The sequence below is a fragment of the Salvia splendens genome, chromosome 14 (assembly GCF_004379255.2).
Source record: "Salvia splendens isolate huo1 chromosome 14, SspV2, whole genome shotgun sequence".
NCBI lineage: Eukaryota > Viridiplantae > Streptophyta > Magnoliopsida > Lamiales > Lamiaceae > Salvia > Salvia splendens.
Genome location: NC_056045.1, coordinates 22277944 through 22417008, shown reverse-complemented (window position 1 = coordinate 22417008; position 139065 = coordinate 22277944). Strand labels below are relative to the sequence as shown.

Sequence of the window (139065 nt, the reverse complement as noted above, 5' to 3'; positions counted from 1 at the left end):
AAAAGGTAAATTACCATCTGTATCATTTATATTAAATCAAAACTCATTTCTGAGTATATGCACATTATAAAGTAATTTTATCCTAATCATTTTCACCAAACTCAAATTTGTACTATGTTTGAATATATGTCTCACGAAATCTTTGCAGTACAATGCATACCCATATTTAGTGTTGTTAAATAGAAAAATTAATGTTGGGCCTTCTTCTGCATATAGATAACATTTTTTTATACCAAGCAGAAAGTAGAATCAACCCATACGGATCAAAATCTTGTAAGAAGCGGCAGGCCCACGACATGTCAAATTTAAGATGAAGATAAAGATGAAAGAATAAGTATCGAGTGTCCGCGACAAGTGTAGTTTGCTTCGCCACGTTCGGACTACAAGTCGGTGTAGGGGATATATATAAAATATGCCGCTATCAAGCAAGCCCATGCACTAACCGGATTCAAATATGGCCGACATGAAAGGGAGCGGTGTTGTGTGCGATGAGAGCTGTGGTTGCCCGTCGCCGTGCCCCGGTGGGACGGCTTGTAGCTGCACAGGAGGAGCAGAGGGCTCCACCGTGGACCACAAGAAGTGCTCGTGTGGGGAGCACTGTGGCTGCAACCCCTGCACCTGCACCAAAACCACAGGCACCGGAACTGGCAAGGCCCACTGCAAGTGCGGCACCGGCTGCACCTGCCCTACATGCGCAGCCTGATCACTCTACCTAGCCTTCTTATGTACTACTACTATCTGAATAAGCATATGATGTATCAATCCTTTTCTTGTGATTTCTTGTTTCCTTTATCTCTCTGCTCAGCTACCAACCCACAAAAAGATTTAATGCTTCACTAACCAATTAAGGCACAAACATAAATACAGAAATGAATGGATTAAAAGGCAAACATATCCATAACTAATAGTAACACAAATGAAGGGTAACAAGATCATATATGGACTGCTTGTGCTTGGCTAAATCAAGGTGCAGTTTTATCTCTGCAGAAGTGCTTCGCGTGCCATATTGTCCCGGTGAATCGAGTAGAGTGCTATCAACTATGCATTCATAGTGTCCGAGTAGTACAAACAAAGTATTACCGAAGCTGTGTCTGCCTCCACGAAAATGGAACTCGTGAGGTATTCGAACTCACGAGAGTAAATGGCAGGGAGCCTTAGTGGTGTCGTTCATTACCATTTTAGTTACCTCTTTCAGTGAGATTTCTGCCTCCCAATATTTTCCCAGTACGTCCTCAAAACCACGCCTTAATCTTTGAGCCTGCGAGCCATTGCCCAAAGAAAGTTAAACATGTTACCACAGTAGAGAATATGCAAGATAATCATAATGCAATGGAAATGTACAAGTACAGGAACAGTTCTATGTGTTTGTCTCAGTACATAATAGTGATGCAAAACAATCAGCAGTTGTAACATCTTGGCAATAAGGTTATAAGAAGTGATATCTTTCAGCCACAAACAGATCAAGTTAAACAAATGGAAAACAAAGATCAACTAAATGATTGCAATTCATTTTAAAAGCATCACCTTGCTCCTTGAACAAGAAAAAAAGCATCAGTGATTAAGAAGGGAATATATAACTCGTCTCTGTTGAGCAATAAAATGAGGGGGTGGATTGGGTGAATTTTCCATGCGAACACAGCTATGCACATATTTGGGGATGCAATTCTAAATTAGGGTTTCTTTAATTAAAGGAGTGAACTACACTAAATGACCCTAACTTTTGCACTTGTTACACCAGTGACCCATAACAAAAAAATTGCACCAGAGAGGCCTAACGTTAAATATAATCACGAATGAAGTTTTTTTTGGACCAAAACACCCTCAGGCCCTAAAAGGGCATTTTTCTCACTCCATTATATTGTGATTTCTACCACATTTCTGTCAGCAACTTCTTATGTAATTTTCTAATAAGTTTTTGTACTTCATACGTAATTAAAATTTTATCATTATTTACACTTTCTAATTTTTTTATAATATACATATTTGTCATTATCTGCATTAATTAATATGAACATAATAAAATAAGACCATTTCTTCCTTATAAAACTCATTTTCTTGTATTTTTCCGTGTTTTTATTTCCCGTAATTTATTTTATTTACATTAATTTATGGATTAATTTTATTTATTATAAAAATATCCTAATTTTGCAGTATTAATTTATAAATTTACCTAGTCTTATTTCAAATACTACTATTAATAAAAATCTTGAAGGATTAAATAGCTAATATCACATGCTTAAATTTTTTTTAAAATATTACTCACGTTTCAATTTTATCATGAATGGCAAGAAACTATGCAAATTTATATCTAAAGATTGAATGTTCATATGATGTTAAACATTTCAATTTGAGCTAAATTAAAATTACATCAATAAAATATTAATCATAAAAATCCTCTTAAAATTAGGCTTAGAGTAATAAATTAGTTCGATAATATATAATGAAATAATATTTTAAATATCAATGTTTTCAATAAAATAATTATTGTATCATTTAATTAAATGTGAAACATTTTTTATTCTATGTATTATTGTTTCGGATTTTATTGCATAAATAACTTCACTTTTCCATATTTTTGTTTCTCAATGAATTTCCTACATGATATAATTAGAGGGACATAAGATTTTTTTTGTACAAATATTGACAAAACTTTAATCACGTATGAAGTACTAGAACTTATTAGGAAATCACTTAAGAAGCTGCTGACAGAAATGTGACAGAATTCATATGTCAACAAATTTAGGGATTGCCAAAAATGCCCTTCAAGCTATTTGGGCATTTTCGTCCGAAAAGTGGTTAAAAAAACTTCATTCGTGATTATATTTAACGTTAGGCCCCTCTTGTGCTATTTTTTTATTAGGGGTCACTGGTGTAACAAGTGCAAAAAATTAGAGTAATTTGGTTCAGTTGACTCTTATTAAAATTGCAATCCAAATTACCTAGACTCCATTATCAATGACTATTTTAGGCAAACATATTTCATAAAGTTGAATGAAAATATGCCAATTGTCAGGGGGGGTATTATTTACCCAGCCACAGTAAATAATGTGCAACTATCGTTCGTGTTACTAAACAAGTAGTAATTCACTTGCTAGAGAATCCTTCCGAATTCTCTTTTTCTTAGAGCTCTGTTACGGGGAGTACAATAAGAAAGACAACTCCTCAATATTTATAAAAATATAAAATATCATATGAAAACAAAAACACATTAAAAAAGTTTAGAAACGGTTGATTAGTCCCTCCAAGAAGTGAAAAAGTTTTTTTTGTCATAATTGAGGAAGTGAATGGTTTTAAAGGAGAGAAAGTGAAAAGGTTTTTGGAAAACAATTTATAATGAAAGTTTCATTGATCGACTCAGTACATGCGAGGTGATCAGGTGGATGCTCAAAATGGAGAGTTCACGATGTCGAATTTGATAGATTGTGAGGTAAGTGGATTGGTTGTTTGAGGGCATCGTTTGTGGATAATGTGGTAAACTGTAAGGTTTATGTTGGGGAGGAAGTGACAGGTTCGTTTTTTATCAAGGGAGCGGAAGGGTGTGTGTTCATGCTGGCCTCACATCAGATTATGATATAACGCTTCTATCTTCTGGTGAGGAGCAGACCTATAATTGATGACAACAATGGCGTTTGGTTTGTGCATGTGTTTGCTTCCAGAAACCCTTCCAGGTTTGTTGTAAGAGTTGAATTTCAAAATTACAATTTATTACTATTACTATTACTATTACTATTACTAGACGTACACTTTGAAGTAAACATCTTTCTCTATGCATGAGTTCTACACTTTTAAAGAATATGTTTTTACTAAAGTAGTTCAACATCTCATGTACCAACATGATCTGTTTTACTGTTTAGAAGTCGAAAGCTTGAAGTGGAAGATTTTTTCGTCTGCTACTTTTCCGATGCAGGCCAAGGTGATTAAGGAAATGTTTGTGCTCCGATTTTTGTATTTTATTAACAGTCACGTGTGTTTCTATTTATAGGACGACATTTGATGTATCCACCAAAGGTCGAGTTACAGAGGAATAGAGGAGTATCTGGCATAGGCAAATTGGTTTAGAGGACCGGAAATTGGGCAAAGGTTGATGATTTTCGATGATGAGGGCATTGTGAACATTTCCCAAATGCTGAAAATGTCGATCCACTACATAAATTTTGAGGAAAAAAAGTAGTAGTATTATTTATTTATCTCGATTTCGCTTTCTTTTGGTGGATACACGTTTTTGGTAGATAGTTTTATCTCAAATTTATGAGATTATTTATCTGTGTTCTTCGTTATGTTATAATTAATATATCTTCAGAGTAAAATATGTAAGTATGTTATTAATATATCTTCGATGTAGTACACCCTCAGTTTTATAATAGTGGGGTCATTTTTCTATTTTGTGACGTTCCATCATAGTATAGTCATTTTCCTATTTAGCAAAAAGTTATATTTTTTCCCATCTTACTTTATTTTCTCTACTTTCTCTTTTTCCTACTTTATTAAAGTACTTCCTCCGTCCCCTAATAATTGTCCATTTTGAATTCGGCACGGATTTTAAAAAATTTAAAGAAAAGAGAGTTGGAAATTTTAGTATATAAAATGGGAGTTTTGGGGGTATTTATGGAATCTTAGTTGAAAAAATATATATAATTAAAGATAAAATGTAAAATGTGTGATTAAAGAGCCTCTAAAGATATGATTATATGTTAGAACATATGATTAGTAGAGCTCTAATAACTAATAATGTATTTCTTTAATAAATAGAAGACAATGACCATTGAAATAAAATTTAATTCAATAAAACCTAACAATATGGGTAGTGGTTTAACTTCTACACAAATTTGGTTCAGATTAAAAAAATCTTCCATTGAGAACGGTTAAAATTTTTTATGCCATTTATTACTACTTCAATTTATAATAAATTATAATTGGGATCACTAAGAGTCAATACAGAAGAATGTAAAAGGGATTACCGTATTAGAATGGCAAAGGCTACTAAATTTTCTATAAATACCAATTCTGTTAATTAAAATTGTCACAGACTCATGACCGTGGTGGAAAAAAAAATGCCTAGCTTTGCATTTCATTTTTTTAGCCTTCGTATATGTTTTCCATTCCTTCTATTACATTCATGCACATGTGAAATACAATTATTTGATTAGATAGAATACAAGTATAGCTTCAACAAAACACTACTTCGGCTATAATAAATAATACCATTGGATGAATAGATGCTTGGATGAATGCAAGCAAGATTTTTTTTTGTTTACCGTTCACATAGCCCTATTGTAAAATACTTTCTTGATATGAGCATATAAACAGATTTACAGCCAAGATTCAGGTAAAAAAACCTCTACTATCAGTAAGGATTATCAAGTAGGCCGACCCAGTGTAAGATATTGAATACAGATCTAAAACTCACAAAATAGAATAAGTGATCAACAAAGTAAATTTGAACTGGGACGGAGGGAGAATTTTATTGATATTTGGCTCATTTGTTGGTCATGATAAGTATATTTTAAAGTTAAGGGTTTAGGATTTAGGTTTCAAGGTTTGAGTTTTTAGTATATAGGGTCACTATATTGCAATGAAATGAAGCTCGACTAGGAGGTGTCTCACCAGTGCAATCTTAAATTATAGCTTTTGATAAACAATATCTTTAATCTCATTAGGAGAAGTGGTAATTATACATTCTTTAGGGTTTTTTTTGTTTTGTGTGATGTAAATTTGCTTTATTTTTTAGTCTCACGGTCAGAGTCATTTTTCCATTTTACAAAAATAATGTACAGTATATAATAAAACGTGAGTGGAATAAGTTAGTGGAATGTGAGAGCTACTTACCATTTAGGATAAGTCATGACTTAATTTTAGACTAAAAAAAGATGTATAGTTGGAATGTCAATTTTAATACTCCTTAAAGCATGCTTGGTTTGAAATACTCTCTCCGTCCGCAAATAGGAGACCTATTTTTTCCATTTTAGTTCGTCCGCGAATAGGAGTCTCTGTTCACTTTTACTATAAATGGTAATAGGGTCTCACTTTCCACTAACTCATTTCACTCACATTTCATTTAAAACTAATAGGAGTATATAGGATTGGGACCCCTATTCTACAATTTTTTTTCAATCACTTTTCTTAACATTTCTTAAAACTCGTGCCACCAAGAAATGAGACTCATAGTGGCGAACGAAGGGAGTATTATATAGTGCCAAGATAATGTATGTTTACTATGATACCCTTCTAATACTTCTCCCAATCATTTGGTCTAATATTTTATGTTACTGTATGAATTCCATTGTCAAATAATGATCAAGGACATTATTATTTTTATGCTTCAATATTAAATTATCAAAAACATCAAATACAAATTTCTATGATTATATCATACAAAATTTCTTCCCATTAATTTATTGCATTCCCAAATTATATAAAAGTCCTAGTAGTAATTTTTAATCAACTCTTCATCGTTGTACATCAATACTTCACATGCCAGTCAACTAAAACTCTAATTTCGACAAAACAGCTACCCAAATCATCACATATAAAAATTTAGAATTTAGAAATCCTTGATGAAATCGTTAATCACATAATTTGAAATTACCTCTGCACGATTTTGATTACCTTTTTACTCCCTCTTTCTTCCTAAATCTGATCGTCTTTTTCCTCTCTCATTTCTCAAACTCAGTCAATCTAGTAAAATGGAGGATATCAGTAATAATTTTTTGAATTGGTAAATGGTAGATATGGAAAGTTAAGTAATTGTACATGCCAATTAATTTTGTCATATGGTAGACCCAGATGACTTATCTTGTGACTATTCATCGTGGACACAATCTAATATTGAGTCAGAGATATAATATGACCAACTAAACATGAGCTTAATCTAATCTTGAGATTTAGTATAAGCAACCGAACAAGGGCTAAAGGGATATAATCCACGGTGTTGACATTTGTATTACTTTGCATTAACTATGGTATATAAACGTTTTATGAGGGCTCTATGTCAGTAAAGTCAAGAATATATTAAACCAATTATAGAAAGTGCATCGAAAGTTAAGAGAAAAACTGAATATTTGAATAATATATTAAACCAATTATAGAAAGTGCATCGAAAGTTAAAGAGAAAAACTGAATATTTGAATAATATATTAAACCAATTATAGAAAGAGCATCGAAAGTTAAGAGAATAACTGAATATTTGAATAATGCAACTCTCTGTATTGAAGTAACTAAGAATTTTCAATATCTTCTTTACCCTAAACAAATAAAACTTGCCCACTGTTCAATTGTTATACATTATCGATCAACCCCAAAATTTAAATGTCATGCACTCATACTTTATAAAATTGTACAATGCGCGAAAATAGCTAGATCAGTAACTTTAATTACTAGTACTAAATCCGTATCCATTACTATTTAAATTTGAAGTCTATATTATTTATTCTCTGCTATCCAGTTGATGCACACTATTTTCCTCCCTTGGGTCCGAGGAGCTCGCAAACGTAGGGATTATCCCAAATTAGGGAGGATATTTCGGAGGAACACACTCCGAAGGCGGTGGAGAACGGAGAGGACGATGGTCGTCATCCATACACACAAGCGGAGACGATGGGTCTGTTCGACGCTTGGATCAGTACGTCGAACGATCCCATCCTCGGGAATCAATAAAGCCGCAAGGTTTTTTGAGATAAGGTCACCGTCGTATACAACGCAAATAAGCCAGGGGCCTTCTGCCGCAACCTGAATATGCTTCGCGCTCATTTTGAGCAAGCCGACAGAGATGTCAAAAGATTTTGTGGGATCTACAATAGGGAAGCGGAGCAATGCCAAAGCGGAGCCAGTGGAGCCGACATTCTGATAGCGGCTTTGCGAGTCTTTAAATCCGACACCGGCAAAGATTTCAAATTTCCCGATGTTTGGGAGACGGTCAAACATCTTGATAGGTGGGCTGGCCGTATCGATTCCTCCACGGGCTCGAGCTCGAAACGCATGAAGCATACGGCTAGTGGCCAATACGCGTCTTGTGTGGGCGGGGAAGGCAACGCCTCACAAGAGGTTGAGTTCCCGACATCCGATGCAGGGGGCTCCTCCGATACACGACATCGACCGCAAGGGAACAAGGCGGCGAAGGCGGCTAGAGGGAGGGGGGAGGGGCCGAGGCGAATCAAGCCAGGCAGGCTCCCAAGGGCCGTCATCCTCCCTGATGTCCATGTACTTCACCGCCACGATGGCTGACACTTCCCGCATGACGCCTCCCTAATATCAAACTCATCTTGCCGGCATTGAGTATATGGAAAATCAACTTGGTATTCCGCCTCCACCTAGCTTGAGGGCACCGCCACCGCCTTCGGGGGATGATTTGCCGGCGGAGTAGTTTTTATAATTTAAGGGTGCAATTTTTAATTTCTAGTATTTTAAATTATGTATTTTTTATATTTTTAGATTTTAATTATGTGTTTTTTTTTTATTTTCTTAGGATTTTAATTATGCTTTTTTATTTTTTATTTTTTTAGGATTTTAAATTGTAATTTTCTTTTATTTAATGAAGTGTGTTTTTATTAGTTGAATTTGTTAGCAATAAAAAAAATGAAATTGAATGAATAGTTAAGGGATGAGATGGTTAAGAGATGGATGGATGTAGGTGTTGTCTCTTAATTAAGAGATGAGGTAAAAAGTGTAGTGGGGTCATGAATAGTGAAGGGGTGAAACGGTTAAGAGACGGTATTGAGACACGAATGTGGATGGCCTAAAACTAGGGATGTCAATTTAGCCCGCAACCCGTGGGCTGGCCCGAATAGCCCGCCAAATTTATAGGGTTAGGGTTGAAAATTTCTAGCCCGATAAAATTACACCCCGATTAGCCCGCACCCGATTAACCCGCAACCTGTTAGGGCCAGACCCGAAAACCCGATGGGCTGACCCGGAAACCCGATAAAATTTATATTGTTCTATTTGTTTTACTCTAATTCGACACTTCATTGATTATTTTATAATATAGATTACTGAAAAAATAACTTTCCATTTTATATATTAAATATATAAATTATATATTAAGTTTTTATTAATATAATAATAGATAAATGAATTAGAAACTTCAAATTCACTAAAAATATATTTAAATTTCTAAACATGCTTTAAAATTTCTTGTTTATGTTTTATTTTGCATAAATCTCAAATATTAGTATTTGATCATGTTTATGTTTGAGTTTAAGCATATATCTCAAATTTATAATAATTAAATATTTTACATTTTATAAATATAACTAATTTTCACCATTATTTATTGGATTGATCGCATGTTAATTTTATCGATAGCAACCCGATTAACCCGATGGGCTAGCCCGAAACCCGAGCTTTTAGGGTTAGGGTTGAACTTTTATAACCCGGAAAAATAACAGTCCGATTAGCCCGCAACCCGAATAGGGTTGGCCCGAAACACGGTGGGCTGGCCCGATTGACATCCCTACCTAAAACTAATACATTCTAATTATAAAATTGTCACTCTAACTAATTCATAATTAAATAATTAATGATTCAGGGTTGATGGAATGCTGTAGTAACAGCTAAATTTTACTTTGAACTAGTAATCCGATCCTATTGTATCACTCTATAGCATCATTTTGTTGCCATCGCATGTCAAAAATGAACTACTGGTACAATTTTCGTCTGTGAAAATTCACGCAAATGAATTTATTTTACATGAATTGACTACAAGTCTATAATAAGAATGTCCATAGCTCTATCAATAGATTCTTTTTATTTTTTCTCCATTAATTAGTTTCAATAGCTCATAAACATAATATTGCACAATGAAATAATGGAAGATCCAATTATATTCTTGTCTAACTTAGAAGCTATATTACTCTATGACATTAATGCCAATTATAGACGAAAGGACTTATAAGCCATATTTTAAACCTTCTAACTTTTAAATGGAGATATTTTGTGATGATCAAACCTTGATGTCTATAGTCCAATATATTAATATATATGGTATGATGGTGAATGTCAACTGTCGCCTACCTCAAAGGGTGGTTGGGAAATGGGAATGTATATAATTACTAATTATATATAGATGGAATTAATTTGTTTAGTCATACATCTCGAAAAACAATTGTTTTAGTCAAAGTTATGGAGTTTAAAATACTAAAAAATGCTGATGGAAAATAATATTAATGTAGCGTAGCTAACCATTCCAAGGGGCAAGGCACGCAGACTTGAAATCTGAAGTATGTTAATTTGACATTTTCGTCACAATCCTCTTATTATATGACCAATTCATAACCACTTGAATATTTCCAATAAATTTCATCTTTTTTTACATTTATTCCGTGATTGTGCAGCACACGTCCGTACACAAAACTATTTATGTGTTACAATTATTATAAATTTTTAATCTCAACATGCATAATGCATTACAGATTTACATATCAAATCACACATCATGTCTTTTTTGTGGCAGTTTCGTCCTCATGTATTAGAAGCACTCTCTAATGCATTAGAATGAACTGCACATTCATCTTAATTAAATTTCAATTATTATTAATTTGTAATTCTAATTCATAATTGTTTTTTTTGTGGAAATTTTGTCCTCGTTTGGATTTAGAAGCACTCTCGAATAGTGCGACTGCCCATTGCACATTCATCTTAATTAAATTTAAATTACTACTCCTATTATTTAGTAATTCTAATTCATAATTAACAATGAATTATTATTAGTAATTGCGATCCGCCGGCCAACCACGCCAGACGCCAGTGAAAGTATGTATGATTGAATGATTAGATTTGCTTTATATTACTAGATTCTTGTACATTAGTTTTTTTGTGTGGAAGAGAAAGTATATGTAATGTGACTGAATGATTTGGATTTTGAAACTTAAGTTTATCTAACAATGAAAGTGCGTTTGGTTGACTTTGAAACACGCTAAAAATTCGTGGTCGACAGAAAAAAAAAAATGTTTACTAATAATGTGCTTAGTGATAATTGGTGACCGTAGACCACCTAATATTAATACCAGCTTATTCATTTTCTATGTATATCAATATTATGATCTATCTTCTCATAAGATGTGCATTATTTTTTTTCATTCTAAATATTATAGCTCTGTCTCATTTTAATACTCTCTTATTTATTATCTGTATTAAGAATGGTCCACTTTCTCAAAAGGTCTGCATTAAATTTTTTATTTTCTTAATATAAATTTCAACAGTTAATGTTGTTTGAATCCGACAACTAGGAAGGATCACCTATGCCTAATCAGGATTACGGGTGCAATGATAAAAATTGTTTGATTTTACTATTCAAAACACATTTCTTGGGAAAAGAGTAATGAACTCGTAACTTCCATACATGTAGAGTCATTGACGAAATCAGGATTTTTACGATGAGCCCGAAATCCGACATATTTTTTTGATGTCACACTGCTAAAAGCAACTGCAATATGAACTTGTAGCATGCTGCATGAGATATAGATGGATAATAAAAGATAAAGAATTAAAAGATGAGCGATAGAAACTAGAAATACATATTATGATTGTCATTAGAAGAAACACCAATGTTGAAAGAACCCATAGTGTTTGAAAAACCGCAATGACATCATAACTACAATTAATAACACTCGACCTGACCTTGTCAACTACGAGTATAATTAAATGAATCAAATAAAGTTTTAAAACTTTGCTAGCACACATAGAAATTGCTAGCCATAAAAGAAACTGATTAATCTAATATTAATTCATGAAATTGTTAGCACACATAGAAATTGCACTTAGTTCTTCAAACTCCTCAAACGTGTAAATGTGTATTAAGTAGATTTAATTTAATTATTAGACAACTTTCCCCTCTTCTTGGCCAAATGACATGAAATAGTAGAATACAGAGGACTGGGGTACGTCAATTTTATTTATACTTCAGCCGTCTCATTTAAATTTAAAGTTAATCATTTTTATTTTTAGAATATTCTATTTAATGTGGCATATTTCCTAATATAAAATGTTATATCTATACTTTATTCTCACCACACTCAACTTAAAAAATAATATTATACTAGTACTAAATTGCATGCCAAAAATGAAATGTTGCACTTTATACATGCGACAGAGGAAGTATATGAGATGTAATCAGTTGCTAACTTTTTTAAGTTGCTAACTCTGCTAACTCATCAACTCGGTGTATTAAAAATGTCAACACGATGACATTAATATATCAACACATAATTTTGTTGTCATTTCAATATTATGTGTTGACATTTTTAGTACACTACGTTGATGAGTTAACAATTTAAAAAGATTAGCAATATAACCAACCCCGGAAGTATGTTTTATTATTATTGGGATTTAAATTTGTAAATTTCGACTGCCAAATCACTCACTTCATTGTTATTTGTTCTAATATAATATAAACACATGTATTATTTGGAAAATGTGAATCATACATTGTTAATGAGCTGAGTGATAAGCCTAGTGTCAACTCTTGGATAATGGATAGTGATGTAACAACGTGAATTGTCAGATTATCAAGCAAAGTCAATGAAACACATACAACTTTTTCCTCCACTCGCCATGGATCGCATTACCCAACAAAATCTCCGTGCACCACGCAAAGTGAAACCGCAAAACAATGGAGAAAAACATGGCAAATATAATTTGTAATGGGAATTGGGAACCTCTCCTAATTCTTGAGCTTTAGGGAATTTGGCGTCTCACAGTTATAATGTCGACTGAACTCACATTCACAACAAAAATGCTAGTACTAACATTTAACTCTAAATAACTAAAATTTTATTTCTTAAATACAAGTTTCCACTTGAGCGGGGGAACTCACAAGATCAAAATATGAGTGCGTCAAAATATTATACTCTCATATTACTCGCACTTTTCATTTTAGGTTTTTAAGTTGAGATTAATTTTTATTGTAGTTAAATTATTATTTTAAGTGTAATGAGAAATAACTTAATAATAGGATACTTAATTAACTCTAACATATTAATTAAATACCCTAATTCTTATTTAAAATATAAAAAGTATAAGTAGTTTGAGATGAGTAATTTTCAAGTAAAAAAGTGAACCTAAAATGTCCCTAGAAATTGGACCATCAACTAATATATAACTGCTGTTTAAAAGTAAAAATTTGTTTTGGTAAGGCTGAATCTTGTGGAAAGAGTTTGAAAGTGTATATAGTACTAATATTTTGTCAATGGTATAGTTTGGGCTTTGAATATGAAAGACACACACATCTTAAGTTTTGAGTTTACAAGTGAGAGTGATTCAAAACTGCGTTGGCAGTGACATTCATGGAACTAACATCTAAACTTAACTCCGTTGATGGTTGAAAAATAGGGCAATTGACTTTTGACCTGACCTTACTTATATTTCCACATTTCTTTTAAATATATATTTATATATATACAATACACCTACGACTCCGTCCATTGTCGATAGCCAACAAGAAACTCGACCAAATTAAGGCAATACCATCATCAACAAGCCATGCCAAGGGCCTAATCCATTCCTTAAGAAGACGCGTGGTAATTGGATTAATTTGATCAAACACCAACAAATTCTGCATTTTCATCAACGCCAGATATGGGAATCTGCTGGAGTTCCAAAACCGTTGATCAAAGCCCCCAAACCACCGGCCAACTTAGTTCAGGTATGTACGAGTTTTCCTATGATCCGTTTGCCCAACTTTGGTGAAGAGCTAATTAATGATGTTGTGGTGCAGTGACGATATCGCAGGGGACGACGATGTCGTCTAGCGGCAGCAGCGGGTTCTGGGCGGCGGGCGGAAGCCCGAGCCCGAGACCGGGAGTGCAGATGCTGCCGCACCCCTCTTTGAGGATCTTCACGTTCGCGGAGCTTCGCGCGGCTACTAGAAACTTCCGAAACGATACGGTCGTGGGAGAGGGTGGATTCGGGAAAGTATACAAAGGCTGGCTGGACTCCAAAAGCGGATCAACGGTCGTTGCTGTTAAGAAGTTGAATTCTGAAAGCCTCCAGGGGTTTCAAGAGTGGCAGGTTTTTCTTCGTCTAGCTCGCTTCTTTGTTTCCAAATTTGATATTATTAGGATTAAATTTGAGATTCCATATGCAGTCGGAGGTGAATTTTTTGGGGAAACTCTCTCATTGTAATTTGGTTAAGCTGTTGGGCTATTGCTGGGATGATACAGAACTTCTGCTTGTCTATGAATTCATGCAGAAAGGCAGCCTAGAAAACCATCTTTTCGGAAGTAAGGGATTCGTTTTCAATATTCGTTAACTCTGTTTAATTGCTGTAAATTTGTAGTTTGAACTAATTGGAAATTGGTGATAATTTAGGGGGTGCTGCTGTTCAGCCACTGCCGTGGGATACGAGGCTCAAGATATTGATCGGTGCAGCTCGTGGCCTTGCCTTCCTTCATGCTTCTGATAGAAAAGTCATCTACAGAGACTTCAAGGCCTCCAACATTTTACTCGACTCGGTATTAATCTCTCTCACCTCACATGCATACCTATCACTATGAGACTGTGTTTTGATATTGTTGTCATTGATCAGTCGTACCACGCCAAGTTATCTGATTTCGGGCTGGCGAAATTGGGTCCGACAGCGAGCAAGTCCCATGTGTCCACACAGGTTATGGGGACATATGGCTATGCTGCCCCGGAGTATGTTGCCACAGGTAGATGATCGTGAACCAGATCTTTGCATATGTAGAAAAACCATCATTTCTCATCACATTCTTGTATGTATATGTGCAGGGCACTTGTATGTGAAGAGTGACGTCTATGGATTTGGTGTGGTCTTGGTAGAAATGCTAACCGGGCTGCGTGCTCTCGACACAAATCGCCCAGAAAAACAGCATAATCTGGTTGATTGGATAAAGCCGAGTTTGCAAGACAGAAGGAAGTTGAAGGGTGTGATGGATTCACATTTGGAAGGGAGATATCCTTCAAGATCAGCATTGCAAATAGCCCACCTTGCTCTCAATTGTATTGAGAGTGATCCCAAAAACAGACCCTCCATGCAGGAAATTGTTGAAACGCTTGAAGAAATTGAAACTGCTAAAGAGAGGCCTAGGCAGCCTAGAGTGCATTCTAGTTACCTGGCTTCTGATAGACGCATGCCCCAGCAGTATCGTTCCCATAATCACCCAAGGCAGGAGGTGAATCGAGCCTATCCACTCCCACCACGCGCCTAATTACTCTGCGTAGTGAGAGTGCTCTTCGTTTGTGCTCTTTTATTTTCTTCTTCTTTTAGCTTGCAAAGGGAATGGTGTAAAACTTAGGAGAGAGAATGCCTTATTTGTCGGACATGTATCGTGATTAGTTTACAGACAAAGGAACGCTTCATTTTTTTGAATCACAGAGGAAGAGTAGCAGTCATTGTTGTATGTTGATTCACTGATTAGCAGATCCAGTTATGTAGAACAAGATGTTAGTCTATTTATCTCCATGGCTTTGACCTACCTTTAGCATAGAATTATATACCAAAAGCCATTGAAATTTGTAAAAGAAACATAAAATCAAGTAGAAACTTGGAAGTAAACATTTATTTTTGGCTTGTCTATAGCATTCTGCACATATTGTTACACAAGTTGGTGTTTCAAAACAAACAAACAAACATATGGTTTCCATAAAAAACATCAAACAACCTTGATGCATGGCAAAAGCCACTCTAGTATGGCCCATCACTACCGAATGAACTTCCAAGATTGGGATGACAGGTCCGAATTACAGACAGCTTAATAGTTGGGCTCTTTGAAGATCTGTGTATATCCCTACATTCTTCAAGATCATCATCACAAGTAAGAAGCACCCACTCAGCATCATCATCAAGATATTTCAAGTTAACACCGGCCACATTCTCTATGCTGAAGCGTGCCAAGACCTCTTCTCGTAGATGCTTAAAGTCCCAGTGTGGTTGCAGGCTGAGCCGGATCTTTTCTTCCCCAAAAGAAACTCTTACTCTAAAAGCAGCCTCATCATTTTCCCGGCTGCTATGCACTGGCACAGCTGAAGCTCCATTAACAACAGGGTCTTCACATAGAAGCTTGTGGCTGTATGATTTGATCATAAGCTTAGTTTTCTCTTGGCCTTTCCCATGCAATTCCGCATCACTCCTTGCTTTCTTCAACACCCCTCCATTCTGTTCCATGGATAAAGCATCTACAGGCATAAATCCATTGACGTGGAAAGATGATTGCTTCGAACCTGTAGAACAACAGTAACTAGAACTGGAGGTTTGACTGCCAGAGGAGGAAGAAGTGGTAGCAGCAGTTAACAGGTTCCCTTCAGCTGGATTCTTCTCCTGCTGGAAATCACCACTCGTCTTTATAGTCGACAAGTGATTACTAGTTCCTGCTACATTTGGCGACACAAGGTGTGGGAAATTGCTGTAGAAGGAACTGAGTTGAATGGGACCCTCACCATCCTGGACTGAATCGATCACGAGTTGAAGCTTCCTCAACGAGTGGCCAACTTTCTTGATCTTTCGTGAAGGCCATCGTGTGATCCCATGATATCTGCATATTCTTTTCAAGGTAGTGGGGCATACTGAAATAGGAAAAGCAGTCAAATTGACAACTAGCAAGCAATAGGACACGATAAACTAGACGATACATATATCACTAAATACTGCAGGGTTGACACATCAACTAGCTCTAATCATGGGTAAAGAAAAGCAGTTATACCTCCAATGCTTTTAGCTGCTTCTTTTAAGCTCCCAGCAAAATGTTGCCTAATAACTTCCAAGCTAATAATCTTGTCACTCCGTTTCTGTTTCCTTATGCTTGCTTTAGCACCATAAGAATTATTCCCTAAAGTGAAGGACTCAACACTCGTTCTTGGTCCAGAATCCTGCTGAAATTGGCTCTGTTCTAAACTTGCTGGAAGATGATGCAAGTCAAAGCCGGAGTTAGCCTTAAACTTACCGTCTCGTTTATCATTAAAAGAAATAGAACCTCCTTCATGTGAGGAATTCTTGGAAGGAGAAAGTAACTTGTGTTGTTGCTTCTCTTCATCTTGTTTACCAGCTGAGGTGCTGCCTGAAGTTTCGTGAATCAACTCTTCATCTGTGATCACTCTCATACTCCGGCACATTTCTTGTATAACAGAGGAGGAGTGCAGCATAAGCATTTGATCTCGAGCACTTTTGCAATCCAGTGGCAGGAAGAACTCCAACACAAAATCCCTGGTCTCGTTGCATATACTTCGCAGGCGTACAGCTGCACAAGCACACAAATCAAACACCCTTGCATGATGCGCAAGAGGATATTCCGTTTTGCTAAAAGCTGTTATGTCCTCAGCAAAACATGACTGATTGGTGAGGAATGCTTTCCCAGCAACACCTTGACCTTTCAGCAAGTGGTGATGTGAACATGCCTCATGAAAGCGATTAACTCGTGCATCAGCAACGTAGCAGGCTGAGTCAATGGTTGAGACACAGTGCACATAGTTCTCATCAGAATGGCGGCAACCACCTCTGCGCTGGTGAAGACATGACGCCCACACCTGTGCCAAAGGCATTTTGTATGCATTGCACGCGAATTTCATGGCATTTCTGATCTCTGCCAGAGTGGCCTGGTAGGAGTCGTCGTGCTCCTGTTAAACAACATGTATCAAGTATTACTCTCAAGTTCAGAAGACTTTGAGGTATTAATATGTAAAGGATAAGAGCTTGTTACCACAATATTATAAGGACTCAAAATGTTGGAGCTCTTCAAATCAACAGCCTGCACTAGAAAACAATTGGAAAGAGAGGGATTTTACTGAAACCACACTATCATCACAATATATTTCATGAGTAACTTTCTTCTAATCAGAAAATAATATTCACACACGCTACAAATCATTAAAGGAACGCGGTAAAGCAGATCATATCTATTGGTTCCATCTTTATGATTGTGAAGCTACAAAATTTTCCACCACCAATGCATCAAAGTAGATAGGAAAACATGAAATAGAAGAGGTGCATATCAGAAGCAGAAACGCGTCAATAACAAATACAGTAACAGCATACATAAGAATGGCAGGTTCAGTGAGAAAGATCATAAAATAAAAGCTCATGCATTGGATTCCAACTCTCTCATTCACAGAAAAGCAATAAAAAACACGAGAAGAGCCAAACAAGACCTCCAAAGCTTTGCAGACGTTTTGTAGCTCAGGATGAAAATCGAGTTTCTGATGAGTAGTGACAATCTCAAGCACCCCCAAGCAAATACCACTGCCATGCTCCAACACGGGGAGTGCAAGCGATCCTCCAACATTGCATTCCTGTGCGTGAGTGACGCGTGGATACTCCTCTCTTCTGAAGAAGCGTACATCCGGAGTCCACTCAGGCAACCTGTGCAAGAACACGCGGCCAAGCAGGCCAACAAACTCTGTGCAGCTCTCATCCGCCACAAACTGATAAGTCAGGGAAGCATCCCTGTAGCTTGCAAGATTCTTGCAACTCGGGTTGAGTGAAAACGGCTGGTTGCTAGCTGTGAGCACTTGCTTCCCTTGCTTCTTCACAGGAATCCAGATCTGAACAAGGACATCCTTGTCGCGTATCGACTCTTTAAGGAAGTTGATGGCCTGCACCAACCTCGTCTTTACAGACTGATCATGTCTCGGTCCCACCCATAACCGCGCAGTCACTTGGGATTCTTCGTCTACGAATGTTGCAGCTTGCTTTCCATGGCTGTGTGAAGAGGATTCATCCATTTTCGGGTAGGTAACAGCTCTGTGACTAAAGAAGATTGATTTTGCAGTTGCTTTTGAGAAATATTGTTGTTGGTGATGATTGAAATCTGTGGATGCATCAGTGGCCTCTAACCAGAATCCATCGGACAAGAGTTCATGTATGAGATCAAAATCTATGGCGCTGTCAGAAATATTAGGTGACAGGGCACCATCTCCCATGATTGATATTAGTAATACTCATTCATCTATCTATATATTCAAGAAAAAAGTGATACTAGTAAAAGAATTTAGGATCCGAAACACAGAAGCAGCCTGAATATGAAAAACAAGAAGATTCGCTTCCATGGAGGATTGTTTTCCTTGATATCCCAAAAACCGATCACTCTTGCGCCAAGCATCATCAATGACAATTTATTCCCAACTGCAATTACAAATTCATGTTAGATGTTGATCGGTTTAAACCAGAAGCATCTAAAAAGATATGCATAGGGAGTGAGACGGTTGTTGAGAAGAAAGAGAGCAAAGAAAATGAGTGTGTATAATGTTAGCACCTGTCATAATTCAAACGAGTCCATCCACAACAAAAAGCTGAGAAACACGACCATTAATTCTGTGTCTGTGAAAGGAAGGAAGGAAGGAGAAAAGGAAAAGGGCACAGTTTGGTGAGACGTAGTGAAAGGGTGGAAAGGAGAGGAGGAGGAGCTAATGATGGCACACAAAAGTGAGCTGAAATGAAACGAAACGAAGGAATAAAATGGCGAACGTGGAATCTCTTTTTATTCAGAACAGACGCAATGCGTTAGCCCTGGGGGCCCCACCAACACTAGTTCTCTTAATCATAATCATAATAATCATATATGCTTAGCAACTGCTAAACGGTGATCTCCACTCCAGGTGTGTGTTGTATATACGAAAAGATTCTTTAATGTGACGTCAGGAAGAAAGTGGACTTATCAAATTCGATCGGCAAGTCTTGATAGGTGAGGTGGTGTCAGGTGTGGACCAGCCAATAAATTTAATACAGTACTTAATAATTGATGACGCTTACGCAATCGCCTCCTTGCATAAACGGCGGAGGTGCGCGCGGAAACTGGATTATTCCTATTGTTAATCGTCTTCTTCGGCTCCGGGAGGGTGTATATACCTAATTAACCCACCTTCTTTAATTATACTTACATTCTCTTCCCTATATAATTATAATCAATTCACAATTTGGCTCCATCAAACGCCCCACCCTTTCTCAATTTTATGTGAATTACTACTACTCAAATCTAGAAGTTTAATTAGCTTTAGAAACTAGAGTGCTTTCTTTACTCACGATCATGACGTCAACCACTCAATTAAGGAATCTTGGTTTAAAAGGTCAGATTGGAATAGTAGATACATGTAGTCCCATAAATTAAAATAAATGTATAGTAATTAATGTAGGCATCAAAATGACTCTCAAACGCGTGGAAGGCCAAAGCAGACGCCCCCTCTCAATTCTCATCCCCATTTACTCACTTAGCCGCGTCTCACACCCTATGTATTATTACTACTATAAAGTAATTAATTAATATCATTTCATATTTATATGGTATTTCTTTTGACCTCACTAATTCTTATACTACTCTAGCTGCACTCTATTCTAAGACTTGTAACTCATACTATATTTTCTTAATTAATGTTGATTTAGTCGTTAATTAGTTTGTCACGTCCAGCTCCACTCCACGTATAGACACACACCACCATCGATTTTAATATGGGAATTATGTGTAATCTTAATCTTCCACTTTATTTAATCTTCCGAGTTACGCACTATGCAATGTTGGTGGAAATTAAGAAAAAAGCAGCTCCGGTTTAATTTGTTGCTTACGAGGAAACACTAATTTCCTACGCGACAATTTTTTATTTAGATGCACTGTGAAATATAATTTGATTAAGGAAGCCCATTGGTCCACGCTGCCTCCTCATAAAATCACATTCAAAAAACCTCCAAACTTTCATATAATCATACGTCAGTTTTAACTACTGTTCCGTCGTCCCACGTTACTTGAGTCATTTTTTTAACTTATTTTAAAAAATGGTAATAAATAATTAAAGTGAAAAAAGAGTAAAGTAAAATAAAAAAATAATATTAAATTTGCAAAAAAAACAACTCAAGTAACTTGGAACAGAGTAAGTATTAATTAAATTACATTGAAATAAGTCTACGCATAATCTTGCACCGTATCTATATGGCCATATACACTCACTCCCTACACCGTATTAAAGTTTCATTTTACACCAAAAGGTAAATGTTCGTCGCTTATATATACTAGAATACTAGTACTATATAATACTACAAATTACACACTCGCACACGCATAATCTTCAAGACTAATTAGCATAATCTTCAAGACTAATTATTTAAATAGTTCCAACTAGTTTAGAAAGGAACCCCACCACTCTGTTAATTAGGACAAGATGAAGGACGTGTAAAGATGCAAGTAAATGAATCCCTTAAAATATGCATTTTATTAGCATTAAAAAAAGGAATATAAAGAATTATCCATGCTGTTTTGAAATGAGGTGTATGGTATTGTATTGTATTACTGAGGTTAGTTACTAACCTACAATTATGCATAATTTGTGAAGTAACCGCGTGAATATCGGAAAAAAATAAAACGGATAAAAATTCCTTTTATAGGTTTCTCTTTCATGACAATATATGAGTGTTAAATTAAACTTACAAGCCTTATTTAAATAGCTTTATATAAGATGGTTAGGAGCACATAAGTTTTTGAAAACTATAAGTTCCTGAACAACTTATAAGATAAAAAAAAATAAGAAGTCATAAACACCATCTTTTTTTAAAATGTAAATAATTGATTTATCAAACTAATCTTATTACTTACCACTGTTATTTCTAATTATTTCCTTCTCAGGTTTCAATAGTAATCCTTCTATCCGTGAATATGAGTCCCGTTTTTTCATTTTAGTCCGTCCGCGAATAGGAGTTTCGGTTCACTTTTACCATAAATGATATAGGTTCTCATATTCCATCCAATAACTTATTTCATTCACATTTCATTTAAAACTAATATATACAAGTGAGATTCCTATTTCACTAATTTTTTTTCCACCCACTTTTCTTAACACTTCTTAAAACTTGTGCCGCCAATAAATGAGACTCCTAATAACGGACTAAGGGAGTATCACTTTATCTCTAACTTATTCTCTTAAAATTATGTCATAAAAGATGGCCTAATAAGTTATGGTATATTCCGATAATATGTATTCCTATAACAACATGAAACAATATTTCAGTAAAACGGTATTTCGTTATACCATAAAAGTACGATATACTTGTTAGATTTCAGTACGATATACCAAAAATTGATAAGGTATTGATATTGAAAATTGTTCATACCGAAATTTGTAGTAATAAAAAAATTTAATAAGATAAAGATAGTATTTATTTAAAACGACATTTTTGGTAAGGTATATAGTATGATGGCTTCAGTACGGTATTTGTACCAATCCACCCATACTTCTCCCAAACTTTATAAATACCTCAAAATTACCATCGTATTCAAAGTGTGGCGATACACACAATTCACCCTTCTTGCAAAAACGGTGACCGCGAGTAGCAGGGGCGTAGCTAGGATTTCACTTGAAGGTCAAAAATATGTATGTAGGGGAATTTTATATACTACTCCAGAGGGGACATTTAGTGTATTTAAAATATAATTGGAAATTTGTGTATACATATACCATGATGAAAAGGGGATGAGGGGGACATTTTGTAGTATACCCACTGACTGTGGTCATGGACGAGTTTAAGGGTATCAAGGAAGGCCTTGAAAACGTGACAGGACTATAATGTTACAAAATCTATGTCAAAGACTTGTCTGCGAAGAACAAGACTTAACTACAAAAGCATATTCTATCTCTCGCGTCTCTCGGAAAAACAAGAAAATTTGTAGCACTTAATTTTTAAATTTTAATAATATTTTATTATTCACATGTCAATTAATTAGGATACATAAATGTACACAATTATAAAATAAGAAATAATTTTAAAAATAAAAAATGAGATATATCAATAGTGCAAGTGGCAAGATAGGATGAAAGAAATAGTGAAATATTGGTATTGGGTGTTAAGTGATGAGGGCAAAGGACGATTGGAAGAACTGGATACTGTAGACTATAGTGATAGAGTAATGGATTCTCTTAAGCTGAAACACTTTCGTGCCACTCACCACATTTTGTGCATGGTTAGTGAAATTTGTAAATCGACGCTCTTTCAAAAAAATCGACAAATAAGCTAATAGCACATAAACAAATCCAAGTAAAGTATAGAGGAAAGATTAATATGTTTGTCTCTTTCTTTGGCTCGAATCATTCATTGCATCTTTAAGTTGTTGACACATGTTATGAGATGTCTAATTAAGATAAGCTTAGTCATTCACGCAATCTTAGTCATAATTAAATTTCATGCGATCATGAACGATGTGATATCATAGTTGTGCTCACACTGTAGAATAATAGTAATTGAAACACTAACACCAAATTGTATGGAGGCAGACGAAAATTAATGTGTAATGCATTATAAAATGAAAGAAAAATTGTTAACTTATCAAATTTTAAAGATCAAATGGGGGCGTACCTTTTAGCGAGGATTATGAGAAATAAATCACTCCCTCCGTCCACGAATAAACTCTCATTATTTTTCATCGTTCATTAATAAATTTCCTATTTGATACTACTTTTTAAAATGAACCTCACATTTCATTAACTTTATCTCACTCACAGTTTAAAGATCAAATGGGGGTGTACCTTTATAAAAGTAGGACTCACTTTCCACTAATATTTTCAACTCACTATTTACTACATTTTTTAAAACTCGTGCACGGTCAAATGTGCTCTTGTATTTGTGGACAGAGGGAGTAGTACATTTGAGAAATTGAATAAAAAAGGAATGTACGTTTGGAAGTTTGGGAAGGCTAAACTAGCAATGATCAAGGAGAGAGTGCATCCATGAATGTATTTAGAGTAGCATGGGGTGCATGAAATCACATAATGAATATATTAGATGGAAGGATAATTATATAAATGTGATCAAATGAATTGTTATAATATTTACAATTTATAAGATCCGAGGTGATATGTGATTACCAAGATTTGGCAAGTAAATCTTGTAGCTTAATTTACTTTAGCTCTACCAAAAGCATTAAATGGGTATAATACAAATTTGGCCAAAACTTCGTCTGTAATCAGCTAATTAATTGATTATAATCAATCTGCAAAAGTTCTTCGAAGAAACCAAATTTTGAATTTAGACTTGACAGTTATTGATCTATGTGCAAAATCTTGCAGTCATGTGTTTCGGAGAATTAGTAAAGTTTGTGTTGCTTGATCATATTATCTCAAATTAGCAGGGAATACCTATTATTGATTTCGAACTACAGATTAACTAATAATGAGTAGCTAACTTACTTAAGATATTTCTCATAATAAAAGAAATTAAAGAGCAATGGAATTTAAGAAATTCAACAGCAAAAAATACCCCATTCATCACCTATATTAATTTGATCCAAGAGAAATGATTAGACAGTAATTAAGAAGTTGATAAATCTGTATATATCGACATGAAGCTATACACATATCCATTCCAATTGAACACCCTAATTTGGGGATTCAAAAAACCTAAAAAAGCGGTTTCATATTTGCTACACACAACACAACATATATCCTAATACAACACCATATTAGCAGCAATTCAAAACCCTAACCTCAAATCCAGAGCGAGGCCGGCGGGAGGATAGGGCAACGACGAAGCGTCCGCGTCGTCGTCATCCTGGATCGCCGGCGCCAAATTGAGATTAAAATCACGAAGCATAGACGACGGCTCCTCCGCCTTGTCCCAGTGGCACCTCATGTGCCCGCCCAGCGCTTGACCGCTCGAGAAAACCCTAAAACAGACGCCGCATTTGTGGCCGCTGCTGCCCGAATTATCCCTGAGCATCATCACCATCATCTCGCCGGAGCAGCAGCCCTCCTCCTCCCCTTCATTCTTGGTAATTGCATAGCAGCCCTTGACATTCTTGTGGCTTGCCCTGTGGCCCCCGAGCGCCTGGTGGGACCCGAAGACCTTCTTGCAACTGGAGCACTCGAACCGCCCGCAGTTGGACGTTTCCGGCGCCGGGGGGCCGTTGGCGAGCATGAGGAGGCAAGCGGCGACCTCGTAGTCGTCGTCGGTGAGGGCGGGGCGGCGGAGGGTGGGCGGGGGGATGATGCCGCGCCACTGGCGCTCGGGGTGGCAGCGCATGTGGCCGAAGAGGGCCTTGTCGGACCAGAACTGGCGGCCGCATTCGGTGCACGGGGGGGTGATTTTGGGGGCGGACGGGTCGGGTTTGGGCTTGGGGAGCGGGTCGCCGAGGCGGAGGAACTTGGTGCGCTTCTTTCTGGGGTTTTTGGGGGCGGCGCGGCGGCTGGACTCGGGGGGGAGGGAGGAGAGCGACAGAGGGGGGAAATCGGAGAAGAGGTAGTTATCGATGTTGGTGTTGTCCATTGTGGAATCGAAAAAAGTGTAAGAAAATGGGAGTGTGGGATTATGTAATGCCGGCGGTTATTTTTGTTCTCCACTTCTCACATTCAGATTAAGAGAGAGAGATCGCGCACTATGTAAGTGGTTATGTTTCAGTTAATAAGCTCTATCCCTTTCCACAATTCCCCCCTCTTCTCTACCACAATTCAAATTTCTTCTTCTTTTTTTGGGTTTGACCGTTTGAGTTTCAGCGTTGGATTTAATTAAATGAGAATAGCACATGCTGAAATTGATCAAACAGAATCATTAACTGTTGATCCTCCCTACTTCTATTCGTGTAATCTTTCTTTTTTTATGAACATTGATGATTGATCATTAAATAGAAGAGGCAATCATAACAACCACGGATTTAAATCGGATTTTGTTTATACAACTGTTGTCCTATCGGAAATGTGAACTCGTGGAATTTAGAGCATTCACAATAGGGCGCCCTATAGTCCGCCTTATAGGGGACCCTATGCTCCGCCACATCATTATATCCTCCTACCCCTCATTTGCAGTTGGACGCCCTAAAATCCGCCCTATAATTTTAACTACTATTTTATTAATTAATTTTTTATGTTTTCAAATATGTCATGCAAAATTATAAAAAAAGGACCACGGTGAAAGGCAAATCATACATTACTAATTAAAAAAAGCTACAAAAGTTAGAAATAAAAAACAAGTTCACTATAGATAATAGGAAAAGAATACTCTACCATTCCCAGCTTGCGGGGCAGATCATTGATCATCCACTTGAGGTATTCGACTTTGTCCTTGTCCTCGCATTGCATGAGGGCGTGGTGCGTTTCCAACAACGTCCTCCGGTTGGCGGCCGCCACCAACTCCGCGTAGGCATGTCCCGCAGCCGAAGTCGGGGTCAGGGTCGCGATCGGGGTCGGGGCCGGGATCGGTGCCTGTGAGGATGTCGCCTTCGCCTTGCCCTTGTTCTTGGCAGCCTTGCTGCCAATGGGACGCCGCGAGGACATTGGTGTGCCGGAACTCTCATCCTCGTACATCGGCTGGTTGAGGTCCATCGGAGGTGCGCCGCTGTCGCTGCTCGTATAATCACCGGCGGCGGTGTTCTTCGCCGCAACCGATAGGGGCAGAATCCCTCCTTGGAACTTCTGCTTGTCCTTCAAGAGGAGCCAGAAGTTGTAATGCTTGAAATCGCCGTACAATGAAATGTACGACGCAACCGCTTTATCGCGGACATCCGTCAGACTCTCACTGCTGCCCTTCTCCCTCAAGCACTTCTCGTACTCCGACGAGAACAAATTGACCTGCTTCTTCACCTGATTCCAATGCTTGCGGAGCTGCTCCCTATGGCGCTTCTAGGCTGCCAGCGGCTTGGCCTCGTTGTAGCGATCAGCGATGTGCTTCTAGTACGCGATTTGCTTTTGGTTGTTGGCAAACATCGGGTCCTCTGAAATATCAATCCAACACCTCGTCAAGACGATGGTTTCATCCAGGTTGTAGTTCGTCCTCCCTGGGGCGAACTCTTCATTCTTCTCTGGAAGCGGCAACTTCTGGGCCCTTTGCCTGTTCCTCTTCTTCTTGGCGCGGCGGGGTGTGGCGGGGGCGCGGGTGGGAGACGGCTCCATGTCTGACAGCCCATACGAATCCGTGCTGAGATCGGGATCGTACTGGGTGTTGGAGTCGAAGGACCAGTATTCATCAGGGTCTGTACCCGGCCATCGTGTACCACCACCGAATATCGGACTATTCGGACTTGGGTAATCACCGGGATTCATTGTGGTGTATGGAAGAGTGAGATAGAGAATAGAGAATGAGATAGAGAATAAGAGTGAACGGAAGAGTGAAAGGAAGTATAAAATGGTGTGTATATATATATTTTGAAGAATTAAAAAAAAAAACACGTTGCATCGTCCGCGTCGCCCGCAGTGGGGCGGACGATGCGTGGTCAAAGGCTCATCGTCCGCGGACGATGGATGTGCCATCGTCCGCATGGCTACAGTGTCCGCCCCACTGTGGATGCTCTTATATTCTTGAGAAAAAAAAAAGAACTGTAATTAACAATTAAATGACACCAATTTGACGTCGCAAAAAAAAAACCCCCACCAATTTTACAGCAATGAGAAGAGACTGGAATTCATATAACCCGTTTACAATTACAAATTGTTGTCGAAATGATATACAAGTCTTGTCGGGCAAAAATTACAATGAAAATAAACAAAGGAAAATTACACAGAAAAACTGAAACAATTACACGGGAAAATATCTGTGGAAAGCGGTAAGCCGAGTCGAGGAGTCCTCTTTCCGCAAAACGAGATACGCCCCGGTAGTGCTCTCGGTTTGGCGTGTCGTCCCCAAAGATAAAACGGCTTCGTCTCTGAAGTAGCAGCACAGCTAGCAACAGAGCTCCGGCGAACGGGAGTAAGGCGGGGGCAGAGCTTCGACGGGAAGATATGCAGAGAGGGAGAGAGCGTGTATGCAGGAATGCTTGTGTATTCTATGTCTAAAATGCAATGGATGCATGCCTATTTATAGGCCAAGTCCACCTCCAAGGCACAAGGCACAAGGCACCAGGTACCCAGCACTCGGTGCACAGGGCACGGGCCACGGTGCGTGGTGCGCGGCTCGCGGCTCGCGGGCGGGCGGCGGCGGCGCGCGTGTGTGTACGTGTGTGGGCTCTGTCACCCGTCTTATTCCACGATAATTATTACACATAATAATTCATCTGATTAAATACTTCATCAAAGAAGTCTATCATCCCCGATGTGGGATAATTAACACTTAGTTAATTAATCCCTTAGTCTTTTCACATAGCTCATTTCTAGCTTTATTGTGACCAACTTTAATATATTATTTCTCACTCACTGGGAATCGAATTTGAGAAAATGAATATACTACGGTCATCTACTCGGAACGTAGATCGACGTTATTGCATTTAATTTTACAAAATTAAATGTCTTGTAATATTTATTATTAGTCAAAAATTATTTGACCAAGCACGATTCCAACAATCCCCCGCATTAGTGGAAATTGTCAAATGCATATGTATGCAGACACAAGCTCAACCCTCAAGAGGTATGTAAGCATAAGGATAGGTAGTTTTTTGCTTTGAACCATCCATAGTCAACACCATCGGATACACAGACGGACTAGTAGCGCGATGCTTTGAACTATTCATCCACGGCGTGCACCGAGACAATGATGTTAACACTTAAACACATCAACCTCATCCGTTCTCACGTTTTGTGTCCATTTCAGGCCTTGGACACCACTTTGGATTCATAAGTGTATAGTTTGAAGCAGCCCCACTTCACACTTACATAGGTGATTCCTCGTTAAGTATCTTGCCATACTTAGTCTCCTTGAGAACTTCATCTCAACGAGATCCTTTAGGAATCATTAAAAGTCGTAGACTTAACCTCACCACTAGGCAAGTTTTTCAAACACTCTATTGCTCTCTAGGGAATAGATATAGATGAGTGTTTCACACGAACTCTCATAGCTTAGTTTTCCCATTGAACCAAGTTCTTGGGATCTCCAGTCATCATGGTTGGGTTACCACTATGATAATTCTTTAGTTTGTGGATTTCAAACTCATTCCCTCTAGCAATTTATTCATTTGATCATGATTTAACCCTTTGGTTAACGGATCCGCTAGATTATCTAATGACTTCACGTAGTCAATTGTAATCACCCCTGTTGTGATCAAATGTCTCACGGTATTGTGTCGTCGACGAATGTATCGAGACTTACCATTGTACAAGCCACTGTTTGCCCTCCCAATAGCGGCTTGGCTATCACAGTGAATTAACACTGGAGGCACGAACTTTGACCAACATGAAATATCTTCAAGGAAGTTTTTAAGCCATTCGGTTTCTTCCGCGGCTTTATCTAAAGCTATGAATTCAGATTCCATGGTGGATCGGGCTATACATGTCTGTTTCGTGGATTTCCACGAGACAGCACCACCCCCAATAGTAAAGACATATCCACTTGTTGAAAGTGAGTCTTTGTTATCGGATATCCAATTTGCATCGCAGTACCCTTCAAGTACCGGGGGGTATCTCAAAAAGTGTAGCCCATGATTTTGAGTATACTTGAGATATCTCAAAACTCTTACAAGAGCTTCCCATTGCTCTTTGCTTGGATTGTTCGTATAACGGCTCAATTTGTTCACGGCGCAAGCAATATCAGGTCGAGTGCAATTAGTAAGATACATAATGCATCCAATGACCCGTGCATAATCTTCTTGTGCAACGGGCTCACCCATGTTCTTGCTCAAGTGAACATTGAGCTATATAGGCGTCTTAGCCGGGATGCCATCATAGACATTGAATCTCTTTAATACTTTCTCAACATAATGAGATTGTATTAAGGTGATTCCTTTGGATGTTCTTAGAATTTTCATTCCAAGAATTACATCGGCTAGACCCATATCCTTCATGTCGAAGTTTTTCTTCAACATGGCTTTCCTGTCGTTAATCACTTGGGTGTTACTACCCATGATTAACATATTATCAACGTAGAGACACGCTATAACGTATCCATTATCAGTGTTCTTAATGTAGACACATTTGTCACATTCGTTGATTTTAAATCCATTTGATAACATAACGTTATCAAATTTCAAGTGTCACTGCAATGGCGCTTGTTTCAATCCATAGAGGGATTTAACCAGCTTGCACACATTTTTCTCTCATCCAGGTACGACAAAACCTTCAGGTTGTTCCATATAGATTTCATCTTCAAGGTCACCATTTAGAAACGCAGTCTTAACATCCATTTGATGAATCTCAAGATTGTGCACAACAGCAATCGCGAGAAGCACTCGAATTGATGTAATCCTCGTTACAAGTGAGTATGTATCGAAAAAATCGTACCATTCCTTTTGTGTAAAGCCTTTGACTACCAGTCGAGCTTTATACTTGTCCACTATTCCATCGGCCTTAAACTTCTTTTAAGGACCCATTTGCATCCTAAATGTTTAGCACCTTCAGGTAGATCAACCAACACCCACGTGTGGTTTAGCAAAATTGACTCAATTTCGCTTTGAACAGCTTCTTTCCAATGCAACCCGTCTGGGCCAGCAAAGGCTACTTTTATCGATGTTGGTTCTTCATCCAACAAGAATGCAATGTAGTCAGGACCAAATGTTTTTGGTGTTCTGACCCTGCTACCACGTCTTGGTACCGCATCGTTTGGATCAGGCCTTGTTTGCTTGCGCGATTTTGGCTCTTCTTCCGCTGATTTAGAACTAGTGGCTTCATCCTCAATTCTCGTCTCAGAATTGGGTACAATATTTTCCTTTTCTTTGCGAGGAAATATTTTTTCAAGAAATACAACATTTCTTGACTCGATTGTTGTTCCCACGGTCACAGTCGGTATTTCAGACTTGTGGACGACAAATCGATATGCACTACTATTAAGTGCATACCCAATAAAGATGCAGTCAACCGTTTTAGGACCGATTGTAACTTCTTTGGGCGGAGGAACCATCACCTTAGCCAAACACCCCCACACTTTGAGGTATTTGTAGGATGGCTTACTTCCCTTCCACAACTCATAAGGAGTAACGTCCTTACCTTTGAGTGGGATTTTGTTTAGGATGTAGTTGGCTGTCAAAACAGCTTCCCCCCACATGTTCTGGGGCATCCCCAAACTGATCAGTAACGCATTTATCATCTCTTTGAGAGTTCGATTCTTGCGTTCTGCAACACCATTAGATTGTGGTGAATATGGTGCAGCCGTTTGGTGAATTATACCACTTGCGTTACATAATTCCTCAAACGGGGCTACGTATTCACCTCCTCTATCACTTCAAATCATTTTGATTTTACATCCAAGTTGATTCTCGACTTCGTTCTTATAATTTTTGAACGCTTCTATTGCTTCATCTTTACTTCTTAAAAGATAGACATAACAATATCTTGTGCAATCATCTATGAATGTGATAAAGTATTTTTTTACCACCTCTGGTTTGCACCAATTTTAAGTCACATACGTCCGTGTAAATTAATTCAAGGGGTTTCGTGTTCCGTTCAACCGAATGAAACGGTAACTTAGTCATTTTTGCCTCAAGACAAGTTTCACATTTGTTTTGAGTTTCTACTCATTTGCCTTTAGTAAATCTAAACTTACTAAGCTTTTAATGGCATTTTGATTTACATGTCCCAATCTATTGTGCCACAAGTTAGAACACTCAGCCAAGTAAGAAGAAGTAGATGCATTCTTATTATTAGCCAACGGCTTAGGGACATGGCGTACAACTACACTAAGCTTGAAAAGTCCGTCGGTTACAAAGCCTTTTCCGAGTGACTTCCCAAACTTGTACAAAGAAAACCTATCAGATTCAAATACAAGTTTAAACCCCTTATTCACTAGTATTGATCCTGACACTAGGTTCTTCCGGATGTCCGGGATGTGCAGCACATCCTTCAAAGTGATGGTGACGCCGGACGTCATCATGAGAATCACGTCTCCAATGCCGAGGACTTGAGATGAGGCTTGATTCCCCATATTGATCTTCCTCCCTTCAACAGCGGTGTAGGAGGCAAACTTGCTCTTATCGGCACAAACGTGGGCAGTAGCTCCAGTGTCGATATACCAGCCACCTTTGTTATCAACAAGGTTGACTTCTTCCGTGACCACAGCAACAAGGTCACTTTCATCCCAGTCCTTGAATTCTTTTTCAACAACGTGGGCAGCCGGCTTCTTCTTCGGCTTGCGGCAGTCCTTGGAAAAATGGCCAGGTTTGCCACAGTTGTAGCAGTTGCCTTCAACCTTCCTCGCAGGCTGCTTCTTCTTGCCCTTGTCCTTTGCAATTGGACGGGAGCGTTTGTTGGAGGGACCGCCCCGCTCCAACAGATTGGCCTTTGCAACAGGTGGGCCATGGCCCTTAGCCAAACCATCGCGTTTGCGCACGTCTGACTCGATGCGCAACTTCACGATCAAGTCTTCAAGATTCATCTCCTTTCGCTTGTGCTTAAGGTAGCTCTTGAAGTCCTTCCAGCCGGGTGGAAGTTTTTCAATGACCGTGCCCACCGTGAAAGCTTCAGGCAGGGCCATTCCCTCGGCGGCGAGGTCGTGGATGATGAGTTGGAACTCTTGCACTTGGTCCATGATTGGTCGGGAGTCGACCATTTTGTAGTCCAAGTACTTAGCTATTACAAATTTCTTAGTACCCGCATCATCACTACGGAACTTCTTATCTAGCATTTCGCACACTTGTTTTGATGTGGGAATAGTACAATACACGTTATAGAGACTATCATCTAAAGCACTTAAAATAAAGTTTTTACAAAGATAGTCTCCTTTGCGCCAAGCGTCATACTCGACGTACATCTCGACACGTGCCTCATCCTCGCTTGGCGGGGTTGGCTCGTTCTCCTTGAGGAAGTTAACGACGCACAACGTTGTTAGGTAGAACAACATTTTCTGTTGCCATCTCTTGAAGTCCGTTCCAGTGAACTTCGACGGCTTCTCAGCGCGTGGCATCATCCTTGGTGCCATTGGTGCCGAGCTTGTCCCATGGAATGGACCAAATCCGTTGCCCCCGTAGGAGCTAACAATTGGTTGGGGCACAGTACCCCCCACAGTTGCGTGGAGCATGGAGGCCCCCGCATTTGTGCCGACCCCGAAGGATCCAGCTCCCGTGCCGACCCCGATGGATCCAGCACCCGTGCCGACCCCAATGGATCCAGCACACGTGCCGACCCGAAGGGTCCAACACCCGTGCCGACCCCGAAGGGTCCAACACCCGTGCTGCCCCCGAAGGAGCTAGCACCCGTGCCGACCCCGAAGGGTCCAGCACCCGTGCTGTGCCCGAAGGCCCCGACACTTGACCCCATGAAGGATCCAATGGAACCACTGAAAGTGGAACCGACTTACCCACTCGAGGTGAATCCAGAAACCGTCCCAAAAGGGTTGTCAAACACCCAAGGGGCTGTTGATGAAGAGGTTGAGAAGCCAGGAGTCAGAATCATTGTTATGTCCGACGACGTGTTGACGGGAGCGACGGGGGACACGGTGGATGGAACGGTGGCAGCGGCGGTAGACGGGTCAGTCGACATCTCCAAGCAAAGGTGTTGATTTCAGTTTAGTTGGTGTGTGTAAAGTCCTTTAGTGGCAATAATATCTCGTCTTGCGATTGTTGTCGAAATGAGATACAAGTCTTGTCGGGCGAAAATTACAATGAAAATAAACAAAGGAAAATTACACGGAAAAACTGAAACAATTACACGGGAAAATATCTGTGGAAAGCGGTAAGCTAAGTCGAGGAGTCATCTTTCCGCAAGACGAGATACGCTCCGGTAGTGTTCTCAGTTTGGCGTGTCGTCCCTAAAGATAAAACGGCTTCGTCTCTGAAGTAGCAGCACCGCTAGGAACAGAGCTCCGGCGAACGGGAGTAAGGCGGGGGCAGAGCTTCGACGGGAAGATATGCAGAGAGGGAGAGAGCGTGTATGCAGGAATGCTTGTGTATTCTATGTCTAGAATGCAATGGATGCATGCTTATTTATAGGTCAAGTCCACCTGCAGGGCATTGATGGAGTCAACAACCATTATGTGTGCCATGATGGTTTGACCGTAACCGCCGGGGGTTATTGACTGGTGCACTAGCCAGTGGGAGCTGAAGAGACACGACGGGATAGACCATGGACCGTCGGGGTCCATCGGGGACCTTTTGTCTCTCGTCATGGGTCGGGGTCCAGCGGGACCATGACGTGGACCAGACCCGTCGGGGATAGCGTGGAGTTTGGGGTGGTCTAAAAATAACAAGCAGGGCTCGAACCACGCTCAACGACCAACTCCAAAGAACAGCCCAAAGACCACCCAAAGACCAAGATCCAAGATCCAAGATCCAAGGCACCAGGCACCCGGTGCACGGGTCACGGTGCGCGGCTCGCGGCTCGCGAGAGGGCGGCGGCGGCGCGCGCGTGTGCGCGCGTGTGGGCTCTGTCACCCGTCTTATTCCACGATAATTATTACACATAATAATTCATCTTATTAAATACTTCATCAAAGAAGTCTATCATCCCCGATGTGGGATAATTAACACCTAGTTAATTAATCCCTGAGTCTTTTCACATAGCTCATTTCTAGTTTTATTGTGACCAACTTTAATATATTATTTCTCACTCACCGGGAATCGGATTTGAGAAAATGAATATACTACGGCCATCTACTCGGAACGTAGATCGACGTTATTGCATTTAATTTCACAAAATTAAATGTCTTGTAATATTTATTATTAGTCAAAAATCATTTGACCAAGCACGATTTCTACACAAATGTTAATAGAAAATCTAGTTAATAGAGGAGCAACTACAAAGAAGCCCTCGTTAATTTAGTTGCTTCAAGTTCTTAATTATGGAGTTGCTTTATTTTTGTGAACAAAATTTTCGTCAACAATTAAATGTAAGTACTACTATTAGAAAAAACTACTACTCCTTTTTCCCCGCCAATAAGAAAATTAAGACTGGAATCAATCTACGTCTCTTAACATTACAAGAGAATCTTGCAAATATAATGATCATCAACTACAAAGGTCAAAGAAGCTCATTAAAAAAAATCCAGAAATGTGTTTAGGTATTATATACAGTTGAAGAACTTTTTTACATGAAAAATTAGATTTGGTGTATGATTGGAGGTGGTTTTAATTCTAGTCGTGTAGCTTTGGCTAATAGCCTAATATTCCTCCTATTTGGTTGTCTATGCATCTATACAGATTTGGGGAGTTTTGTTTAACAACTTTGTTTACGTTTTGTATAGTAAAGTGGCTTAAAAGAGATTAAAAATTATCAAATACAGAATTTAGAGTCAAAATTGCAAGAGTTGCAAAGTAAGCAGTACATTGAGTTCGCACAGAACAAATCAGGGACGGACCTAGGCGTGGGCCAAGCCGCCGCTCTAGCAGGGGCTTGGCCGGTGCCGGTTCCAGTACTCACACCATAGTTGTCTGTGTCTGCGCCGTAAACATTATTTTACTGAAAGAAGAAAGGATGAAGGGGAAGGAGAAAGGGAGAAGGAGATGAGAGAGAAGAGGGAAAGAATTAGAAAGTAATTATAACAATTAATTTACTGGCTGTGTGGGGTCCTCTGTGGATTTACGTTTTACAATGTTTATTTAAGACATTATTGGAGTCCTACTACTATAATTTCTACTGTAGTTTGTTTCGAGAGATTTGGAACAGTGGATATAATCAAATAATTTGCATTTTTTTTATTTTTGGAATGATACTTCTATATGCTAATTTCCTTGCATTTATAGTATAATACTGTATTGAGTTAATTTATATGTAACAAATTATTTTACATATCTCCAAAATATCACAATTAATGTGTACCTATGTTAATGTATAAAATGTTAGTCAAAATCTTGTTAATTTATTTGAAAATAGAGTATAAAATTATGAATTTGTATTTTTTGTATTTCAAATTCAATATGTAATTGTTTTTCATCATTTTATAAATTTTTAAAATAAATAAAGGATGTAAGAATAGTACTCCCTCCGTCCCACAAAAGGAGGTATGAATAGTACTCTTTCTGTCCGATAAAATAATACTCTCTCCGTTTCATAAAAATATGGACAATGGATATGGCACGAGAATTAAGACAAAATTGGTAAAGTAAAAGAGAGAGAAGAATGGTATGTTAAATTAAGAGAGAGGGGGAGAATGATATAAATTAAGAGAGGAGAATTAAAGTAGTGTTACTGGATAGTGAGACCTATATTATTAAATTGATATAACTTTCCAAAAATGGAATGGACATATTTTTGTGGGACGAACGAAAATGGAAAGTACACATATTTTATAAGACGGATGGAGTGTGTAATTGTATTTGGACATCCTAAAATAGCAAACTGAGACCATTTTTCGTGTGCGAATAAAGTATTATTGTCACGACCGCCCTTACTAAGGATAGTGAAGACGGGGAAAACGTGACGAGGGGAGGGACTAAGGAGCGGGGAAGAAAAGGGGGACGCAATGAAAGACAACAATAAAGGACGAGATTGAATATGAAAACCCAATTAACTTCAAAAAGAAATATTTTGCTCTATCGAATAGTTAAACAACGGATTTCATAACGTAGTGTGGGGAAAAATGAAAGACTTTATCAAGAACTATTCGAAACAAGGCAGCGGAAAACAAGTATCAAAGGAGAGTCATAGGACGATGCTCATGTATGAAGACACGACGCATCCGGGAATTCCTAAAGCTCACTCAACATCCATCACAACATCCCGCTCAACCTGCACATAGGGAAAACATATGCAGGGTTGAATACTTATTGTACTCAATGGGCTCATGCCGAAAACATTTTATAATAGTTATGTCATCCATACCAGTGATCTCGAGTTTTATATGTAGTTAAGAAATATCACGAGAACACAAAATATTTCAAAGTTTGGCCAGACAAAACAATCTCCCCACTTTCTCATCAATCAATCAATCAATCATTCACATTCTCTTACCATAGTGCGACGAAAGTGTGGCTACACTATTCGCCAACGAGACCGACCGACTTACAAGGACGGCTCCCGATCCCACCTGTGTACACAGCCTGATAGGGTTTGCGGCCCTACTCAGACCCGAATTTGTTTATCATAGCCCTATAGCCTAATGGAGCGAACTTACAAACTAGGCATCAAGCACAATCTCAACATAGCTCTATAGCCTAACGGAGCAAGCTCAAACGAACTAGGCATCAAGCACAATCTCAACATAGCCCTATAGCCTAACGGAGCAAGCTCAAACGAACTAGGCATCAGACAGCAATCTCAACATCAAAACAATCATGGCATGACATAACACTTTAAACCACCCTTATAGCTCCACAATCATATTTCGAAATATAAAAGAATTTTAGTAAAAGAAAGCCCACCTCGATTGCTTACAAACACGGTTCACAACTTTATTGAAATCCATTCTCTTCGTACCCACGTACGCACAACAACCCTTATCAACATCATAACCACATAATACAACACAATCAGCCTTCCATCAATACAATTTATCATGCATGTCCTATCGTTACTTTCATCGTTTTCTTAAATTACACATCCCAAACGTTCACCAACATAAGGAAACACCCCATAGTATACCTCAACGTAACACGTAACCACGCCATAAGATACGTTCCTTAATCACACATGTATCATTTATTCACTTAAAACTTGACAACAAGCATTATTTTAACATGACAGAAATCTGGCAGAACTGCGCGGTCGTTTTGTAAAAATCATTAAAAATACATCCGACCTCCGTTGGGGCTGAAATTTTACCACAATACAGTAGACACATCAAAGATTATCCAATTAAAATTTCACATCAAAATCACATCTTTAGGTCGGTCAAATCAAAATACAAAACTCACTGGACGAGAATACAATTTCTGACAGAACTGCGCAGTTAACTTTAAAAATTTATTAAAAATTCATCTTTCGTCAAGAGGGGCTGAAAATTCCAAATAATATGGCTAGAAATATATGCATGATCCCACTTAATTTAATTCACACATTGAAAGCTTAATCACATTAACTCACATAACCCACAACAACTAATTTTACATAATTAACTCAAACACATAGAGACTCAATTTCCACAAAAGAAATTCTTATTCAACATCCACATTAATTAAAAAAATAAGCCATTAAAAAAGTCACAATTTTCCGGGGTGCTACAGTTATTTTTTATTATAATTTTAGCACCGGCTTTTTCAAAGTTCTAGTTCCGTTCCTGAAACAAATCCAGTAGTCTAACGTAATATTTATGGGAGAACAAAAAATTTTGAGCGATCGATTAGATTGGTTTAACCCAACCCAACCCAACCCAACCCAGCAGTCCTTTTACGTGGTTTATATTGTCTGTCAACTTGCGTTCTAGTTTAGATATTAATTTTATGAAATTAATTCATGTATTTTCAGAAACCATCATATAATATTATTAATTTAACTTTGCATTCAACATGACATTGACCAAACATGGTGAAAGAGACCAAAATTTAATGAAGAAAAAATAAAATTGAGCATTGTGGACTGACCATTTATATAGTCCGAAACCCAAGTTGTTGAACTAACAAAAACTATGAAGTTTAAATTTTTTACAAAAGTTTTTTCCAAGTTGAGTACCAGGTTATCTGTGATCTCGTTACTCTACTTGAGAAAGAGTGTTGAAAAATAAGAAAATAAATCAAAATGTGTGTGTTGGCCTAATGATAATATGTTAATGCTAGATGCTAAAGATATCGGGTTCGAGTCCACCGTGACAATACCTTTAAATTCATATTCATTTATCAATAAAAAAAGGCAAAACATAACTAGGGTTCTTGAAACAAAAAATTACTATAAAGGATCCAATAAAACAAAATATATTGGTACAAATAAAATTAAAATTATAGACAAATCATCAAATGAAATAAAATACTATATCAGTACAAGAAACTCCAAATGGATTTTGCCATCAAAACACCACTACGAATAGGGATGTCAATCGGGCCAATCCGTTCGGGTTCGGGCCAACCCGTTCGGGTTGTCGAGCCATTCGGGTACGGGCTATTCGGGTTATAAAAGTTCGACCCTAACCCTAACCCTAACCCTAACCCTTCGGGTTTCGGGCTAACCCACCGGGTTATTCGGGCCAATGCGTATTTTTAATTCTTTTAATATTTTCAAAAATAATACGTGTTTTAAATTTTCTTTAATTATATACATATTTTTAATTAATCATTCAACAATGAAATACATATTTTTAATTTTCTTTAATATATTTAAAAAAGATTAAGTTATTTAAATTTAAATAACTTATTCATTACATAATTATTTACAGAATATCTATCAATAGTATGTTTATGTTTATGTATTTAAAACATAAATCAACACTTTGTTTCAAAATTCAAACATAAATCAATTCGTAGAAAATTAAATAAAATTTTCATAACGTGAGAGGTGCATCGTAGATGTAACAAAAATATTTTGAATTGTTAAAGAGTAAATTATCAAGATGCTAGCTAATTGGAGTAACTCTAAGTTTTCTTGAATTATGATTGGTCAAATTTAATTTATTCCAGCTGTAAATAAGTCAAATAATAATTTATCTTTGTTTTAAGAATCATCAAAGTACGCATAATTCAATGACGAAGCGGCGTCAAACACTTTGCACTATTATATTGGAAATATACTAAAAGAAAGCTTTTATATACGAGTATTTATGAATCCATGAACCAAATGGTGATTTTTTTCCTGATCTTATATAGTCGGTTGGCGTATTTGCATTTTGCATGATTTTAGAGGGTTGTCTTGGATGATTTTGATTATATTTCTATATTTTGGTATGTTTATATGTTTGTTGAGAAATGATAGAAAATTGATTAGAAAATGTACACAAAATATGTGGATGTGCAGCAGCCTTGTTTGAGTCAATGTTTCTCTCGATTTTAAAGTCTGATAAACCTATAATACATATCATTCTCTTCGTCTTCGAAAGAGCTTCGCGTGGATATATTGCACGCCTCAATCGGAGCTTTGTAGAGAAAGTTATGACCGTTACAAAAACTGCTCGCTGTGCAGAAGCCTTCAACCCGACGGGCCGACCCGTAACCCGAACGGGTCAGCCCGCCTAACCGACAACCCGAACGGGTTAGCCCGAATGGCCCGATTTTAAATTCGGGCTGCGAAATTACAACCCTAACCCTGTATTTTTATCGGGTTATTCGGGCCGGCCCGCGGGTTCAGGTTACATTGACATCCCTAACTACGATGAAGGAATAAACAATTAACTATAATAAATGAATTAATCAACAATCTATCTTTCCAATATTTAGAAGTTCTAAATATAAATGTATTAAGCAATATAGACACTTATTCAAAGAGTTCAATGTTATCTTTCTCTTCAATGTCTTCGATGAATGTTTTGACACATTGATCTATACCTATTAAACTACCTTTATACTATTCTCCCATTTTCGTACTTATTTTGAAAAAAAAAAGATGATACAGTTAAAGTGAAGATAAAATTAAACATGTGTGAAAATGAAATATCTTGCTTAGGCTGGGATGGAGGAAATTGTACTCAATATGGTTTACACTTGATTGAACTAAATAGGTATCTTTGTATTATTGGAATTTGGAAGAATAACTCAATACACTTGCACCATAACTAAAACTTTTTGGTTGAAGTAAATAGATATCTTTGTATTATTGGAATTTGGAAGAATAACTCTTGGTAGATGATGAAGGGGCACTATGAGCTGACAAAGTTTTGGCTGACCTATTTTTATATGCCCAAACGGCAACCATATTGAACATTGTCTGTGGAAGTCACTGAATAATGTCGGCTCTCATCGTATGGAAAATTAAATACCCACCCTAAACTTCATTCTTAATTCTTTGGTATAGTAATAATTATATTTGAGAAAAAAATTATTTTGTATTATTTCTACTGTGGAGGGTTGTTTTAGTTTGTCGGTGAGGATCACCTACCACAAATCCTACGACGTTTTCTACTCCACCCCACACAAACATAATATATGATGGTGGGGTCCATTACTTGATGTTTGTAAGTGTGCAGTAGGAGATGTTTGTGAGTGTGGAGTAAGACCATCCACAACGCTGTTCCTATACCGTTCCTAAACCGTTCCTTAAACTACTATTTGTGGGCCCCACTGTACTTTTTTACTCCATTCCTTAACTAAGGAACGGAACCTGCAACCATCCGTTCTTTAACCGTTCCTTAAATTACTATTCATTCAATTTCATTTTTTTTATTTCCAACTCAATTCAATTAAAACAAACACACTTTAATAAAAAACAAACACACTTTATTAAAAAAAACACAACATTAGGCCATCCACAACGCTGTTCCCCCACCGTTCCTAAACCGTTCCTTAAACTACTATTTGCGGCCCCACTGTACTTTTTTACTCCATTCCTTAACTAAGGAACGAAATCTGCAACCCTCCGTTTCTTATCCGTTCCTTAACCGTTCCTTAAATTACTATTCATTCAATTTCATTTTTTATTTTTATTTCCAACCCAATTCAATTAAAACAAAGACACTTCATTAAAATTAAAATAACATTACAACTTAAAATTCAAAAAATAGAAAAAGACATAATTAAAATCCTAAAAAAATATAAAAAATGACATAATTTAAAATACAATTTTATAGAGACAACCAAGAATAAGTTTGTCCCACATCGAAAGTGGAACATAAAACATTCAAGGATATCTCTATAAAATAGAGACAACCAAGAATGAGTTTGTCCCACATCGAAAGTGGAACATAAAACATTCAAGGATGTCTCTATAAAATAGAGACAACCAAGAATAAGTTTGTAAAAATTGTTTTTAAATATAAAAAACAATTTTTATAAAAAAAATATTTTTTAAAAAATTCATTTTAAAAAAAAATGAATTTATTGCGTCAGCGTGACGACGCCCACTCGTTGGCCGGCGAGTGGGCGTCACGCACGACGCAGGGCGAGCCACGTCGCCGAAGCGCGTGGCGACACAAGCCGGCCGCGTCTCGCGGCGACGGCACCCGCGACGGCATGGGCATGACACGGAGACGGAACGCACCTCCGCAACGCGTCGCGCGCCAGTTCCGTTCCGCCGGCACGAAACGCGGAACGCGGGCGGCCCGCGTTGCGGGTGCTCTTAAAACAAAGTATTGGCGATGTGGAGAAATAACGGTTTCCCCATGCGGAAACGGCGACGGAAGTACGTATCTCCCCAAATCGGGTTAGCGCAGAAGTAGTCGCGTACTAACCTTGCGGCGGTTTCCTCCCGGTTACGATGGATGTACGTACGGGAGCGTCGTTGGGGCGGCGCGGCTTCTTCCGCCTCCCGTTGTCGATCTTCTTCAAGTCATTGTTCCAATATTTGACGCATTTGTTCAAAAGGATCCATTAGTTTGATTAAATTTGGGAGAAGAAAAACAGAGTTGATTTGAGATGAAAATTGGGGTGGAAATAGAGATGATTTGAGAGGAATAGATGTGTGTTTGTGAGTGAAATGAGTATGAAATAGGAGTATTTATAGAGTAAATAAATTTTAAAAAATAAATAAATAACGGCAAAAAAAAACGGTAACAATACCGTCGCAAATTTTTTTTTATTATTAAATTCGAATTTTTAAAAAAAAACGAATTATTTCGTCACCGTGACGACGCCCACTCGCGGGGCAGCGAGTGGGCGTCACGCGTCGAATGGGAGGCCGCCACGTCGCCTCGGCGCGTGGCGGAACATGTCGTGCCGCGTCTCGCGGGAACGGCACCCGGCACGGCACCGGCACGGAATGGCGACGACACAGGCGGCTGCAACGCGTGCCGCCGCGGTTCCGTTCCTCCGGAACGAAATAAGGCACCACAACGGCACGCGTTGCGGGTGCTCTAAGTGATCCTTACCGTTTGTCTGGTCCATCCGCGAATAGAAATCTCAATTTATAATACGTATCAAGTCCTATATTTCACTAACTTATTCCATTATACAATTGAGACTCACATACCACTAACTTTTCTTAAACCCATACCGAAAAGAAATATGACTCTTAATTCGCAGACGTACGAAGGACTAGAACTCTTTCCCTTTCCATCTAATAAAATATGATTCATTTTACCTTTTAAATTGTCTAATAAAAAAATCTAATATTTTTATTAATTTATCATACTAATAAAAATAATTTATTTTCAAAAATAAAAACACTATTAGAGAATTAGCAGTGGCTCGGAATTCCCGGGGAAATTCTCCGCGGAATTCCCAAAAACACCTCCTGCCACGTCATACGGACTTCCCACTACTGATAAGGTTCCTTGTGAGGGAATCCTTCCATGTGCCCAAGAAATACCCAAAGTAGTGTTTGATCTCACTTTTTAGTTAAGATAAACAAAGATAAGTTGAGCTAGCCACAAAAACTAGGCTCAAAATGGATTTTGATGGAGAGAAAAGAAGGTGAGAAGAAAGTGTAAAGAAGGAGGAATCCTCTTTGAGGACGTATGACCTCCCACAAGAAGATGTGGGCAACCCTAGGCTACTTTCACCCAAAGCAAATACTCCATTGGCTCCACATTCATGACTACACAACCATAAATGCATACCTATACTTGATTTAGCCAAATGAACATAAAACAAGCAACCTACAATGTAGGAATTTGGATAGAAATCTCACATGGGAGATGCTCTCAAAGGAGTCTTCATAATAACATTCATCAAAAGTCCCCCTCTAAAGTCTTACAAAAAGGATATTTATAGTTAGGGTTGGAAACCCAAGAAAAGGCTAAAAAAACAAAGAAAAACGGCTGTAAAAGGATAATCGCCCGGCCGGGCGTTTTGGGAAAGTGAAATCGCCCGGTCGGGCGAACTTTCTGGATTCGGCGCTGCTTCTTCAAACGCCCGGTCGGGCGAACTTTCTGGACTGTAGACGATGCTTAGCGCACAAACGCCCGGTCGGGCGTTTTGGAGGTGTGGATTCGCTCGACCGGGCATTCCATCTGCCTCCTCCATTCCCCTCCTAATGAAGTTTGAAACGCCTTCCCGAAGCTTTTGTCTCATTGATCTTGTGACGGGCCTTCTGGGCAGCTTAAGGGGAGTCGTGGTCGGGTCAGCCTGGGCCTTGGACTTCCCGTTTGTATCATCCTCTCCCTCTTGAGAAGGATTTGTCCTCAAATCTGGGTCGTCCCCGGGAAGATCAATGATGTAGGCATTGTCGTTCACACGCTCTAGGACCATAAATGGGCCATCCCCTCGCGGGGCAAGCTTGGATCTTGCTTTGTCGGGAAAACATATTTTCCGAAAGTGTACCCACACCCAATCTCCGGGGTTGAACAACATTTTCTTTCGCCCTTTGTTCACCCTTTGAGCTACTTGTTCCCCCATCTTGCGGATTCGTTCTTGCACTTGAGTGTGCACGTCTTGTACAAACTTGGCCTTCTCCATCCCACCTACATCAACCATATAAGACAAAGGCAAATCGGCCGTGGACAAGTCCAATGGGGTGAGTGGATTGAAACCATAGACAACCTCAAAAGGGGATTGTTGGGTGGTGGAATGTATGGTCCTATTATAAGCAAATTCGGCTATAGGCAAACATTCTTCCCAAGAAGTTTTATTTTCAAAAACCAAGGCACGGAGAAGAGTTCCCAATGAGCGGTTTACAACTTCCGTTTGACCATCCGTTTGGGGATGTGCGGTGGTAGAGAAAAGGAGTTTGGTGCCCATCCTACCCCAAAGTGTTTTAAAAAAGAAACTCAAAAATTTGACGTCTCTATCACTTACAATAGTTCTCGGGACCCCATGGATTCTTACAACCTCCTTGAAAAATAAACTAGCAACGAATTTGGCATCACTTGTCTTCCGACATGGAATGAAGTGAGCCATTTTGGAAAACCTATCCACCACCACAAAGATGCTATCATTTTTCCGATGAGACATTGGGAGACCTAGAACAAAGTCCATGGACAAGTCTACCCAAGGATGTGTAGGAGTAGGCAAAGGGGTGTAAAGACCATAATTGTTAGATTTAGACTTGGCTTGCCTACACTCTAAGCAACTACTACAAAACTTTTCAACATGCTTCTTCATGCAAGGCCAAAAGAAATGCTCACTTAGTATGTCAAAAGTTTTAAGCAACCCAAAATGACCCATTAGGCCCCCTAGGTGAGCCTCCTTAATCAACAAATTTCTCAAAGAGCATGAAGGTATGCACAACCTATTCTCTCTAAAAAGATAGCCATCCAACTTATAGTATTTATCAGAAGCACCTTTTTCACAAGCTCCGTAAATAGAAGAAAAGTCATGATCATGCTCATAAAGGTCTTTAATAAACTCAAATCCAACATAATTGGAGGCACACATAGTAAGCACACGCTTTCTCAAGCACACGGTATCACTCACAAGTAAAGTGCCATCATGCAAGGTCTCAAAAGGTTTCCTAGAAAGAGCATCGGCAACCACATTGTCCTTTCCCTTCTTGTACCTAATGACATAGGGAAAAGTCTCTAGGAAAACACTCCATTTAGCATGTCTTTTATCAAGTTTATGTTGCCCTCCTAAGAACTTAATAGACTCATGATCCGTGTGTATCACAAACTCCTTGTGCATCAAGTAGTGTTGCCAATTCTCAAGGCAACGGACTATAGCATACAACTCCTTGTCGTATGTGGGGTAGTTCAATTGGGCTTGATTTAGTTTTTCCGAGAAGTAAGCTATGGGCTTACCCTCTTGCATGAGAACTCCCCCGATCCCCACACCACTTGCATCACACTCAAGTTCAAAAGTTTTATCAAAATTAGGGAGTGTTAGTAAGGGAGCATGCGTGAGGTCATTTTTCAAAGTACTAAACGCTCTCTCTTGCTCCTCCCCCCACTTAAACTCAACATTTTTTTTGACAAGGTAGTTCAAGGGTGAAGCTTTTGTGGAAAAATCCCTAACAAACCTCCTATAGAAGCTAGCAAGGCCATGAAAAGACCTAACCTCACTCACATTCCTAGGTGTTGGCCATTCCCTAATGGCTTTCACCTTTTCCTCATCTACCCGCACTCCTTCCTTTCCCACAACAAAACCAAGAAACACAACTTCCTCAACACAAAAAGTGCATTTAGGCAACTTGGCATATAAAGCATGCATTCTCAACCCTTCAAGCACATTCCTAAGATGACTAGCACGTTCTTCAACACTACGACTATAAATCAAGATATCATCAAAATATACCACCACAAATTTCCCAATAAAAGGACGAAGCACATGATTCATCAAACGCATGAATGTAGAAGGGGCATTAGTTAAACCAAAAGGCATCACAAGCCATTCATATAGGCCAAATTTGGTTTTGAAAGCGGTTTTCCATTCATCTCCCTCTTTCATGCGAATTTGGTGATATCCACTAGCCAAATCAATTTTAGAGAAACATATAGAGCCACAAAGATCCTCTAACATGTCGTCTAACCTAGGTATATGGTGTCTATATTTGATGGTGATTTTGTTAATTGCCCTACAATCTACACACATCCTCCAACTTCCGTCCTTCTTAGGTACAAGAATGACGGGTACGGCACAAGGAGATAGAGATTCACGAATTAGACCTTTGGCAAGAAGTTCCTCGACTTGCCTTTGTAGCTCTTGTGTCTCCTTGGGGTTCGCCTTGTATGCGGCCCGGTTTGGGAGTGATGATCCCGGCAAAAAGTCAATTTGATGCTCGATCCCCCTCATGGGAGGGAGTTCACTCGGAAGTTCCTCCGGGAATACATCTTCAAATTCCTGCAACACACTTTGGACAATCAAAGGATACGGGTCAAGGTTAGTAGCTAAGCACAAATCCTTACGGACCATGAGGAGAACGGAGAGGTGATTGTTTAGTGCCCACCCAAGGTCGGTTTTACTAGCTATCAAACATTCCTTTCCTTCTCTTGTTTGTGGGTGCTCTCCTTTGGGCGCTTTTATTTTTCTCTCACCACCCCCACTCTCACTTGGCTTTTTTAGCTCACATTCTTCTACTAGCTTTTTTTCCCTATCTCTCTCTCTTTCCTTTTGTAGATGTTGGCTAGCCTCAAACACGACACTAGGTAGCAATGGCTTCAAACGAACCTTCAACCCGTTGAGCATGTAGAAATACTCATTCGTGAAGCCATTTTTGTAGGCCCTTCTATCAAACTCCCATGGTCTCCCTAGCAAAACATGACATGCCGTCATAGGAATGATATCACATAGGATTTCTTCCTCAACTTCCCCAATCGTCAATGGAACTTTGCATTGAGCCTTCACCTTCAACTCCCCGGAATCCCCTAACCATTGCAATTTGTAGGGGTTTGGGTGTTTAAGTACCTTCAATCCCAACTTGGCCACCAACCGGTCACACACCACATTTGTACAACTCCCCCCATCTATGATGACCAAGCACGTCTTGGACTTCACCTTACACTTCATATGAAAGATGTTGCACCTTTGCTCCTTATGCTCCTCAAGGTTAGGTTGTACATTGAGCATTCGGAGTACAACCATAGCCCTTAAGGGTGTATCTTCATCTTCGCCACTAGAAAAAGCTATGTCGGTGTCCGGGCTCACTTCTTTAGTGCCCACACCCTCCCCATCTTCTTCATCTTCCTCACTATACACGCTACCATCTTGCCCGATAACCATTACCCGTTGGTTTGGGCACTCATGTGCATAATGGCCATACCCCTTGCACTTGAAACATTGAACCTTCTTGTCTTCCATAGGGGCTATAGCTTTAATAGGTTCAGTACCCGGTAAAGCCTTAACGATCGATCTCCCTTGGGTATTTGGATTGGCCATGTTTTCCACCTTCTTGCCGGGAGCGCTCCACTTGCTAGTCCCCGTCCCTCCGGTTTGGCTAGACGCCCATTTAGCCCGGCTAGAAACCAACTCCTTACTTTGCCTCTCAAAAGTGTCGGCAAACCCAATCACCTCATCCAAGGAAATTCCCCTCAATGCCTCCACTTGCACCTTGTGCTTCAAGTTGATGTTAAGGCCATGGATAAATCGATCTTGAGTCGCCTCTTCTCGCTCCTCCACCCCTACCTTGCTCATCAATGATAGGAGTTCGTAGTAGTACTCCATTACGCTCTTCGTCCCTTGCTTCAAATCTTGAAACTCCCCTCGAAGTCGGAGGAAATAGGACTTTGGTACAAAGGTAGTCCTCATGAGCTCACACAACTCCGCCCACGAACCCACTTCTCCTCCCCTAACCATCCTTCTCCTCCTCATCGTATCATTCCACCATGTATCCGCATTGCCACGAAACTCGGCTATTGCCACCTTCACCTTATCACCTTCCGAAAAGTTATGGAGTGAGAAAATTTTGCTCATTTGTGACTCCCATTCCAAGTAGGCCTCGGGATCAAACTTGCCGTGGAACTCGGGAAATGTGTGCTTGATAGACTTGGTGGGATCATCATACCGCGGCTCCATCTCCTCCTCCTCATAGTTTCTATATCTTCTATGCCTACCATTCCACCCATGGTGCCCCATGTTTCCATTCCCTCTTCCGCCCATCATGTTCCCGAACCTACCATTCCTATTCCCATTCCGTCCTCCTCCTTGTCCCCCACGCCCCCCATGATCGTACCAACCATATGGCTCTTCCTCTCCATTACTCCCCTCGGAGGCATCATGATGTGTGTGATTGCTCCTAGGGGTATTTGACCTTGATAGTCGCAAGGCCTTCAAAGCGTTGAGCTCGTCGTGGAGAAAAGTTTGGTTTTCATGGATGGATGCTTGGTTCTCCTTGAGTTCCTTCAAATCCCCGAACATAGCATCTTGAGTGACATGCATTGTGGTTTGGCCTTCTTTTAGATCCCTCAAATCCGTCATAATTTTTTCCATCAAGTTTTTCAACTCATCCCCCGCCACACTAAGACTCGTGCTCGCACCCGGTTGCGGATCCCCCATCGTGGTGGATCTAGTACGAGGTGGCATTCACAATGGTACCTACAATAAGAAATAAAAATAAACTAGGATCTAGTCCTAAGGGTTAGTAAAATCCACACTCACACACACAAGAAGGGGAGATTTTAGTAAGAACTCACTTCCCAATTGGTAATCCCACCCCCAATTCACTCACCAATGTCACTCGGAAAAAGGCTTAGAATATAGTGAGGGCTAGGTTCACTCACTCTCAATATCCAACTTCCTAAATGCAAGTGCTAAGACAAATCATTCAAGGTATACACATAGGCAATATAACCAAGCAAGTAAATCCAATCAAGCATGTGAAAGTAAGGTTCAATGCCTAAGGAAGCTAGCAAACAAACTTAGTTGAGCTGAAAATCTATGTAATTCTTGGTTGATCTTTAGGAAATTTTTTTTATATGGCTACCCAACCCCAAAATTGATTAAACTTGGTAGATAACAAGATTAAAGGGTTTAGAAAGAGGAAAAAATATCCCCAATATAGCAGGTTTTCGAGGAGACCCTCGATTTTACGTTTTCCCCAAATCTGTCAAACTAGGGCACAAAATAGGGCAGCAACTTCACACATTAATTTGACCTATCAAATGATGGAATTTTTGGCTGAGATTTTTCAGGAAAATAGTTCATATATCAAGGTTCATGCACACAAAAAATCAGCTCAATCCTACAACAATTGACCAATAAACAAGCAAAGACTAAAACAAAAGAAATAAGGAAAAACAGGGAAAAAGAAATTTCATAGAGGTTTAAAATCAAACACTTGGTAGGCACCTAGGCTCTAGATATCAAATGATAAGGTTCCTTGTGAGGGAATCCTTCCATGTGCCCAAGAAATACCCAAAGTAGTGTTTGATCTCACTTTTTAGTTAAGATAAACAAAGATAAGTTGAGCTAGCCACAAAAACTAGGCTCAAAATGGATTTTGATGGAGAGAAAAGAAGGTGAGAAGAAAGTGTAAAGAAGGAGGAATCCTCTTTGAGGACGTATGACCTCCCACAAGAAGATGTGGGCAACCCTAGGCTACTTTCACCCAAAGCAAATACTCCATTGGCTCCACATTCATGACTACACAACCATAAATGCATACCTATACTTGATTTAGCCAAATGAACATAAAACAAGCAACCTACAATGTAGGAATTTGGATAGAAATCTCACATGGGAGATGCTCTCAAAGGAGTCTTCATAATAACATTCATCAAAAGTCCCCCTCTAAAGTCTTACAAAAAGGATATTTATAGTTAGGGTTGGAAACCCAAGAAAAGGCTAAAAAAACAAGGAAAAACGGCTGTAAAAGTTGAATCGCCCGGCCGGGCGTTTTGGGAAAGTGAAATCGCCCGGTCGGGCGAACTTTCTGGATTCGGCGCTGCTTCTTCAAACGCCCGGTCGGGCGTTCTGGGATGGTGAAATCGCCCGGTCGGGCGAACTTTCTGGACTGTAGACGATGCTTAGCGCACAAACGCCCGGTCGGGCGTTTTGGAGGTGTGGATTCGCCCGACCGGGCATTCCATCTGCCTCCTCCATTCCCCTCCTAATGAAGTTTGAAACGCCTTCCCGAAGCTTTTGTCTCATTGATCTTGTGACGGGCCTTCCGGGCAGCTTAAGGGGAGTCGTGGTCGGGTCAGCCCGGGCCATGGACTTCCCGTTTGTATCAACTACACTGCCACGTCATAAGGACTTCCCACTGCACAGTGGCGGACATCCCCATGGATTTCCCACAATTAAAAAAAATTAATGCAATAAACGGGAATTCCGCACGGACGTCCGTGGGAGTCAACGCAATGGCGGACGTCCGCATGCCCGTCGCGATGGAATTCCGCGTAACGCCGCGGAACTGCGGTGTCCTCGGCGGAATTCCGTATCCGTGCATACCATGCACAATGGCGGACGTCCGCCGCAGAATTTCGGCACGCCGATCAGAATTTCGTCGGGACGGACGCCATTGCTGATGCTCTTCTCTCAACTCGTATTCTTTAAATTTATCCATAAAAAGTAGTATAATAGAAATCCATCTAAATTGTGTAAACAAAAGAAATTTGTCATTAAATTAAATAAGTTAACTAGGGGCTACGAATTAAATTTAGTAAAATAAGAGCTAAAAAGGATACTTGCGTCTTGCCAGTATCTTTCCACGCGATTTCACCCTCTGATTTTTCTTTCTCCAGCCTGTTGAAGAGCCACCTTCAGCGTAGCAGCCTCGCCCCCAATTCCAACAGTCGCCCTAATACCCAGATTTAAATCTCTTCCCAAACTTGTTTCACTTTTTGATAGCAACATGTTGAGGCGAGCACTTCCAATTTTCAAAAAGCTCCTCTCCGGCGGCGGATCCACCACTACCACAACCCGATGCGTGACCTACATGCCCCGACCCGGAGACGGAACCCCGCGCCCCGTCACACTGATACCCGGGGACGGCGTTGGCCCACTTGTGACTGGCGCCGTCGAGCAGGTCATGGAGGCTATGCACGCGCCTGTCTACTTCGAGAAATACGATGTCCATGGCGATATGAAGACCGTGCCGCCGGAGCTGATTGAGTCGATTAAGAAGAATAAAGTCTGCCTCAAGGGCGGACTTATGACGCCGGTGGGTGGAGGCGTCAGCTCGCTGAACTTGCTGCTCAGGAAGGATCTCGATCTCTATGCTTCGCTGGTGCACTGCTTTAACCTCCAGGGGCTTCCCACTCGCCACCAGAACGTTGATATTGTCGTCATTCGGGAGAATACGGAGGGCGAGTACGCCGGCCTCGAGCACGAGGTTGTTCCTGGAGTCGTTGAAAGCTTGAAGGTGTTTTTTAGAATTTTTTGTTTTTCTTTGCTACTTGCTAATGCTCCTATTTAGTATTGCTGATTTTTTCTATGTTGGTTAATCAATTTGCTAATTTTAGTAAACAGAAGCTTTTTAAATCGTACTTGGTTGAAGACAGAGTCAAATGTTCTATTAGCTTTCACGATCATATGCCATTCGACAAGCTATAGATGAAAAAAATGCAATTTATTATCTGGATATAGAAATAGAAGTTTATACCCTAAACGATGGAATTTGGTCCTGAGTTATGCATTTGCTCACATAGTGCTTATTTTCTGGATATTGTATGCTTTTTAAATATGTATATTTAGTACTGAGTTCTACTGAGAGTTGATAATCTACATATGATTGCTGATTCCAATAATATCTATTTTATTCGTATCCTCTATCTTTTCATATCGTAAATTGTGCAGCATTTTGCTTCCTATTATATGACTTTGAATTATATTGTGTAGTCATTTTTTTGGTGCATTTGCAACTTTTATATGTTGTTTTAAAATCTTCATCTGACTGTGCATGGTAAAGCTGATTATCAGAAAAGATCTCACTCCGATTTATCCCAAATTACAGGTGATAACAAAGTTCTGCTCTGAACGAATTGCAAAATATGCTTTCGAGTATGCCTATCTCAACAACCGCAAGAAGGTGACTGCTGTGCATAAAGCAAATATCATGAAACTGGCAGATGGTTTATTTTTGGAATCCTGTCGTGAAATAGCTAGCAAGTACCCTAGTATCCAGTACAATGAGATGATTGTTGATAACTGCTCCATGCAACTCGTTTCCAAGCCAGAGCAGTTTGATGTTATGGTAAGGAGCTAAAGTTAAACGTTTTTCCTTATACTTGGACCATCTCACTTTACCGAGTCAGATGGTACTTGATCTTTATGTGAGTCACATAAATGGTGCCTTCATATTTTTCTGGTTTAAATTGAAAGCATGATGTTTTCATATCAACACTTACAAAGATGAGATGTCCTTTTTTCTTGCAAGATAAGGAAATACTTTCTGTTGGAGCATATAACTTGAACTTAAGATGCTTAGTTGCACATGAAGGTGTAGCTTACAAGAGCATTTTAATACACTATAGTGAAACTATACTAATAAAACTTGGCCATCCATAGTAATTTTGAAGTTTTTATCCTTAGTTCTTTTCTTATTATTTATTAGTCACCCAAACCTCTCTTGTAGAGAGCCATGCAGGAATGGTGTTTCTATTGTTATCTATAATCTGTGCTTTTGTTTACTGTTTCATTTAACTAAGTTGGAGGGAAGGTTTATTTAGGAGGAGGAATCTTTGAAATCAATCATATATTTCATAGTTTCTTTGTATAGAAAAAGATCTGGGTTCTGGGGTCTACGGTACCCTTCTAATGTATGCTTTACGATCAGCGTGATATATTTTCCTTTTTATTGTACTTTTTGTTTGCATAATCCTAACGGTCCTTCACTGAGTTCACTCTCATTTAAGTCTATTGGCTGCAGCTTGTTAATCTGATTTTCTTATTTGTAGGTGACTCCAAACCTCTATGGGAACCTGGTCTCCAATATAGCTGCTGGTATTGCTGGTGGAACTGGTGTCATGCCTGGAGGTAGGAATTTTATCCGTAAAATTATGAATTTCTGTTATTTTGTGCTTAAAATATGTATGCGAGACACGTTATAAGTAGGGAGGGTAGGGTGTTTACAGAACTAATATTTCTGATTTGACATGTTGATGGTGGTTGTCCGTGAGCACTGCATGTCTTATAGTTACCGTTAGTCATGCACACTGTATAAAATAGAACTAGTGTGGTATTTATTCCATATTACCTTTATAATACGTGCGTCTTTGATGCTTTTCAGGGAATGTTGGGGCTGATCATGCCATTTTTGAGCAAGGTGCTTCTGCGGGTAATGTAGGAAATGAGAAATTAGTAGAGCAAAAGAAGGCAAATCCAGTAGCATTGCTTCTTTCTTCAGCCATGATGCTAAGGCACTTGCAATTTCCTTCCTTTGCTGATCGACTAGAAATTGCAGTGAAGCGTGTCATATTAGAAGGTAGATACAGGACAAAGGATCTTGGTGGCACCAGCACTACCCAAGAAGTTGTGGATGCCGTCATTGCTAATCTCGAATGAATATCTCTTGGGAGTGCTGGACTATTTAGAGCTTGGCAGGAAGCCTTAAAGCCACTCTTCTTGTAATGATCATTTACATTTCATATGATTGATTTTTGTGACCCCCAATGAGTAAAATAATGATTGTGAGTCTTCTTGTGAAGGATGCCAATTTTGGCATAAAAGAAGCAAAGATATATATTGAAGATTTGTTTCTTCCTGTTGCTTCTTGCCCCAAATCTTTATGATGTTTCCAAATTGTGCAGTTTATGATTCTTACGTTTTGTGGGATTTGCAGAAAATGTTGGGTGCTGCTTAACTTTTTTAGCAGAAAAGTAACATATATATTTGCACAGTTATATCTTGTTCAGGGTTGAATTTCTGTTCAGTTTTGGACATAATCGGGAAACAAGCTTCTATGTTCATCGAGTCCCTCCAAAAACGGCTACCAATTCAAGTTAAATGTCTTCTATTGGTTCTTGTCATCAGTTTTCTGGCTCTCCAATTATTTTCTTTTATATTACACCTTTTTTTATACTCAAAGTTCACTTCTATTGAAGTTGTTGTGCCATTGCTTCTACTTTATTAGGGTTTTGTTAACATTGTTTACTATTTTGCTTATTATGGTTTTGGCACAACATTAACTGCTGCAAGCATAGTGAAATTTGCAGAATCTTCTTAGATGCATGGGGATATATATTAATATCAATATAATGGAATATCCAATAGGATATAATAAAATGGAAATTCTAAATATTGTATTATTTTCAAATTATGATCTGGACCGTTAAAAAATGTCAACAGATATTGTTGTTATTATTTTGTCATCTGTTGACATTTTCTAACGATCCAGATCATAATTTGGAATTTGTACATTATTTAGAGTTTGCATTTGATTACATGGGTATTTCGTTATATTGATATTAATATATATCCCCATGCATCTAAGATGATTCTGCAAATTTCACTATGCTTGCAGCAGTTAATATATCAAAATAAAATAAAAAATGTATATACTTCATTTTTTTTTGCTATTTGTAGTCTCGGTATATCACTTTAATCCGTCCGCCATTAGGAATCTCGGTTTATTTTTACAATGAATGGTAGGTAGACCCAACTTCCCATTAACTCATTTCAATCACATTCTATTATAAAACTAATACTTCCTCATCTCCTAAAAATAGAAAGTCTTTCCTTTTTGGTCCGTCCCCAAAAAATAGAAACATTCTATTTAAGGAAATTTCTCTCTCTAATGAGGTGGGACCCGCTTTCCACTCACACATTTTTCTTTCTATCTCTCACTTACTTTACCAATTTTGCATTAAAAATCGTGCAATATCAAAAGTTACTATTTTTAGGGGACGAATGAAGTATATAAAAATAGGTAACACATTGCACTTTTTTCACCTATTTTCCTTTTACATTTCTTAAAATTCGTACCGAACTCATATGAGACTCCTGATGACGAACTGTGGAGTATAAAATTATTACTAATAATTTTAAATGAAATATGAGTGGAATGAGTTAGACCATCTCCAACCATACACTAAAACTCATTTTTGGTGTAAACAATTTCTCTAATCATACACCAAATCCAAACCCATTTTTGGGTTTTTCAATGGAATAAAACCATATTAGGTGTTACTGCAAAATTTTTGTGAGACAAATACCCAACATTGGTGTAAATTTTAAATATGGTATAAATGATTGGAGTAAAACTATTTTTTTGTGTAACATATACTTAAAAATGGGTTTGAGTTTAGTGTAAATGGTTGGGGATGACCTTAGTAGAATAGAAGACCTATTATCATTTGTGTATGAACATTTGTTTTATTGCAGGGAATTTTTATCACGTTATCCCTATAGCTTAGCTCGGGGTTCATGTTTTGATCCAACCAACAATATGTATTAATATTTGACCTTTTCATTAAAATTAGTATATTGTCATAAATTTGCTTTTTTTTTTTGTTTTGCTCAAGCTTGACCTTCTTTCATTATCAATTAGTACTAAAAAATAAAGAATGTAATTTTCAATATTCAACTTTGCGACTTACTGCCCAACAGAAAGAGTAACTATAAAATACTAATAAGTTAGGACATAAAATGAGTATAAAATTTGCAATTTGGGAAAGTGTTAGAGCATAACCATTTTAAAAATAAGTTCATACTATATATGGTCATTGAAAAATAGAGAAGACAATGACATATAGGCTTATTGGCCTCCACGTCTTTCTCCATAGCAAAATAATTTACCACTCAATTTCTATACATCTACCTCTCTTTGCTTGTCTTAGACACTAATTACTTAATTAAACGGATTTGAAGCACATTAAACCGATGGTAAATAGAGAAAGTATAAACAATCCAAATTCCCGTTTACATTAATCATTATGGATTTGGAGGAGATTGAGCTCTGTAATTAAGGTTAAATTTGTTGCAGTTAGAATATTGACGCAACTTGAAGGGAAAAAATAGTCAGTGTCATTAACCGACGATGGCTACCTTGTGCAGTTGCTCTGTAGTTTTCTTACCAATTCTACAAATAAACATTGCGTCCGCTCACTTATTTTCTTTCTCCACAAAACATTGCTTCCCAGAATGATGAACAAGAAAAGGCACAGAAACAATTTGACCGGACTGCACATTTTCAATAATCTCATCATCCGCCGCCGCCGGCAGCGCAGCCTCCACAGCTTCCTCCCTCTGCTCTCCGCCGCCTGCGGCTGCTTGCTCCTTCTCTGCGCATCCCTCTCTTCCCTCCGCCTCCCCTTAAACACCTCAGTATGTAGATCGTATTCAGACATTCAATTTTCAGTTCAAAATTGTATTAATCCAAGGCATTTGTGAGTGAGTATCTGTTGGATTTTATGACCTCGTAGATAAACGGAAGAAGCTTAGACCATGAATTGCTCAGTTCAGTTGAATCAAATCTCTTTTATGGCTGCAGCAATGCCAGCAGTAGCTTTCAAAGTAGGTTTCTATTCTTTTTTTTGTTTCCAGTTGAAATGGAAGCTTAAATGAGGTGGTTAATGCAGAGAGCTTTGCATATTGCAGCTGCAGAAATGAAAACAGAACCCAATAGATACCTGCTCATCGAAACTAGTGGTGGCCTGAATCAACAAAGAACAGGAGTATACATATTTTCTTCTTCTTTATTTATTTTTGATTTAATTATGGCGCCAATATGCATTCGAATTTGAGACATTTGGCCGCCTATAGATAACAGATGCCGTAGTTGCTGCCTACATCTTGAACGCAACACTAGTCGTGCCTAAGCTCGATCGAGATTCCTTCTGGAAGGATTCCAGCAACTTCTCGGACATCTTCAACGTGGACTGGTTCGTGTCCTACCTCTCTAAAGACGTCAAGATCGTACAACAGATACCCGAAGAGGCAGGGAATGTCAGAGATGCTCGGGTTCCTAGGAAATGCGACGCAAGATGCTACCACAAGCGCATCTTGCCTCTGTTCAACAAAAAGCGCGTATGCCTTTTTCTATCCCCAGTTTCATTCTTCAAAATTAAAATCTGAAATGATTTTGTGTATTGGACTTGATTGGTGCAGGCTGTGAAGCTTACAAAGTTTGATTACAGGCTGTCAAATTGGCTCGATCAAGACTTACAGAAACTGAGGTGCAGGGTTAACTACCATGCTCTCAGGTTTGCTGATCCTATTCTTCAAATGGGAAGGAAATTAGTTGATAGAATGAGAATGAAAAGCAACCAATTTGTTGCATTGCATTTGAGGTATATATATATATATATGTTCAAACTTTTATCTACATTTTCTCTCTTTTTCTTTGTTTGGTTTGAAATATTTGTCTGAAAACTGCAGATACGAACCGGATATGTTGGCATTCTCTGGTTGCTACTACGGTGGTGGAGAGAAAGAAATGCAAGAGCTAGGCGCGCTGCGAAAAAGGTGGAAAACCTTACATGTGAGTCGCGGTTTCTAGGCAGTCTTGATTTGGAGAAGCTAAGGAAAGATATCTAAGCACATTGGCATGTTTTTTTGCAGACAAAGGATCCGGAAAGAGAGAGAAGGCAAGGAAAATGCCTACTAACTCCTGAGGAAATCGGGCTGATGCTGAGGGCGTTGGGTTTTGCAGAAGATGTCCACTTATACGTAGCTTCAGGTGAAATATACGGTGGGGAAGAAACACTAGCGCCGTTGAAAGCTCTGTTCCCAAATTTCCACACCAAAGAGAGCATCAGCAGCAAGGAAGAATTAGCCCAATTCTACTCTTACTCCTCTCGCTTGGCTGCATTGGATTTCTTTGTCTGTGATGAGAGTGATGTTTTTGTTGCCAATAACAATGGAAACATGGCAAAGATCCTTGCTGGAAGAAGGTAGTGTATGTGTGTGTGTGTGTGTAAGAATTTTAAGCTTCTTTAACTGTTGTAGTTTACAGCCTTTGTGTTGATAATGAGCAGGAGATATTTTGGTCACAAACCAACAATCCGTCCCAACGCGAAAAGGCTACACGAATTGTTCCTTAATCGGGATAAGATGGGATGGGGGGAGTTCTCATCGCGTGTTTTGGACGTCCAAGTTGGTTTCATGGGAGAGCCTAGTGAGGCTGAAGTGGGGCGGGGCTCGTTCCACGAGAACCCTTACTCATGCATATGCAGAAGCTCTGAAGTGGAAGGAAGAGGAGGGTTGTTTGTAGGTGAAGTGAGTGATGAAGCATTCTCAGAAGATGATCAAGATTTGGCATTAACAGAATATGCTGATGATGGTAATGCCCAAACTAACTTCTAAAAAAGCTATTGGACTCATGGAAGAAAGTACGCTTCAATAATAAGTGTCCAATCTTCTTGCCTTGTGTAAATAATTGTTGATTCTTCATGTTCCTTTTTTTTTATTTAGGGGGTAGGGTTCAGTGTATATGAGCAATCCATGTGACATATTCATTTCCCCCCAACCTATATGCATATCTACGACGTATTTGCTTAAATATTACTCCCTCTCCCCCACTTTAGGAGTCCCATTTAAATTTGAGATAGATTTCAAAAAATGTAAAAGAAAAATTTGTGAAAAATGATTGTGGAATGTGAGTCCTACTTTTATAATAGCATATTAGTGTTGTAATAAAATATGAAAAAAAAAGTTAGTGGAATGTAAGATTTATTACCTTTTATCGAATATCACAATCGAAACTCCTAAAATGGAATATTAAAAAATTGTAAACCGGGACTGCTAAAATGAGACGAAGGAAGTAGTTTAAAACTAATCATCTGGTTATAATAAGCACATTTTTGTTTAGCACGTACAATATCCACCACGTATTTGCTTAAATATTTGAAGTCTATATTGTATTTATCCTTATTTCGGGTTACGAGCTAGCATTTTTTTGTGAATACAAATTTATTTAAGTTACTCCTTCCGTCCCATTTTCATAGTCTCGATTTATCATTTTTGGGTATCCCAAATTTTCTGTTGGATTATTCAATAAATGATACTCTCTCCGTCCTCAAACAAGATGCACTTTGGGGACATCACCAGTTTTAATGTAAAATGGATAAAGTAAGAGAGATGTAGAAAGAAAAAATAATTAAAGTATTGTTAATGGAGAATGAGTCTCACCTCATTAGAGAGAAAAGACTTTTCAAAATTAAAAAATGCATATGCTTGTGGGACGGACTAAAAAGGAAAGAATGCATATTCTTGTGGGACGGATGGAGTAATAGGCATCATATTCCACTAACTTTTTTCCACTCATATTTTATTATAAAATTAATATATAAAATATGACTCACATTTCATTATTTTTTTTCACCAACTTTCATTTACATTTCTTAAAACTTGTGTTGAATTCAAATGAGACTCCTAAAGTAGGATGGGGAGAGTATTATGCAAAACTCCGTCAACACTCTGAATCCTAAAATATACACCCTCCATCCCTTAAAATGTAAATCTTTGTAATGTTATCTAAATATTTGAATTATTTAAATATTTGTAGCCTTTTTTAAATTATTACATTACAATAGGAAAATTAACATGCATTTGTAGTAGTATTATTTACTCTCTCCGTCCCCCAAATATTGTCTTACTTTGACCTGACACGGGTTTTAAGATATGTAATGAAAAGTTAGTTGAAAAAGTTAGTGGAATGTGAGTCATACTTTTGTATATTAGTTTTATAATAAAATATGAGTATGAATGAGTTAGTGGAATATGTGGTCCACTATAAAAAATGGTAAAAAGTGAAATGGACAAACTTTATAAGACGGACGGAAATGAAAAAATGGGACAAACTTTCATGGATGGGGGAGTAGAAAATATTGAATGGTTATTTTAAAGCATTCATTTTTAGTTTAATGCTTGATTGCAACAATAATTTATAATCTGTTACATGCTAATTTTTCTACCAGAATCAAGTTGTAATTTATTTTGACTTAAATTGAATTGAGTTATAGTTTAGTTTATTCAAATGAGTTTTTCAAATTACTGTGCAATCAAGCATTAAACTAAAAATAATAATTTAAAAATAAACCAATCAATTTTTTTTACACGTGAATTACCTAAAAGTAATTACTACCCCGTCCCATAATCAGAGTCACATTTTGCTATTTTGGTTTGTTCCACAATAAGAGTCACATTTATTTTTATCATAAATGGTAAGTATGAGTCCTATTGTAGGACTCACATTCCACTAACTCACTCCATTCATATTTTATTATAAAATCAATATAAAGGTGAGTTTTATATTCCACTAATTTTTCTAACCCACTATTTTTTACATTTCTTAAAACTCATTTATACCCTAAATGTGACTCCTGTAGTGGGACGGAGGTAGTAAAAACCATGAACCAATTATATACGCGAATTACCTAAGATATTCAATTATGTATGTGAAAATTATGTAAGTAGAAATTCTTCGTAGCTTCTGTAGTAAAAAGCATGCATCTTCTTGTTGTTAATCAAAAGTTCTTCTTTTTGACTCTTAGAGCATCCGCAATGACGGATTTCCCGGCGGACGTCCGATTGGAGAGCCGGGTATTCCCGTGGGACGTCCGTCATTGCGGTTCCCCGACGGACGTCCCAATTTTTTAAGTTTTTTTTTTTAAAAACTCTATATATATGGCTCGTTGAACTTCATTTCATTCGCACCACTTATTTTAACGAGTTTCTCTCTATCTCTCTCTCTCTACGTTTCTATCAGTATATCCAAAATAGCTAATGGTAGTGGTAGTGGTAGTGGTGCGGGTGGTAGTGGTGGGGGTGCTGATGACATACGCCGACAAATTAACGAAGAGGTGCGGTTGGCCTATACTTCTCGGGAGATAAATCGCCTGATACAAGCGGCCTTGCACCAGCAGCAGCAGGCGGTACCTCGCCCCATCCATCATCGAACTATAGTATCCCGGGACCACATCCCTGCACACCATCGGTTGTAAGAGGACCACTTCGCTCCGGAGCCGCGGTTTGGGGATAACTTATTCCGGTGACGTTTTAGGATGCATCGTCCCTATTTATGCGTATCGTGAGTGCTTTAGAGCGTCGATGCGAGTATTTCAGGTTCAGGGAGGATGCGGTGGTAAACCCGGTCACACGCCCATACAGAAGTGCACTGCCGCTATCAGACAGCTGGCGTACGGAGTCTCGGCCGACATGTTTGACAAGTACCTCCACATCGGTGAGTCGACTGCCCGCGAATGTCTGCAGTATTTTTGTGAGGGCGTTAGGGAGATATTCGGGGATAGGTATCTTCGGAAGCCTACCCCCGAAGACTGCCAGGCTCTGATGGATATACACGGGAGTCAGCACAGGTTTCTGGGAATGTTGGGCAGCATAGATTGTATGCATTGGGAGTGCCTGGAAAGGGGTGCATACTACCGGCTTCAAAGGCAAGCATCCCACAATTGTCCTTGAAGGGGTAGCTACCCACAATTGTCCTTGAAGGGGTAGCTAACTACCGGCTGTGGATTTGGCATGCGTATTTTGGAGTAGCCGGGTCGAACAACGATATCAACGTTCTCCAGTCGTCGCCCATTTTTAACAAGCAGTGCATGGCCGTTGGTCCGGCCGTCAGTTTCGTCGCCAACGGAAACCAACACAATATGGGCTACTATATGGCGATGGGATATACCCTACGTGGCCCGTCTTTGTGAAGACGATTCGATGCCCATCAGACGAAAAAAAGATATATTTTGCGGGACGTCAGGAGGCAGAGCGCAAGGATGTGGAACGGGCATTTGGTGTACTCCTGGCTCGATGGGCAGCAGTGAAGGGTCCATCACGGCTGTGGTATATTGACAGCATCACTAATGGCATGTACGCATGTATTATCATGCACAACATGATTGTCAAAGATGAAGGTCCAGCACTGACTGATTAGGCCAATGATGATGTTCATGATGCTGGTCCAAGCCACGGCGTGGCCACCACCAATATGCGTAAGGGGATACCCCATGGAGCTGCTGATCGGGTCCGTACATTTGCCGACATGCGCCAACAACAAGCTCATATTCGACTCCAGAACGATATAATTGAAGAGCTATGGACGCAGAGGGGTGCACGTTGATATTTTATAATGTAATTAGTTTAAAAAAAATTTTGTTGAACTGTACTTTTATCATTTTTTTTATTTAATGAAATTATCATTGCACTTTCTCCACTCGTATTCGTATCGAAATTTTATTTCCGTAAATTGTTTAATTTGGTGAATTTGTGATTTTTTTTATTATGGATGTCCGTCGGGGTGTCCTTGGGGATGTCCGTCATTGTGCAGTGGGATATCCTTATGACGTGCCAGGAGGTGTTTTTGGGAAGTCCGTCGGGATGTCCGCTGGGTCATCCGCACGATTACGGATGCTGATCCACACAAATATCCCTTTCTACATTTCAGCGCCTTTCATATGCGAGTCATATATTCATAGTAGTTACTTATAAATATTCCAATTGATGCCTAAAATTTATAAATATTTAAATTTAAATCTAAAATTCATAAATACTCAAAAGCAAGATAAAAACTCATATTTTATATAATGATGATAGATTACACTAACACCCCTATAAATAAGTCTTGTATTTTTAAAATTTAATGTCTTATATACTTTTTTAATATTGTTGAAGCGTTTATTACGGGCTTATTAAAACCTTGAACTCGTTCTTCCAAACCATTATGCTATTCATACAGGCCCATCTTAAATAAATTGTTATGAATAAATCTAATCAAAATTTGAAATACCTCCTAATTTAAGTAACGATGAATTACAAACTGTGAATGTATGTCCCGTACGGACGGCTACGCTAGAACTGGGAATTATATGACATGCTGCTTCATGCAGCAATTGAATCAATCAAGCCTTAGGTCATTGATGAGTCCGCGAATTATTGATGTTAATAAATGCTGGTAGAGAATGAAGATTATGACACGGTGAATTTACGTGGTTCGATTTACTGAGGTAAATCTACGTCCACGGGAAGAAGGGAGGGCAAGATTGTATTGCTTGATCTGGGATTACAGCTTACAACACAGACTTGCTATATGATTTTATCTCTAGAGAGCTTAACCCCTTTCTATCAGATCTAAGTTCTATTTATACATTGAACTAGGATCGTGGTTTGCAGCCCCACTAACAAGATCGTGGGTGAGCAATAACTGCTCAATAACTGCTTCATACCACTAAATAGATCGTGGGTATAGTGGAGGTCGTGGAGGCCTTTCGTGAGTCCACCAACTCCTAGTTCGGTCGAATGCTGAGACCGAACTGCTGGACTTTACCGATCAGCTCTTGCCGATCTGAGAGGAGAGCTTGACTGGTCGGCTTTTACCGAGCTGTAGGCTGAGTCCGAACTCTTTGGTCGTGCCGAACTCTTTGGTCGTGCCGAACTCTTTGGTGCCGAACAGATACTCTTTCTTGGGCTCTGGGCTGATGGGCCGTCACTGTTATTGGGCTTGCCATTAGGGTTTAGTTCGTACCCCATCACTACCCCCCCCCGAAAAGCGAAGTGGATCACTTCGGCGAGGTGAGTCACTTCGGCATTCTGGATAACGGTAAGGGGGAGGCTGACGTCAGGGGACGTGCCTAGCGCATGCCTGCATTAAATGCGACAGTAAAATCCGGCCGTTGATTCCTGAAAAGGTGGGATTCGAAACGGCGCAACGATTTCGAAATCTTTCCCGTATCTGATAAATACGCTCTTTCTTCATCATTGAAGCACTTTTGCTGTTGCGTCTTCTATACTCTCTTTCTTGCGAAAATTCTCTCTCCGCTTTCAAGAATTTTTTTCAGACTATCTTCACCTTCAAAAAGTAAGAAAAATGTCTTCTTCTTCTTCTTCGGAGTCGGGTAGCGTTAGGAAAGGGGGTAAGGGGTCTTCTAGCCGGAAAGAATCCGGGGAGAAGACCGTAGAGTATTTTCACAGTATCTTGAGTAAGGATACTGTGATATCCCTTTACGAAAAATACTCTTTTCCTGGGGGGAAGGCGGTGGTACCTGACGGTGATCACAGGGCTGACTCCCCGCCGGAGGGTTACGTCACCGTGTACGAGGCCTGCTTAGAATGCGGGCTTCGTTTCCCCCTCCCTTCTGCCTTTATAGATTTACTAGATTTTTTTCAGCTTCCTTTAGGCCAGGTGACTCCGAACTCTTGGAGGCACTTGTCGGCCTTCGCTGCCGAACTCCGTAGGTTAGGAAGGGATTTGTCTTTGAAGGCGATCCTTAAATTCTTTCAATTTAAGAGGAAGGGGTCTTGGTTTTACTTGATCCCTTTACAGCCTTTTAGGGCCTTTTGTAAAACGAAGTGGCCGAAGTGGCAAAATCGCTTCTTCTACTATGATAGGACCGCGGCTCCTAGTTTTCCCTGGAGAGGGCCGGAGTCCGTTATCCGTCACCCTCGGCCTGAACCGTTGGACGAGCTCGACGGCGAGCTCAACAAGATTCCCCTAGTTAGGAAACAATACACGGAGTCTGAGCTCGTCAAGGGCGACGTCGTGTTCGACATCTCGTCTTCGGACGAAGAGGCCGAGGGTGAGGATTTCTCTTTATCTTTATGCTCTACTGCTTTAACGAAGAAAATCTGACTTTGCTTTCTTGCTTTTTGGCAGTGTTCATGTTGAATAAGGCTATCAGAAAGTCCTCCGAGCTTGTGGAGCCGGAGAGAGAGAAGGCTACCAGCTCGGCGCCTGATGCCGAGAAGAATCCGAAGAGGCAAAAGACCTCTTCGGGTCCAAAGAAGCCGGAGTCGACTTCGGCAAATAGGAAGGGGAAGACCCAGAAGCCCCCGAGAGCGCCAGAGAAAGACATGGTCTTGGCGCCTCCTTCGGAGCATATCTGTGAGCCATTTCTATGGCCCACGGACTTCGCCGAGGTGAATTGTCTTCTTGATTCCTTGGCTTGGCTTCTGTCCTGTATTTTTGGTGCCCTCTGTTAACTTTTTTCCTTATCCATTTTCAGAGGAATGATATGCTCTCCAAGCTCGTCGCCGTCGAACTCTCCAAAGCGTCCAACGACTATGCCGAGATGCAGAGGAAATTGGCGGCTGCTTGTCACCGGGCCGAGCAGGCTGAGGCAAACTTTGAGAAAGCCAGGGCTGCTAGGATTTCGGCCCAGGATGAAGCTCAGTTTGCCAAAAACCAGCTCGTCATCCAGCGAGAGCAGACGAAACAGAGGGATGCTGCCGCCGTGGTTGCCCAAGGAGAGGGTCTCCGTGCCTACACGGAGAGACTCTTTTTGAGCAGCCAGTTCTCGGCCTTTGTCGGTAGTCTGGTAAGGCTAATTGCCGATAAGGGCGAGCAGGGGGCCGACGTCGTGCTGCCTCTGTACAGCCGAGAGATAGCAGCTCGGCTTCAGAATCTGCCGCTCCTTGAGGAGCTCGCTTCATCTTCGGTCCTGCTTTCTGCAGACCGAGTCCGGAGTTGTCGAGCTGATCGGGACGAGAACCTGGAGGCTATCTTTGCCTCCGTGGGACCCGTTTCACCCGCTTCGACTTACAACGGAGAGGGTGAGGCCGAGCCGCTGGAGCGGGAGGCCGAAGTCGATCAGGCCGGGCATCCGGAGAAGGAAGCCGAAGTCGAGCGGGCCGGGCATCCGGAGAAGGAGGCCGATCAGGAGGCGGAGGCGAGGCTGAGGCTGAGGTAGCCCAGGAGAAAGAAGCTGTACCAGACCGAGGAGCCGGAGACGAAGCTGGCGGAGTATGATTTCGTCTCACTTCTCTTAGTCTAGTTTCTTCCTTGTAAAATGGCCTTGATGCCCTCCTAGTGTAAAATTTTCCTTGTGAATGAAAAATTCTCTACACTTGTCTTCGTATAGCTTTTCGTACTCGCCTTTATTCCTGTTGTATTTTACTATCTGCTCGGTACAACTGCCGAACTAATATAGCTGCTTTGTACCCAAGGAGATGGAGATACTTCACTGGAAACGGCTGTACTCTTCGGCTTTGGACGAAGCTGAGAGAAGAGCTATAGCCGATCAGACGAAGAATGACGAGCTTCTGGCTCGTTTAGTGAAGCTGGAGGCCGATATCAAGGACTTAGAGTCCGATAAGAAAGATCTGGAGGCCGAGCTGAATACGACCATTGCTGAGAGGACTGCGTACGAGGATTACATCCGTGTGCGCGGGGGATTGACCATATCAGATGTTCAGAGTCGAGTTGACGAACTGTGGGAGGAATATCTTGTACTCCGGAGGAACAATGCGCTGGAGAGCTCGGCTTGCCAACAAGTTGTGAAATCACTACGGCGTTGGGCTTCTCGGTACAACATTGTTCTTTCTCGGCGCCCCTCCATAGAAAGATTCCTTCGGCATATCGTGCCAACAGATGCTCGCACTCCAGATCAAACCTCTGGTTCCCTTGTTCAAAATCCTACTCCAAGTCAACAACGAACTTCGGAACAGCCGGAAACGTCTAGACGAGAACGGGCTCAGGAGCAACCGGAATCGTCAAGACAGGGACGGACTGAAATTCGCCGAGGAGTTGTGACTACGAGCGAGCCAGATCAGCAGATGCTTATTGCAGAGACTCTTCATCGCCGAGGTGTTAGGACTTCTCGGGCTCGGGGAAGAGGCGTTGGGTCGAGGATAGCATCTCGTCGACCTGCTTATTCTTCATCTGCTCGGAACGACCGAACTCGGCTTCCAGAGGATTTTGTGAATAGGTGGCTCAACTTTAGCAACCCCGGACAGTAGAATAGTCCTTTGTAATAGTAGGGTAGCGGAGTTGTATGCTGAACAAGATTTGAAAAATGAAATTTTGTTTCCACCTCTAACACTGTATTTACAGCTTAGCGAAAAAATTTCATCGTACTTGTCCTCGGTCTTATGAAGTATACTTCTTTGATCGGACTTGGTCCTTGGTCTTATGAAATAAACTTCTTTGACCGGACTCGTCATTGGTCTGATGAAATAAACATCTTTGACCGGACTCGTCTTTGGTCTGATGAAATAAACATCTTTGACCGTACTCGTCTTTGGTCTGATGAAATAAACATCTTTGACCGGACTTGGTTTGTGTTCTAATTTGGCGATTTTTGTCGCCGGGATCGAACTTTCCCTTGTCCTAATTCGGCGAGTTTTATCGCGTGGATCGGACTTTCCCAGTTAACCGAAGTGGTCTTATGCAGTAAACCTCTTTGACTAGACATGGTCGTCCCCGGTCTTATGAGGTAAACTTCTTTGACCGAACTTGGTCGTCCTAATTCGGCGAGGTTTATCGCGTGGATCGGACTTTCCCTTATTGCAGTTCGTTTCAGACGAAGTGCTTGTTAAGCTGAATTGCGGTCTTGTATCCTCCTTGGAAGCTTGGACTCACAATCGTTGGCTTATTGCAGTTCGTTTCAGACGGACTGCTTGTTAAGCTGACTTGTGGTCTTATATCCTCCTTAGAAGCTTGGACTCACAATAGTCTTTAATAATCGATCTAAAAAGGGGATCAGTCTTTAAAGAACGATATACCTTGGTACCATTTGTAAGAGACGACAAGCACATAGAGACAAAACACATAGAGAAAAAATGAAAAAGACGAAAGAAAAAACTTTAAACTTTTTATAAAACGACAAGTAAAAAGTACAAGTAAAAACAAACAAATAAAAACATGTACCCCTATGACCGAACTAGACACAAGACAGACTGACCGGACTTTGTCTCTTACAAGTGGAACTTCTTGAGGTTGGAGACGTGCCATGTTCGGGGTACTTGTTCTCCTGACATGTGAGTCAATTTATAAGACCCTTTGCCGAGGACTTCTGACACCCGATACGGACCCTCCCATGTGGGTTCGAGTTTGCCCAGCTTTTCTGCTCGGCTTACTTCGTTATTTCTCAAGACGAGATCTCCCACTTGAAATTGAAGCTTTTTCACCCTTTGGTTATAATACCGGGCTACTTGCTCCTTATACTTGGCTGCTTTTATGCACGCCAATTCTCTTCTTTCTTCGGCGAGATCTAGTTCGGTTCTCAGTCCGTCGTCATTCATTTCTGAGGAGAAATTTAGAGTTCGGGGACTGGGTACGCCGATCTCCACCGGAATTACGGCTTCAGTGCCGTACACCAGACTATACGGGGTTTCACCGTTGGAGGTTTTGGGTGTAGTTCGGTAGGACCACAGGACTTGAGGGAGATTTTCTACCCATTGTCCTTTGGCTTGTTCTAACCGAGCTTTTAACCCTTTCACCAGAATCCGGTTCGTTACTTCCGTTTGTCCGTTTGCTTGGGGATGGGAGACCGAAGTGAACCGCTGTTGAATGTTCAGCTCTTGGCACCAATTCCTGAACGTCTTGTCGGTGAACTGAGTCCCATTATCCGAGATGAGGATGTGGGGTATGCCAAATCGGCACACTATGTTCTTCCAGACGAAGTCTAATGCCTTTGAGCTCGTTATCGTAGCTAATGGTTCAGCCTCCACCCACTTCGTGAAGTAGTCCACGGCAACGATAAGGAATTTCATTTGCCGAGGAGCTTGAGGAAGTGGTCCCACTATGTCTATGCCCCATTGCATGAAAGGCCAAGGGCTTTGCATAGTGTATAGATCAGTCTGCGGCATCCTTGGGACATTTGCATGAATTTGGCACTTCGTACACTTCTTGACGAGCTGCACTGCCTCTTGTACCATGGTTGGCCAATAATATCCCCATCTCAGAACTTTTTTAGCTAAAGCTCTGGCTCCGATGTGGCTACCGCACGATCCTTCATGAACTTCTCTGAGGATGTAGTCCGTCTCTTCTGGTCCTACGCACCGCAATAACGGCTGGAGGTAAGACTTTCTAAAGAGGACTCCTTCATGAAGTTCGTACCGAAGTGCTCGGCATGTGATCTTCCGAGCTTCTCTCTTATCCTCGGGCAATTGTCCTTGATCCAGATACTGCAAGATCGGCGTCATCCAGTTCGGCGAGCTGGATACTGAATGTACCTCGGCTTCATCAATGCTTCGATGCATTAATTCTTCCGCCTTTGAGTTCGGATCTGAGGCCAACTTACTTAAGGTATCTGCTCGGCTATTTTCCGCTCTGGGAATGCGGATTATCCGAAAATAGGAGAAACTTCGGCTGATGCTTTGCGCTTTGTCCAAATACTTCTTCATTCTCTCGTCACGGGCTTCACTTGTACCCAACATGTGATTTACTATGACTTGTGAATCACAATGGACTTTGAGAGATTTGACGAGCAGACTTTGCGCTAACTGGAGTCCGGCCAGGAGGGCTTCGTACTCGGCTTCATTATTAGTAGTGGGGAATAGGAACCGAAGTGAGTAGGTTACCTCGTGTCCGTCGGGAGCGACAAGTAAAATACCAGCTCCACTTCCCATCTTGTTTGAAGCTCCATCTACGAATCCGCTCCAGCAGTCCGGCGGCTCTACTTCGGATTCCAAGGGCTGTGCTAGTTCGGCATTGGCAGAATTCTTCTGTTCGGCAATAACAGGAATTGCTTGATCGAACTTTGCTTCTGCAAGAAAATCTGCCAAGGCTTGTCCCTTGATGGCTTTCCGAGGTAGATATTCAATTGTGTGCTCTCCCAACTCTATAGCCCACTTGGCGATTCTGCCTGATGCTTCTGGTTTGGTCAACACTTGCCGAAGTGGCAGATCAGTTAGGACGCATACCTTGTGAGCATAGAAGTAAGGCCGCAGTCTCCTTGCTGCATTTACTAATGCCAGAGCAATCTTTTCCAGTGGTTGATACCTGGTTTCTGGACCTCTTAATGCTCGGCTTGTAAAGTAGATGGGAAGCTGCTTTAGGCCTTCTTCTCGTACAAGCACCGCGCTGATGGTTTGATCCGATGCCGCTAAGTATAAGAATATTACTTCGGCTTCGGTTGGAGCAGAGAGAATAGGAAGCTCGGCTAGATAACTTTTGAGCTCGTCAAAGGCTTTTTTCTGCTCGGCTCCCCACTCGAACTTTGGTGCCTTTTTCAACACCTTGAAGAACGGCAGTTGCTTTTCGGCTGCTTGGGAAAGGAATCGATTCAGTGCGGCTAGACATCCGGTTAGCCTTTGCACGTCATGTATGGACTTCGGCATTGCCATGTTCTGAACGACTTGAACTTTTGAGGGGTTTGCCTTGAGTCCGTCCTTTGAAACCCAACAACCCAGAAACTTTCCCGAATCTACCAAAAAGGTACACTTTTGGGGATTAAGTTTGAGGTTGGCTTTCTTGAGCACGTCGAGAGTGGACTTGAGGTTGTGCTCGTACTCCGAGGTGCTTTTGCTTTTGACGACTATATCGTCAACATACACTTCGACCTCCTTTCCAATCAGGTGCCGAAAAAGCTTGTCTACCATCCTTTGATAAGTGGCTCCGGCATTCTTTAAACCGAATGGCATCTTTTTATAAGCGAAAATGCCGAAATCAGTAATGAAGGCCGTTTTTGAAGCGTCAATCTCATCCATTAAAACTTGATGGTATCCTTTGTACAGATCAAGAAAACAAAAAATTTCAAAGCCTATCAAAGCTTCTACTTTTTTATCTATGTTCGGAAGGGGATAGCAATCTTTGGGACAGTGCTTATTTAGATCGGTGAAATCTATGCACATCCGCCATCCTCCTTCCTTTTTCTTGATCATGACAGGATTGGCCACCCACGAAGGATACTTCACTTCGAATAACACATCCGCCTTCAATAATTGACGGACTTCGTCATGGATGACTTGACTTCGTTCTGCCGCAAAGAGTCTTTGCTTCTGTTTTATCGGCCGGACTGAAGGATCAATATTTAACCGATGAGTGATTACCTCGGGGGGCACTCCGGTCATGTCCAACGGAGACCATGCAAAGACGTCTTTATACTCCTTGAGGAGCTGGATGGTTTTTTCCCGAAGTAGGGGCGTTCCCGCGAAGCCGATCTTAACCGTTCTGGATGGATCGTCTTCGTACAGCTGAACTGTCATCGAGTTCGGCTCCGGTATGACTTCGGTCATCGCCTCTGACTCCGGCTGCTGTGATTGCTACGCTTGGTGGTGCCGATCTGACTGCTCGGCACTTCTAAGCGCAATTTGCAGACATTCCTTTGCTCTCTTTTGGTCACCTCGGATGACTGCTATCCCTCCTTTAGTAGGGATCTTGATGGTGAGGTGATAGGTAGAGCAAACGGCCCGAACTGTGTTGAGCCAGTCTCTTCCCAGGATGATGTTGTACGGGGACCGAGCTTTCACCACGAAAAACTCAATCATCGTACTGGAGCTAGTAGGCGCTTTCCCCACCGTGATCGGAAGGCTGATAATACCTTCAGGGCGGGTGTCCTCCTGAGTGAAGCTCTTCAGGGGAAGCGGAGCCGGACTGAGCCGAGCTGGGTCCACTTCTAGTTTGTCGAAGCACTCTTTAAAAAGAATGCTAACCGACGCTCCTGTATCCACAAACACCCTGTGGATCAGTTTGTTTGCCACTCCGGCTTGGATGACAATGGCGTCTTGGTGAGGAGAGATGGCCGGGACGGGATCAGCAGCCGAGAACGTAATCACTTCGTCCTGCTTCAGCCTTTTATGCGTTGGCTCCTCTCGATTGGAGCCTCTGCGTTCTGACTTTAGGGACGACTTGGTCTTCCCGGCAGGGAGCGCGTCAATAGTCTGGATTACTCCATCATATTGCGGCTCGTCATCGTCTTCGGGATCCGGCTGCCTTTTCGGATCCTGAGGAGCGCAGTTCGCACCACTCTGCTTTTTATTCTTCTTTGGCTGCTTACTTCGGTATTTTTTCAATGTCCCTGCCTTCACAAGAACATCGATACCTGCAGCCAAGTTTCTGCACTCCTCAGTATCGTGACCGTGGTCTTGATGGTAGGAGCAGTAGTTATCCTGTGGTCGGCGCGCGGCTGATTTCGTCATCCGCTTTGGCTTTTCGAATAGGTCAGAGTGCAGTTCGAAAATTTCCGCTCTCGGCTTGTTCAGCGGTACGAACTGAGCGGGCGGCTTCTCGGGATTGAGACGAGGTCCCAATCTGTCTTGCACCGGAGCCCTTTGAATTCTTTCAAATGGAGTCCGGCGAGGATGCCCCTGATCGCTATGATCGGGCTTCCTTCTGTCTCCTCGGGACGATGAGCTGTCTAACGACCGTTTGCGACGGTCTGCCTCATCGGCCCGGGAGTACTGGTCCGCAATGTCCCACATTTCCTGAGCTGTCTGCGGACCGCACTCAACGAGCTTCCTGTAGAGAGCTCCGGGCAGGATTCCATTTTGGAATGCCGAGATGACAAGCAGATCGTTGAGATCGTCTACTTGCAGGCATTCCTTATGGAATCTTGTCATAAAGTCGCTAATTTTTTCGTCGCGACCTTGACGAATGGAAAGCAGCTGAGCCGAAGTGATTCGGGCTTCCGCTTTCTGAAAGAACCTCCTGTGGAAGGCATCCATTAGATCTCGGTAAGATCTGATGCTGCCCTGGGGGAGGCTATCGAACCACCTTCTCGCGTTCCCGATGAGCAGCTCGGGAAACAGCTTGCACATGTGGACCTCGTTGAGACCCTGGTTCGCCATGTTATATTGATAGCGCCCCAAGAAATCGTGAGGGTCCACGAGCCCGTCGTAAGTCATCGACGGAGTTCGGTGGTTCTGTGGTAGGGGAGTTCGGGTGATGTCGTCCGAGAACGGAGTCTTCAGTGCTCCGTACACGGCGAATCCGATATCTCGTCGGTATGGAGGAGATTGAGTTCTCCTGTGATTCCGGTACCGAGGAGGAGCTGGAATATGTCGGGGTTGAGGATTCTTTCTCCTGGGAGATGCGACACTACTGCGGGTAGTGACTTTCTTGTGCGGAGGGAGAAGGAGAATCTACCGTTTTCGTCTCCGGCTGTTGGCTTTTTCGCAGGAAGGTTAAGAACTCCTCCTGCTTTTCAGCCAAAAACTGCTTGACAGCCTCATTCAAATCGGGCTGCTGGGAAGACTCGGTGGGACGATTTTTGGAGCGGCTTGTTCCTTCGCCATGAGAACTGGTGGTGGATTTATCCCTAGGCTGTTTTCCCGACCTATGGGATGGATTGGCTTCCTCCTGGTTCTCCCGGGCAGGAATACGGGTATTCTGCGATCTGGTATGCATTTTTTGGGTGGAGAAAATGGATCAAAAATTCGCTTTATCACAAATTTTGTTCTCTGTTTCCCACAGACGGCGCCAGTGATGAGTCCGCGAATTATTGATGTTAATAAATGCTGGTAGAGAATGAAGATTATGACACGGTGAATTTACGTGGTTCGATTTACTGAGGTAAATCTACGTCCACGGGAAGAAGGGAGGGCAAGATTGTATTGCTTGATCTGGGATTACAGCTTACAACACAGACTTGCTATATGATTTTATCTCTAGAGAGCTTAACCCCTTTCTATCAGATCTAAGTTCTATTTATACATTGAACTAGGATCGTGGTTTGCAGCCCCACTAACAAGATCGTGGGTGAGCAATAACTGCTCAATAACTGCTTCATACCACTAAATAGATCGTGGGTATAGTGGAGGTCGTGGAGGCCTTTCGTGAGTCCACCAACTCCTAGTTCGGTCGAATGCTGAGACCGAACTGCTGGACTTTACCGATCAGCTCTTGCCGATCTGAGAGGAGAGCTTGACTGGTCGGCTTTTACCGAGCTGTAGGCTGAGTCCGAACTCTTTGGTCGTGCCGAACTCTTTGGTCGTGCCGAACTCTTTGGTGCCGAACAGATACTCTTTCTTGGGCTCTGGGCTGATGGGCCGTCACTGTTATTGGGCTTGCCATTAGGGTTTAGTTCGTACCCCATCAGTCATCCACAACGATGTCTCTTATCCGTCTCATCTCTTAACTATTCATGGGCCCCACTGTACTTTTCACTTTATCTCTTAACTAAGAGACAGAACCTGCAACCCTCCATCTCTTATCCGTCTCTTAATAATCTCACCCTTAACTATTCATTCAATTTCATTTTTTATTTTTATTTCTAACAAATTCAATTAATAAAAACACACTTCATTAAATAAAATAAAAATTACAACTTCAAATCCTAAAAAAATACATAATTAAATTCGTGGCATAATAAATAAAAAAAGACATAATTTAAAATATAATTTTATAGAAATTATATAAACTACTCCGCCGGCAAATCATCCCCCGGAGGGAGGCGGAATACCAAGTTGTCCCGCCAGATACACAATGCCGGCATGATAGGCTTGAAATTGGGCAGGCGTCATGCGGGAAGTGTCCGCCATCGTTGCGGTGAAGTACATGGACATTAAGAAGGAGGGCGGCCCTTGGGAGCCCGCCTGGCTTGATTCGCCTCGGCCCCTCCTCCCTCTAGCCGCCTTGCCGCCTTGGTCCCTTGCGGCTGACGGCGCCCACGGGAGGACCCCCCTGCATCGTCCGCCGTGCCCTCAACCTCCTGCGAGGCAACCTCTTGTGCGGCGCTGCCTGAACCGCCCCCACTAGACGAGTATTGGCCACCCGCCGTGTGCTTCGTGCGCTTCGAGGTTGATGTAAATCAAATAATATTAGTTCTACTCGAAGATTTATCCCGATTTTTATATGAAAATTATCTATCAATTAATTATTGAAGTTTAATTATTATATATTAATGATATATTTTCATGTATAGTGATTCATCGTCATCTTCTCCAAATTTACTCCATAGTTTCTAGGGTTTTATCTCCATTTATCATTGTTCTTGGTTTAATTATGTTAGGCTAAGAATCTTGTGTTACTTCAAACACGTAGTATGACATTGATTTTGTGATTTATTCTACGCTCGTTTTTATCTCATGTTCGTTATTACTACTTATTTAATTGAATGAATTTATTACTTTAGGTGCATCTTGAGTGATAACTCTATAGTCTTGATTTAATGCCTCTTTAGCTTGAATTGGGATGGATTGTGGTGGTAATGAATTGTCAATTGGAAATGTTTAGATGACAACTTGATAATGGATTTTGATCTTAATTGCAATTGTACTTTGAATCTCGCGCTTCCGTAGGGTTCTTATGATTATTGCATTTGGTTTAAAGAGTAAGTGTTTAGCTATTCTTTGACTAGTTGATGTTTAGCATGTTTAGTGCTTGCATGTTGAATTATTTTAAATTGTCCTGAACGTATGAGATAGAATTGAATGCATAGGATTAATTCGTTTCTTGTTTACAAGTGTTTGGAGTAACAATTGTCTCACTTGTGTTAATTTGAATTCAACTTTATTTTTCATTATTTTCAGAAAACAAACTTCAAACAAAAACATTCATCTTTACTGTTATTTTTATTTATTTGGAGTTAAACGAACTTACCTTCCCTGTGGATCGACACCTTAAATTACTACATACGAAGTTGTACTCTTGCATTGAAGTGGTAATATTAGGGATAATTTTGTGAACTTGAATGCATATCTATTCTGATTTGAAAAGACCTAAAATTACACATCAGAGGTCGAGCCCGTGCTGGACTGGACACCGCCGGCCCACCTTGCCTTGTCTTTAACGACCTCCCAAACATCGACATGTTTGAATTCTTTGCCAGTGTCGTCGAAATAGACTCGCAAAGCCGAATTCAGAATGTCGGCTCTCGTGGCTCTGCTTTGGTAATGAGCCGCTTCAGTCTTGTAGATGCCGCAGAATATTTTGACATCTCTGTCGACTCGGTCAAAGTGAGCTCGGAGCATCTTCAATGTGCGGCGGCGGGACCCCTTCAGCTTAATCTCGTTGTAGGCCTCGGTGACCTTTTCCCAGAAGCACTTCCAGGTTTGTTGATTCCCGAAGATGGGATCGTACGAGACGCTAATCCAGGCATTGTACACAGCCATCGTGTCCTTGCGGTTGTACGGATGCCGGCCTACATTCTCATCCTCCTCGGCCGCCTCTGCCTCTTCCTCTTCCTCCACGGCGTCGAATGCCCTGGAGCTTCCACCGCCTCGTCCTCCTTCCGGAGTGGGTTCATCCGGATAATCCTCCCTAATTTGGGATAATCCATGCGAATACCTCGGGGCGAAGGGACGAGCGTATTTATCCACATCAAAATGTGGTGGTTGGTACCCCGCCGGCGTCGACGAACCGGAACCCGAACCACCCAATACATTGTACATGCCCCCCAGTCGCCAAACGCGTTGATGTCAAACCCGCCGGAGCAGCCCTCGTTTCCGTCGCCGGACATTTTGTGATGAAAATTGGAGAGGTTAGATGAAAATTGGAGAGGAAATGGAGATGATTTAGGAAGAATAGATGTGTGTTTGTGTGTGTAATGAAGATGAAATAGGAGCATCTATAGAGTAAAAAAATAAAAAAATAATAATAAAAAGAAAAAATGGTCGAAAACGGTAATATTACCGTTTGATTTTTTTTATTAAATTCTAATTTTTTTAAAAAAATGATTTATTGCGTCAGCGTGACGAAGCCCACTCGCGGGCCGGCGAGTTGGTGTCACGCGTGGCGCCACGCACGCGTGGCGAGCTGGCTCGCCATCCATCTCGGTGGGACGGGCGTCTCGGCGGGATGGTGACGAGACGGGACGCTGCAACGCATCCCGCACGAGTCTCGTCTCGGAGGGACGAAATAAGAGACACCCTCGAGATGCGTTGCGGGTGCTCTTAGCGTAATGCTATCCTTACAAACATTATAATCAAATAATAAAATATTAAAAAAGAAAAAGTACTACGGATATAATACACTTTATTAAACTTTCTCAAATTCCTAAAAGAACATTATGATTAGAAATGTGAGAATGGTGGGGAAACTAAAATACTCTCTACTTTACTTCTTGGATATTCTCATCCCTTTTATCTCACTTTAGTATGCATGTATCCCCATGGAATTACTAACTTATCCTTCACCAATCATTTATACTACTCACTTTGTCTCAAAATAGTATGCATTTTTTGTTGAACATAAACTTTAATGCACAATTAATAAAATAAGAGAGATATTAAAATAAAAAGTAATTAAAGTATTATTAGTGGATAATGAGACTCACATAAACAATTTTTAAAATTAAAAATTGCACACTTTTGTGGGACAGACTAAAAAGACAAGAATGCTTACTTTTGTGGGACGAGAGAGTAGTATTCCCTCCGTCCCAAGGAAGATGACCCCTTCCTTGGGCGGCACAGAGTTTTATGCAGTTTTATTTTGTGTGTAAGGTGGAGAGAGTAAAGTAAGAGAGAGACAATAAAATAGAGATAAAAGTGTTTTCATTTATAGTAATGAGTCATCTTGGTTGGAGCAAACTAAAAAAGAAAGTAGATCATCTTTAATGAGACAGAGGGAGTATTATTCTCCTACCTGAACAGATTTTTATTTTAATAAATTATTGTGTTCATTTTTCTTTTTCTTTTTCTAGAGGTAGTTCACAGTTCGCACTGTAATTCATCATTCTCAACTCACTTTCCTACCTATTTGTCGTGCCCATTTTTTTCTGAAATGAAAAAGAATTTACTCAAGTATATAGTTTTTTTACTATTTTATATATATATATATATATATATATATATATATATAATAAACGTACCCCCATAAAAAAATTACTACTATTATTATACATATGATTTTGTTAGTGACGTATTTTATACAAAAATTTCCAAAAGATAGCGATGAATATTGAAGGAAGATACATCTGATTTAAGGAAATAAATCAAAATATAAGCTTTGAGAATGAAATCAAATTAAAAAAATTAAACCTAGTTCTAAAAAACCTTCATCCGCCCATCGCCAGACTAAGCCTCCAATCCAGCAGCCCTCCACCTTCTCGGCTTCCCGTACGGCGACCAGCAGCAGCAGGAGCAGTCTCTCGCTCCGTCAACGGCAGAAAAATCGATCCAGCCATCCAATATCCTGATTTGTTTCTTGATTTTTGGAAGACTATTAAATTAGAGAATGACAATGATAAATTCTGTTTCCAATTCCACCGCCTAATATTTAATATCTTTCTCCAATTTCTATAACTTTATTAAACATCTTTACTGCAGTGCTGTCATATAGTTAAAACTTTAATTTGATGTTTTGTTTAAATTATTCAGTCTATTCTAATTTCTAAAGAAGACAAAATAGTACTACTAGTATTTATACAATTATACTTAATTAGGAAGTGGATAGTGTCTAGTTTGTGACTTGCTGGCCATCACTTTCGAGAGTTTTCTTTTTAAGTTTTTTAATAATTTTAGTTTTCAAATTTATCATTATCCAGAAATTTGAGTCAATAGCTAATGATTTTATTAAAGTTTTATTAGTAAAAGTATATAACTTTGTATATTTCTAATGTTTTTTTTGCAGAAAGTAGAATAATGAGAAAACAATCTGATCTTCGAAATATGTTCAAACGAATGAAATCTCATGATAGTTCAAGTCCTTCGGCTCCAAATGATAATGTCACTCCTTCAAATGTTAGTGAGTCTCAAGCTCCTTCAAATGCTAGCGTCTCTCCGACTCCTCCCAGTGTTACTGTGACTCCTTTAAATGCTAGTGTGTCTCCGTCTCCTCCAAATGTTACTGTGACTCCTTCAAATGCTAATGTATCTTCTACTCGAAGTGTCCCATTAGAGGAAAAAGAATTGATTTATGATGTTGAAAAACTTAAACATGATCCTGCAAAAAGAGACAGTATAATGAAATATCCTCCAAATGAGCGAGATGCATTCAGGAGAGCATATATTCTTAAAAAGCCTTGTCAGCCAAGATCTCATAAATTTCCTAGAAAAAATATTGGATGTTCACGTCGATTTATGCCTTATTGGTTTGATATATGGGATTGGCTTGAATATAGCACTACAGAAGATGCTGCATTTTGTTTTGTTTGCTACTTGTTTAAGAATGAAGTTGGACTTACTGTAGGGGGAGATGCATTTGTGAACAAAGGATTTAAGTCGTGGAATAAGTTATAAAGCATATTGGTGGAGTAAAAAGTGCTCACAATCTTGCTTATGAGAAATATGTGAACTTAAGAGACGGCAAAAAAAAGTCTATTCTTGTTTCTCTAGATAATGCCACCGAGGTGACTATAAGAGAGTATGACATTCGTTTGAAGGCTTCAATTTCATGTTTGCGTTATCTACTGCGGCAAGGTTTGGGCTTTCGTGGACATAGAGAAAATAGTGAATCCCTTAACAGAGGAAATTTCCTTGAACTTCTGAAATGGTTAAGGACACACAATGAAGTTGTTTCAAAGGTGCCTTTGGAAAATGCTCCCAGAAATTGTCAATTGATATCTCCAACTATTCAAAAGGATATTATCAATTGTTGTGCTAAAGAAACAACTAAGCAAATTGTGGATAAACTAGGTGTTGACTATTTTGCTATATTAGCCGAAGAATCAAGTGATGTGTCCCAAAAGGAACAATTATCTCTTTGCCTACGCTATGTTCAAAGAAAAACGGGACTAGTAGTGGAACGATTCATTGGTCTTGCTCATGTTGGTGATACCACAGCTTTGTCTCTTAGAAGTGCAATTATATCATTGCTTATGGAACATTCATTGAGTCCATCTAAGATTCGAGGACAAGGATATGATGGGACTAGTAACATGAAGGGTGAGATACACGGACTGAAGACTTTGATTATGGAAGATACTCCAAGTGCTTACTACGTCCACTGCTTCGCCCACCAACTTCAACTGACTCTAGTAGCCATTGTCAAAAAGAATGATGAATGTGCTTGGCTTTTTGATACGGGTGCAATGTTGTTGAATGTTGTTGGAGTTTCTTGCAAGAGAAGGGAATTGATTCGCGAAATTCAAGCACAAAAACTTGCTCAAGCGTTGGAAGTTGACGAACTTGAAATAGGGTTTGGGTTAAATCAAGAACTTGGTTTGAAGAGGCCCGGAGACACTCGTTGGAGTTCTCACTACAAAACTCTTTTGAATGTCATGGACCTATTTTCTACAATTTTTAAGGTTCTTATGATTATTGGGAAGGATGGCTCTAAATCGGAGGATAAGTGCAAAGCTCAGGGCATTTTTTACTCAATGGAGTAATTTCACTTTGTTTTTATGGCACTACTAATGACTACTATATTTGGGTATACTAACAATTTGTGTCTTGCTTTGCAAAGAAGGGATCAAGATATTATTAATGCTACGAGGCTTGTCTCTTTAACCAAATGTCAACTACAGAAAATGAGGGAGGACGGATGGGAGATTCACTTAAACAAGGTAATCTCATTTTGCAATATTCATGGCATTGTTGTTCCAGATTTAGAAGCCTGTTATATTCCTCATGGAAGATCAAAACGTTTTGTTCAACAAGTTACATATCGTCATCATTTTCGCATTGATGTGTTTATAGAGATAATTGATTTATTACTTCAAGAATTTAATAATCGATTTGATGAAGTCAATATGGAGTTGATCAGATGCATGGCTTGCTTCAATCCTAGAGATGGCTTCTCTTCTTTTGACAAAGAAAGTGTACTCAAACTTGCAACTTTTTATCCTTCCGATTTTTCAAGCATTGATTTGAGGACTCTTGAGTGTCAACTTGATATATTCATGGAAGATATGAAAAGAGATAATGACTTTCAGAATTTGCAAGATATTAGTTCTCTTTCAATGAACCTTGTTGAAACAAAGAGGGATGTGGCTTATCCCCTTGTCTTTTTGCTTATCAAGTTGATTTTAATTCTTCCGGTCGCTACTGCAAGTGTAGAGAGAGTATTTTCTGGAATGACGTTTGTGAAGAATAAGCTGCGAAATAGAATTGGTGATCAACCTTTGAATGATTGTTTGGTGACTTTCATTGAGAAAGAAATGTTCCTACAAGTGTCTGATGATGATATCGTCCATCGCTTTGAAGAAATGAAGACTCGTAGAAAAATAAATTAGATATTATGTAGTTTTTATTTTATTTTATTTTGAAATACATGAGTTCAAAATTGAATAATATTTTAAAATATTATTTTACTGTTGTTTTCTATTTTTCTAGTGTTATATAATTATATATCATACGAGTCGTATCCCCAGATAAAAAATCCTGGATCCGCCACTGATTGCAGGAACCCTCAACTTTAATGCTATGCTATTCAACCAAAAATGAAATGCTGATTATGCTCCTCTTCTTTCATTTTACATTCTTTTTATTCAAATTCTATCCAACGTTTTACATCTAGGTTAATCACTGAGATTTTTGAAACACATGAAAACCACATTTCCTATCCTGATAGATTGATCATGAAAATACTCTGCTTCTTTTTTTTCGAATTCAAGAAAATTGATGCTTTTCATGTTTAGGCATGATCACTCTTAATAATTTGTGAATTGATTCTTGGCAAAAGCAAAATGTCATAATTTCATGAACTTTTCCAGTGATGGGATATCCGGATGTAAAAAAGCAGCTTGGATGATTGAATTCAATTTCGAAATAATGTCGACAATGATTTTACCGTGGATACACTTATAAAATTATCAAAATTTAATCACGAACAGTTTTATCCTTTTGGAATTCAAATGTAGAACTTCATTTTATAACTTTAATTACAACTTACTGAATATCTTTGCGATATATCTTGTTAGAAAGAAGAAAGATTCAGCCTTTATAAGGTGTCTTTTTGTTCTTTTTGAACGACTTTAAAAATATTGACTTATCTTAAATTATACTTCAAGCTTATCTATTTCCATCTAGTGTTAAAATATACGTGCTCACAATTCCAAACGGGTGCAAAAATCTTATAAAATTATTTTCTTTAGGTTGGGTTAAAACTATCTCATATTAAAAAATGAAAAATTATGCAAATATTATATATATAATTGTAATACTTACTCCATTAATATGAGATCATTTAGAAAGTCTACAATTTTTTCATTTAAAAAAAATAGAAATTCTTCTTATTAGATGATCAAAATAATTCACTCATTCCATACTAAATAATTGCAAGAAATCATTTGATAAAGCGGATTTTTATTTCTCAATGATATTCCACCATCAATCCTAAGTCAAAGGATTGAGAGACTAAACACCACTATTCTTGAACAAGTTATTATGATATACAAATAATGATAAAATCGGATGATATCCTTGTAACAAAATTGAGACCACATCGGGGAATGTGCAACTGCAACAATTAAAATCTATGTTTATGCCACCAAATTAGTTAGATGCGTAATAAAATGCAGGAGGAAAGGACATAATTAATGAATAAAGGTATGTATGCCAAAATTGTAATTGTATATGTAAATGATATCGAGCGTTGACGTATATTTAAGTCAAAGGCTATGACTAGGCCCCACTACCATATTTACACAGAATCAGCATCAGCCATCCGACGACACTCTCTTCGCTGGCAAAGCCCATAAAAAACAAACATACAAAAAGAAAAAGAAAAAGAAAAAGAAAAAGAAAGATTCCTCCCTTTTCGCCAATTCTTTTCTACCCATCCACCATCATGCCGCTTTACTGAATTCCCACTTCCACTCTCTGCTGATGGGCTGCGCCACCTCCAAGCTCGACGATTCCCCGGCGGTGGCCTTGTGCCGCGACCGCTGCGCCTCCCTCGACGAGGCCGTGCGCCAGCGCTTCGCCTTCGCCGAGGCCCACGCCGCCTATCTCCAGTCACTCGACGCCGTCGGCATCTCTCTCAACCGCTTCTTCAACCATGATCTCCTCCTCCTCCCCCCTTCCCGACCCTCTTCGCCGCTCCTCAACCTCCCCCCTCGGAGAAAGGGATCCGATTCCGGCGACCATCTCCGCTTCCACTCCGACTCCGACGATGATAAATCCGAGCCTCTGCACCATCTTGACACCACGCTGCCGGATTATGAAAATCTCAGTTTCAGCCTCGGCGGCGGGGGGTATATGAATGTGAATTATATGAAAAATCAAACGACGCCGTCGGTGGCGCATACGCAGATTCCGATGAGCGCGGAAACTGTGCATATTGGTTATGCTAATGACAGCAATCATGATTTCAACGGCTACTCGAATCATGGCGGCGGCGGAGGTGGATTTTATGGTGATTCTTCCTCGAATTCGAAAGCGCCGCCGAGAAGTTCGACGTGGGATTTTCTGAACCCTTTCGACACCGTGGAGAAGTTCTATCCCACTTACAGCTTGAGCCACGATTCCAGATCAGTGAGGGAGGAAGAGGGAATACCGGATTTGGAAGAGGATGATGACGATGACGATGATGTGATGAAGGCGGTTCACGGAGATCAGAATAGCGGAAGAAGCAGTTTATCCAAGGCGCCGCAAGAGCGAAAGGATTCCAATTCAAAGAAAAGCGTCGACAAGAGTGAAGTTATTGGTGAGAAGACCTCCAAAAATGGTAATGAATTGAAGCCTCGTGGCGGGTTCAAGGATGATATGGAAGTCTTGAAAGAGATTCATCTTCAATTTGAGCGTGCTTCCGAGTGTGGAAAGGATCTCTCTAACTTTCTTGAGGTGGGGAAACTCCCTTACAAACAGAAACATGGTAAGCAATCTTGTGTTCATTTCCCATTTTTAAAATGGTTTTTTTTCAATGATTGATTCAAACATTTATGATTGTGATTGTGATTGCAGTTTCTTCAAAGATACTGCATTTAACTGCAGTCTCTTTCCAGCCTTGGACGTCTGATGATGGCGATCCTGTTTTGTTAGACGTAGTCGAAGATGTGGAACTCAAGTCTAAAAGCCTTTCTTCCGTTTTGCATAAACTTCATCTGTGGGAGAAGAAACTGTACGAAGAAGTGAAGGTAAACTTATTGATTTCTCCATTTATTTCATGTCCTAGTTTGACAGCTTCTTCCTCTTACCTCGCTACAACATTCTGTGCTTTTGAACCTTTTTGGCAGTTGTAATTTGATACCCCCTTTGTTACTGTTATGCTAGCTGGCTAAATCGAAGGTGGTCGGTCCTAAAGATTTTATTTATTGCTATGTTTTATCAACACATAATTTAATTTCTCATCCATTACTTCGGATGCAATGCACCGAGCGTTGGAGTACCTCGTATAATTGCTAGCTAATTGATGCACGGCCGATGCTTTATGAGTACCTATTGCAGTTCGTATCTTCTGTCGTACAAGAACTGCATGATTTTTTGCCATTATTTATTTATTTTTGTTAAAACTCAATTTTCTGCACTTCAATAAATTCTTCTAAAACTATTTTTCTTCTTTCTTGCTCTGCATTTGTTGTATTTGATTTTGTGGAATATATATCAAGACTCCCAAATGTAGATAAAATGCCTCTCAGTCCATTGTTCATGAGGACATTCATGATCTTTCTTTTGTGTTCATGAAAGAGGGTTATATTGTAGTATCAATAATGTTTTGAGTATAACTGATCTTTTAATCCTCTTTCAGGTTGAGGAGAAAATGAGAGTTGACCATGGACGGAAGTCCAAAAAGATGAAGCATATGGATGTAAGAGGCTCTGAGTCACACAAAGTGGAGGCAGCCAGAACTTTGGTTAGGAGTCTTTCGACGAAAATCAAAGTTGCAATTCAGGTGGTTGATAAGATCTCAATGAGGATAAATAGGTTGAGAGATGAGGAGTTGTGGCCACAGCTACATGACTTCGTTCAAGGGTATCTATATTCAAATGCTATATTTGCATTATTGTGGGATATCTCTTTCTATCTTATAACAGATTTATGTTTACTTCTAGCCTATTATTCTATTTGGTAGCAAGTTGGTTAGGTGCTGACATAATTTCAAAATACAAGCACATTCTGTTCTCATAAAGTTTTTTTGATGCAACTCCAAATTTAATCTCTGTTGTAGGTTAACTAGAATGTGGAAGTCCATGCTCGAATGCCACAACAATCAGTGTCAAGCGATTGGAGAAGCCAAACGTGTAGACACCATCACGTCCCAACAGCACTTCACGGATGCTCAATTTGAAGCCACACGCCAGCTTCAGCACGATCTTGTCAACTGGACTCTATGGTTCTCTCGTTGGATTGGTGCACTAAAGGGTTATGTCAGAGCGCTGAATAACTGGCTCATGAAATGTCTGCTCTACATACCTGAAGAGACCCCAGATGGAATAGTGCCATTCTCTCCCGGGAGGATGGGTGCCCCTGCAGTGTTTGTTGTGTGTAACCAGTGGTCGCAGTCACTGGACAGAATTTCCGAGAAGGAAGTGGTGGATTCTATGCGAGAGTTTGTATCAAACGTGCTGCAGGTGTGGGACAGGGATAAGGCGGAGATGCGCCAAAAGATGGTAGCGGATAAAGATGAGAGGAAACTCAAGAGCCTCGAGAAGGAAGAGCAGAAGATACACAAGGAGATTCAGTCATTAGAGAGAAAGATGGCGCTGATCCCCACTGACACGCGCGTTGTCTATCAGAGTGAGACAACTAAAGGAGGGAGTGTGCAGGCAAGTCTACGACACGTTCTTGAGGCCATGGGGAAGTACACTGGTAACTCTTTGAAAGTATACGAGGAGCTCTTGCAACGTGTCGAGGAACACAAACAAGCTGCTTCATAGAGTGTAGATGAAATGAGGTCTTTCATCTCTAGTGTCAAATTAGCAATGAAGATGAGGTTGTTACTTTTGACTTGAGAGAACTCAAAAATATGCTTCAGTCATAAATCCCAAGATATCTGAGAAGGTGTGTTATGGTCGTGGACAGAGTGAGCTCGAAACTGCAGATCATGTAGGCGGATCGGAGTGTAAATGTAAACATTGGTGTGGAGATTTGTGTGTAATCAATTTAGGTTTTTGCATCACCATCATTTTCACCGCATGTCACTAGGGAATAAGGATGCATGCTGAAGAAAGTCATGTTTAGTAATGTTATATTTGAAGTTGTGTATAGCAAGTCTTTTTCTTGATGTCTAGCAGATATGAATTTGCAGCAATTGTGAATCGGTGATGAAAGCAAAGAAAGGAGCGTATGTGCAATTAGAGCGTCCACAATACAACCTATAAATACAAGTCTATTGCGGCGATTTGTTTTAAATTTGTTTTTAATTTTTTTAATTTATTTCTATAAGTACAACTTGTTCTTCTCATATTTTTTCCATTACATTTCAATCTTCAATCTAAAATTTTACTCAAATGCACTCTCATAAAATGGATGATGACCAGTATCAACGCGCGTTGGATGAGGCGTTTTTAAATAAGGAAAATGATTTTTAGACATAATGACAATGCCATAATGGGATTAAATAGTAATTGTATACCATATTCTATTTGTAGTCAAATTTGTATTTTGTATGTTTACTATATTATCCTTTACATTAAATTGTACTACTATATTAATTAGATCTAATTAAGGGTATATCAAGTCATGTGTATGAGAGAATTGAAATGTAACGCAGGTTCCACATATTTAAGATGGATAATCATCATTTTGTTTCTCTACTTTTATTACATATATTTATGGGCGTATATTTAAGTTTTAAATATTACTCCATAATTTATTGTCTTTATATATTAAGTATACTTAAGTTTATAATCAAATTAGTCTTTATAAATTGTAATTCAAATAAATTAATAATTTAATAAAAAGTAGTTCTTAGCTTGCTCTATATTTTCACGTCCAATTTAATTTTATTAATTCATTACTATTTACAAAAGAATTTGATTTTTCTCTCCAATTTTATAGTATATCATAAAAACTGTTATTATTTATATTAATTGAATAATTAAGATAATTTAAATTTTAATCTAAGCTATTTAATCAATTTTATGCATAAAAATAAATTTTTTTATTCAAAGAACCTAATTTTTATTTACACGAACTTTTATTCACTGGAATTGTGGAATAACTTTTTATTCATTTGAATGATTATTTTTATTTACACACCGATAATAATGTGGACCCTACAATCTACTAACACTACTTCTACATCTTTTCACATCTCTCTCATAGTCTCATACTTTACTACTATTACATATTTTCACATTTTTTAAAATAAAAATATATTTTATTTATCACGACAATAAATTTTATTAATGAAAATAATACTATTATTTATTAAAATAATATCAATAACTTTTATTCACAAGAATTGTAGTAATTATTATTTATAAAAACAACTAATTTTATTTGTAAGAACAATCATTTTAAATTTTATATTTTAAAAATTATATGAGCATTTCTAGTAAAATTATGAAATATGCATTTAATAATATTCTAATTAAAAGTATGATACTCTAATTAAGACTTTAAATACTCTAATTAAAATTATGAATACATTGAATGCAAGTATGATAAACATGTGTTAATTAAACTTCATAATCCAAGATTTAACTTTCTAAAATAGCAAAACGGTAAATTAGTCATATTATAAAATATACATATGACAAAATAATATAAGGGTACTATGGCATAAAGACATTATATCTCTAAATCACTACCTTTTAAATAAATGATTCTTTTTTCTTGAAAGTAACGTGGCTGAATTATCTCAAGCCAAAATCATTTCAAGTCTAGGCCCAAGAAAGAAGCTCTAGTTCGATTATATGAAGTTCATCTCATTGTTGAAGCTGAAAGCCGTTACTTTTCTGTTTTAAAACGGCTAGGTTTTGCCGTTTCATCTCTTGTATTGTGTTTCATATATAAGGGGGAATCAGAGAGAGAGAGTGAGTGAGAGTGAGAGCAGCACACACAAAACCACACAGCTTTTTCCATTCTAAGTTTTACAATTGGAATAGGGGTTTTCAATTGAGGGATTAGCTTTAGAGATTGGTTTGATTTGTATTGGGATTCCTTGCTGCTTTTGAATAAAATCACCTCCTACTTCGTCCGTGGATGTAAATCTCGCAAGAGATTGAACCACGTAATTCTCGTGTCATGTAATCGATATATTTATTCTTGATTTAACATTTCTAATTATTTTTGTCCGATAATTTTTATTCTAGTCCAATAAAATATACCAACAATTGATAAAATAATGTGATTTGTGGTTGTGGTGTGACTGTTATTGGGCTGGACAAGTTTTTGTGGATGTGGATAAGTTTTTGTGGCTGTGTTGTGAATGACCGGACTATTGTGAACACTCTTAAAACGTGTATACGGCGTATAGGTAGGGATGCATGTCCAAACTCTTTAAGTAGTGGAGTAATTTATATTTTGAGATAGAAGAGGTGCATAATTCTTTAAGCAATATCAGATCCATTTGCCGTACTTAATAGTACTTTGTAAACTTGGTTAGTACCTTTCCATCCGCATGCGTCCCATTCCACCTCATGACGCACATACGCAAACTGAGGCTAGTCCCATGATCCCATCCATGGCAGAACCGCTGCTCTCCCAAGAAATCGAGAAATAATTTGAATGAATATTTGGATTTGGATTTGGATTTGTATTTGTATTTGTATTTGTATTTGTATTGAGAGAGTTAAATTTACAGACAAATTAATTCATTATTTTGAAAACAAATCCAAAATTTGGTGTCATCCTAAAAATGACACAAAATTAGTAGCGGAACGTATTAAATGTAGTACTAGTAGCTTCCTGAGTTGTTGGGTTGTTTAATCGCGAACACCAAAAACAAAGCACTAGAGTCAGTCGCCCTTTCTTGGAGCACCCAAACAGTCGGTGGCTCGACGTGGCAGACAACATCCCACCTCACAATCAACACGACAACTTCAAAAAATCCTCACTGTCCCCCTCCCATTAAAACCAACAATTCCCCCTCCAAAAAAAACACAGCATGATGAGCATGATGATGATCTCCACTCCCAAAATCCTTCGCCACACTCGCTCCTCCAGCCTCCCTTCTCGATCACACCCTCTCATCCCCCAATTCACCCACCACCAATGCGGCACGGATACGGATACGCGTATCAGTATCCGAAGGATACGGATACGCGGATACGGCTCTTTCCCAAACAACCCGATACGCGGATACGTTTTAACTATTTTTTTAATAAATAATAATAGTGCATAATAAATTACAAAATAGATATTCTAATGTTATTATACAAATAAAAATAATAAAATTACAAAATATTAAAAGCTAAAGTCAATTTCTTTTATGGTCGATTACACCACATCGATTTTTTGGTTATACTTATCCATATTACCAATAATATTGATCAAAATATTTATTTATAGTTACAAAATTACACAAAGTTAATGGAGTAATAAATTGGCCCAAAAAATGAGCCCCAAATATACTCCTTTTCCATCGTGACTACTTCTTGCCCAATTCATTCTCCCATTTCCAATTTTCTTCAATCCCTAGTTGAGGCAATAGCGGCGCCTCCCCTTTCTTCTTCTTCTTCTTCTTCTTCTTCTTCTTCTTCTTCTTCTTCATATCCGATTAACTGTCAATTTTGTTCCCAAATCGGATTGAAGTTCGTAAATTGAAAGTTGCGAAGTTCTTCGACAGAGATGGACGTTGATTTCGAAGAGGAGAACCTCAGATCTTTGCAGATAGAGGAGGATGAAGGCCCAATACGGCCCAGCTCGCGGATACGCCGAAGGATACGTATCGAATCTGAGGTTTCCCGGCCCAATACGGCCCAGCTCGCGGATACGCCCAGGATACGTATCGACGGTGTATCCGTCGCGTATCGGTATCGGATACGTATCCGATACGTGATACGGCAACAGGGTGGCGTATCGGTGTTATATAGCCCACCACCTCCAAACCCTCCACCCCGACTCCACCTCCCTACTCTCCATCTCCCAAAACCTAACCACCCTCCACAGCCTCTACAGCTGCCTCGACGACTTGCTCCTCCTCCACCACACCCGCCAACTCTTCTCCCGCGATTCCTGCCACAAATGGGTCCACCAAGTCCTCGACGGCTACCTCGCCCTCGTCGACGCCTGCGCCACCGCCAAAGACATCCTCTCCCACGCCAGGGAGCACCTCCTCCACCTCCACTCCTTCCTCCGCCGCAGACGAGACTCTCACCATCTCATCGCCTCGAGAAAAACAGCCAAGAAGATGATCCACAAGACGCTCACACGCATCACCTCCCTGAAGCATAAACCCTCCGTTTTAGCCCTGGCGGATAGAGAAGCGGAAGCCATCGCTGTGATAAGCATGTTGAAGGAGACTGAGGCGGCCACTCTAGACCTCATTGAGTCGTTGCTTTGCAGCGTCTCGGGCTCCAGGAGCTCTTCGAGCGGATGGTCTCTCGTGTCGAGGCTCATCGGGTCGAGAAGATGCTCGGGACAAGACGATGATGATCACAAGCATAGGCTGGAGTTTAGTGAGGTGGATGCTGCCTTGGAGAAGCTTGTGAGATTGGATGGGGCGATGCAGGTTGATGAGCTTGGGCTGCAGTTGAGAGAGATGGAGGAGAGCCTTGGTGTTGTGGAAGACAAAGTCGAGGGTTTGTTTAAGCGTTTGGTCAGAACCAGAGTTTCACTGCTTAACATGCACAGCAATTAGGGAAATAATTGATTCAAAGTTCAAACTCTATATATATTTGTAATATATAGTCACTAATCACTGTAGACCTGTGTATTCTGCTTGTAATTAAACATGTTTGTGCAGAATTACATTTATGTCGCATCAGTTTTGTGTACATATTTGCTACCAGTTCTTGATTTTATTTTGGGTGATCATGAGTATAAGCTGAACCAACAGAGCCATTTTGCCAAGTTTACATCTACTCCACTCGTCCAATAGAAATTGACCATTTGGAGATGATACATGTTTTAATGCCGTAATTTATAATATAGTAGGAGAGAAGGAGTATATTGACTATTTATATAGGACGGATGAAAAAGAAAATTCAGCCTCTTTTTATGGGACGGATGGAGTATAATATTTGTATACAATAATACAAAGACGAGACAATGAACTCTCTCTTGATTTCTTTGTATACATGTATACAAGGATCAATAAAACATTAAGGTTCGAAAAGAGCGTAACTTTCTTTTAGGTCTATAAAAAAATTCTAATTCATCTGCTATTTAATAGTCTCATTTTGACTCGACACGAATTTTATGCTTTTTGAAGGAGGATGGAAAAAAAATAAATGGAATGTGGGCCCACTTTTCTATATTGGTTTTATAATAAAATATGAGTGTAACGATTTAGTTAAATGCATGTTTAATTTACCTAAAATGTATACAAAGTACTTAAATAAGACTTTAAATCGCGAAATGACAAAATGAGACGGTTTTTCACGGACAAGAGTACTTTGTTTTGGTATTTTGGGTGACTTTGATTCATATGGAGTATTTGGACTTCAAACATTTTTAACATGTACTAGTATTTTTCTATGTCAATATGTCCGGATCACTGGATTTTTATTCGTGCCAACGAGACATTAAGTTTAAAGTTGTACACGGGTTAGGCAAACTTCATTATTTATTGGAGGTTGGCATTAAATTTGCATGTTGTAAGTGATGGAAACATATATGATCCAGAGTAAGTAATAATTTATGAATTAAGTTTGCACACCACACCACATGAGGGTTTTTACATAGTTTAACGATAGCAGAGCTGTCGAGATTCCAGTTGCCTCTATGAACAAGACAATCACTGACCAAATCATTAAGGGGATTTATTTCAATGTAAACCCACGCTTTCAGAATTGTGGCAATAATGCACACGAAATTTGTCTTTTCTGCTAATCGACAATTTCATTCCATTCGTGTGGGTCGTGATGTGGATTCAGATCCTACCAGCTTATATTTTTTGAGATACACTCAGATTTTGAAGAATAATTAAATATGCATTTCCTGCAAATTAATAGACTTGACGTGCCTAATAATGTCATGCCGCTCGAGCAACGCGCGCTTGCACGTGAAGTTATGCTTAGGCAACTATTAAAGTAAAAAAAATGTAGTACAACTACAATATCAGAGGGATTGACGCACAACTTTCCCATTTTTAAAAAGAGTTTCTTGCACCAGTAAAAATGCACACTCTAAATTGTTACGCTAGAGTGCTGAATTAAAAAAAAGGCCCACAAAAAAAAATTTACAACGCAAAAATAACAAAGCATGCTGGGATATTCAAGTGCATGATGAACTATCGTTGTATATGTTGAAATGTGGACTCCGAATTGACGCAGGTGTGAGGCCTTCTGCGATGAAGATGAAGAAATACGGTAGAAGTTTATCTTTTAATTTACCATATTGTTATCTAGTTTTTAATTTGATTTCAGGTTTTTTGTTTGTGTCAAATTCCATCTCCTTAATAGCATGCACAATGGTGAGCAGGACGGCGTCCGTACGTCCGTGCCAGCGGCACGGAGACGCTGTCCGCCGCTAGCACGGCGCTGTTCGATGCATCGAGCACGTCCGTGCCAGTGAGCAGGTGACGTGGCAGGCGCGGATTGGCCAACGGCTTAGCCGTTGGCAATTTTGATTTTTTTTTTTAAAATCGGGTTTTAATTAAAAAAACCGATTAAAAATAAAAAAAAAAAAAAATTTCCCACATCCCAAAAAATTATATCCGTTTTCTACCCAATTTTAATTTTTTTTTTCATTTTTCCCCCAAAAATACACATTTTCGTCTATAAATACCCCCACTTTCACACCCAAAAATCCACACCACACTACACAATTCTCATCTGTATTCTCTCATTTCCATTCTCATCTACATTCTCTCATCTCCATTCTCAATCTTTCTTCCACTCCTACAACATAACAATGTCCGACCACGGCGATCATCCCCCGGGCTCCCACGGTTGGAACCCCGATTGGTTCGGTTCACAACCGTTTCCTAGTCCGGAAACAGAATATTCGGCCCCTCCTCAAACTCAAAGTTCGGGAGTTCGGGGTGGCTACCGGCCTTACCCGATCGACGACCAAGATGCCCCCGAAGGGCAATACGGGTGGACACCCGAGCCTAGAGCGAGGTCGAGCTGCCCCTCCCAAACTCCGACTCCTCGTACTCACGGTGTCCGCACACCGTACACTCCGGCGGAGATGGAGCAATTGTTCAAGGCGTTCTTGTCAATCTCCGAAGATCCGGAGGTTGGCACGAACTAATCCGGCGATCATTATTTGTGGCGCATCTGTCGTCGGTACAATGAAAACCGACCGGCGGGAACAATTGAGCGCAACGAGAGTATGGTGCGCAATGCCATATACAGAGCCAACGAACAAATCCAAAAGTTCCAGGGGTATTACCTCCAGGAAGAGCAGTCGACGGGGAGCGGCCGGAGTGAGGTCGACATCATCAGTTCCGCCTTGTCGACCTACCAATCCATGAACTACAAGCCGTTCAAGCACCTCAACATTTGGTAGGAGACGCGGTCGCATCCGAAGTATAGGGGAAGCGTAACATCCTTCTCTAGCGGCTCCTCCAAATGGTCAAGGTCGGTATCCCTATCCGACGCCGGCTCCGAAGACGTGGCTAGCCAACTTGCCGAAGCTAACTTGGGTAGCCCCGACGCCGGCCCGAGCGGTTCCCAACGCCGACCGCAAGGAAGGAAGAAGGCGGCGGCCAACCGCCGTCGCGCCGCGACTCCATCCGTCGATGCTCCCGAACCCGCTCACGTTCTCGTTCCCTATGCGCCACCTCCACCCCCACCAACTCGTTGTGGGCGATTTTGGCCCAACTCAATATGACCGATAGGTCAACTATGACCTCGCGCAACTTCGATGGCATGAGGCCATAAAATTGGGTCTCCAAAAACAATTTAGGGTAGTGCTGTCGGATGAATAGTCTTCCACGGGGGTATTTTTATCCTTTAATTATGTAATTTTCAATTTTTAGGAGTTTAATTATGTAATTTTTAATTTGTAGGAGTTTAAGTATGTAATTTTTATTTTTTAGGATTTTAATTATGTAATTTTTATTTTATTTGTAATTTGTAATATTATTTCAGTTTTTTTAATAAATTTTAATATTATGAAAATGTTTTTATTTAATTGAATAATAGAATGGTGGGACCTAGGCATGCACAAGGGTCACGAACCGCCGGTTCCGGTTCATGAACCGGCGGTTCAAGGTTCAGGAAATGCTTGAACCTGAACCGGCCCGCCTAGCTCCCGGCGGTTCCGGTTCAGGTTCAAAAAATCGGCGGTTTACGCGGCGGTTCAAAACCGCCGATTTTCGGCTTGAACCGCCGGTTTCGGGCCGGTTCGACGGTTCGTCAATTTTTTTTTTTGCATTTTCAACTATTCAATTTTTAATCAAATTACATTACACTTTCAAAGTTGTTTATGTATGAAATGTGAGTAAATAAAATTGAAAAAAATACGACTAAAGTTGCAATTTTATTGAAATTGCATGTTTACAAGCTACAACAATTACAAATCGAAAACATATGCCGGTCTTGAAGTCTTAAACAAAATTTAAATACAAAGGAGACTACTAGTCAACAACTAATTACAAATGACAAGAACGACGTTGAAGTTCTTAAACGTATAAGTGTATTATACGTTTAACACTTGTATAGTCAAAGAAGCAATTTCGGGTGCAGTGTGTGGAGTTTCAAATTCTCTAAAACCAATTAAACGCTTGTTCAAAGTCCAACTATTGTCCACAAAGTGAACCGTAATACCCATGTATGAATGACGGTTAAAACAATCCGTCCAAACATCTGAGCAAATGTTCACCTTGTGGCCCAAGTTAACTAAATAACGTGATAATTCTACCTTTTTCTCCAAGCATTGTCGAACGGTAGATCGTTGCACGGTCATTCTACCTATTCTTTTGATTGCTACATTCAAACCACTTTGCATAGTAACCTCAAAACTTTTGTCATCAAAAATATTAAAGGGCAAATGCTTCATAGCCGCCCATCTAGTCATTGTATCATCAAAATTCTTTTTCTCATATTTAAATAGAGGCGTACCTGACGAACCCGAGCCGGCGGGTTGGAAGTTTAGTTGGCTTTGGGTAGAGGTAGTGTCGCATTCTACCGGATGCTTTGTCACCAAATGGCGACGGAGGGTGCCATACCCACCACCGGCGGACCATTTGTACAATTTTGAAATTTTGAATTCTGCCGAAAACCGCCGGTTTACCGCCAAAACTGGCGGTTCGTCCACGGGTTGCGTCAGAAAATCGGCGGTTTCTGACCGGTTTTTGCAAGCCTAAACACTGAATCTACGACCTAGCCTCTGAAAAAGTTGCCGGAACCGGCGAAAACCGGCTCCCAAACCGGCGGTTCAACCCGAAAACCGCCGGTTCCTACTGTAAACCGCCGACTATCCTAAACCCCTACTTGAACCCTACGAACCCCTAACCTACGAAACACTATTTGACCCTTTGAACCGGCGGTTCGAACCACCGAACCGCCGGTTCACGGTTCAATATATTGCCGAACCTGAACCGGCCCTTATGAACCGTGAAACCGCCGGCCGGTTCAAACCGCCGGTTCCGGTCCTGGTTTCGGTTCATGAACCGGCGGTTAACCGGCGGTCCGGTTCGGTTTGTGCACACTTAGTGGGACCTTTGTGCTCGTCCTTGCGGAAGAACACGGCTGTGGGTGTTGTGCTCTTGCCTAAGAGCATGCAGAAAAAGTGGGGCCGAACCCACAACCGTGCTCGTTGGCAAGAGCACGGTTGTCGATAAGGATTAAGGAATAGATTTAATCTTTTTTGTTTCGAATTAGTAATAGGATTTTTATGGCCTATACATAGGCCATATTGTTAGTTTTAGTGGGTAACTTTTGGAGAATTTAATAAACAAGTGGTGATTCGATATTGGTAATTGGTTTATGTTCGATCATTCTCGAAAACGTCCAAGAGCAATTCGGCATCATGAATGTACTCAACACTAGAGCCCTGATTCAACTGCAGCTTCTCATGCATATATTCTTTCACTTCAATTAGAGGAGTTAAACAACAACGGCAGCTCATTCATGTTAGCTGTCAATGATGTCAGAATTATAATGCAATAATTTCTTCGCAGACAACAAATGGCACTCGTGCGCGTGTGCTGTGCCTGTGCCTGCTAATAATGTGGATCACCCAAATTTATTAGTTAAGAAATGTCCAAATAGCCCTCTTGTCTCAACCCTTGTAAACATTGCACAAACCACGCCACATTACTCGCCAATCCAGATCACCATCACATTCCCCCTCTCCACCACTATATATATACAACACACTCTTCTTCCCCTTCTTCATCATCATCAAAAACAAAAACAAAAACAAAAACAAAAAACAAAATGGCACTCTCACCTTTGAGATCAAAGTTCCTCCACCACAACCGCTCTCTCAGCTTGCCTTCCAAATCATCATCATCCTCTCATCTTGATGTCAACGTCTCCGGCTTCGAGGCCTCCTGTTCCTCATTGTCATCAATGGAGAGCAGCATCAAAGGCCTCAAAAACTTGTACACCTCCATCGACGATTTGCTTCTGCTTCCTCACATCCAACAGATCATCTCCCGCTGCGAATGGATTCACCAAGTGTTGGATGGCTACGTCAGGCTCTTGGATGCCTCCTCCACAGCCAGAGATCTCATCTCCAGCACAAAGCAGCACGTGCAAGAGCTGCTCTCTGCGCTGCGGAGGAAGGATGCCGATGGCATCCGCTGCTATCTCAGCTCCACAAAGAAGTCAAAGAAGATCATCCAGAAATCTTTGAAGAGTTTCAGGAGCAAGTCCATTGTTGCACCCTTGGAGAAGGGCAGCGAGGCGTGGGAGCTCGTGCAGAAGCTGAGCGATGCAGAGTCGATCACCGTTGCCACTCTTGAATCTCTGCTGGCCTACTTGATTGGGGGTAGGATGCAGAGTGGGTGGTCCTTGGTGGCCAAGCTGATGCACTCCAAGAAAGAGAGCAATTTCCATGGTGCTAATGAATTTGAGAAGATGGAAGCCCTCTTGCAAATCTGCTTAGAAGGTGTGCAAGTTGAGGAGGTCATGACTCTATCTAAAGAGGTGGATTCCAGCATTCAGAATGTTGAGCAAGAGCTGGAGTGCTTGTTTAGACAGTTGATTAGAACCAGAGTGTTACTTCTAAACTTTCTCAACCACTAGAAAATTTTGTATATCAACAATATGTATATTCAATTTACTGGAAAAAAAAGAAAGTATACAGATTTCATCTACGTTGACTTTTGCCTGAATTTCAAACGATCCAACTCATTGCTCATTTATTTTCTTTCTGATATTGTGCCAATGATGAAAAACATAAGGAAACAGGCAATATATTTTTATGACAAGACTAATATGGAGGAACTCTGATCTCAAAGGTGAGTTCATATCAAATAAAATTATGAAGAATAATCAAACCTCGGTTTACAAATTGAATTTGGAAAGTTGAATAATGGTTCGTCATTTATGCCCGTGGTAACTCAAACATAGGACCTATTAGGTGGGGTAAAAACGTCTTACTAACTAAGTTGCACTTGGTTATTAAAACAAATTGGAAAAATATATATGTAGGCATGATGTTGTTAAAGTTCATATCAGATGAGTGCAAAGAAAAAACGAGGTGTAGTTAATTAAATTGAATGATGTAAATAGGAAAGGTGTGAGATGGAGGAAGGAAACCACGCCACACGAGTGGATTCTAAGGCCATCCACAACGTTGTTCCTATACCGTTCCTAAACCGTTCCTTAAACTACTATTTGCGGGCCCCACTGTACTTTTTTACTCCATTCCTTAACTAAGGAACGGAACCTGCAACCCTCCGTTCCTTAACCGTTCCTTAACCGTGCCTTAAATTACTATTCATTCAATTTCATTTTTTATTTTTATTTCCAACTCAATTCAATTAAAACAAACACACTTTAATAAAAAACAAACACACTTTATTAAAAAACACACAACATTAAAACAAAGTTACAACTTAAACTTAAAAAAATAAAAAGCACACAATTAAAATCCTAAAAAAATAAAAGTACATAATTTTAATAATTTCATCCGTCAAAGTTTGCCCAAATGTGCTCAATTTCATCCGGCAAAAAAAAACGGTAACAATACCGTTGCAAAAAATTTTTTTTATTAAATTCGATTTTTTTTTAAAAAAAAAATCGAATTATTGCGTCACCGTGACGACGCCCACTCGCGGGGCAGCGAGTGGGCGTCACGCGTCGAATGGGAGGCCGCCACGTCACCTCGGCGCGTGGCGGAACGTGTCGTGGCGCGTCTCGCGGGAACGGCACCGGCACGGAATGGCGACGACACAGGCGGCTGCAACGCGTGCCGCCGCGGTTCCGTTCCTCCGGAACGAAATAAGGCACCGCAACGGCACGCGTTGCGGGTGCTCTAATAGTTTAATGAAATAGGAGCTGTCAAGATTCCAGTTGCCTGTTCAGGAAAAACAAGCAAGCTGATTAACTTCAATGCCAATGTGTGTATGTATAAAAGGATTAAAAAATTGGGCAGGAAATTTGTCGTTTCTGATAATGGACAAGTTGAAACCATTCGTGTGCAGCTATGCAAGATCGTGAGCTTGATGCTAATCTCACCACCCCTATTATACAATTGTTTTATATGGAAAAAGGAGACTTGGTTTTGTCCTGGCCTGCGACTACTCAATGTACTTCTGCATGTGAAATCATGCTAATAAAACACTACTTACATTTTAGTACTGCAACTTTTTTTCCTTCCAACTCATTTGTCATTGATATTTGCTGGCGGTGCTCATGTGGATGACATACAATTATTACAATTTCTTCCTAGACAAGACACAACACAAATGGCACTCGTGTGCTAACTAATACCCCTCGACATTTTCCTCACTTATAAACTACTATTAGGTGCAGCAACTTGGTCCAAATGGTGGGAAACATTGCACAAACATCGCCACAATCTAGATCATAATCACATTACCCTCTCTTTCTAATATGAGTTCATGGTTCCTTCACCCCTATAAATCTCACCAAAATTATAATCTGAAGCAACAGTAACTTTCTTGCTACTCTAACAAACAAAAAAAATACTAGCATTCTCACCACTAAGATAAAAAGAAATAGATTTGTCTGAATCAGTCACTATCTCCATGCTTAATTCTTTGTTGTCCTCTTTGGTTGGACTAGGCTGAGTGAGTCTTAGTGACTTTCCAAGAAAATTCGAATTGCAGAATAGTGTACAAGGAGAAGAGTTTATTAGTCTTTCGAAAGAGATCTTTAAGGAGAGCTAAAGTGCTTGTTCAGATAGTTTGCCTGATTTGATAATATTTGTACATGTTGCTCTGTCAATACAATGGTTATTCATGCCAACTCGGCTTCTTAGTATTTTTGCACCATATATGAGATCACTGAGATGGTATTGTGGTAATGTACAGTTTATTGTACTATAAGGTTATATTCAACGTAAATATTACGAGAGAGTTTAACGTTGTTATTTCTGAAATCCAACATAAGCTTTGATTTGGATTATCCTTTAAGTTTTAATAACTTTAAATCAAAATGATAGTATCGTTTAGTCATCTAAATCATCACATTTACATTTAGTACATGTTTGGGCTACTAGTCAGCCAAATTATCAATATTACAGTGTCACGTTATTGAAATTAATACATGCATGCCGTGGGAAAAATGGTTGTGGAAATTTAACAAATAATGATTTCCCATTCCAATTGTGGAAGGTGTAAGACAAACCAAAACTTTGACAAATTTTATGATTTTATTGACAATTTTCCTATACGTGCAAATAAAATACTCATCAACAATCAGACATCGTCTCTGCATAATCTAAAAGATAATGCAGATCCTACCACCCTATTTTACAATTACTTTCTGAGATTTCCCAATGAAACATTTTCTAATATCATATCTTATTAGTAGCGATTCATCATTATTGTTAATGGATGGGACAAATTTTGTCTGCAGATAATTAGTATCTCCAAGATTGTTGGCCTAATAGAATCCTGCAGAAAGGACAAAATTAAAAGTCAATCCAGTTGTTAAAATTGCATGAAAAAAGAGAAACACAAAATCTCTGGGGGTAGAATTTGAGGTTTACGTGCAAAATTTGGTACAATTATCCAACATCCGAATTAAGTTAGGAAATGGAAATCTTAAATTTGAAAATATTTTATGTAGAAGTTGATGAAATGTAGCTCCAACGAACTGCAGAGAAGCAAGGCTGGCATTTTCTTTGTTGATGAGGCAGAAAAATAATGACTGTTTAATCATGTTTATTGTCCAAATCTAAGTAAGCTTAAACAACATAATTGTTTTGTGAAGGTAGGAGACAATGTACAGACACTGAGAAATTTATACTACATGTTTTCTCCTCAACTTGATTCTTGAGCAGTATATAAACGAACCTCCCTTCTTGAAAACAATCAAAAGCCTCATCGAAAGCTAAAATGGCCCTTCAACATACACGTTCTTGTAGCTTTCCTTGTGGAGTACAAGAAGCTGCCATAGTCAAAGTTGATGAGAGTTTGCTCTCTGAGTCGGCCCCTTCATCGTTGTCCTCTGTGGCCGACAGAATAAAGGGTCTCCAAAATTTGTACGAGAGCATCGATGATTTGCTTCTGCTGCCTCACATCCAAAGAAGCATTGCACATGAATGTCCAGAGAAATATGTGGATGAAATGATGGAGGGGTATATCATGTTGCTGGATGCTTGCGCAGCTGCTAAAGATGTCGTCTCAGTCGCAAAGAGAGACGCGCAAGAGCTTCTCTCTGGTGTGAGGAGAAGAACGCACGCGGAGGCCGCCTCTGCCTATCTCTCATCAAGGAGGAAGTTGAGAAAGATGGTTCAAAAAGCCTCATTTTTGAGGAAGAAACAAAATTTGGGAAAGGGATACGAGATGAGGCCAGTGGAGAAGTTGCTGATGGATGCTAAATCAGCAATTTTAGGCATGATCAGCTCTCTCTTCTTCTACATGATGGGGACAAAGGCACACAGCTGTGGGTCTTTGGTGGCCAAGATCATGGAGTCGAGGAGAGTCGAAGAAACGGAATTTACTAAGGTGGATGCTGCCCTAATGTCATTCATGCACAATGGAGATGATGGTGTCAAATTTGATGATGTTTTGAAAAGCATGGAATGCAGCATTCAGATGGTGGAAGATGGGCTAGAATGCTTGTTCAGAAGATTGATCAAAACTAGAGTTGTCCTCCTAAACATTCTTAGTCACTAACATCCATTTTTTGCTTGCTTGTATGAGAAAATTCATTGATTCATATAGATACAGAAAGATACTATATACTTGTGTATTTCTTGCCAAATATATAGAAAGAAGCCCAAATTACATTTTATTACAACTTCTCTAGTTCCATAACAATAACACAAAACGATTACAAAACAGGGTGGTGACTGGTGGAAAGAGAAATAGTTCATGTTCAAGGCGGTGTTGCAACTTCCACCCTTTGTAACGCCCCAATTTTGAAAAACTAAGTTACTATAGCAGTTTTATTTTTATCCTAATTTCGAAATCCTAAAATAATATTGTAATTAATTCTTAATTCTAGTCATTTTAGACACAAATTTCTAAACAATTAAGACTCAGCATCTATTTGTGTAAAATAACGAAATTCTGAAGCATTACATGATTAATCAATTAGCTATCTCATTATTGTTGAATTAAATGTTATAGACATAGCTATACATTACTCAATTTTAACATTTGTTCACAAAACTAAATTTATTACTAACATATAGAATTAATTATCTATTCCAGTTTATAAACTCTAGCCAATAATGAATTATTAAGTCCAGCTAAATAAAGAAATTAAGTTTAAACCATAAATAAATGGAATAAATCCGAATTAATCAATCCTAATTAAAAAAAAATAATGCGCATGGCTCAAAGGTATCTTCCCTACTTTTGGGCAATTAGAAGGCATTTTGGTGTTAATCAGTTTCTCACAAAATAGCGTTGCTTGAGCAATGAAAATAAAAGGAAAATGGTATTGGAGACAGAATAAGGAAATGTACATAGTCACTAGTGCAATTTCTGGGAGTCTGAAATCTTTGAGAAATAAGTAATTATTATAACAACTTAGTATCTTGTAGCTAATAGATTTCTTAGGAATTTCATGGAACCTCCCATGTTGTGAGTGAAGACACAAACAAACATGAATGATTGCATGACTTTCCTACTCTTAAAATTATTGTGTTTTATGTTTATGTTGGTGGTCATTTTTTTAAGCAACAAGTAGCCCAAAAGGCCCAAACCAAAGCGCAGGTACAGATTATAAATACAGTGATCTACTTTCGTCACATATGTTTGCTATCATTGAAGTGGAAATTAGAGGTAAGAGACTGTAAATGTTATCACCAAGTGTAGCTCACAAATGCTGATACCCTAATCACCAAATTTGCCTGCTTAGGATCGATAGTACATGATTTTATTCTATTTGCATATTAAGATTTATATTTTAATTAATTCAGAAAATAATACTCCATATAATAAGAGGCTGTGGATCGATAGCTTACCCATAATTTAATATATCCACTAGAGCGAATGATTAAAAATATTAACGATTTGAGTGACGAAAGAAAATTAATATACGGATCAAAGCCCATAACATGAGATTTTATTTTAGAGACAGCATGAAAATTCTAAAGAATAAAAAATGTGCTAACTCTGCATTACATTACATATAATTAAAAGCATAGACTTGTGAATATCTCTACTAGCCCATAATAGTTTTGATGGAAAATTTTGAAACTTAGCCCAAGCATGTCTAATGAATTACTATTACCTTGGTACTGCTTCATGATTCTTCAACTCTTATCTTTATTGTAGTATTGCCTGATTTTGGTAGTAGTGTTAGTTTGATTTCAAATAAGGTTAGCCAATAGGATAAATGCTGAGTGGAGTGATTAATTTGCAGTTGAGTGTGAAGAAAATTAGCAAATTGGAAGGTAGGAACTTACTGTGCACATTTTACATAAATACATTGGCATTAGACGTTTCTATCTAATCCAGGTCCCATGTAAACCGACGCCACATGCCTCTGAAGCCCTTGATTTTAGGCATCAACTGTCTCCACCTTCCCTCGTATAAAAATCCCACTTCCTCTGCACCATTATCCAACTTCCAAAACTCACTCCTCCTACCATGATTATTGCCAAGAACCTCTCCAAGATGATCCACCAGTGGCACAAGCTCTCTGCCACACGCCGCAGGAGGGTCTTGCAGCCAAGAAACAGCGACATCTGCTGTGTTGCGCCATCCTCATACATGGACAAGGGCCACTTTGCAGTCTACACTGCTGACCAGAGGCGCTTTGTGGTGCCGTTGGCCTATCTCAACGACCCTGTGTTCCGACATCTGCTTGAGATGTCTGAAGAGGAGTACGGCCTGCCCTGTAACGGCCCTATTGTGTTACCTTGCGATTCGTTCTTCATGGACTATGCCATCTGCCTCATCCGCAAAGGCCGCGCTGGAGATTTGCTTGAGTCCCTTGCCAGAAGCCGCTGCTCGTCATCGTGTTTGCGTCAATCCCAGCTTTACCACCACATGCTCATTCATTGATTGCCTGCAAAAATAAACCATCAAAATTTGTGAACAAATGAGACAACATTCCAAGATCAATGAGCGGTTATGCATATGTAGCGAGCCCCTGGCATTGGATTTGTAGTTGTAATATTTATTCATATTGTCAAGTTGATGGAAGAATCTTCTTTATTCAGCACCTGCATAGTACTTCTATGTTTCTTTTCTTCTTCTGAGTTTAGCCAATATAAACTGAACACACAACGAGCAATGGCTTCGCCTTTGCAGTTTGAGTAAATCTATCAGCTTCAATGTGTACATCCAGAAATCTACATACCAAGAATTTCATGTTTGACTGTAAAAAATTAGATAATGCTTTCTGCTTCTTCAAGGAGACAACCAGCTTGATCTACTGTACAGTGAGTTTCTAAGTTTTTCTGCCAAAAATAAAGAAAATAAATCATGAGTTTCTCTATTTTGTGGTGAGCAGTGAAGTGAGCTGACAGTCAACCTAATCAGGCCACTTCTGCTATCAAACCAAATAACATAATGAAATGAGACATCCTTCAAGCACACCATATATACAAAGGTGACCAACTAGCACATGATATGAAATGAGTCATCCTTCAACCAGCAGATTATATAATGTACTAGTACCAGTTGGCTATCGCAACTACTTAATCCTGTCCACAATGTGGGCAAGAAAAAGGCAAGATGGATGGTTAAATACAGACAAAGAGACCCTTCTCGACTCCTTAGCAACTACACATTTTTTAGTCCTTGTCTCTACCATTAATCCAGTCTTACAAGTATGGTAATAATATAAGCAAAAAACCGGCATGGCATGATCGCAAGAATATTGCAGTATATGATCATGTTATGAGAAATATTTTCTGTATCCTGAAACACCATAGTAAGCTCCAGGCAGGTGCGGCCACATGTTTGTGCTTGAGTATACAAAAAACAAAAGTAGCAATTCAAATTTTGGTGGTTTGAGCCACAAATTCCTGCCTGTTTGGTAGCCTCTCTAAACTGATGCTGGGCCTGAACTTGCCTTGTCTTTGACCTGCCAAATTTCCCCACTCATTTAAGGATATTGCATCCTAACTATCATGCATCCACCACCATAAATAAGATTCACCATGTCCAGATTTTTCATTCTTATGGCTCTCATAAATTCCTGCAATCTAATAACCCAAAATTCTCAACAGAATCCACCTCTCATCTTTTTTTTCCCCAAACCGCACATGGCCTTGCAGCCATAAATACCAGAACTGAAAAAGGTAAAATTCAATGCTTTGTCTCCAATTGAATGTATCAGCAGACAGCAAACATGCACATTTCTCTCACACACAAATATTGATCAACATTTGTTTCATGAATGTGTTACGTGTAAAAAAGTAAATATTCTACTCAACCATCAAATTAAAATTACCCCCCTTTTCAAGTTTGGAAAATATTATTGTTTTTCCTTCTTTTTGGTGCCACATATGCGCAGTGGCTTCTCACAAGTATACATTACAGACAGAAACCTCGTAGAATCCACAATTTTAAAGTAAGCACTTTTTCTTGTTTGACTCAAAATATGGTCGGTAGAAAGATTCTTCTCCCTGGTCACGACCACTGCATGAGAAACTGCTACTAACAATTTCATCGTAAATAATAAGAAATGGTAATCTGCTTCTGATTAAGATCCATTTCATTGTTATTCATCCCATAAAAACAAGTCTATATTTGCAAATCCAAACCGACTATTCGATTTATCTCCATCCGAGGTCCGACATTAGGCATCTATGTTCCAATCTCCGATGTAGTTTCTCTCATCCAAAATACTCTCATTACAACTATATAAACAGAAACTCACTTACACTTATTCCACTCCCCACACTGTTTCAACTTTTGCTTAAACTACTACTTTAACTACAATGGCGCACCAGACGAAGATCCCACAAGCCCCCACTGGAGTTCCTCTGGTGGAGACCCAAGACCATGGTTGTTTCGATTTTCTGACAAACAAGGGAGAGAAGAAGACTAAAGATGTTGTAATGACAGATCCCAAAGAGGAGAAGCACACGCTCATGGATGAGCTTCGACGCACTCACAGCCAATCCAGCTGCGTAAGTCTCACTACATACTTTCATTAACAATGCGTCTTTTCTGAATGCATGCATTTGGTTTTTTCTTTGTTTTTCAGTCTAGTGATGAAGAAGGCGGAGAGAGGAAGAAGAAGAAGGGGTTGAAAGAGGAGATCAAGGATATACTATCTGGCAAGAAAGAGGGAGAAGACAACGTCCCCATCCAAGAAGGAAATGCTGCTGTGGAGCAACCCGAAGAGAAGAAGGGATTCCTGGAGAAGGTGATAGAGAAACTCCCTGGGCAGCACAAGAATGGCGACGTAGAAACTCCTCCTGCAACAGAGCATGAGCTGGGATGTGAGAATAACCAGAAGAAGGGCATAATAGACAAGATCAAGGAGAAGTTACCTGGACACCATAAGAAGAATGAAAATGAGGTCAAGAACTGATCCATACAACGTACCTGTTACTAGAAACCTCCAATCCCATTTGTTTTTCTGAATTTCCTCTTCTGCCTGGTTAGTTTCCATTGTAAGTTGTTTTTCAGTTATTTGTACTCTACTTTTCTTCAGCTTTTGTGTCTTCTCTCAACAGTGTCTCATGATCCAAAGCATTTACATTTACATTAAGTTGTGTGATTGAAAGGACAAGTTGATTATCCACTAATTTACTGATAATAAGCAGTTGTACTTTAAACATGATTCACCGTATATCCTCCACCGAATCAGCACTTCCTTAAACAATAGGGCGTAACTATTGACCTCAATATATGTGGATATTCTTATATCCAACGTTAGATCAGCCCTCAGGATCACGTCTTGTCTATACTTGCAAAAAGGGTACTACAGATATATATCTTTCATAAATCTCTGTCACATATGAATCAAGCAAATACACCTAGTTGGGAACAACTCTGTCCTTGTCAAAGGAGCTTCTGTTTTTGTCATCTAGTTTCACCTAATCACTGCCTTGTTACAAGGTTAGTTGATTAGTGAATTATTTAATCCAGTGTCGATTAATACTGACTCACATGAAAAAGTTTAAGGTTTATAACCTGGGATCAGTTTCAGTAAGTTCTGCAGAACTATAAAAAGCTTAAGAAATCAATTAGTAAACTAACCTGTGACCTTTGCTATGGTAATACATTCTTTCTGTCTGTGTCTGCTCATCCTCTACGCCAAATTCGTCCGTCAACTGGCTGATGACATGCCAAGGCCTATGTTCTTTCTTACATTCTCTGCTTGCGTTGTGTTACACTGTCAAGAGACTATTGTGCCATTATCAAAAGATTCAAAACAGATCAATCAGTTCTTCACTACGCAGTAATTTCACTGCTATGATAGGAGCGCCTTAAACTGAAGCAATGCTCAAATAAGTCTGATTTCTTTATCAGTATCGGGAGCAATGATATCTTCAGCTACTCATCAAGCGAAGGTGGAAAATATGATGTGTTTTCCCTTCTGATAGCAACATAGTTCAGGCACGTGACAGTAAGAGCAGTCTTTCTGCCGATTGAATCATACAAGTTGCTTTGTAAAATCACTCCACAGTAAGATCATTATGATCTGTTATCATCAACTGGTTGCAATCCTCCCATAAACGATCTTGCTCTGGCATTCCACTCAGCACTCAACACCCTTATACTTAATATCAGCCCCAGCTTCCAGGAATGAAGTACTCTCTCACTTGGAAACACATACGAAATTACTTTATGATGCCATCAATAATGCAAAACCTAAGGTAAGAAATCAGCAACACTTTACTAAAGTTTAATAAAATGCGTACAATCATACATCCAAGAAATGGAAATGGCTTTTGCTGTAGCTGTTCTACTACTCTTTTGGTTTCTTCGAATTGTTGCAGGATTTCATGACGTTGAATCAACATGCTGCGGATATGGAAAGTTGAAAGCACAAGGCTCTTGTAATTCAGCAGCGCTGTGTTTCCTTGGCCGTCAGAAGTATTTGTTCTGGGACATGTACCACCCAACACAGTTAGCCTCCTCTATAGCAGTTGCAATACTCTTATCTGGGCCATTTTATGTATCACCAATTAGTTTTGGTCCGTTAGAACTCAAAATTAGCAGTCCAGCATGGATTTGACACAGAAAGAACAATTATGAGGAATGCTTACTGCAACCTGAAAGGTTTTCCATTTTTACTGTTCAGCTAGCTCTGATTCCACACATGGACAGTAGAAGCAAATTTATAACTGACAAATTAAGCTCCATAGATGAATCAATAGTCCTAACATGCAAACTTGATGATCAATGATTTGTGTTACCTCAAACTTATATGGAGCTTGTACAACATTAGAATAACCTAAGTTGCAATTTACTAGTAGTTTATATAACAATCATATCGCACTCGGAGTATCTTTATGTACCATACAAGAATTATGATACCACCTTCGAGAAAGCTGTCCATCTGGCAGCTGAAGCACACTATATGGGACCATTACTAAGTTAATTTTTTCAAGTGAAACTGGACAATAGCAACCCTGGCAGGCATGAACTTGTGATCAAAGAACCGAAGATCAACAGTGGAATTGTATAAAAATATGACAAATTGTCATAGAAATCATCAATGCATTCTTGTCTTAATAGTCAGGCATCCAGTACATTTATGATCGCTGTTGTGAGATAGATTCAGAATGAAGCAATCTAGTGACTTGTCATGAAGTTTATAAGTGGCAACCTATCTGTAGTTTGCTCTTTATGTGTTCAGAAAAAAAAAATGATAGAAGATCTGAGATCCAATCAACGAAGATTATTCATTAACAGAAAAAAAATGCAATCTCTTGATTCGCCTCTGCGCTATATATTAACTTGTGAAGGAACTCTCACAAACAAACTGTGTGAGTCCTAATCCTATCATATCAGCAGAAGATGAGGAATAAGTTGCAGCGTGTAAAGAAGTCACTCAGATTTTCTTAAACAGTTTATGAAGATATAAATGCAACCAAATTAGTCATACATATTCGAGTAACTGAACATACCAGTTACTGCTGTAATTGGTAAACCAAGGAAACTACTTTTTAAAAGAACAAATGATAGATTCATGTTTCAGAGTATCCTATTGGACTTATGTATGTTAGATTGAGAATTAAATAATGGATATCAATGATTTAACAAGGAAGTAGCTGTAAGTTACCTAGCAATGTAAAACACGATTCGCCGCTAGTATATTCCGAAAAGAGCTTTCACCGTCTCAATTTTGGGGATATCCCTGCTTCAGGTTTGGAGATATTCTTGTTTTCAACGTTAAATGAGGTTTAACCCATGGCACAATCTCGTCTATTTACCAGTGGACATTAGTAACTATATGTTCCAAAACATTAATCTTTTCAGTTATGAAATTGGAGATCACTGTCACACAAACTTAAGCTACTATAATCAGTAACCAGCAATTTTGTCCTTATCAGACATCAAATCCTATTATATCATTTGTTTTATCATCTATATTCTGTTACTCTAATTGTAGTCACAGTCACTTGTTATAAAGCCCTAACTCTATTAAAATGTGAATTAATTCAGACACTCATGCAATGTCACAATCAGATGAAACTTCAAAATCTAGAAACCTTAATAGGTCCCTCCGCCCAACAAATCATTCTTTGGTATTAGAGAGAAGTTTAACTCCTTAGGCCTCACCAAACATTTAAGCACAAAGCCCTATAAATACTGCCAAGAATTAGTCAGCATACACAGAAACAAGTTTTATCAAAAATAAAGCAAGATTACAACTCAACCTCGTCCTGTTATGGCCACAATAAGCATGCCCATGTGCTTGTCCCTGCTGATCATCTGTACCATATTCATGCCTCATTTGGCTGATGCCACCAAAAAACTTGTGTTTATTCTTGGTGATTCAACAGTTGATGTTGGAACTAATAATTATATTTCAAGTAAGTTACGAGCAAATTTCCCCCACAACGGTGTTGACTTCCCCAAGTGCCAAGCAACTGGGAGGTTCAGCAATGGCTTCAACAGTGCTGATGAACTCGGTTAGTTTAAACGTAGATATCTATATATACTAAGTTTTTGTACAGAATAAATGCATGCAAAATTTCGTGTTATGTTAATATTGCCTGCCTCAGCAAAACTTTTCCAGTTGAAGATGAGCCCACCTCCATTTCTGTATCTTCTTACGCTTGGATCTGGATTCCAGCAGAAACTCTGCAAAGGCGTAAACTTTGCCTCTGGGGGTGCTGGACTCCTAGACATAACAAATATTAATAATGTAAGCATTTACTTGCTTGATTGTGAGGATTCTGTTCTAATTTTGCAATCTCTGATATTTTCTGTTCATGCCCGCATTGCATTGAAACATCAACAGACAGTGCCCTTATCGGAACAGATCAATCAGTTCACTACAGTGCGCAATAATTTCACTGCCATGAAAGGCGAAAATGCGACTGAAGTAATGCTCAATAAGTCTTTGTTCTTCATCAGTATCGGGAGCAATGACATTTTTGGTTATTTAAACAGAAGTGATGCGACACCTCCAGACAGCTTCATCTTCATGATGCTATCAGCATATTCTCAACACATCACTGTAAGTTTCTTGGCATATTAGTCTCCATATATACAAACCACCAGTTTTCACTTTAAACTGATTTCACTGGGGTGCTGCTAGACGTTGTACCAACTTGGAGCAAGAAAATTCGGGTTCATAAGCGTTCCACCAATAGGTTGCTGCCCATTTTCAAGACTAATCCAATTGAACTTCACCGGCACCAACGACTGCTTCCATCCAATGAATGATATTGCTCAGGCGTTCCACTTAGCCCTCGATGGCCTTTTACTCAACATCAGCTCACAGCTTCCGGGAATGAAATACTCTCTTGGGAACTCATTCAATATGACTCTTGATGTCATTAACGCGCCAAAAAATTTCTGTAAGAAATCATCATATACTCGCCATGTTCAAATTTAAAAAACAAGCATAAAAGTAAGAAAGAACTAAGGATAAGTCTAACATCTTCTATTGCTCCTACTGTAGCACTATTCGGAACAGTGGATAAAGCATGCTGCGGGCATGGAACTTTGAATGCTGAGGGGCCTTGCAACAAATCAGCAACGCTTTGTTCAGACCGCGACAGGTATCTGTTCTGGGACATGTTCCACCCAACTCAGGAAGCCTCGTACCTCGCTGCTCAAGAACTCTATAACGGCTCAACTTATGTGTCGCCGATCAGCTTTAGTCAGCTGGAACATGACAACTAGCTACATATATATCCAGTATGTGTTTATAATAAGTGGCATTGCCAAAGATACTGTGATTTTGTGTTCATGTATATGAGCATATAGGATTGCTTTGAAATCTGTTTTGATCACACAATTTCATGTAACTTTGAATAATAATATCAATGTACAAGCTCTGAGCACAGAAAAGAGCAAACCTTTAATGACTAATTGGACTATTGAATAAATTCTGTATATCTTCACGAGTAAAAACAAGAGATGGGAAAGGGAATAATCAAGGATTATTATTGATACAATACAACTAGTCTATGAATAATTATACGATCTTAGATCGATCAAATCATCTCTGCGCATACCTAATCGCATGGCGTCTCAGCCACAGCTTACATCAACATGTTGAAAGCATCCATCGCCTGCGCCTCCTCGTTCCACACCAAATGCTTGCTCGCAGCCACAACCATTTCTCTCATCTCCGCTATCTTCTCCTCGCTTACCTCCGATAAAATCTGCTTCAGTCCTTATCGCCGCTCTCGGCAATGCCACCACTAGAGCGAGATCGGATCATTTCAAAACATCCATCAACGGCAAGTCCTGAATCGGACGGTCCACGATCACCACTGGCACGCAGCCGGACGCCATCGCCTCCACTATCCCGGACACCTCCCCGTGATACAGAAATAAACAGAATTTACTCTCTCTGAAGCTCCGAGAGGACTCCAATTGTCTATTCATCTCCTCGATCACAAAATCGGAATCCAATTTCAACTCGTTGACCAAATTCAGCTCCGTCGTCCCGTCCCGTCCCATCGCAAGTAGCCTAAAATCGAAGCATTCGTGGAATTCTCCGCGCCGTGAAAGAGGTGGAGCGGCGATCCGACGGAAGGAGGCAGCGTGATGTCGGAAAAATCGGGTTTCTGGGGCAGTTTACGTTAAAGATAACGTAAATGTACCCATTTTGTTATCTATTCCACATATGGAAAAAACTCGAATGCAATTGGCGTGTCTTTAAGTAAAAACGCCAATATTAATGGCGTGTTTACACGTAAAGACGCCAACGTAGGTGGCGTTTTATACTTGTGTCGTATTTTGGGCGTATTCTCTCCAATTGCAATTACGTTGAAAAACGCCAACTTGGTTGGCGTGTATTCCTGAAAAAACGCCTTTGTAATTGGCGTGTGTATTGTTGTAGAAACGCCGAACAAATTGGCGTGCTTAAGGAAAGACGCTAACACAAGTAGCGTGTTTACTGAAGTCGCGAAAAACGCCAACCTGAGTGGTGTGTTTACTTGTTTTGCGAAAAACGCCAACCTAAGTGGCGTGTTCACCTAGTCGCGAAAAACGCCAACCTGAGTGGCGTGTTTTCACAGGCTGATATACCAGCCGTGCCTCCCCCAAATCGCGAAAATCTCACAATACACACACTTCGCGATTTCTCCAAGCTGCGCGCCTCCTCTCCTCGAAATCGCCCTCCTCTCCGTGATTTCGGCCTACATTCATCAATCGTTGCTATTCATCCCCAAATTCATCTATTTTCTTCGGTTAGTATGCTTACCTTTTACATTATTAGAGTAAGTGGTGGATAGTTAGCTAGAGTTTGTAATGTGTTGTGAATTGAGTATAAATATTATGCATTTCGCCTGTACCACCAGTGTGGCGGACAGAATGACGACCTCGAACTGCAGATCTTGGTGGAGGTGGAGGCATAAAATCGTGATCGGCATCATCAGTGTGACTGACAGAATGACGACCTCGAACTGCATATCTTGGTAGAGGCGGAGGCATAAAATCGTCAGCGACATCATTTACCAACTGAGTATCCATCCTTGAAAGAGCATTCGGGCAGTTGCGCCTGTCGTGACCTGGTTGACGACAATGTTTACATCGGCGTCGGGCTCGTGGCTGGTCAGCTTCACGGACATCCATCTGATTAGGAATCCTAGTAGTACGGTATCGACCGCGACTTTTAGGCATTAACTGAGCTCGTGAACATTGCAAAGTCCATTCAGGCACGGGCCAATAATCTTGGTGTCTGGGTGGATTGAACACCGTAGAATATTGGTGTACCCAAACACTTGTGCGGTATACGGGATCAACAAGCGACAGCATGTTGTTGTTTCTAAACCGCGCAACTGCCGCTGCATGTGAACATGGAAGTCTCCACATCTGCCACTTTTGACATTTGCAATGCGACTCCAAGTACTTTACCTTCCACTTATTAGCGTCCTTTCCACCAATTCGACGCTTTGTTCGAACCACATAATGGCCTGCAATTGTGTTGGGTGCTCTCACATTATGTAATTGACCTTTTGCATCATTTTTGCACACCTTTTCATGCGCCCACGGGGTAAGTGGTGTGGCACACTGTGTTGATGCAACTGACCGGTCATTGAACCATTCTATTGTCCTCCATAATATCATATCAATGCAAGCTTTAATTGGGAGTTGTCTTGCGCCTCTCAACACATTGTTGTAAGATTCCACCATATTAGTGGTCACCTCACCCCATCTTTTGTGTTTGTCATACGCCAGATTCCATTTTTCTAACTCCACGGCATCAAGGTACTGCAAAGCCTCGGTGTTGACGTTTCGAAGTAAACGACGTTTGATCTTAAACTTGCGCTTCTTGGTAGCAATACCAATTTTCCAAACAAGTCTTTTGACCATGATACCTTTGTGATTCTGCAAAACATTCTTTCTAACATGTACCAAGCAAAATCTGTGATGACCCACATTGGGTTCTTCTTTCCATATGGGAGAATTCATTGCATCTATGATTCCCACATGCCTATCAGATATGACACATATTTCATGTTTTGCTACATGAAGTCTAATGCGTTCCATAAACCAATTCCAACTTTCTTTGGTTTCCTCATCAACAATGGCATATGCAACAGGCAAACATTTCTTATTAGCATCAAATCCAACGGCAATAAGAATTTTACCTCGACATCGTCCACGTAGATGAGTTCCATCAACCGTTAAAACTGGTTTGCATAGTTGAAAAGCCTCCACAGCTGGTCCAAAAGCCCAGAATACGTACTTGAATACCTTGTTCATACCATTGCTTAATATGTCATCGTGCAACCATTCCACAATTGTGCCAGGATTTTGTCTTTGCATTTCATTCAAATAAGCTGGTAACACTTTGAACGACCACTCCCATCCGCCGTATACAAGCTCAATCGATGTCCTCCGAGCATACCATGCTTTCTTGTAACTAACTTTGACATGAAATCTATTTTCAATATCCGCCACAATTGCTTTTACCTTGTAGCAATGATCGTTTTCTATCTGATGTCGAACACTCAACGCTATCATACCCGACGAAAGATTAGCGTGTCCATTATAGTTACGATCCTCCATGCAAGTATGAGCCGTTCTAAACACTCTAATTTGCCAGTGTTCATCATGCTTTCTCAGTGTTGCTCGGCACTCCCACAAACATTTCGGTAATGAGGTATCCTTCGGATTTCCTTGTGGCCACTTACAAACTGCATGCTATCTCTTTCCTTTACTTTCAGCAATTGTATATTGTCGGATTTTTTCCAAATGCCAATGAGTCACAGCTGCCTTCAATTCCAACTTCGTTCTAAATTTAGTATGCAAACCGACATTGCTAGGATCTTTTTCATCATCCGACGGATCATCATCTGAGTCTGTACTAACCGGGTCGGAATCTTCAGAATAATAAGGTGATTGTGGATCAAGAAAGTCGGCTTTATCAGGACCTATTACGTCCTCAACCGCATCACAATTGTCACTTTCCCCTAAATGCACGCCTCCAGCTTCAAAATCTTGTGTTGCAGCAAAATATGGTTCTTGGGCTCTCGTAGACGTACCAACATCATAACTTATGACATGATGACTATGATGTTGAGTAATTGCCGAATACTCAACATATAATTCAATTAGACCTCCAATAACCATACTCTCACTAAACATTAGTTGCACGCATACTTCGTCTAGTAGAACACCTACAAACGTGACTCCGGCTCCAAAGCATATTGTACGTTTCCATATTATTTGAATATTGTTTTCATATATGATTATCTCCATCCTTTCACAAATTTTTTCCACAAGCTCATCGTACGAAATTGTTTCATCCAACATAATGAATCCTTTAGCAAAAGGAGGATCATACGAAATAACTGCTCCGGGAATTATCTTTCCATCCCAATATAAATTGACACACCACGTCATACTATCTGCAATAATGTAAAACACAAATAAATATGTATTATTTTTACATTCATCATTATGTAGAGTGAGCCAAATATGCTAAATAATAATTCTACACAATAATAATTCTGCACAATAATAATTCTGCACAATAATAATTCGACACAATAATAATTCTGCACAATATTTCAACTCAATTCTCAACCAATTACAAATCCTAGCTAACTATCCAACAATTACTCAAATAATGTAAAAGATAAGCATACTAACCGAAAATAATATACAAATTTGGGGGAAAATAGCACCGATAGATGGATGGAGGAAGAATTCACGTGGAGCAATCTTCCTTGGATAAGAGTGTGTGGGCTGAGTTTTTTGCGATTTGGGGGAGGAGAAGGGGATATATCAGATCTGTATAAAGCCGCCAATGACAGTGGCGTCTTCTTTGAAACATGCCGACCACGTTGGCGTATTTTATCAAAACGACATTCTACCCGACATTTCTACTTGAATAAACACGCCAACGAAAAAGGCGTTTTATATTATACACGCCAATGCGAATGGCGTTTTATACTCAATACTGTATTTATAAAAAATACGACTAAAATACGTTGCAATTAAAAGACGCCAACGTAGTTGGCGTTTTAAATTAAAACCCGCCATTGTTGTTGGCGTTTTTACTTATAGAAACACCAATGCGGTTGGCGTTTTTCCCATATATGGAACAGATAACAAAACAGTTACATTTCCGTTATTTCTGAGGCCAACTGGCCTAGAAATGCGATTTTCCCCGTGATGTCCTTGTGCGGGATGAAATAGCCGGAGACGACGGGGAAAACGGAAATTTGGATGGAATTCTTCTTGAGCTCGAGAATGTTCCGGTCGGATGAGTAGTCAATTCCGGCGGGGGAGAGGAAGAAATGATCGGCGCCTAGGGTTCGGTTCCAGTAGGGAAAGTCGGTGCGGAGCTCTCTGACGACACGCGCCATAGAGCGCGTGGAGATGTCGGGGGAGAAGGGGACGAAGAAGAGGTGAGCCTGTTCGGAGTTGTGGGTGAGGAAGGGGGCTGCGGAGGAGGGAATTGTAGAAGAGAGAGGCGGGGGCGTCGGGGAATTCGAAAGGGGTGCAGATGAAAATTTTGAAAGTTGTTAGCATGCTTTGGTAGTTGTGGAGAAGTGTCGTTGGGGAGAGGTAGGGGGAAGGTGCGGCGGCGGTGGAAAGTGGAAGAAGGAGGAGGATCGCGAGGAAGAGGGAGAGTATCGCGGCAGCCGCTGCCATTGTAGGTGGTGTTGGTTGATTGGTCTTAATTTTCTGAGTTGATTTGTTGAACATGGAATTAAGTTGGTCGCCTTTTTTTCTTTTACTTTTATTACTATCATTAAATCATCATTACTGTTATTATAACATCAAATAACAGGGCAATGAATACTATCAAGAATCCATAAAGGTTGACTATTTGTCCATTGCGAACTTTTGTGTTATATGATGATCATCATTTTGGGAGTCATGAGTAAATACTAAGTAATTTATTCACGTATCACCAAATTTTTTATTTAAATTTTTGATTGGACAGCTTGAAGTCAAAATTTTAGTATTAAAGCAAAAGAAAACGATTTAGAAAAAATATACTAGGAAGAGTGTAAGATTGACAATCTGATTACTTGTAAACAGTGGCTGATCTTGACTTCAAAAATAATTTATAGTTAAAATAAAATAATGCAAATTTTAATTATAGTAATCAAAATATTTTTCTAATAAAATAAGTAATGCATATAAATTTCAATTCAAATATAGTAGTATTATTGATTGTTAAACGACTTCTTCAAATATTCAATTTTCCTTAGACAGATCGGAAGGTAATTGTGATAATTTTATTATGGACTGGAGTAAAAAAAAATTGGGCCAAATGGAAAATAATTGAGCCTATGAACTAGGGATGAAATAAGTCCACCTCATTATAGAAAATATAAATTGTATCCGTGATAATGATCTGAAATAAAAATAGACTATTCAGAATCATTAAAATAAACATAGAACATGAGTGATCTTCAAATCATACATACTACTATGATCGATCATTCACACCAACCAATAAAGAAACGCATATAAGTTAAAAATGCATTATTATAGGAAACAATAAAGAAATGAAAGATGTAAAGAATTTCATGGATAGGCCTCGATAACAGCAATAATGGAGGCAATATGTTTGACAGTATAGCTCCTGAAACCAGCTCCTTTAATCACAAAATCCCATTCTTCCATGGTCCTCTCTTTCCCTTTGTCGGTGTGGGCCAACATCACCATGTCCAGCGCCAGCCTAACATCGCTGTACTTGTCCTCTTCTCCTTCCACGATCACCGCCTCCGCTATTATCACCTTCCCCCCCTCCTCCGCCACCGCCTCTCCGCATCTCCTCAGTATCTGCACACACTCCTCATCGCTCCAATCATGCAACACCCACTACAATTACACCATCCACATATATTTTAGTCAATATCTGCAACTCTTTACGTATGTTTTGTGATGTCAACTGATATAAATGAATGATTTATGAGAGTAGTATTTGCTAAGCAGTTAAGATAATTAGCTAGAAAATGATACTATACGTACCATGATAAAAGCAGCATCTGCCTTGGGGACTTGTTTGAACATGTCCCCACCAACATGCTCCACACCTCGTCGAGGTGGTGCGGACGAGACAACATGGGGGAGATCAAAGTTAATCCCGTGGATCCACGGACACGCCTCCACGATACGACGGAGGGAAGTTCCATCCCCGCCGCCAACATCTACCAAGCAGCCAACCCCTTCAAACACCTCTCCGTAACGCTGCAAAATCTCGGACACAGCGATTCCAGCGTGGCTGGCCATAGCATCGTTGATGAGCTTGCTGTGGGCCGGGTTTTTGGCCGCGTACTCCCACACATCCCCTCCGTGCGCGGCCTCAAAGGCCGAGCCTCCGAGGACGGAGGCGCGCGAGCTCAGCTTGTGCCACGGAGCCAGCATCACGGGGCTGCTCTCCAGCAACACAAACGAAGCGATGCTATTCGCTTCGTTTTTCAAAAGCAAGCGGGAGAGAGGAGTGTGGGCGTACTGGTTTGTGGAGTCCTGCAGCTTGAAGAAGCCGCGGTGGATCAAGTACCTCATGATGCGGTGGAGCGCGGAGGGAGAGCAGGCCACGGCGGAGGAGAGGTCGAGCGGCGACATGGCGCCGCCGTGGCTCTCCAAGACGTCGGCTATTTGGAGCTCGATTGCGCATTTGACAACCGCCATTGGAGTGAAGCCGAATACGTACTGCCATATATCTACCTGCGCCTTCTCTGCTTCTTTCATTGATTTAACATCCATTTTATCAATCCACTGGTTTTGTTTGGTGATGCTTCTTCATACTTGCGTAGGCATTATACAATGCTAATTAACAACAATCATCCAATAAAATAATACCATCGTGAGACATATTTAATGTTTTCTTGTGTCGTTAATCACAGTAAGTATTTCGAATTGTTCAACAAATAATTACGATATAAATAAATAATATTAAATATTATAATAATTTAAAATAGAAAGGTTTTTTTTATTTGAGGTACAAGTTGTACTAAACATAATAATAAAATAGAAAAAAGTTAATAGAGTATAATATAAAAAATCAAAGCATTTAATAAAAGTAAAAAAAAATTATTTAAAGTGCCAGTTTTACTACAAATAATATCACATAAAATGATCAAAAAAGTAATAGAGTACATTATAAAATTCAAAGCAATTAAAAAAATAATAGAGCCAGCGGCGGATGGAGGTGGGGTCGCGTGGGGTCGGCCGACTCCGTCTACATTGGGATAAAATTACCCTTCATCAACCTCCGACCCCACGGCGTTCAAACCCATGCCCCGTCGTCTACTCTTCGTCGTCATTCTTCACTTCTAATCTCTGAAGCGGTGGCGCTTATTATCTAACAAAAACTCCCACCGCCCATCCTCTGCAAAAAAATACTCTCACCGCCCGCTTATTCTCTAATTTTAATTAAAAGTAGGTTGTCTTACAAGTGGGCCTTTTATTAGGTTTATAAAACTTGTGTTTTTACAGCCCAATATACTTTTTTTAAATATTATTCCAATTCCTAACAAATTCAAGCAGAATTAAAAATTTGACTTCTGATAGGCGATGGCAGTAATTTTGAAGTAACCAATTCTTGCTGAGCATTTGCAGAAAGAATTATTTTTTTCTGATTTTATAGTAATAATCATTTTTTATTTTTTTTTAAAAATTTCTTTTATTAGCTGATTCTATTTACCCTAACTTAAATAATAGATATCATAATTATCCTTGTATTTTACTACAGACTTAAATGATTTGTTTTAAATATATTAAAGTACTAATTTTCGTTACTTTACTTCTAGGTTAATGGAAAAAAAACCCTCATGTTTTTATCTATTCTTCTAATGTTGAACAAAAACCACAACAATTGAAAAATCATGGAGTAGTTGATAACAATCTTGACGAGATTAAAATTGATAAAGAAAAATTAAGGTTGATCTAAGATTACAAGATTCTATTGATAGTTTTTATGTGAACATTCGAGATCATATTCGTAGAGAATATGTAGTCAAAGGTCCTTGTCAATCAAAAGACCATGATTTCCAAAATAACTAACTAGAAACTCAAAAGATATGAGAAGTTTTAGGATGTTTGTATAAAGACTATGTTTGACTTGAATATAGTATGAAAAAAGATGTTGGATATTGCTTTCGGTATTTTTTTTCAAGCGCGATTATTTATATTTTAATATTTTATTAGAAATAATTATTTAAATATTATATTATTTTTAGTTCGACCCCACGGTTATAAATTCCTGGATCCGCCATTGAATAGAGCATAATATGAGAAATCAAAATAATAAAAGCATAGTGAACAACATAATATCTAGAAAGAAAATTAAATTATTTATGATATTTCCATGTATAATCTTTGTTAATAGACTTATTCTATATACCACACCAACCGACTATTTTCTAAACTTATTAAACAACCTAATATGGACTCTTCAAACTGTAATAATTACAGTAAACCTAAATTTAATTTCTATATCAAAATAACTATTGGGTTACATTATCACTATTCCATGCACCACCTGGTAAATCTGTAGTAGGTAATCGTGACAAAAAAGAGGATTAAACTGTGAATTATATACACACAATTAAACTATGAAGGGAGCAATTTAATATAGGTAGTCTGACAGATCAAACTTTTCATATATATATATGAGTGCTGACAGATCAATTCTCCAAATGATAGTGTAAAGTTTGTGTGTGTGACTGGGCTATGTTAGGTAGTACTGGAGTATTATTTAACCACAAAAAGAGTTTAAAGTAAAATACAATAATGTAGGTTCCCCCTCTTCACATGCTACCCAATTAACCTTTTTGATCTCTCTTGTTTTATGTTTTGGTTTAGATACCAAGAAAATCCAGGGGTTATGCCTTAATATCATGAGAATTCAACCTTGAAATAAAACATATATATATAGAATAATTAATAAACATGAAAAAGTAAAGCCCAATACATGGTATTTGGATTAGTAGAAAAGTTGAGGAACATGCCACTTCAAATAATGATAAAATCTTGCCCTTAAATTGGATGCACATGGCTTTGATTATCATATTGCCCCATAATTTTCCACTATTAATCAAAAAAGGCCTCAGTTTTGTTTATGGAATAAAGGTGAAAGAGGGCCTCCAGCTACTAGTGCGAAAGGATTCCGCTCCACCCAATATGTTGAGTCATTATGATGAAAGAGACACCAATCTCAACACGGGTATAATTTAAGGCATTGTCCACAAAAATATCAGAACTCTCATAATCATATCAATTGAATATTGTGGCTTTTGCAGTCAGATTTAAGCAAATACTATATAATGTTCCTTTATCTTTGTATTTTATTTAATCGTCTCATGGCACCTACAGTCGCGGACGATGGACGATGGGTCGTCCTCGTCCGAGAAAAATTCATTTATATAAATACCCCCTACCCCACCTTTATTTGTAACATTTTCATTCTCATTTTCACTCTCAATTTACACTAGAAAATGGATTCCGGTTATTACTCAAGTCCCAATAGTCCGATGTTTGGAGGTGGTGCACGTTGGCCGGGTACACAACCTGACGAATATTGGTCGTTCGACCCCGACACGCAGTACGATCCCGAATTCAGTGTGGATTCGTACGGTTTGTTTGACATGGAGCCGTCTCCAACTCGCCCAGCAGCGCCGCCGCTGCCGGCCCCGCCAGAAAGAAGCGGATCAAGTACCGGGCGTACAAGTTGCCACCTCCGGCAACGAATGAAGAGTACGCCCCCGGGAGGACGAACTACCAACCGGATGAAACTCTCGTCTTGGCGAGGTCTTGGGTGGATATCTCGGAGGACCCGATATTCGCGAACAACCAAAAGCAGCTTGCGTACTGAGAGCGCATCACCGAGCGCTACAATAAGGCGAAGCCGCCGAGCGCGTACAAGCGCCATAGGGAGCAGCTCCGCAAGCACTGGGATCAGGTTAAGAAGCAAGTCAACCTGTTCGCGGCGGAGTACGAGAAGTGCTCGAGGGAGCAGGGAAGCGGCGAGAGACTTAGCGATGTGTGCGATAGAGCGCTATTGTCGTACCAGTCCATGTACGGCGACTTCAAGCATTTCAATGTCTGGGCGCTCTTGAAGGACAAGCAGAAGTTCCAAGGTGGGATTCTGTACACCGGTGCTACAAAGAGGACGAAGACCACCGACACTGGTGGTTACACGAGCAGCAAAAGCGGCGCATATCCGGTGGACCTCAACCGGACGTACACGGAGGATAAGAGTTCCGGCACACCGATGTCCTCCCGGCGTCCCGTAGGCGTCAAGGCTGCGAAGAACAAGGGGAAGGCGAAGGCGACATCCTCCTCGCAAGTCGCGGCCGCTCCCCCATCGTCGATCCCAACCCTGATCCCGACCCCGACCCCGTCAACACTTGCCTACGCGGAGTTGGCAACAGCCTCGATGGCGCGGACGTTGTTGGACGTGCATAACGCCCTCATGAAGTGTATGGGCCCGGCCAGAGCCGAATACCTCCAGGGATTGATCGATGAGCTGCCCCAGAAGTTGGGGCTTTTGTAGAGTAGTCAATTTTTTTTATTTGTAACTCGTGTAATTTTTTTAATCAATGTAGTATTTGTCGTTTTTTAGTTAATCGTTGTATTTTTAAATTAGTTTGCATTTATATATTTGAAAACATTTAAACTAATTAACAAAACAATAGTAAAACCTATAGGGCGCCCCACTGCATGTGAAATGGTAGGAAAATAAAAATGCTGACGTGGCGGTGTATAGGGCTGGCTTTAGGGCGCGCCTTATGGCGCCCCACTGCTGATGCCCTCATACTTGACTTCATTATTTAGTACAATCTCTTTCCTATAAATATACTATTTTACACGTAACATACAAAACAATATCTCCTAAAATCCTATGTCATTAATTGTCAATTCGTTTTAAACTTTTGGAATACACGTTAATTATACATATGACAGTGTAGAGTGGTAAAATTACATCAGTCCACTTTCATTTTCATTTTACATTTGATAGTGCAATTCATTACTAGTGGTATATTACTCCATCCGTCCCCAAATAATATGCACTTTGGATTCGGCATGAGTTTTAATGTAAAATTAGTAAAGTAAGAGATATATAGAGAGAAAAGGTAATTTAGAGTATTGTTAGTGAGGATTGAGTCTCACCTCATTAGAGAGAAAAGAGTTTTTAAAATTGGAAAGTGTATATTCTTATGGGACGGACAAAAAATGAAAGAGTGCATATTCTTGTGGGACTAAGCTTCAAAGAGAATGAGTTGTTATGAAAGAAAGGAGGCCTGTTTTCGTCACCGCATTTAGTCCTCTAGGCATGACCATAGTTGGTATCTTGAGCTCTTTCATTTTCTCTGAGAAAATGTAGTTGGGAAGGTATTATATATATATATATATATATATATATATATATATATATATATATATATAGAGAGAGAGAGAGAGAGAGAGAGGTAGTTGGGAAGGTATTATATATATATATATATAGAGGTGTGATCAAATACAAACTCTCTATAATACAAACTATACAAACTGATGTCAACGGAGTGTACAAATTCTGTCAACGGGGGCTGATGTCAACATGGGCTGATGTCAACGGAGTGTACAAATTCTGTCAACGGGGGGCTGATGTCAACGGAGTGTACAGCTTCTGTCAACGGGGCTGATGTCAACAGGGTGTACAAATTATGTCAACGGGGGTGTACAAATTCTGATTGTTCGATGTCAACGGAGTGTACAGATTTGTAGGAAATGTTGACATTAGAAAAATCTCTTATATTAACCGTTGATTAATTGTATTAAGTGAGTAGGATTAAAGTTTGTATAGTTTGTATAGTTTGTATTATAGAGGGTTTGTAGTTTATCACACCCCTATATATATAAAAGATAAGAATTTGTTAGGTATTATGTTTTTTACTAACAAACTAGTTATGATAAATGCAGGGTCGTTGGTGCTGGTGTAATCGTGATGGGCCTTTACTTTGTGGTATGGGGCAAACAAAAAGACTACAAATCCTCTTCCATGGAAGTCGAAGAAATTCCGGTAAAGCTAAGCGATGCATCAAAAACAAAGTTGAGGTGTTTACTACTAATGTTGATACCGATGAAAGATTAGTGTAACAAAGGAATTTTGTTGTGTTGTATGCATATCATTTAACAAGTTATCCCCGATCATAATGTTTTCTCACTCGCGATAAAAATATAAACATCTTGGGTGTAAATGCTACCATCTTCACACAATGGGTCCAACTTATTTGATCGCTTTATATCATTAATCTCACAACTTAAGCCTAGGGTACGAAACAACACAAAATGATATTAGTCCTCCAACTCACGATTTTACTACTCAAAATCGCGGTGGTGACGATTGTGTGTATATACATACTATTAAATAACATAGATCATATTGTGATGAGAAGTGATAGCTCAATGCTGGCGTGAAGGAGCTTCAATCTGGAGCTAAGATTCAACAAGAAATGAAGTTAGACGGCTGGTAAAATAGCTTGTTTCAGCAGCCGTCAGATGGAGTTTAAATAGTTAGTTTTAATCCTAGCCGTTAGTTTCTGTTTAAATAAGAGCCGATTAGTTAAAGCTCTAATTCATTCTGTTTGTAGCTCAATTTTTCCCCAAATTGTTTCAGTGAAATAAAATTTCCTTTTCACAACAAGAATCGATCAATTCGTTCTCCAATTGTTAACAAATTGGCGCCGTCTGTGGGAACTACGAAGGAGGCGCGATTGATTTTCTGGTTTGTTGGTGAGATTGCGAAGTGCCATGGCTTCTAGATTTGAAGCTGCGAAATTCACGTGAAGAAACGATTTCGGCTTATGGAGGATGAAGATGCGGGCTATGCTAATTCATCAAGGACTTGCGTCGGCGTTGGAGGCAGGTGGAGAGAAGGATAAGCCGAAGGAAGGGGAGAAAGTGGATCTTGATGAGAAAGAGATCTTGAAGCGAGCTGAGATCGAAGCGAAGGCTCATAGTGCGATTGTGCTATGTCTCGGAGATAAAGTTCTCCGAGAAGTCGCGAAGGAGAAGACGGCATCCGTGATTTTCTCAAAGCTTGAAAATCTGTACATGACCAAGTCGTTGGCGAACCGGCTATTCATGAAACAGAGGTTATATTCCTATCGGTTCTCGGATGAGAAGGGTGTATTGGAGCAACTTGAGGACTTCAATAAGGCGGTCGATGATCTTGAGAACATTGACGTTTCGATAGGAGATGAAGACAAGGCGATATTGCTTCTGAACGCTCTGCCTAGATCATTTGATCAACTTCGGGATGCGATACTGTATGGTCGTGAGGGTACTATCACGCTTCTTGAAGTTCAATCCGCCATAAGGGCTAAAGAGCTGCATAATAAAGGGTTTGCATTGAAATCTGAAGTGGTGGCAGAGAGCTTGAACATTAAGAAGTTCAAGAACAACAAAAAGTTCCAGAAACCAAAGCAGGACAGTCAGAAGGCATCTATGAGTGATCAGAAGGAAACTCGCTCGTGTTATTGGTGTAAAAAGCCAGGTCATCTCAAGCAGGATTGTTTCGTTTGGAAGAAAAGGCAGGCGAATGGAGGTGGAAATCGGGTTCCTACCACTGATTGCGTTGAAGAAGGTGACACTCCTGAAATTCTAAATGTTATGGATGGTGATTTGGGAGGTTCTTGGATCATGGACTCAGGATGTAGCCTTCATATGAGTCCCAATCTCAATTGGTTTGAGGAGATCCAAGAAATGACAGGATCAGTGATACTAGGAAATAACCAAGTCTGCAACATTCGGGGTATCGGCAAGATCCGGCTGAAGATGAATGATGGATCAGTGAAGATACTTAGTGAAGTGAGGTATATACCAGATGTTAAGAGGAACCTTATCTCACTTGGACTTCTTGAGCGAAAGGGCTACACTTTTGGCTCTACAGGTGGAAAGATGTTGGTTACAAAGGGTGAGAGGGTGTTGATGGAGGCAGAAAGGAGAGGTAGTCTTTATTACCTACTGGCTACTGTTGAAATTCCAAATGCACAAGCCAATGCAGTGAGATTGGATGATTATAGGCTCTGGCATATGAGACTTGCTCATGCGGCTGAAGGCACGATAAAGGAGCTAACCAAGAAGGGAATTATTCAGAGCAGTGAGCAACAAGAAGATTCAAATCCTTGCGAGGAATGCATTCTTGGAAAATCAAAGAAGCAGCCTTATCCTAAGGGTAAGCATACCTCAACCTCCATTCTCGATTATGCTCATAGTGATCTTTGGGGCCCGGCATCTGTGATTTCTGTTGGGGGTGGCAAGTATTACATGAGTGTGATAGATGACTACTCCCGTAAGATGTGGATATACATCTTAAAGGATAAATCAGAAGCATTCAGTAAATTTAGGCAGTGGTGTGCTGAAGTTGAGAAGGAAAAGTCTTGTGTTCTTAAATGTTTGAGAACTGATAACGGTCTAGAATACTTATCGAAGGAGTTTGATAATTTTTGTAAGGAGAAAGGTATTAAAAGACACAGGACCGTGCCACTAAATCCTCAACAGAATGGTGTTGCCGAGAGAGCAAATAGAACAATCTTGGAAAGGGTCCGGTGCATGCTTCTGTCATCCGGACTTGGAAAGGAATTTTGGGCCGAGGTTGCAACCACGGCCGTGAAACTCATCAATAAATGTCCCTCATCTAGTATAGAAGGTGACACACCTGATTGGAGGTGGTATGGCAGTCATGCTGGCTATTCAGACCTGAGGGTGTTTGGATGTAAGGCTTATGCTCATCTAAAGCAAGGTAAATTGGATGCTAGAGCTATCAGATGTGTAATGTTAGGATATCAGCCTGGAGTAAAGGGGTATCGTTTGTGGTGCATTGAACCAGGTAATCACAAGATTGTGGTTAGCAGGGATGTGGTGTTTTCTGAGGCAGAAATGCCATTCCTGATTAAGGAGAAGGTGGTTCTTGATAGCACTGAACCTGTAGCTGATGCTGGCAGTAATACTGACCTTGAGGTGGAGCAAGAGAGATCTGAGGAGTCTGAGAAGTCTGTTGATACTGGGGATCAAGGTCAGAATGGCTTAAAGAACTATATGTTGGCCAGAGACAGAGCCAGAAGACAGATCAAGCTACCAGCCAGGTTCAGTGACTCTGAAATGTTGTTTTATGCCCTCTGTGTAAGTGAAGATGTTGAGTACGCAGAGCCATCATCCTATAAGGATGCAATGCAAAGCAGAGAATGAGAGAGATGGATGGCAGCAATGATAGAAGAAATAGACTCCTTGCTCAAGAATGGTACTTGGATATTGGTTGATAGACCAGATGGTAGGAAGGTGATCAGCTGTAAGTGGATTTTCAAGAAGAAATTGGAAGGTACAAGTGGTGATCAGATCAGATTTAAAGCCCGGTTGGTGGCAAGGGGGTTCACTCAAGAGCATGGGGTTGATTTTAATGAGGTGTTTTCACCAGTTGTGAAGCACACTTCAATTAGAATGTTGCTAGCCTTGGTGGCCAAGTTTGATCTGGAGCTAGAGCAGCTTGATGTAAAGACTGCTTTCCTACATGGTGGATTGGAGGAAACCATATACATGGCCCAACCGGAGGGGTTTATCAAACCAGGAACTGAACAGAAAGTTTGTCTACTTAAAAGAAGCTTGTATGGTCTGAAACAGGCAAGTAGGCAATGGAACAAGACTTTTGATGACTACATGATCAAGATTGGATTATGTAGATCCAGCTATGATTCTTGTGTGTATATTAGAAGAAGAGGCAAGCATGCTACATTTCTTCTACTTTATGTAGATGATATGCTTGTGGCTGGAATGAACAAGGAAGTGGTTCAAGAAGTGAAGGATGAACTCAGTGAAATGTTTGAAATGAAAGACCTTGTAGCTGCAAGGAAGATTTTGGGGATGAATATTGTCAGAGACAGAGCTAAAAGACAAATTTGGCTCACACAATCTGATTACATTTCAAAGGTGCTGAGGAGGTTTAAGGTGGAGAACATGAGGGCAGTTGCTACTCCACTAGCTATGCATTTCAAACTGAGCATTGATCAGAGACCTAAGAGTGAGGCTGAAGCTAGGGAGATGCAAAAGATTCCCTATGCTAACATAATAGGAAGCATTATGTATGCTATGATTAGCACAAGAGCTGATATTGCTCAGGCCACCAGTGTGACAAGCAGATTTATGGCAAGCTATGGTAAGGAACATTGGGCTGCACTAAAATGGCTCTTGAGGTATTTGAAGGGTGCAAGTGATGTAGGCATATTATTTGGAGCAGATGATAAAGGTGGAGCTGATGCTATTATGGGGTTTTGTGACTCGGACTTTGCTAGGAACTTGGATAACAGAAAGTCACAGTCAGCATACATATTCACCATGTATGGATCTGCCATAAGTTGGAAATCAAATCTTCAAAGTGTGGTAGCATTATCCACAACTGAGGCAGAGTTTATATCATTAGCTGCTGCTATAAAGGAAAGTTTTTGGTTAAAAGGCATGTTATCTGATCTGGGGATAGAGCAGGAAGCCATAGCCATTGGATGCGATAATAATAGTGCCATATATCTGGCAAGGCACCAGGCTTATCATGAGAGGTCCAAGCACATTGATGTGCGGTATCATTTTATCAGGGAGGAGACTGAGAAGGGGAGTGTGAAAGTTTTCAAGGTTCACACATCAGAGAATCCGGCTGATATGTTAACCAAACCGTTGCCAAAGGAGAAGTTTCTGTTGTGCATGAAGTTGGTGGGGCTGAGGAGAAGAGAGGTGGTCAGTGATTGAGCAATCAAGGTGGAGTTTGTGATGAGAAGTGATAGCTCAATGCTGGCGTGAAGGAGCTTCAATCTGGAGCTAAGATTCAACAAGAAATGAAGTTAGACGGCTGGTAAAATAGCTTGTTTCAGCAGCCGTCAGATGGAGTTTAAATAGTTAGTTTTAATCCTAGCCATTGGATTAAAGTAGCCGTTAGTTTCTGTTTAAATAAGGGCCGATTAGTTAAAGCTCTAATTCATTCTGTTTGTAGCTCAATTTTTCCCCAAATTGTTTCAGTGAAATAAAATTTCCTTTTCACAACAAGAATCGATCAATTCGTTCTCCAATTGTTAACACATATGAAGGGAGTATGTGGGTAGTTTTAAATCAACGTTTTCTTTCGGCTCAAGAAAAACATGTGTATAGAAGTTATGCTTCAATTGAGCTCTGAAGCAATTTCTGACATATATTAACTCAAATGATATCGTTCTTTGGTGCTATTAAATTACATAGATCATGTGAAGGGAGTAGGTAGTTTTAAGTCAAAGTTTGCTTGCGGCTCAAGGAAAACACGAGTATAGGAGTTATGCTTCAATTGAGCTCCGAAGCAATTTCTGACCTATATTAAACGAAATGATATCGTTCTTTGATGCTATTAAATTACATAGATCATATGAAGGGAGAAGCATAACTCCTATACTCGTGTTTTCCTTGAGCCACAAGCAAGCTTTGACTTTGAAATACCCACATACTCCCTCATATGATATATGTAAGGTAATAGTGTCGAAGAACGAGATGATATCATCACTAAATAATATAAGAACTGCATTCCACCACCGTAAATCATAACTACTCAATTATGAGATGGAGGCGATCAATTCAACATGTAGACAGGATACATGGCAGGTGGTGCATGGAATAGTGATAAGATGGACATCGTAAAAATTGAGGGATAACCGTAAAGTTTAATCTGTGAATTATAAATTCAGGGAGGCCTCTGGGTTTGTGAGATTAGTTTCCATAAATAGTAGGTAATAAGTCCACACAATAACTATTGAATCATATATTTAATTTTATTTACCAACAAAAATTATTTATGAAATTTTATCATTTACTACTAAATTTTAATATTTATAGTTACAACTAAAATAAAAGGTTAATATTTTTGATACATTATTATGAATATGTAAATTTAATATATTTCGTATATTGTAAATTTAATTATATGTATTTGTAACAGTAAAACGGTTCGACCAGTGATTAAACTGGTTGAACCATGAACTAGTAGCTTTCCCGGTTCGCTCACCAGTCCGATTTTTAAAACATTGGTTTTCGGATATTTTGTTCACGCTACTCATACTAATTGTAATTACTATCCTGAGAAGGAAGATTTGTTATTAATCAAGAAATGTGTTTCAGTAGATCCATGCATAATCACTATATTAGTGTGGACACGTTAAAGTACAATCCAATTGATCCATTTGTTTTCCAAGCCTAGGCCTTGAACCTACTAATCTTATTTAGGCCCAAAATATGTACTTACAAGTAAGTACTAGTACTATAAATCAAGTTAAATCCACAGTGTGATAGTTAAAAGTTTGAGATCGATCTTGTAATAGTTTGTATTGAATTATAAGATAATTGACAAAGTTCGAGTTGACTTTATTGAGATGGATTTATTAAGTCTTCAGCATGTGATTCTCTATACCACTTGTAGCCTGTAGGCAGTATTTTCTCCATTCACAATTTAAAGTTCAATTCTGATTGGATGTAATATTTTTTAAAAATATAAAGAAATTCGGAAAAAAAATTAGTCAAATATAAGTCTTATTTTTTATACTATCTATGTCCCTTGAAAATAGAAATTATATACCCGGCTCTTAGCCGTCTCCATCTCGTCTCTTTTTTAAAAGAAATTCGGAAAAAAAATTAGTCAAATATAAGTCTTATTTTTTATACTATCTATGTCCCTTGAAAATAGAAATTATATACCCGGCTCTTAGCCGTCTCCATCTCGTCTCGCCGAGACGAGATGGCTAAGAGACTTGATTGGGAGTCTCCCAGCTCCATAAAATCTCCCGGGGAGAAATTTTGAAGACAACTCACCAACACCCCCCCCCCCCCAAACACGTGGCGAGCTTTGATTGGGCTGTGATGCCGACGAGCGGGCATCGATTATTACCCTTTTTTATTTTTATATCGGAAAAATAAAAAATAAAAAAGATACGGGTACCAAAATTAATAAAAAAAATTCCAATTTTCCAAAAGTTAGATGTGGACTCGATTTGGCAACCATTAGGATTTAAATTATGTATTTTAGGATTCGACAACTATATTTTTTGCTTTAAATAAATTGTAATTTTGAGATTTTAACTATGTAATTTTCTAATTTTAAATAGAAAACATGAATATTATTTTAAAAATAATATTGCATCTCAATTTAATTATATTTTTCTGGAAAAAATTAAATTTCAATTGAAATATAGTGCGACCCATGAATAGTTAACCGATGAGTTGGTTTGGAGATAGAGGGTTGCAACTTGCTAAGTGTTATCTCTTGATGAAGAGATGGAGTAAAAAGGGGTGTGAGACCCATGAATAGTGTAAAGATGAGATGAATGTGAGATGGAATTGAGGATGGAGCTAGGGTTGGGCATGATCTTACTTTATCCATTTTAATCCTCATCTCTCTTACTTTATCAATTCTTCTATCTTAGTTTACTAATTATAAATTAAAACTCGTGCATACCGGTTCAAAAGTTTCTATTTTTCAAAAACGAATGTTGTATCTTAATAATAAAATGTGTGTGAAAATAATTTATTGGAGTGTGTGATTCACCAACCAAATATAATAAAAGACATTTTAAATTGTGGACGTCTCAAAAACAGTAAAATGAGATTTCTTTCATAAAAGAAGAAAGTTTTTTTTTTCAAGTATTCCTTCTTTAGGTTTACTTCATTTTTTATAATTTTTATTTTCAATTCTAAAATTTTAGTATAGGTTACTCTCTATGTCCCTAAAATTTATCACATTTCACTTTTATCATTTTTTGTAGTGAACCATACATTTCACTAACTCTCACTCACATTTACTATAAAATTAGTATTTAAAATTATGACTTATATTCCACTAACTTTTTCAACTCGTTTTTCATTATATTTTTTAAAATTCATGTCCGGTCATACAACTTGGTTGCAATGTTAAATTTCATGTGACAAAATTTAAGGGACGAAGGGTGTACTATTTTAAAATTAATTTCACTATATAGTTATTACTATTAAAATAATTTAAGTTGGTACGAGTGCAAACTTAGAGATCATACAACTTGGTTGCAATGTTAAATTATCGTGTTCTCTTTTTATTTTATGATAAAATAGTACAAGAGAATATTGGGCATGCATCGTCCGCTGCTGAAGTCGGGACCTCCTACTGAGTGCAAGTTATCTCACGCCCAACCAGGGACGGAATCAGAAAATTATATAAGCCGGTGCTAAAATTTAAAAATATAAAAATATATTAATATTTTAAATATACAAAATGGAGTGCATCTTTATAATTTTTGTGAATCGAAATGCCAAAAGATAATTATTTTCAATGCATCTCCGTGTCATGAAACCATAAAAAAAAGTATAGTCTCGTTATTTTTATTTCAATTTTGTTTACAGATTTTCCACTTAAAGTGATTCTTTAATAATTCACAATTTAACTCGAAATTATATTACTATTATTATTTGAAGCACTTAAAATTAACAATTCAACATCATTCTCAATTTTTTTTAAAATATCAATAATTGTATTGAAAAACTACAAGATTTATTAGAGGCAATTTTATCAAAATAAAATATTATTACTATTGCTACTATATGTACAAATTTACTATTTTACGAGTCATCATATTTGTTTCAATAGGCAACTTAATCAAAATAATACATATATCTACAGAAAATCAGATAAATTAAGAAAATGAGATACATAGTTATTTTCTTTTCTAATTATTTAGTCAAAATATATCGCTGTCGCATGTAGGATTTAATTACTCATCTAAACAGAATAAAATAAAAACCAAGAAAGCCCAACAATAAAAATATTAATGGCCCAATAATTAATAGCTAATAAGCCTAGTAGGTCATCTTCTTCAACAGTTGTTCAAAAAACGCCACACCAAATAAATAGAGAAGGACTCAGACGGCTATGGGTACTGGGCCGGAGGTACAGGGTTCCGTACCGGCCAAGCCCCCACTGGAGCGGTGGCTTGGCCAAGGCTATCTCCGTCCCTGCGCCCAACTGATGAAATGACCGCCTAGGACCGGACTTCCATATTCACACACTAAACCTGCAAAACAACTAAGAATCGAGAGAATACCAACAAATTAAAATATGTACATGTATTTTGTGATTGACTTTTATATTGAAACATTTTATACGTACATATGTTAATTTTTTATTTTAACTGGTACTTGGTCGGTTATATTAATATATAGCAAACTTTTATTGGCGATATTGCACTTGCAAGATTTTGAAAATCGTACTCCCCCGTCTCTAAAATGTATGAACTCTTTTCTTTTTAGTACATCACTACAGTATGAACATTTTAATTTGAAATAAAAATTCTCTCTAACGTGGTGAAATTCATTTTCCACTAACAATACTTTAAAATCTTTTTCTATCTTTCTTTTACCAGCTTTACCAATTATGCATTAAAACTCATGTTAATTAAATATTTAAAATTTTCAGGGACATGGAGCATGAATAAAATTTTCTGGGACAGGGAACATGAAATTGCAAAGTTACATTTTGAGTTATTGTAAGTTTTATAGAGATGTTGTATATATGTCTAGATTCATTTAAATCTATATCTTTGTCCAGGTTCGATGAATGAATCATTTCCTCTCTCCTTGTCGAAGGCTGAGACCTGCCATAAAATAAATAGGCAACCAAATCATTAGGCCATCCACTACGTTGTCTTTATACCGTCTCTTAAGCCGTCCCTTAACTAATATTTGAGTACTATTTGAGGGCCCCACTGTCCTTTTTTCATCCATCCCTTAACCGTCTCTATACCGTCCCTTAATTACTATTCATTCAATTTCATTTATAATTTTTTTTTCAACCCAATTCAATTTAAACAAACACACTTTATTAAAATTAAAACAACATTACAACTTAAAATTAAAAAAAACGAAGACATAATTAAAATTCTAAAAAAATAAAAATGACATAATTTAATCTGCTCCGCCAAAGTTTTCTCAAATGTGCTCAATTAGATCCTCTTGGAGTTGGGTGTGGGCGCTAGAGTCGCATGTCCTTGCCCGAATAGCCAACCGTTCTTGTATAGACGGATGCGCTCCACTTCGCGGTGGACTACTTGCGGTTGAGCTTCCGGGGGATTCGGGGTCGAACCAATTTCCCGCATCGGGTCCTTCGTCTCGGACAATCATGTTGTGCAAGATTATGCACGTATACATGATGTCAACCATGCTCTCCATGAACCACGAACGAGCCGGGGCTTTGATGATGTTGAAGCGCGCTTGGAGAACCCCGAACGCCCTCTCCACATCCTTGCGCGCAGCCTCCTACTTCTGCGCAAAAAGAGCCTGCTTTGGGTTCGCAGGCCTGCCGCACGTCTTCACGAAGGTCGGCCACTTCGGGTAGATGCCGTCGGCGAGATAGTACCCCATTTTATATCGTCGGTTGTTGGCGACGAAGTTGATGGCCGGCGCTTTACCATCCAAAACTTCGGTAAAGAGGTCGGACTATTGGAGCACGTTTACGTCGTTGTTCGAGCCAGGAACCCCGAAGTACGGGTGCCAGATCCAAAGCCGGTAGTCGGCAACGGCCTCGAGTACAACGGTTGAGTGGGTGCCTTTGTGGCCGCTCGTGTAGGACCCCCTCCAAGCCACCGGGCAATTCTTCCATAGCCAGTGCGTGCAATCGACACTGCCAAGCATCCCGGGGAATCCGTGCACTTGTTCGTGCAGGTTGAGGAGGAACTGACAATCCTCCGTGGTTGGCCTCTGGAGAAATTCGTCACTGAAGGCTGCCCGGACGCCTCTGCAGAAGTTGAGCAAGCACATGTACCCAGTGGTGTCTCCGATGTGCAGGTATTCGTCGAATATGTCGGCCGTTTGTCCAGTCGCAAGCTGCCGGTTGGCTGCAGTACATTTCTGCAGCGTCGTGTGGCTGGGACGGCCGACCGAGTCGAACCCTTCTCGGAAGAACTCTTCCCTGGCCGCCAAAGTATTCGCTATGTGGAGAAATAGCGGTTTCCGCATGCGAAAACGGCGACGGAAGTAGGTATCTCCCCAAATCAGGTTATCGCAGAAGTAGTCGCGTACTAACCGTGCGGCGGCTTCCTCCCGGTTCCGATTGATGTACTTCCGGGAGCGTCGTGGGGGTGGCGCGGCTTCCTCCGCCTCTCGTCGTCGATCTTCTTCGAGTGATTGTTCCATTAATTGACGCATTTGCTCAAAAGGATCCATTTGTTTGAGTTGATTGAAGATGGAAATTGGAGTGATAGAGAGGATTTGAGAGGAATAGATGTGTGTTTGTGTTTGAAATGAGTATGAAATAGGATTATTTATAGAGTAAAATATATAAAAAAAATTTAAAAAACGAAAATAAAAATATAACGGTAATATTACCGTTTGAATTTTTTTAATTAAAAGTCGAATTTAAAAAAAACGAATTATTGCGTCATCAGTGACGACGCCCACTCGCGGGCCAGCTAGTGGGCGTCACGCACGCATGGGGACGAGACACGTGTCGCTGGCGCGTGGCGGGACAGCGAGTCCCGTGTCTCGACGAGACGGGCTACGGGACGAGACGGGCGCGGGCTAGGGACGGGATGGTCGCTGCAACGCGTCCCGCGGAGGACCCGTCCCTCCGGGACGAGACGCGAGCCTGGCGCGGGACGCGTAGTGGATGGTCTTAATCATTATAAACTACAAGCGCATTGTCGATTCCTCAAAACATGAACTAGTCTAATAACCACATATGACATATCCTATTTTTTTGCTTTAAGCGTAAAAAAGTTAAAGTTAAAAATCTTTTCTATGACACGAACCAGTGGCGGAGCCAAAATTTTAATAGTGGGGGCCCAAACTACCATTGAATTTTTTAAGTGCCAACGACACATAAACAACTCAGACATGAGCAATATATAAAGCCACATGTGAAAAAAATAAATGATGAGAAAATTAACTAGTCTGAATAGATTTTTTTAAAGCATAACATCAATTTTACAAATATTATATGATATATTTACATATTTATTAGATCAAAGAGTTATTTTCTATTTTAGATTTTTTATAATATAGAGCATCACATTAAAATATATTTTATTCTATACTTCAATTATAAAATCATTCTTATGATAAGAAATTTAAATGAAAATTACTAGTTAAAAAAAATTAATAAAAGTTAAGAATGTGAGAGTCCATAAAACATTAATGAATATGAGAAAATCAACAAAAATGACTAATTTGAGAAAATAAGAATAGCCACAAATGAACTACGAGCATAGCTTTAAAATCGATTTTACTAAAGTTATATTATACTACTACAAGCATATTTTTACATTTGTAGAGCTAAATAATTCTTTATTATTTATAACCATAAGTTATATTATTTAAACAAAACTAATAATATTATAAATCTAATAAAACAAAAATGAATAGAGAATAGAAGAAACAGAATTTCCAATAATGCGCCCGGAAGGATTCGACCTCTGCACCACATGAACAGAAGACTGGAACTTGGTCCACCGGCACTAACTTTATATATCTTTACTGCTGCATATATATGTTATATTGAAAATACACAAATGGCTGAGGGGCCCAAGGGCCCCCCTGGCCCCACCGTGGCTCCGCCCCTGACACGAACTATATATGTTATATTGCTAATTTTGCAAACTCATCAATAATGCAGTATATTAAAAATGTCAATACGGTGATATTAAAATATTAACACATAATATCAACATAGTATATTGAAGTTACACAAAATTATGTCTTGACATGTTAATGTCATCGTGTTGACATTTTTAATAGGGGATCATTAATACCTTCTTAGTGTTAAACATCAAATACATTATTAACTAAATTACATTATTAAATTAATAATCTATATGACATGTGGCATATAATATACTACTTACTTATTTAAGGTATCTATACAATAAACTATATATTTTGAGATAAATTTAATGGTTTGATTACACCTAAGCTTGAGTGCATTCAACTAAAGTTTAACAAGTTGTCAACTCCAGAAGTTTCATTTATTAACAAGACAATGGGACACGGTGAATGTTCAAACGATCTTTATTCCACTAATTCAAATGCTTAAAATATCGAGAAGAATACTTGTTTGAATTTTTAGAGTTTTTTTTTAAGGAGGATCGACGATGGTTCCCCATCTACCCCCTGACGGCCTAACGGTCGAAGGTGAAGCGTCTTACCATCGAGCTGCGCTTCGTTGTCAGGATAGGAAGGAACGAGTCAGCCAACCTTTCCCCAAGCACGGGTCCAGACCAGTTAACTGTATCAACCCAATCAAGGGTACCAAGTTAACCTATCTCCCCCAGTGTCTGGATCCAGGCCAGGACTCAAGAACTCCCCAGGGGAAATTAATCCCCAAGTTGCGCCTCCCAGTATCCTTGCCTCCCTCTTCAACCACTTGAGTTAGGGGACTTGGATTTTTGAATTTTTAGAGTTGGTAAATGGCACTTGCCCAGAAAAAATGGTAATTAGCACCATCTTTGACCTTGCATGCAATAAAACCTGGGGCGGAGCCGACTAGCTATAGCAGTTGACACTGTACAAATTTTAATGTATTTCATGCTAATACTATCTCCCTCTATTTATTAATCTACCGTTTGACTATCTTTTATGGTCTATTACTTGCAAAATTATATCTAATTATGTATTATGTTTGATTCATTAAATTGAATCTCACCATTTAATTCTAGATAGATAATTATATAATAATGATTATTCCCTCGAATTAAAATAATCTCATAATTTAATTTTAGATGTATAATTATATGATAATGAAGTATAGCAACTGAACAACAACTATTAAAGTGTAGAAAATTATCTGATCCGCTCAAATTTTAACATTCTTATGAGCAGGGGTGGACGCAGAAATAAACATGAGTATGGACTAAATTTTCAAAATTTTATATAAAAATAAATTTTCATGTAATTTAAAATATTATTAGGGGCTTTTATATACCAATATGTTCAAAATATGAATATATTTTAAAATTTTATAATAGAAAAAAAATAAAAAATTGGATTCATTAGGGGCTAAAGCCCTCCCCTCTTTACATATGGGTCCGCCCATGCTTATGAGCAGTAAATCTTGCACATTTCATAAAAATAATTGGATGATTAAGTTGGGAATAAAATGCGAATAATGCCATAAATAATCTCAGAATGATCGAAAAAGAGTTAGTATCAGTTATGGGGTATATGAATCACGTTGTGGTTCATGCGCTCAATTGGTTTTTTGTCAACGAGTCAACTTGTGAAATATAGCATTAATAAATACTAGATGTCTAAACAAAAATTGTAGAAATCACTACTCTCCTCTTTTTCTTTCTCCTTTTCGAATTATGATTCGTTGAGTGCACGACGTTATAATATGTTCGAGACCACCATATTTGTACTCCTATTTGGGCTGTTAGATTAAAAAAACGAAGAAGATAAAGAAACCTTCCACAGCGAGAATCTAGCACCTGATCCACCGGTCTTCTATACAAATAGTAGTACTAGTTTATATTAGTTGCATATTAATTACTGTTAAATGGTGGAGAAAACATAATTGGAAGAAAGAAAGGTAGAGAACGATAGGTTTGAATGAGATACTTATTTCATTTTATAGAGGTCCCTTTAAATAGGGTGTAGGATCAATGTACATGGTAAGGTCTTAAATACAAAATATTCTGTCAATCACATAATTGGAGTAATTGATTTCAATCAAAATATTTCATTTTCTAACACTCCCCCTCAAATTGAGTGGTGGGATCTCCAATACTCAATTTGCAAAGAACATCTTCAAAAACTCTCGTGTTGACTGCTTTTGTAAAAATGTTGGCAAGTTGATCCTCTGAGCGAACGAACGGTAGCTCGACAATGGCCCCTTCAATGTTTTCCTTGATAAAGTGTCTATCCACCTCGACATGTTTGGTTCGATCATGTTGAACCGGGTTTTCTGAGATGCTTATGGCGGCTTTGTTGTCACAGTATAGTCGATACTTCTTGCTAGGAGCGAGGCCAAGTTCTTTCATCAACCTTCTTAGCCACATTATCTCAGTTAGACCACTTTTAATCCCACGAAACTTTGCCTCAGCACTCGAGAGGGGCACCACTTTATGTTTCTTACTTCTCCAAGTTACCAAGTTACCTCCAACAAAGGTAAAGTACCCGACGGTTGACCTTCTATCATTGGGATTCCCGGCCCAATCAGCATCTGTGTATCCATGTATCTCAAGGTTATCATTTTTAGAGAACAACACTCCATGTCCTGTTGTCCCCTTCAGATATCGACAAATCATGAGCGCTGCTTCCATATGATCTGTTTGTGGCCGATACATGAACTGACTCACGATCCCTACAACATATGCAATGTCTGGCCTGGTGTGAGATAGATAGATAGATAAGTTTTCCAACCAATCACTGATATCGACTTCGATCTGTCAACTTGACTGTATCATTAATCTGCAATCCATGATTAACTGCTATAGGTGTTTCTGCCGGCTTACACTCTAGGAGACCCGTCTCTGCTAGGATGTCCAGAATGTACTTTCTCTGTCTCAAAAAGATCCCTCTCTGTGATCTTAATACCTCAATCCCAAGGAAATACTTGAGATCCCCTAAGTCTTTCATCTCAAACTCCTGAAACATATTCTTCTTCAAGCTCTCAATCTCTTCCAAGTCATCACCTGTGATGATCATGTCATCGACGTAAATAATCAAGCAAGTGATTTTATCTCCTATTTTCTTCAGAAACAAAGTATGGTCGGAGTTGCTCTGTTTATACCCATAACGTATCATTGCCCCGGCGAAATTCCCAAACCATACTCTTGGGGACTGCTTCAACCCATATAGAGTTTTCCTTAGCCTACATCCTTCACCCACCTTGAAGTCTGCTGCGAATCCTGGAAGAGCCTCCATATACACTTCTTCTTCTTTCTTCAGCTCGCCATGAAGAAAAGCATTCGTCACATCGAATTGGTGCAATGGCCAATCCCTATTTGCCGCCACAGACAATAA

The 139065-nt window shown here is 39.5% G+C and overlaps 15 protein-coding genes and 1 pseudogene across 17 annotated transcripts; 11 read left to right on the top strand and 5 right to left on the bottom strand.

The window, feature by feature from the left end:
• Positions 1–13409: 13409 nt before the first annotated feature.
• LOC121763832 (probable serine/threonine-protein kinase PIX13) lies at positions 13410–15393 on the top strand. Its single transcript, XM_042159917.1, has 6 exons — positions 13410–13636; positions 13709–14001; positions 14078–14213; positions 14302–14444; positions 14519–14642; positions 14722–15393. The coding sequence occupies exons 1-6, from the start codon at positions 13570–13572 to the stop codon at positions 15159–15161; spliced, it is 1203 nt and encodes a 400-aa protein (XP_042015851.1). The 5' UTR covers positions 13410–13569; the 3' UTR covers positions 15162–15393.
• A 92-nt stretch (positions 15394–15485) lies between these two features.
• LOC121763831 (protein NLP2-like) lies at positions 15486–19419 on the bottom strand. Its single transcript, XM_042159916.1, has 5 exons — positions 19197–19419; positions 18094–19066; positions 17646–17693; positions 16653–17562; positions 15486–16515 (listed from the first exon to the last, which is right to left on the bottom strand). The coding sequence occupies exons 2-5, from the start codon at positions 18862–18864 to the stop codon at positions 15638–15640; spliced, it is 2607 nt and encodes an 868-aa protein (XP_042015850.1). The 5' UTR covers positions 18865–19066; positions 19197–19419; the 3' UTR covers positions 15486–15637.
• Positions 19420–24388: 4969 nt separating this feature from the next.
• LOC121764356 (zinc finger protein ZAT3-like) lies at positions 24389–25180 on the bottom strand. The gene has a single exon (XM_042160390.1). It carries the CDS (start codon positions 25178–25180, stop codon positions 24389–24391), a length of 792 nt encoding a protein of 263 aa, XP_042016324.1.
• Positions 25181–43802: 18622 nt separating this feature from the next.
• Positions 43803–48572, bottom strand: LOC121764355 (the record flags this gene model as incomplete). Its single annotated transcript, XM_042160389.1, has 6 exons — positions 47237–48572; positions 46803–47185; positions 46169–46421; positions 45056–45739; positions 44108–44881; positions 43803–43978 (listed from the first exon to the last, which is right to left on the bottom strand). Coding segments are annotated over exons 1-6 (3606 nt in total), but the record flags the coding sequence as incomplete, so codon positions are not given.
• Positions 48573–50688: 2116 nt separating this feature from the next.
• Positions 50689–53718, top strand: LOC121765549 (isocitrate dehydrogenase [NAD] regulatory subunit 1, mitochondrial-like). 2 transcript variants are annotated; one of them, XM_042161744.1, is made up of 4 exons: positions 50689–51348; positions 51970–52209; positions 52913–52991; positions 53245–53718. In XM_042161744.1, exons 1-4 carry the CDS (start codon positions 50869–50871, stop codon positions 53517–53519), a joined length of 1074 nt encoding a protein of 357 aa, XP_042017678.1. In that variant the 5' UTR covers positions 50689–50868; the 3' UTR covers positions 53520–53718. The 2 variants fall into 2 exon arrangements, with proteins under 2 accessions (XP_042017678.1, XP_042017677.1); XM_042161743.1 differs by having other exon boundaries at positions 50691–51378.
• A 2348-nt stretch (positions 53719–56066) lies between these two features.
• On the top strand, positions 56067–58455 carry LOC121763415 (protein ROOT HAIR SPECIFIC 17-like). Its single transcript, XM_042159425.1, has 8 exons — positions 56067–56279; positions 56378–56468; positions 56553–56629; positions 56718–56981; positions 57063–57244; positions 57333–57435; positions 57516–57847; positions 57932–58455. Exons 1-8 carry the CDS (start codon positions 56097–56099, stop codon positions 58257–58259), a joined length of 1560 nt encoding a protein of 519 aa, XP_042015359.1. The 5' UTR covers positions 56067–56096; the 3' UTR covers positions 58260–58455.
• A 19724-nt stretch (positions 58456–78179) lies between these two features.
• On the top strand, positions 78180–79825 carry LOC121764354 (zinc finger MYM-type protein 1-like). The gene is made up of 2 exons (XM_042160388.1): positions 78180–78522; positions 78834–79825. Exons 1-2 carry the CDS (start codon positions 78180–78182, stop codon positions 79823–79825), a joined length of 1335 nt encoding a protein of 444 aa, XP_042016322.1.
• A 2320-nt stretch (positions 79826–82145) lies between these two features.
• LOC121766145 (protein ALTERED PHOSPHATE STARVATION RESPONSE 1-like) lies at positions 82146–85672 on the top strand. Its single transcript, XM_042162493.1, has 4 exons — positions 82146–83253; positions 83343–83515; positions 84127–84350; positions 84547–85672. Exons 1-4 carry the CDS (start codon positions 82266–82268, stop codon positions 85253–85255), a joined length of 2094 nt encoding a protein of 697 aa, XP_042018427.1. The 5' UTR covers positions 82146–82265; the 3' UTR covers positions 85256–85672.
• Positions 85673–89676: 4004 nt separating this feature from the next.
• LOC121764352 lies at positions 89677–90126 on the top strand. Its single transcript, XM_042160387.1, has one exon. The coding sequence runs from the start codon at positions 89677–89679 to the stop codon at positions 90124–90126; it is 450 nt and encodes a 149-aa protein (XP_042016321.1).
• Positions 90127–95789: 5663 nt separating this feature from the next.
• On the top strand, positions 95790–96702 carry LOC121763747. Its single transcript, XM_042159823.1, has one exon. The coding sequence runs from the start codon at positions 95819–95821 to the stop codon at positions 96629–96631; it is 813 nt and encodes a 270-aa protein (XP_042015757.1). The 5' UTR covers positions 95790–95818; the 3' UTR covers positions 96632–96702.
• A 3213-nt stretch (positions 96703–99915) lies between these two features.
• Positions 99916–100698, top strand: LOC121764351. The gene has a single exon (XM_042160386.1). It carries the CDS (start codon positions 99916–99918, stop codon positions 100696–100698), a length of 783 nt encoding a protein of 260 aa, XP_042016320.1.
• Positions 100699–102460: 1762 nt separating this feature from the next.
• On the top strand, positions 102461–103047 carry LOC121763935 (auxin-responsive protein SAUR68-like). Its single transcript, XM_042160024.1, has one exon. It carries the CDS (start codon positions 102625–102627, stop codon positions 103039–103041), a length of 417 nt encoding a protein of 138 aa, XP_042015958.1. The 5' UTR covers positions 102461–102624; the 3' UTR covers positions 103042–103047.
• A 1876-nt stretch (positions 103048–104923) lies between these two features.
• On the top strand, positions 104924–105668 carry LOC121763933 (phosphoprotein ECPP44-like). The gene is made up of 2 exons (XM_042160023.1): positions 104924–105119; positions 105197–105668. Exons 1-2 carry the CDS (start codon positions 104928–104930, stop codon positions 105524–105526), a joined length of 522 nt encoding a protein of 173 aa, XP_042015957.1. The 5' UTR covers positions 104924–104927; the 3' UTR covers positions 105527–105668.
• A 2919-nt stretch (positions 105669–108587) lies between these two features.
• On the top strand, positions 108588–110311 carry LOC121763967 (GDSL esterase/lipase At5g55050-like). Of its 2 annotated transcripts, XM_042160054.1 has the most exons (5): positions 108588–109082; positions 109176–109318; positions 109415–109633; positions 109715–109976; positions 110081–110311. In XM_042160054.1, the coding sequence occupies exons 1-5, from the start codon at positions 108839–108841 to the stop codon at positions 110302–110304; spliced, it is 1092 nt and encodes a 363-aa protein (XP_042015988.1). In that variant the 5' UTR covers positions 108588–108838; the 3' UTR covers positions 110305–110311. The 2 variants fall into 2 exon arrangements, with proteins under 2 accessions (XP_042015988.1, XP_042015987.1); XM_042160053.1 differs by having other exon boundaries at positions 109176–109633.
• Positions 110312–110623: 312 nt separating this feature from the next.
• On the bottom strand, positions 110624–112104 carry LOC121764350 (annotated as a pseudogene).
• A 4450-nt stretch (positions 112105–116554) lies between these two features.
• Positions 116555–117898, bottom strand: LOC121764009 (acetylserotonin O-methyltransferase-like). The gene is made up of 2 exons (XM_042160102.1): positions 117073–117898; positions 116555–116922 (listed from the first exon to the last, which is right to left on the bottom strand). Exons 1-2 carry the CDS (start codon positions 117808–117810, stop codon positions 116626–116628), a joined length of 1035 nt encoding a protein of 344 aa, XP_042016036.1. The 5' UTR covers positions 117811–117898; the 3' UTR covers positions 116555–116625.
• Between the last annotated feature and the right edge of the window lie 21167 nt (positions 117899–139065).

Excerpts from the sequence above, each read along its gene's own strand:
- LOC121766145 (XM_042162493.1), top strand. The coding sequence starts at position 82,266 with ATGGGCTGCGCCACCTCCAAGCTCGACGATTCCCCGGCGGTGGCCTTG. Across the intron at positions 83,516-84,126 it reads AACTGTACGAAGAAGTGAAG|GTTGAGGAGAAAATGAGAGT; the intron begins GTAAACTTATTG and ends ATCCTCTTTCAG. Across the intron at positions 84,351-84,546 it reads CTACATGACTTCGTTCAAGG|GTTAACTAGAATGTGGAAGT; the intron begins GTATCTATATTC and ends TCTCTGTTGTAG.
- LOC121763935 (XM_042160024.1), top strand. The coding sequence starts at position 102,625 with ATGATTATTGCCAAGAACCTCTCCAAGATGATCCACCAGTGGCACAAG.
- LOC121763415 (XM_042159425.1), top strand. The coding sequence starts at position 56,097 with ATGATGAACAAGAAAAGGCACAGAAACAATTTGACCGGACTGCACATT. Across the intron at positions 56,469-56,552 it reads TGCCAGCAGTAGCTTTCAAA|CTGCAGAAATGAAAACAGAA; the intron begins GTAGGTTTCTAT and ends TGCATATTGCAG. Across the intron at positions 57,436-57,515 it reads AAAGGTGGAAAACCTTACAT|ACAAAGGATCCGGAAAGAGA; the intron begins GTGAGTCGCGGT and ends GTTTTTTTGCAG.
- LOC121764356 (XM_042160390.1), bottom strand. The coding sequence starts at position 25,180 with ATGGACAACACCAACATCGATAACTACCTCTTCTCCGATTTCCCCCCT.
- LOC121763747 (XM_042159823.1), top strand. The coding sequence starts at position 95,819 with ATGGCACTCTCACCTTTGAGATCAAAGTTCCTCCACCACAACCGCTCT.
- LOC121764352 (XM_042160387.1), top strand. The coding sequence starts at position 89,677 with ATGATCCACAAGACGCTCACACGCATCACCTCCCTGAAGCATAAACCC.
- LOC121764009 (XM_042160102.1), bottom strand. The coding sequence starts at position 117,810 with ATGGATGTTAAATCAATGAAAGAAGCAGAGAAGGCGCAGGTAGATATA. Across the intron at positions 116,923-117,072 it reads CAGATGCTGCTTTTATCATG|TGGGTGTTGCATGATTGGAG; the intron begins GTACGTATAGTA and ends GTGTAATTGTAG.
- LOC121763832 (XM_042159917.1), top strand. The coding sequence starts at position 13,570 with ATGGGAATCTGCTGGAGTTCCAAAACCGTTGATCAAAGCCCCCAAACC. Across the intron at positions 13,637-13,708 it reads CACCGGCCAACTTAGTTCAG|TGACGATATCGCAGGGGACG; the intron begins GTATGTACGAGT and ends GTTGTGGTGCAG. Across the intron at positions 14,002-14,077 it reads AGGGGTTTCAAGAGTGGCAG|TCGGAGGTGAATTTTTTGGG; the intron begins GTTTTTCTTCGT and ends TTCCATATGCAG.
- LOC121765549 (XM_042161743.1), top strand. The coding sequence starts at position 50,869 with ATGTTGAGGCGAGCACTTCCAATTTTCAAAAAGCTCCTCTCCGGCGGC. Across the intron at positions 52,210-52,912 it reads CAGAGCAGTTTGATGTTATG|GTGACTCCAAACCTCTATGG; the intron begins GTAAGGAGCTAA and ends TCTTATTTGTAG. Across the intron at positions 52,992-53,244 it reads AACTGGTGTCATGCCTGGAG|GGAATGTTGGGGCTGATCAT; the intron begins GTAGGAATTTTA and ends GATGCTTTTCAG.
- LOC121764351 (XM_042160386.1), top strand. The coding sequence starts at position 99,916 with ATGGCCCTTCAACATACACGTTCTTGTAGCTTTCCTTGTGGAGTACAA.
- LOC121763933 (XM_042160023.1), top strand. The coding sequence starts at position 104,928 with ATGGCGCACCAGACGAAGATCCCACAAGCCCCCACTGGAGTTCCTCTG. Across the intron at positions 105,120-105,196 it reads CTCACAGCCAATCCAGCTGC|TCTAGTGATGAAGAAGGCGG; the intron begins GTAAGTCTCACT and ends TTTGTTTTTCAG.
- LOC121763967 (XM_042160053.1), top strand. The coding sequence starts at position 108,839 with ATGGCCACAATAAGCATGCCCATGTGCTTGTCCCTGCTGATCATCTGT. Across the intron at positions 109,083-109,175 it reads CAACAGTGCTGATGAACTCG|CAAAACTTTTCCAGTTGAAG; the intron begins GTTAGTTTAAAC and ends TGCCTGCCTCAG. Across the intron at positions 109,634-109,714 it reads CATATTCTCAACACATCACT|ACGTTGTACCAACTTGGAGC; the intron begins GTAAGTTTCTTG and ends GGGTGCTGCTAG.
- LOC121764354 (XM_042160388.1), top strand. The coding sequence starts at position 78,180 with ATGAAATCTCATGATAGTTCAAGTCCTTCGGCTCCAAATGATAATGTC. Across the intron at positions 78,523-78,833 it reads ATATATTCTTAAAAAGCCTT|ATAATGCCACCGAGGTGACT; the intron begins GTCAGCCAAGAT and ends TTGTTTCTCTAG.
- LOC121763831 (XM_042159916.1), bottom strand. The coding sequence starts at position 18,864 with ATGGGAGATGGTGCCCTGTCACCTAATATTTCTGACAGCGCCATAGAT. Across the intron at positions 17,563-17,645 it reads TGAGTCCTTATAATATTGTG|GAGCACGACGACTCCTACCA; the intron begins GTAACAAGCTCT and ends GTTGTTTAACAG. Across the intron at positions 16,516-16,652 it reads AGCAGCTAAAAGCATTGGAG|TATGCCCCACTACCTTGAAA; the intron begins GTATAACTGCTT and ends TTCCTATTTCAG.